The sequence below is a fragment of the Sinohyriopsis cumingii genome, chromosome 9 (assembly GCF_028554795.1).
Source record: "Sinohyriopsis cumingii isolate HCF-2022 chromosome 9, ASM2855479v2, whole genome shotgun sequence".
Taxonomy (NCBI): domain Eukaryota; kingdom Metazoa; phylum Mollusca; class Bivalvia; order Unionida; family Unionidae; genus Sinohyriopsis; species Sinohyriopsis cumingii.
Window position 1 is genome coordinate 4,927,502 of NC_142969.1, and position 144,179 is coordinate 5,071,680.

A 144,179-nucleotide genomic window follows, 5' to 3' on the forward strand; every position below is an offset into this window, starting at 1 on the left:
AAGCTAAGTTGTGGTCCCTCACTGTTGGACCCAATGACTATTGTTTCAAAACACCAATTCCCTTAATTATTCTTTGAAAATTTTATGTGCAGCTCCTTCTTGATACAACTTTAGCAGAGTTCCATTATCAGTTTTCTGTGACATTGTTTTGTGGAGATGTCAGCAGGGTTCCATTATCAGTTTTCCGTGTCATTGTTTTGTAGAGGTTTTGTCAGGAGAGTCTAATTATTAATTTACCGTGTCGTTGTTTTGTAGAGGTGTTGTCCGGAGAGTCTAATTATCAGTTTTCCGTGTCGTTGTTTTGTAGAGGTGTTGTCCGGAGAGTCTAATTATTAATTTACCGTGTCGTTGTTTTGTAGAGGTGTTGTCCGGAGAGTCTAATTATCAGTTTACCGTGTCGTTGTTTTGTAGAGGTGTTGTCCGGAGAGTCTAATTATTAATTTACCGTGTCGTTGTTTTGTAGAGGTGTTGTCCGGAGAGTCTAATTATCAGTTTTCCGTGTCGTTGTTTTGTAGAGGTGTTGTCCGGAGAGTCTAATTATCAGTTTACCGTGTCGTTGTTTTGTAGAGGTGTTGTCAGTAGAGTCTAATTATTAATTTACCGTGTCGTTGTTTTGTAGAGGTGTTGTCCGGAGAGTCTAATTATTAATTTACCGTGTCGTTGTTTTGTAGAGGTGTTGTCCGGAGAGTCTAATTATCAGTTTACCGTGTCGTTGTTTTGTAGAGGTGTTGTCAGTAGAGTCTAATTATCAGTTTTATGTGTCAACAGTAGACGAGCAAATTTGACAAAAGGCATAATTACGTAAGACTTTCCAAGCTTACACATACGGAGCCTATCTGTCATTATGGCTGCCATTATTAAAATTACAAAAACCTTTCATTGTCCGAACACATTATGTTAATACAGATTTCTTGGTAGATTACCTGGCATTGGGTTAGGTCAAGGGTGAGCAAACTACGGCCCGCCAAGGGCTTTCATGCGGCCCGCCAAGGGTTGTCATGCGGCTTAGGAACAAGTCATCATTCGCACTGACTCTGTTTGTTACTCTGTTTATCAAAAAAATGTGCTTCTTTCGAAGTTTAAGTTTAAGTTTTCAAATATTAACAACATATTAACAACTGAAAATTAATTAGATGTTATTTAGAAAAACCTTTTGTTTTTGCTATTTCAAATATTAATTATTTCACTTAATGAACTAAGCGGCCAGCGACAAGGTGTAAATTTGAGTATGCGGCACTTACACTGGAAAGTTTGCCCACCTCTGAACTTTAGGTTGATGACGATAAGGCGAGCCATCATGCAAATATATAGCACCAGGCATAGTACGTAAATGAAACATGGGGATGTTGGTGGTTTTTTATTTTGCATCATTCTTACCCATCACAAAGAACATTCATGCACCTCCCACTTTGGTTGTACTTTGTGTGCGTGCGTGCGTGTGTGTGTGTGTGATTGGATTTTTAAAGTAGCTTTAACAATTTTGCAGTCATATCGCTACGATGTCTACTGTATGACAGTTTATGGTGATGTCTAGCACTGGGGCATCGTGCGGCAGAAATGTAGCATGATGTCCCACCCAGTCACATTATCCTGACACCAGGCCGACCTATCCTAACACTAACCTCTTAATGCTGAGCGCCAAGCGAGGCAGCTGTTAGTACTACTTTTTTAAGTCTTTGGTATGACTCGGCCGGGGATCGAACCCACGACATCCCGCATCCGAGGCGGACACTCTGACCACTAGGCCACCGGAGCGGTTTGATTGTACTAATGAATGTTGTTTACAGTTTGAACCCAGCGGAAAAGTTTTGTCATACTGGCAATAGACTTCGGACAATCTTAAAAAGTGCATAAATTTTGGTGGTTACCTTGACAGTGCTTGCATTTAGTGTCGGTTCTGATAAGTACTGAAAAAGTATTTGAAAACGGCCAGCAGTCTTAGAAAAGTACTTGAATTTTGAAACGTGTTTTGCTGAGAAACTTGACTTTATTGACATTAACTTAATCAAGAAAGCGAGCGATTCGCTAAAAGGAGATAGAAACCGGACAATATCAAGCTTTCATTCAGATTTTGATCACATACGTTATTAAACTTCCGATTGGATCGATTGCATGTTCGTTAGTTCTCAGTCTCGTTTGGGATTGTGAACACCACATGATGTAACTGAAAGGATGCTGTGTTGACTCGGCCGTTAAAGTCGCCATAAACACTATATGCATTTTATATATAGGTAGGGCCAAGCGATAAAGTATTGTACGTGTTGTGTTTGTCAAAGGCCATAGATGAGCGAAAGCTGCGGTCGCTTATGTTATACTGTTGGTAGGGACATTGCTTTTGACTTACGTACCGGTCAAGGTAAATAAAAATCGAAGTCTCAGAATCGGACGGTTCTGACCTTGTTGCACCTAAAATCTCTGGAAATGGTAGCAAATTTTTTGTGGAACAGAAGAAAAATAGAAGTCGAATACTGTAGGAATTTTCTTGTAGAAAGCAGTAGAAAATTGCTTGTAGAATAAAGTAGTATTTTACTGAGTAAAAATCGACGAATAGATACCATAGTACTAACTCGGATCTTGTAACTTTAAAAGCATTTGAACCATCAGTGTAACGAGGGGCTTGTAGAACTACAGTATAGATAGGGACTTTAAAAGCTTTAGTGTAACTAGGGACTTGCAGAGCGGCAATATAACTTGGGACTCTTAGAGCTAGAGTATAACTACGGACTTGGAGGTATACAAAATAACTAGGGACTTTTAAAGCTACAGTATAACTCGGGACTTTTATAGCTAAAGTATAACTAAGGACTTGTAGATGAGATGACTGCCTAATGCACTAGGTACCCCTTGAGCTATAATGTTATTATCTGGGTCTTGTTTAGCAAATAATATTCCTCAGTTCTTGCTTAAGAATGAAATATTTGATTCTGATATTTTGCGGACTCAAACCATAATCAACATTCTTGCAAATTTTATACACGTTATTTGTAGTGTTTGAAATTAATATTTTGTCCTTGAAAAATCCTTGAAAAGAGCTTGAATTTCCTGATTAAATATCAGTATAAACTATGTAGTAAATAACTAGTTTGAAGTACTTTGTTTTCGCAGAAATAAGTCATGGTTTTTGCGTGCATCAAAGCAAGTAAATAAAAAATATCAGCATGAACAATGTAGCAAACCAACAGTTGAATGTACGTTGTGTTCACGGAATATGTCCTAGGGTTTCCTTGCATCAAAGCAAACAAAGTAAATTTCAGTATGAACCATGTAGCAAATCACCAGTTGTATATATGCTTTGTTCACGGTACATGGCCAAGGGTTTCCTTGCATCGAAACAAACAGATGAAAGCTGGTTACAGTAACGTTTCTTAGCGTGTCACTTGCATCGTTCTAAACCACTTAAGGGGGAAAGTATGTCAAAGTGACCTTATTTTTGCAACAGAGACCTTGCTATCAGAAAAAGTTGTTGTCTTCCTGGGAAATCTCCATCTGCTAACTTGGCATGTTCATGGGGCTAGACCAGTCTTCTTTGCATTGGACTAAACCACCCAAGGCTGTGTTGGTCACTGTGATCTGCTTGTCTTAAAACTAATGACCTGTTTACAGGTAACACAGTTTCGAAGCTTTGTCTTACTGGCAAATCTGCAATTTTATGTGTGCATTGTTTTTTGATCTTTTTAAAGGTGTTTCATGAATCATTCTAAACTACCCCCAGTTGAACATTTGTCACAATGCCGTGTTTTCCTTCCACTATTAACTGTCAATTAAATATCCCAGAGTAAACTTTTTCTTCTCATATCAAATATTTAGCTGTATGCATGGTAGATACATGAAGTGTTGTCATGGTTTTCTATCCATCATTACGCCCCTCCGCACTAGGAAAAATATGCCACAGTGAATATTTGTGCACTATTCATTTTCTTGTGTGCAGGTCATCGCCATTTCGCAAGGGTCGTCGATGCACCTCGTGATACATGGAATATTGATCATCCTCGCAATTGAAATATCAACCGGCTAACTCTTCCTCCTTGCCTACTATTGGTATTTCACTGTTTACATCCTGCAAAGTAACTATGGAAAGGATACATGCGTCACATCAATTTCAAGAACAACACAATCCGGAAATGCCTAATTCGCAGATATATCCATATATTCGATCATCAAACAATAATATCTGACGAAGTCACTTCTTAGCCTTAAGAAATTTTACGAGGACCAACTTATGAAACCTTCCCTTGCCACATGTAACAGTATCTGCAGCGGGGTGGGGTGGGGTGGGGGACTACATGAACCAACCAGGCTGCTTATGACATTTAACTTGGAATAAAGCTGAGAATAATTATTGCAGATGCTGGTACGTTTCTCCCATTTAAACCAATCTAACATTTCTTTCCAGCTGATGCATGCATATGTCGTGGAATTCATTATATGTCGTGGAATTCATTATACGTCGTGGAATTCATTATATGTCGTGGAATTCATTATACGTTGTAACTGGTCATGTAATATGTGAATATATCTCACTGGCTGAATGCAGCATGTTTTTTTTTTTTTTTTTTTTTTTTTTTTATCCGCAAGAGGACATTGTTTCTGCTAGCTAGCTAGGTCACATTTATTTTTCCTATGTAGTCACTATATTTTTTTGTCAGTACTGAGCTTTCCATTATGTCCAAATTCTAACACATATTATGTTAATCTAAAATATCGTCAACGTTGAAATCACTGCGAGGTTCTTGTTCCAGGTAACCTGGCGTCGTTTTGAGAAACTGGACTGTAAAGAAAACAACTTGCGGTGGCTCAAAAATTTCACTTACGGACTAGCAACAGTACCTTATAAATGTACACTGTCGTTAAACACACACAGACAGTCACACCATAATACTCATATAATAAAGAATAAACAATTTTCTTTTTAATCAATACAAAGAATTCCTAAATTTAGCTAGTGTATTATCACCAAGTTGAGAGACGAGGAACCGCTGTGAAACTAGATTGGGACTACTGTACATTCGTGGGTCCTGAACCGGAAGTAATAACTGTGACCTGAATCCACATAAGCCAAAGGTCCGGGCAATCAAAAAATTTAGGGTAACGAAGATGAATTATTCCTAACGTTATACCAACAACTGGCATACAGATGAGCTTGGTTGCGTTTCATACATCTCGTTTGTTGATATTGTCATTATAAAAAATACTCTCCCCCATTCCTTTTGTGTCGTTATGCTGTTATACTTGATGTCAAGAATTGCTTTGTGTTTGTTGCTTTACGGCACATCAACACTATAGGTTATTAAATTCAGAGGCAATTTGATTAAAATGCCTCGCCCAGTGACACACTATAGTTGTCGTCTTTACACACCCTTTCCGTACTGTTAACATCGCTGTCTCTATTAATTCTAGTTTGCAAATATCAGTATAATAACCATAATTGTTTACTTTCCTACCAATGTTACTTAACACTCTCTTTTTAAATATATTTATGCTTCTGCAATGTTCCTTGGCAACGTAACTATCTACCTACCTACCTACATACATACATACATACATACGTGGGTCGCTTTGATATTTTTCCATGGCGTATTATACAGTATAAATAATATTGACATGTGCCACATCACCTGGATATTTTATTTTTAAAAAATGCTGAGTAATAATTCACATTCTAAAATAAATCTCGTTTATAATGAAATTGCTATACTGTTATATAACAATGAATGTTGCAGAAAACCCTTTAAACAATTCAATATGCCAATTTTTAAAACAAAATTAACCAACCAGGAAACCACTCTGCTAGCCAACCTAGCGAACCTAGCGTGCTGTAGACAAATTAGTAAACACGGTATGACGTAGGTTGATTATAGTTTAAGATGACATTCAATATTTATTTCCAGTAGTAGCAATTATTCAAAATAAAGAGCTCTCAGATGGGGCCATGCTGTGTTATAATTGGGTTTTATCCGCATAACAACACATTATCCACAACACAGAATGTATTCCGCATAAAAACACATTATCCACAGCACTGGAGGTATTCAGCCTTTATGTGGTACATGATCGCTTAAATTGTACTTGAGAATTCAGCCCATACAAAAGAAGGATGGTAAATAAATCATAATAAAAACTGTTTAGACCAGGCCTATCGATCATTTATATTCCCCCATTTGAGTTCTTAAGAAAATTCCTAAATGCATTTACATTGCTCCCAGGCGACGTAAACAGTCCTCTCCATTTTCAATTAATATACCGTATACGTTTGAATAACTAACCATATTCTCTCTGTCTCTGACACACACACTTTCTCTCTCTCTCTCTCTCTCTCTCTCTCTCTCTCTCTCTGTCACACACATACACACACACACACACACACACACCATATCTGCTGATCTAAACGTCTCAATTTTGTTTCTATGTCCGTCACTTTTTAAAACGTCACCACAAATTTGGCAAAGGGCATCTACTGTTATCATTTGTTTGTCCGCCTGTCCTCCGATCAAGTATTGCATTAGGTCATTTTCCTGAAATATGTGTTTCTTGAGCACATTTAACAAAAATTTTCGCCGCCTTCTTCCCACCTCATTCATTTACGAAAGTCTCTGCCTCCATCCCACCTTTTCAGTTAGAAAAGTCGCTGCCTCCTTCCCACCTCTTCAATTACAGAAGTCACTTTCATATACACACATCTTTCAATCTCAGTTACAAATCCTATTTCTCTTTCCCACCTTTTTCAGATACAAAAGTGTCTTTCTCACACAAACATCTCATTACCACCTCTTTCTGTTACAAAAGTGTCTTTAATACACAAACATCCCATTACCACCTCTTTCTGTTACAAAAGTGTCTTTCATACACAAATATCCCATTACCACCTCTTTCTGTTACAAAAGTGTCTTTCATACACAAACATCCCATTACCACCTCTTTCTGTTACAAAAGTGTCTTTCATACACCGACACCCCATTACCACCTCGTTTTTACAAAATGTCTCTTTACCCATCTCATAGCTTTTTAAATTTTCTTAGTATTAGAAACAAAATTTCGTTTAAAGATTTTAAGTCCTAGAATTATTGACGATATCGTTAAATAAACTAATGTGTTTTAATTATTTTGCATATTTTTTTTTTAACCGCGTGTTGAGATAGTTTTATCTGTAGGAGAGAGATAAACAATGCATCGTGTGTGAATAAGGGAATCACTGACCCGACATGAATTATCATTGAGGGGGTAACTTATTTGGTTGCACACAGTACCAAGAAAAATACATGCATATACACATATGAAGACTCCAGGAGAACCTCGAATCTCTGTATAGATACATATATAGACAAGGATATGCAATCTTTAATGTAATAGTGGCTAGGCTTGGGATTGGACTTTACATATGAGGTAAGTATTTTATGGTTCTGTAAATCGTGCACCTGCGTGATAAAGTTGTTATTCTACAATACATGGTATACAATTACTTGACATTTATGTGTGAGTGCATGTGACATAAAAGTCCTGTATTAAATGTGCATTTTCTGGATATTAAATCTTAAAAGTTTGATTAAATTTATTGCGTGCAGGGTCCCTTTAGTTCCAAATCAACCTGTACAACATACTGACCGCTCCGGTGTCCTAATGGTTAGAGCGTCCGCCTCGGATGCGGGAGGTCGCGTATTCGAACCCGGCCGAGTCATACCAAAGACATATAAAACTGGTACCAGCAGCTGCATCGCTTGACGCTCAGCATTAAGAGGTCAATGTTAGGACTGGTCGGTCTGGTGTCAGAATAATGTGACTGGGTGGGACATTATGCTACATGTCTGCGGCATGATGCCACAGTACTAGACATCACTATAAACCGCCACACTGCAGACATCGTAGTGATATGACTGAAAAATTGTTAGTGCTGTTTTCCATTTCGTTTTCTTCACCATAGATTTTGTGGAACGTTCCACATTAATTAAATCACACAAAATATACTCTCCTGTTTAACAATCAAGAATACCGTATATACTCGCTTGGAAGTCGGGACCAACTGCAAACTGAAGAGGCACAGGTCTACAGATTTAGGTCTTTGCATTTTGTTAGGAGTAATGGGTAGAACAAACAACATATACCCATGTTGTTAACAGTTGGAATAAACATATACGTGAGCACAGATACACCATGAACAACCTCTTCTGTTTCCTCTCCACAACATCTAATGTATATTATATGAAGTACTTTACCGCTAGATCCATAGTTTCGCTATGGTCATCTGTAATCCATAGGAACGTGAACCAATAAAATAAATTAATAAATGTAGTTATCTATTTTGGAGTCTTAACTATTGTCCGAAGAACTGGATTAATTTTAATTTCACGGTGCTGTAAATTAAATTCCACAAACCTCACCATTTAATTTTGAAGATAGATATCTTTGCGTTTCTTGCGAGATTTCTAAACACACATACTTTATTGCCAATCAAATCTTTCATTTGCAAGTGTATGTAGAAAGAAATGGCATATTTGTCATTTTCTTACAAATGTGATTTGACAGAAAAACTAATTACAATGTCCTGACCTGTATGTATGTATGTATGTATGTATCTATGTCTGTCTGCCTGCCTGCCTGCCTGCCTGCCTACCTACCTACATACATACATACATATATACATATTGTTTTTTTTCTTTCTTGTTTAGTCCTAGGACAGAAAACAACAGAGTATACGTATCTTGCACTCTTTCCCTTGGGTTCTATTCAGAGAAATTTACAACCTGAAAGCAATTAAATCTTTATTTAACTCGGTTTAGACCTTTATTGGCTGAGAAAAGTCCAGGCTTGTATGTGGCAGATGAAAGTCCGTAATTTTAAAATATATACCACGGATTGTTCACCCGTGAAGTTTAAATTAACTACCGTATGAATGCATAACAACTGCCATATTTTCGATGTAGTGAACGTAATACTGATATTATGCCGTATGAACGCCATGCAAACGTTGTTGCTGTGGACCGTTCACTTACATTATGTAATATCATATGAACGCCATGCAAATGGTGATCACAGAGTCCGTTCACTTACATTATGTAATATCATATGAATGAACGCCATGCAAATGGTGATCACAGAGTCTGTTCACTTACATCATTAGATTGATTTGTATTTGCTACTATTGTAATTACGACGTTCGGTGTTCGAACCGATGTACCTACAATGGCACTGAACGTAACTCACCTGGTAACGATTTAGTCTGAATATTGATGTACCTACAATGGCACTCAACGTAGCTCATCTGGTAACGCTTTAGTCTGAATATTGATGTACCTACAATGGCACTGAACGTAACTCACCTGGTAACGATTTAGTCTGAATATTGATGTACCTACAATGGCACTGAACGTAACTCACCTGGTAACGATTTAGTCTGAATATTGATGTACCTACAATGGCACTGAACGTAACTCACCTGGTAACGATTTAGTCTGAATATTGATGTACCTACAATGGCACTGAACGTAACTCACCTGGTAACGATTTAGTCTGAATATTGATGTACCTACAATGGCACTGAACGTAACTCACCTGGTAACGATTTAGTCTGAATATTGATGTACCTACAATGGCACTGAACGTAACTCACCTGGTAACGATTTAGTCTGAATATTGATGTACCTACAATGACACTGAACGTAACTCACCTGGTAACGATTTAGTCTGAATATTGATGTACCTAGAATGGTACTGAACGGAGGCCACGCCCGATAATATTATGACTGAATTTTGATGTTTGTAGAATGGAACTGAAAGGGGCAAACCCAGTAACGTTTAGACCGAAGTTTGATGTATGTGGAACGGAACTGAACAGGGCAAACCCGGTATCGTTAAGACTGAATTTTGAATCTAGAATGGAACTGAACGTAGGACACACACGGTAATATCTAGACAGAATTTTGATGTATGTAGAATGACACTGAACGGGGCACACCCGGTATCGTTTAGATTGAATTTCACTATGTATATATGTATTGTCTTTAATTTACTGGTAGCTTAACATGGCTTCTCGTGAAATGTGATTGTAGAAATTATATTTTGCCTGGAATTACACGTTTTGGGAACATGGCGGAAGACAAAACAGCCAGATTCTATAAACTTTTGTATAGCTTAAGGAAACTAGTGGTGAGTCTAAACGTTACAGACAAATTACTCTCTCTCTGTCTCTGTCTGTCTGTCTCTGTCTGTCTGTCTTTCTGTCTGTCTCTCTCTCTCTCTCTCTCTCTCTCTCTCTCTCTCTCTCTCTTGAACTTGAAAGCGACGTAATACTGGCACAAATAATTATATCTAATATTTTTAGACCAAATAGTTATAAAAAAACCTCTGGACATTGTACCTTTTGCAGAACAAGTTTTGTTTGCACTATCATGATCTACTTAAAGTAACAGTTTTAGGGAGGGTTGGAGTTAGATGGGGATGGGTGGGAAAGGGGTTAGGAAGAACGGGGTGGGGAAGGGTTAGGATAGGGAGAGGGTGGGGTTTGATATGGAAGGGTCACAGATGCAACAACGCTGTCATTATTCTTTCTCTTTTCTTTTATTGTACAAAACATCTAAAGAATATCAATGTACAAAGATAACTAACATGACAAGTTTAGGGATAGGAAATGTATCATATATGCACAAATGTAGTAGATATACACAAAATGTAGCATATATACTCAACTGTAGCATATTATATTCAGAAAACTGTCGAATGTGGACAATTATATAATCCTGTACATACATCAATTATGACTTACTATGATTCATGACTTACATACTATGATTCATGACTTACATACTATGATTCATGAGAGATGCCACATTTGAATTTTATAATTGCAGTGTCATTATTATAAGGACAAACATATTGTCCTTAGAATGTGGACAATTGCAGTGTCGTTAGTGTAAAGAAATACATGTACTTATCTTTATTACTAGATGACGGGGAAGGGAAGAGAGAGAGAGAGAGAGAGAGAGAGAGAGAGAGAGAGAGAGAAAGAGAGAGAGAGAAAGAGAGAGCTTCCATTGATATTCTTTCGGGTAAAGTTTACTAATTAGCAATAGGTTTCAACAAGGTCACAATGCATTGCAAGACGTTATTTATCTTCAATAATAATTTACACTCAAAATTGACAGTACTATTGTTTTTACCGTTTACGGTTAATAAGCCAAAGACATTGCAGGTTTGCTAAAGGCTAATAGGGCAATAATATGTCGAAATCATTACCCGTACACTAAAGGATAATAGGGTAATAATAAGTTGAAGTCATTGCACGTACACTACAGGATAATACGGTAATAATAAGTCAAAGTCATTACACGTACACTAAAGGGTAATAGGGTAATAATAAGTCAGTCATTACACGTACACTAAAGGGTAATAGGGTAATAATACAAGTCATTACACATACACTAAAGCCTAATAGGGTAATAATAAGTCAAAGTCATCACACGTACACTAAAGGATGATAAGGTAATAATAAGTCAAAGTCATTACACGTACACTAAAGCCTAATAGGGTAATAATAAGTCAAAGTCATCACACGTACACTAAAGGGTAATAGGGTAATAATAAGTCGAAGTCATTATACGTACACTAAAGGGTAATAGGGTAATAATAAGTAAAAGTCATTACACGTACACTAAAGGGTAATAGGGTAATAATAAGTCAGTCATTACACGTACACTAAAGGGTAATAGGGTAATAATAAGTCAGTCATTACACGTACACTAAAGGGTAATAGGGTAATAATAAGTAAAAGTCATTACACGTACACTAAAGGGTAATAGGGTAATAATAAGTCGAAGTCATTATACGTACACTAAAGGGTAATAGGGTAATAATAAGTAAAAGTCATTATACGTACACTAAAGGGTAATAGGGTAATAATAAGTCAGTCATTACACGTACACTATAGGGTAATAGGGTAATAATAAGTCAGTCATTACACGTACACTAAAGGGTAATAGGGTAATAATAAGTAAAAGTCATTACACGTACACTAAGGGGTAATAGGATAATAATAAGTCGAAGTCATTACACGTACACTAAAGGGTAATAGGATAATAATAAGTCGAAGTCATTATACGTACACTAAAGGGTAATAGGGTAATAATAAGTCAGTCATTACACGTACACTATAGGGTAATAGGGTAATAATAAGTCAGTCATTACACGTACACTAAAGGGTAATAGGGTAATAATAAGTAAAAGTCATTACACGTACACTAAGGGGTAATAGGGTAATAATAAGTCAGTCATTACACGTACACTATAGGGTAATAGGGTAATAATAAGTCAGTCATTATACGTACACTAAAGGGTAATAGGGTAATAATAAGTAAAAGTCATTACACGTACACTAAGGGGTAATAGGATAATAATAAGTCGAAGTCATTACACGTACACTAAAGGGTAATAGGATAATAATAAGTCGAAGTCATTATACGTACACTAAAGGGTAATAGGGTAATAATAAGTAAAAGTCATCACACGTACACTAAAGGGTAATAGGGTAATAATACGTCAAACTCATCACACGTACACTAAAGGGTAATAGGATAATAATAAGTCGAAGTCATTATACGTACACTAAAGGGTAATAGGATAATAATAAGTCAGTCATTACACGTACACTAAAGGGTAATAGGGTAATAATAAGTCAAAGTCATTACACGTACACTAAAGGGTAATAGGATAATAATAAGTCGAAGTCATTATACGTACACTAAAGGGTAATAGGGTAATAATAAGTCAAAGTCATCACACGTACACTAAAGGATGATAAGGTAATAATAAGTCAGTCATTGCACGTACACTAAAGGGTAATAGGGTAATAATAAGTAAAAGTCATTACACGTACACTAAAGGGTAATAGGGTAATAATAAGTCAAAGTCATTACACGTACACTAAAGTCTAATAAGGTAATAATAAGTCAAAGTCATTACACGTACACTAAAGGGTAATAGGGTAATAATAAGTCGAAGTAATTATACGTACACTAAAGGGTAATAGGGTAATAATAAGTAAAAGTCATTACACGTACACTAAAGGGTAATAGGGTAATAATAAGTCGAAGTCATTATACGTACACCAAAGGGTAATAGGTTAATAATAAGTCAGTCATTACACGTACACTAAAGGGTAATAGGGTAATAATAAGTCAAAGTCATTACACGTACACTAAAGTCTAATAAGGTAATAATAAGTCAAAGTCATTACACGTACACTAAAGGGTAATAGGGTAATAATAAGTCAAAGTCATTACACGTACACTAAAGTCTAATAAGGTAATAATAAGTCAAAGTCATTACACGTACACTAAAGGGTAATAGGGTAATAATAAGTAAAAGTCATTACACGTACACTACAGGGTAATAGAGTAATAATAAGTAAAAGTCATTACACGTACACTAAAGGGTAATAGGGTAATAATAAGTCGAAGTCATTATACGTACACTAAAGGGTAATATGGTAATAATAAGTAAAAGTCATGACACGTACACTAAAGGGTAATAGGGTAATAATAAGTCAAAGTCATCACACGTACACTAAAGGGTAATAGGGTAATAATAAGTCGAAGTCATTATACGTACACTAAAGGGTAATAGAGTAATAATAAGTAAAAGTCATTACACGTACACTAAAGGGTAATAGAGTAATAATAAGTAAAAGTCATTACACGTACACTAAAGGGTAATAGGGTAATAATAAGTAAAAGTCATTACACGTACACTAAAGGGTAATAGGGTAATAATAAGTCAAAGTCATTACACGTACACTACAGGATAATACGGTAATAATAAGTCAGTCATTACACGTACTCTAAGGGGTAATAGGGTAATAATAAGTCAGTCATTACACGTACACTAAAGGGTAATAGGGTAATAATAAAAGTCATTACACGTACACTAAAGCCTAATAGGGTAATAATAAGTCAAAGTCATCACACGTACACTAAAGGATGATAAGGTAATAATAAGTCAAAGTCATTACACGTACACTAAAGCCTAATAGGGTAATAATAAATCGAAGTCATTATACGTACACTAAAGGGTAATAGGGTAATAATAAGTAAAAGTCATTACACGTACACTAAAGGGTAATAGGGTAATAATACAAGTCATTACACGTACACTAAAGGGTAATAGGGTAATAATAAGTCAGTCATTACACGTACACTAAAGGGTAATAGGGTAATAATAAGTAAAATTCATTACACGTACACTAAAGGGTAATAATAAAAGTCATTACCCGGACATTGAAGTCTAATAGGGTAATAATACGTTTTGTCATTACATGTACACTAAAGGGTAATAGGGTAATAATACGTCAAAGTCATTACACGTACACTAAAGGATGATAAGGTAATAATAAGTCGAAGTCATTATACGTACACTAAAGGGTAATAATGTAATAATAAGTCAGTCATTACACGTACACTAAAGGGTAATAGGGTAATAATAAAAGTCATTACACGTACACTAAAGAGTAATAGAGTAATAATAAGTCAAAGTCATTACACGTACACTAAAAGCTAATAGGATAATAATAAGTCGAAGTCATTGCACGTACACTAAAGGTTAATAGGGTAATAATAAAAGGCATTACACGTACATTGAAGTCTAATAGGGTAATAATATGTCAGAGTCATTACATGTACACTAAAGGGTAATAAGATAATAATACGCCAGAGTCATTCCACGTACACTAAAGTCTAATAAGGTAATAATAAGTCAAAGTCATCACACGTACAGTAACGGGTACAAATTAAGAAAGTGTAGAAGTTTACAAAATACGTTAAGACGCAATAAAAGATCCCAAAAGCAACATATCTGTGAAAACAGACATTTTCATCAGTGACCAATAACGCGGAAACAAATTCATGATAGTAGCTGACATTGATGCTCATTAGCGAGGTGTATCAGACAGGTAGGATGCAATGGTGAAACATGTTGCTCCAGAACTAATATATAATTGTACTTGTTCACCACCATACTCGAAATAGCTATAGAATCAAGAAATATTTTATCCTGGTCTTTTTCCTCCATCTCTTCCAAATGAACCGTTACACTACATTCCAAATGAACCGTTACACTACATTCTAGAGAACAGGATTATGAGGAGGTAACTACAATAAATTCTAAATATATAACAAAAGGATTTAAATCAGATTGTGGGCACAGAAAGGCGCATGCGTTATATATGTATACTCACGAAACATGTATTTATGACACCATGTGACCAGACATTTTATCTCATCTCCTTTGTGCTCTGGTGACATAGAAGCTTGTCTAATGAGTATAATAGTGTAAAAGTAGCTAGTCTAATGAGTACAAGATGACAAAGAAGCTAGTTTATTGAGTACAAGATAACAAAGAAGCTAGTCTATCGAGTACAATATGACAAAGAAGCTAATCTAATGAGTAAAATATAACAAAGAATCTAGTCTATCGAGTACAATATGACAAAGAAGCTAGTCTATCGAGTACAATATGACAAAGAAGCTAGTCTATCGAGTACAATATGACAAAGAAGCTAGTCTATCGAGTACAATATGACAAAGAAGCTAGTCTAATGAGTAAAATATAACAAAGAAGCTAGTCTAAGGAGTACAAGATAACAAAGAATCTAGTCTAAGGAGTACAAGATGACAAAGAAGCTAGTCTATCGAGTACAATATGACAAAGAAGCTAATCTAATGAGTAAAATATAACAAAGAATCTAGTCTAAGGAGTACAAGATAACAAAGAAGCTAGTCTATCGAGTACAAGATAACAAAGAAGCTAGTCTATCGAGTACAATATGACAAAGAAGCTAATCTAATGAGTAAAATATAACAAAGAATCTAGTCTAAGGAGTACAAGATAACAAAGAAGCTAGTCTAAGGAGAACAAGATAACAAAGAAGCTAGTCTATCGAGTACAGTATGACAAAGAAGCTAGTCTGATGAGTAAAATATAACAAAGAATCTGGTCTAAGGAGTACAAGATAACAAAGAATCTAGTCTAAGGAGTACAAGATGACAAAGAAGCTAGTCTATCGAGTACAATATGACAAAGAAGCTAGTCTAATGAGTAAAATATAACGAAGAATCTAGTCTAAGGAGTACAAGATAACAAAGAATCTGGTCTAAGGAGTACAAGATAACAAAGAATCTAGTCTAAGGAGTACAAGATAACAAAGAAGCTAATCTATCGAGTACAAGATAACAAAGAGGCTAGTCTATCGAGTACAATATGACAAAGAAGCTAATCTAATGAGTAAAATATAACAAAGAATCTCGCCTAAGGAGTACAAGATAACAAATAAGCTAGTCTAAGGAGTACAAGATAACAAAGAAGCTAGTCTATCGAGTACAGTATAACAAAGAAGCTAGTATAATGAGTACAATATGACAAAGAGGTTACTGTATCGAGTACAAGATGACAAAGAATCTAGTCTAAGGAGTACAAGATAACAAAGAAGCTAGTCTGTCGAGTACAAGATGACAAAGAAGCTAGTCTATCGAGTACAATATGACAAAGAAGCTAGTCTTTCGAGTACAAGATGACGAAGAAGCTAATCTAAGGAGTACAAGATGACTGAAAAATTGTTAAAGCTACGTAAAAAAACCCCTTCAAATTACACACATTAATATTTCAGTATTGTTGATTGATTGCATGTGTATGTATTATTTTTAACTTGTCTAAACGTCAGAGAGTTTAAGAGTGCATTTGTAGCTACTTAATTGTAGCTAGGTAATGGAAGGTTCACTATAGTCAGCTGTAGAATCGATAGTAGGTTACAGCTGAAATACAGATTCCAGCTGTAGAATCGATAGTAGGTTACAGCTGAAATACAGATTCCAGCTGTAGAATCGATAGTAGGTTACAGCTGAAATACAGATTCCAGCTGTAGAATCGATAGTAGGTTACAGCTGAAATACAGATTCAAGCTGTAAAATGTGTTCCACTTGAAATACGGAAAGAATGACATGCCAAACAATAATCCGTGTTATGCAAAATAAGTCATATCTTTTGATTTAAAATGTTTTCAATGCACTTTTATTAAAATGTGATGTTGAATGCCAAAGATACTGTCAATTTCTTCAGGTTTGGTTTTTTAAAATAAGAATGTAGGTCTAAGAAGATTAAGAACAGCATTCGAATTCTAAATTCCCCCAAATAACGTGAAGCGTAAAAAACTTTCTGTCAGTTTCTTGCAGAAAATGAAACTGACGAATTTAAAAAATTGTTGCACTTCGGTACTGGGTATCTTTTAAGCTGGCTTTCGTCTTTCTTTGATACAATTTAAAGAATGTGCCATTCATCTAATAATCTCGACTACCGTATATACTCGGCTGCAAGTCAAGTTCAACTGCAAACAACACATACCCTGATCAGGCTTCATGTTGTCAATTCTGCTGATTACTGTTAGACTCAGATGTGCGGCGCATTATGTGACAGTAGATCATAGATTTTGCCTTTTTCAGTTAGATTAGACTTACATGCAGGTATAGTCGATTTATACTTGCATGATTATTGCCACTGCTGTTGAAATAAAAATGATCTCACGGATAAGCTACATAATCATTGTATTTATCGAGACACCCAACATAATCATTGTATTTATCGAGACACCCAACATAATCATTGTATTTATCGAGACACCCAACATAATCATTGTATTTATCGAGACACCCACACATAATCATTGTATTTATCGAGACACCCAACATAATCATCGTATTTATCGAGACACCCAACATAATCATTGTATTTATCGAGACACCCAACATAATCATTGTATTTATCGAGACACCCAACATAATCATTGTATTTATCGAGACACCCAACATAATCATTGTATTTATCGAGACACCCAACATAATCATTGTATTTATCGAGACACCCAACATAATCATTGTATTTATCGAGACACCCAACATAATCATTGTATTTATCGAGACACCCACACATAAGACAAGCATATTTATAGAATTATTAATCAATAAAATCTTTTAACGGTTATTTAGGTTAAAAAGTACAACTTTGATATGATGAATATTTTTAAAATCACTCCGCATTTTACTGGAACTATTTGCTAGAGCTGTTTAGTGGAAAATTATATAATTGACCTGTTGTCTGATAAACAAAGCTTGGCATTTTCAATACTGTATTTAATGTATATAATTTGGACAAAGATTACACGTAAAACAACAATTGGATATGAAGAAGACAAAAATCGTAAAAGACAACACATCTTGTCATACGTTATGATTTTTCCCCACCCCCATTCTTGTTATAAAATGTTTTGACTTAGGTGCCTTTCATACATGGTTAGAGAAAGTTAGAGAGTTCACTCTCCTTTAAGAGGTATCACTCCTAACGGTGTAGATCTTGTCTACATCATTGGGGAAGGCGAAGAGAGGTCCGGAATCGATTGTAAGAAAGTGGAACCTCATGAGTCTGACGGAACAAACTTTATTGAAATCATTGATATAAGAAATTACATTCTAGGTATCGAAATACATCTACATTAATTTTACATTTTTGATGTAAGAAATACATATAAAATTACAATATTCCTTCAATTTTACAGTTTCATACAATTGTGGAGTTTCTGTCTTTCAGAATATAATGTAAATAGTTAAATATCGAATAAATTAACGATAGCCAAAATGCTCAAAAATTCCTTATTTCAGACAAATACAACAACCATTGTGTAGAAATGTATTTTACTGAATTTGACCTAAAATAACAAAATATTAAGTTTTTATTATCTTTAAGAATATTCTGTTTCTAAATTAATTATGACTGAGCATGAAACGAATATTAAAATAATACAAAAATGTACCAAACCCATCAATCTAAGATTGAATTGCTACCAAATCAGATCATCCTAACGGTTTATAACATTAAAATTCCTATAGTGCCACCCTAAAGAAAATTCTAAAAATAGAGATAGTTTGTTACCTGTAAGAAAGTTGAACCCTCATGAAGTCTGACGGATCGAACCAATTAGGCGGAACTTACATGCGTTTTTGAGAGCATCATCAACATAAAAAAGGACATCCTCTGTGATGCTTTGCTTATCTTATAATTGCTGACTGTGCACTTTTTCAATTTCCGTCTGACTTCAGAGTTCATAACCTTTGTCATAGATATGTTCTCTGGGTTTGCATACACTTTTGTGGGAAATTTTGCTGTAATAGCTCTTTTCCATGAAGCATATGTACTTTAACTGATGCCGTCAGCAGAAAGAAATTTTCTGATAAAGCAATCATTTTATAAATAATACTGAATCTAACGTTCTGGCTTACAATATAGGAAGAAATGTGTAACGCGATTATGCAATGTGAGGGATTTTACGATTCTCACACGAAAAGCACAATCTTTATTGAAATAATACGTATTTGCATTACAAGAATAAAAAATTGATTTTAATACAATTTGCTAAATAATTCAATCCTGACACGTATAATGGAAAGGTATTCCTTCTACCTAGGTCACTTTTTATTTGCTTATTCAGAACGATCGACATGACACGTTTCTTCAGTGCAAATAACAATGAATAACAATAAAAAATAACGCCACAGTCTTTACACAGTTAAAAAATGGTCTATAAAAGAAAACCTAAATAGGTATATTAAAGGATGACAAAGGAGTCTATATAGGTGTTTATGTACGGAACATTTTGCATTAATTATTTTAGCTGTAACATAACACTTTTACCATAAGCGGACACATACAAATTAAAACAGATTCAAAGGATGAGAAACAGACTATGATAGTTATTGTATGACGCTAGTCTCAAAATTTAAGATTGAAAACTAATTGTGATGAACCTTACTACTGCAACTACTATTTAAACAGTGGCCCGGGTTGTCTGAGCGGTCTAAAGCGCTCGCCTTTACCTATCACTAACATTTCATCTCCATCCTCGTGGTTTCTAACCTCGGGCTCGGTCAATGTGTGTAGGTGAGCAAGCTTTTTAGTAGCTTCCCGTGGGTCGTTGGTTCTTACCGGGGTTTTCCCGGGTTCTTCCTCCACCAGTGATATTAACTACCATGCATAGGTTATCTTGCGCTGAGAAATGGCATAAACCCCCAAAACAAGAATAATGACTATTTAAATAATTTATTTGGCTTCACGTTGTTATGTCGGTTAAAATGTAGTCAATAATGGTAGTCTCTCGAGTCGAGGAAGACAAGTTGTGCGATCTCATTCAACGGTGGACGCGCATGTTGCTCCTGAGTCCAAATTCCGATGCACACAGGCGGTTGCAGGTGGGGCATGGGAGCAGCAGGGAAGTTCTACAGACCAGACCGTTCCACCAAAAATAACCTTTCTACGCAAACTTTCTCCGTATAACCCTCAGATTGCAAAAATAAACCTTCCTACGAAAATTAATCAGCGAAAATTCGCCCCAGGATGCAATTTCAGACATAAAAAAAAAACAACAAAATTTGGGGGGGGGGTATGGTAAAATTTGTGTGTGATTGCAAATTCCGGCTGCAATTTTATGAGTAAATCTGATCAAGACCGACTCGATATCTACTACGAGGATCATGAAGATTAATCGTGACAAATCCGTGCGGCGTTGCCTGAGCGTGACTGAAGAAATTTTTGAATTTATTTATATCCATGTCGCCGTTACACCAAGTTTGATGGATATTCCTTAGCGTGTGAGTATCAACTCCATTAAATACCGATAAGATATTACAATTATCTCTAATCACCTTTGGAATTTGCGTATATCGCTGCGTCACGTAAATCACATCGGTGTTCTTATGTCGGCCACGCGAGAATATCCTGGCTGGGTTAGTTTGTTTATCCAGCATCACATCATCAAAAACGACAAGATTATTAGTATCGCCATTTAAACTTTCAACCGATGGGGCTTCATTGATATCCGTTATAAATTCTATCGTGCCATTCTCAGTATTATCACTAAATTCCTTTAGTACTTGATAACATCGCTGATCATCAACAGATGGCGCAACCAAATACAATTTGTCCCATTTCAACCATCGCATAATCAAATTTAGCAACAACTGTGTCTTTCCAGATCCTGACGGTCCAATGATTATCATTCTTATTGAATTTGGTAATGACGCGATATGTTTTATTTTCTCGCGTTTTTTCGTGGCTGAAAAATCAATTACATTCATATTATTAGAATAACATGGATTCATATTGTGTTAAGTGTCGCACTCGAACTGCTACGCTAAATCCAATCGAAGTTGTTACACGCAACAACAGGAATGCTATCAGAGGTGAATGCGCAGTTTGTGGAACAATCAAGTTTAGATTTGTTAAAAAAAAGATAGAAAAACCGGAGGAGATATTGCCGCCTCCATGAAAAATCTGCCAGGATTGCCCTGGGCGAAATATCCCGGAGAGAAGCATTTACCAGGATATAATTACTGCGGACCTGGCACAAGGCTAGATATAAGACTTAATGGTAATAATCAACCAAAACCTGGAGAAGAGCCAGTAAATGCCATCGATAACGCATGCTACTATCACGATCTTGCGTATCGTAGCGGAGATTTAGAACAAAGACATCTCGCTGATATTAAATTAATTCACGCAATAGATGCTATTCCTAATAAAAAATTCAAAGAAAAATTGGCAACTTGGTTAATAAAGGGAGCAATAAAAGGTAAATTAGTCCTAGGTGCTGGTTAATTTATAATGGAGCAAATATATTATTCTCCGCGAGGATTCTGGCGAGGAAAATCAGCAATAGCCAAACTTGCTAAGGCAGCAAAAGTAAAGCAATCCACCGCTGAATCGTGGCTATCGAGGCAAGCAGTTTGGCAAATTTATCTTCCTCCACCTAAAAAAATACCATATGCAAGTTTCTCCGTTAGTGTACCTAACGAAGTTCATCAGGCCGATTTAATGTTTCTTCCTCACGATACCGTTGATGGAGTCACATACAAATATGTGCTAACTGTTGTTGATATTGCTAGCAGATACAAGGAAGCAGAACCATTATCGAATAAAACAGCAACGGAAATTTCAAAGGCATTTGAGAAAATTTACTCTCGATCTCCACTAACATGGCCGAGTCTTCTCCAGATTGATCCAGGACGAGAATTTCTTGGCGCGGTTACTGCGTTAATGAAAAAGAATAATGTTAAAATCCGACGTGGTGTAGTTGGTGTTCATCGTAGTCAGGCCATCGTTGAAAGATTCAACAAAACACTAGCGGAAAGATTATTCGGATATCAGTACGCGAGAGAATTTATTCAGGATAAACGATCTCACGATTGGGTAACAAGATTGCCTCACGTGATTAATGCGCTAAATAATGAAGTAACACGAACAATAGCAATGAAACCCGCAATTGCAATTACAAAAACAAAAATACCACTAAAGCGAGATTCTACTATTCCGCCTGTGCTAGGTAGTGTTATTGTCAGGTATTTATATAAAGAAGGAGAAGCCGAGGGTGGCAGAAAAAGAGCAACCGATCCAACTTGGAGCGTTACTACACATAAAATATCGGCCGTAACAAGATCATCAGGAAGACCAGCAATTTATTTTCTAGATTCATTAGCTCCACAACGCGGATTTACCAAAGAAGAACTACAAATAATACCGAGGGATACTCAATTACCACCATCGTCACTTATGTGAAATTTAATTCTACCTAACTGAGATAATTTTCTTACTCGAGAAACTGCTAGATAAACTAAATTTGACCAGGAAATTCTATCATCGACAATCCAGACCTGGCAATCTACTGTTAATCCCTGTGATGAATGTATCGTTGCTGCGTATCCGAGTTTCCATGGTGATCTTTCTGCGTTTATTGCATCATTGACAAGATTAATATCAACGAAAATAATATCATTCAAAACCATTATTTTTTCTTCTCCGCATGGCAAAGTAACATTAATATTTTGTTTTCTAGTATCAGCGGGCCTGTAGCACAACGGCACCTGCAATGTTGGAAATTTCTCACAATGAAGTTTGAATAGCATTTCCTGAATAACATCGCGAATAATTTTCCTACTAGCCACAATCAAATGATCAGGACGCCACAAAGTTAGAAAATTATCCATCGAAGTCTCGTCAATTATTTTTCTCATCACATCACATTGAAACTTATTAGGTTGCAACCGAATCATTTTTTTAAACTCAGTCAGTAAATTATCATTGGATCTATAATCAGCGTCAATCTCTTCATAATAATCTACGAAGTTCCTAAGCCACTCATGAGGAGATTCACCATCAATAGGATCAGGTTGACCGTGATCTCCGCACATTATTACTGCGGTATTTTTTTCTTCTAGCCAACTTAGGAATGATTTTAATAAAACTAAATTTACTGTGCAAATTTCATCAAATATTATAATCTTGTTGATATATTTGTTTCCCATTCGAGCTGAATCCCACAATCCACCGCTGTACTTGAAATAACTATGATAAGTACAAGAATTAACGCCACGTTGTTTTATTTCTCTTGCTAATCTGTGAGTTGGAGTTAACACGATCATATCAGATTTCGCAAATAAGTTTATCGCTCGTGTTGTTTTACCACTACCACCAGGACCATTTAGGTAAACGAATTTATTTCGTGAAATCGGATCGAACGCGGATGCAGCTGTTGATATTTCATCGCATTTATCTTTATGAAATTTATCGCAATCTTCCACATCCGCGTCCTCGCAATAATCTAGAATATCCTCGTTTTTTATTCTCCAAGTTCCCCAAGCCCCATTGGTGATTAAATTTTCCAACCTACACTGATATTTCTTATTGATATAAAATGAATCCGTTGCAACTCTTACCGCGATATCAGAAAATTTATTTATCATCGACAGCAAATTGATACTCACATAAGCGAGCATTGATGACCGCAAATGTGTATATTGCGCTGACTCTCCATCGAGATAACTAATCACTGTACCTAATTTTGTTCCATCAATAATAATATTTTCTCTATTGCAAAATATTCCACGCGATACTGTATCAGCAATAATAAAATCCATCTCCGCATCATTGATGAATAACCTAGCGTGGCGATGTTTATGATCAACTGATCCTCCTTGAGTAAATTTACCAATAATTTTTCTTCCAATATCTTTCGCATTTTCACAATCCGTGGGTAACCACACCTCGGTCTGCTTTCTATACGATATAATCGCTTCACTTACCGTCAATGATATTAACATCGACGAATCCAACATAAATCTCAACAGCACTATAGGGACCCATTTGCGTTGAGATAAATGTCGACCAAACCAAATATAACAAATTTTATGCAAATTTTCAGCAAGTTCGAACGAAGTAATATGAGCGAATCCTGTCATGACAAAATCAGGTAATGGTCCGTTAATTGCAACTCTCGTCATCTCGTTGGTAGGATGGCCAAATTTAGCAAAGTAATTCGCACAATCACCATATCCGAGGAAACTTCCAGGATAGCATGCGCTCATATCAACGGAAATCATATCTTCGAAATAATACTTGGTATTCCACAATCCTCCATGGCCGTATTCGATACAGCTAAGTTGAATATCATTGAGAAACTCATTCCTTGTGGGTTTCCACGAGTTTCTTTCTCTGGCGGCGTGAGCAGTAACGGATGGAACAGTAAAACAATTTGTCAATAGCTGATCTGGATTTGTCGAATATTTCTCCGCGATATTTTTCATTGATTCGTGTAATATTTCATCTCGGTAAATATCTCCCCGTGGCAAAATAAATTGATCGTATTTTTCTTCGCTCGAAAATAACCAAACCGATATTGGATCGGACTTGGCTAATATTTTGATATATCTGAACATTGCATCGGAATTGTCTTTTGCGCCATCAACGGGATAAAATTTAACAACACGATCTCGCGGGAATATCATTACCGACTGACTCCACGCATGCGAATTATGATCAACAATTTCGATTGGCGTTCCTCGAGATTTATACGGTGATGAATATAATATTTCACCCGATAGTGTTTTTACCGTGATAGGAAATTTAAGTTTTTTACTTAACGCAGCAACATCATCGATTGATGCACCATCAACGACTGTCTTTGCCCATGAATTAATTTTATCCAATCTCAATTGGGTCAGACCAGATCCACGACGAGCATTTCTCATATGTTCGATAACTCGCTCGGCAACGCAATTTATCATCGGCGATTCCCTCATCGCAGGTAGATTTTTCACATCAGGATTATTATTCAGCCGATAAATTCCATAAACAACAGCACTAGATGGATACGCCCTAACATAATAAGGACCGTCTATACCCAGCAACAATCCTGGCTTCGAATTCTTATCAAGAACAACGTTTTTCTTACCGCCGCGTATTGGGTCTCGTTTATCGCGAATGATCCAAGTATCATCCGGCATTTGTGCAATAAATTTTATTCCGAAAATAAATCGCTCTTCCTTATGCGAATTTTTTATATGATCAATTATCTTCTTCGCTCGCTCCAAATTCATCGTAGCATCAACAAAATTAGTTTTCCATGTCGACCAGGTATGAATCGCTCCATCATCAAAGAATTCCTTCTTCGCACGATCTACTTCGGGAACAATAAATTCTGCCTCATCAAGATCAAATAAATCCATTATTATATTTTAGACAAATGTTTAAATTATAATGAAGCAATGTTCATGGATAATAGTTGGATCAACAAAATCATGCGATAAATCCTGCAGAGGTGAATATTGTGGCGCTCATATATACGAAATTCGACGAGGCAACAAAGGACCACAGCGATGTTTAGTTTGCCAAGTTGGTATTCGAGGAAAGACAAGATTATGTTTCTCCTGTGGAGGGAAAAAATATCGTGAGTTACGGAGATATTATGAAAAAAGATCTTCCTCGATAATAAAATGCGAAGAAGATTATATTAATCGTTTCAAAGCAAATTACGATTTAAACAAAGAGAATATCATATATGGAAATGAAATCAGCGATTCCCACAATGAAAATCACACGCGAGTATAAATCGCATCCCATCATCGAAGGTTACGAAGCATCTGAGGATGGTAATGTTAGAAACATCAAAACAAAGAAACGTGTTGGTAGTATTTGTAATTCGGGATATCTCAAATTTACAGTCCATAAAAGAAATGAAAGAACAGAATGTTATTCGAATCATAGATTTATATTCGAATGCTACAAAGGACCAATAGAGATCGGACTTGTTATCGACCACATTGACGGTAATAAACTTAACAATAAAATTTCCAATCTACGCGCGGTAACCCAGAGTGAAAATTCAAGATTTGGTAATAACCGTGGATTTCCTAATTATTCGAGGGCCGTCAAATCAGTAAATCAAAAAACCGGTGAGGAACTTGCGTTTACATCGATGTCCGCAGCTGCAAAACATTTCTTTATTGACTCGCATTCAGTAAAACGAGTGGCAGAAGGAAAATACAACGCTACATTTTCTTATGATGCTAATTCGTGGATTAAATTCTCCTATGTACAAATAATATTTGATTCGGAGAGTGACGAAGAATAATTGAATATCTCCGTAAAACAAAAAAAAAAGATTAATTTTGAAAATTTCCCTGGATTTTATTTATTTTTTTCGCCCATTTTTTCCTGGGAGATAGATTTGGAAAATCTCGCTCACGATTTCACCAAAAGATTGATACTTACAGTTTCTCCTCGTATATCAAGTAAATTTCCTTTCTGATCCGTTAGTTTGAAATTTATTCTTGTCAATAATCTATTATGACATCGCAGGTAAAACGGATTCATTGGTTCCTTGATTATCAAATAACCCGGGGATGCGCTAGGTGAAAATGAATACAATACAAATCCCTGATTCGCTTGATTCGACACTGACGCATCAACATTGTAACTACCCTCGACAACATCCGCGTGAAGATAAATCGCAATAACTTCCGTTATATTAACGATATTCGGCGAGATATGTCGCCCGAGTTTGGAAGGATCATTATTGTGTTTGAGAATTAATTCTGAATGTACTTTTTTGGTCCATGCGGCATGTAATTTCGGAAATAAATCATCAATGATATCAGTGACGGATTTTCTCATCGCATCAAAATCAGAATTAGGAAATTTAAATTTTGGTAGTGTTTCCTCGGTTAATTCAAATACTCTCATGAATTTTTGTTTCTCACCCGAGTTCCTGATCAACTCGAATTTGCTAACAGGAAGAACATAGTCGGCAACTGATATATCATCGACTATCGCCCGAATAAACATATCATGATAATATTCAATATCATTCACAAGTTGATTTAAAATTTTCACGTGCTTTATAATTTCGCTGCATGAACCAGATTTATTTAGGATGCATTCATGAAATGATCCTCGCAATAAATTTAATTGTAATTCGTGTTCCAGAATAAACTCGTCAAGGGTTCTTCTTACCAAGATACCGTCTATGGGGGATATTTTAATATTGGCAGCTTCGAAAATTTTTACATTGGGGGGGATTTTAGGGAGGGGCAACCATGAGAGAATTCTTTCGTTAATAAAAGTGAAAGCAAACATTACTAGGTTAAATTTGTGGTTATTCATGAGATTGATAGCGCTGTGGATTAGAGGTTTGTGCTTTGTATTTTCGTACCATCCTTCGTCGGTTGTAAAATCCGATTTCTTTGGTTCCGGTGTTTCTGGAATTGCCTCCTCATACCAACCTGGAATAATAACATCCGATTTCTTTGGTTCTGATAGAGGTGCGACCTCGGGCCAACCTAATACGGTTCTAATCGACGATTGGTAAATATCAACAATATACGGCGATTTTACTTCGATGATCGATGACAATGTTGGTTCGTGAGCTAATATTTTTATTCCTGGAGTAGCATCGCCGGTTATATTTGATATTCTAGTGGTAAACTCATTATTCAGCTGATCAATTTCATAACTGCCCGTTGGTATACCAACAACAATCCAATCCGGCGTTCCATCGGGTTTATTCTTATTTGCAAAAACAAGTGAATTATTTGACATCAGCTGGCCAAATGATTTTGATCTAACATTTGGCCAGCTGTTGTAGACACGCAACTGTGTTAATGCAATTTCGCTAACGTTAATTGGTGTTGAGAAATTAATACTAAATTCGGGTTTCGTTGAACTTAGCGATATTAACGTTGTTGTTGGCGGTGTTGTATTTGTCACGATCTGGGCTAGCTCGGACATTATTAATATTCATTTGTTCAATCTTCGAGTAAATACTGATCATTGCGGAGAATTCTAGATCGGATATAATACCATCGTTGAGACCTTCGGAAAGTAGCGATGATAACTTCGAGTATGCGTCGCTGACCTTAGTTAGTTTATTCTTGTATGAAGATAACTTCTCACTTGTGCACGAGGATATTTTTTTCGCGATGATATTTAGAACGCCCGCTATTGCTGTTGTTGACGAGATTATTATTGTTGCTACAATTGGCGCGATTGTTGTCACTACGGATAAAATTATTCCTGCACCAGCAACTACAGCTGATACTGCATACACGGCAACATCAATAATAACTAATCTACGCTGGTATTTCTTTATTTTTATCTGATAATCATCGAGAAGACTTTTTAGCGAATCCTGCCATGATCTCGCCTGATTGTAGCGATAACACTGGACAACAAATTTTTACAAAAGTCATGTTACTGAAATAAAATTAGTCAATTCTTATCAATTTTTATGTGCTGAACACGAATATGACAGTCAAATTGCAAAATTGGCTCTAGTTTTTTTGTAATCTGCAAGAAATTAATGTTTACATAACGAAATGCATTCCAATAGTAAAAGGTCAACTGTAATAGCCTACCTATAAAAAATCAAGTCATTGACTACATCTTAGATTTCTTCGCCTGTCTCTTGTACAGCTGTTCGGGAGCATCTCTGAGGAGTGTCCAGCAGTAGTCAGCCAGCATTGTAGTGGACCATTTTCCCTGGTATCTTTGTTCCATTGTTGCGATATCTTGATGAAAACGTTCGCCGTGTTCATCACTAACAATACCACAGTTGCTAGGAAAGAAATCCAAATGGGAATGAAGGAAGTGAATCTTTAGAGACATATTGCAGCCAAGTTTCTTATACTTCATCAACATGTCTTCTACTAGTTCCTTATAGTTTTCTGCCCTAACATTTCCGAGGAAGTTTGTAGAAACTAGGCGAAAAGCATTCCATGCTTGTTTCGCGTCACCTTCCAGCAAGTTGTTGAACCGGTCATCTTTGAAAAGCTCTCGAATCTGAGGACCCACAAAAACTCCCTCTTTAATCTTTGCTTCGCTGAGTCGAGGGAATTTTTCATGCAGGTATCGGAATGCTGGCAAAGTCCGGTCAATGGCTTTCACGAAGTTCTTCATCAAACCTAGTTTGATGTGAAGGGGTGGTAGCAAGATTTTCTGAGCCTCAACCAGAGCTGGGTGTTGGATATTCTTCTCTCCAATGGCTACATTCTGCCTATGAGTCCATTCCTTCCTCATGTAGTGCATTTCCCTTGCTCGGCTATCCCACTCGCATAAGAAACACATGTATTTTGTATATCCTTGCTGCAGTCCCATTAAAAGGGCAACTACCTTCAAATCACCACAGAGGTGCCAGCTGTACTTGTTATACTCAATGGAATTCAGTAGCTGCCTTAAGTTATCGTATGTCTCTTTCATGTGGACAGCATACGCTACTGGAATAGATGGAAGAATGTTTCCATTGTGCAAAAGCACAGCCTTGAGACTCAGTTTCGAAGAGTCCACAAATAGTCTCCATTCTTGTGGGTCATGAGTGATTTTTAAAGCATTCATGAGGCCCTCAATATCGGAACAGAATATCAGATTACTTTCCTTTCTGAAGAAAGGCTCCAATTGCTGGTGGCGCTTTCGATATGCAGTAATTGTGACATCTTCTTCTAGAAGATTCCATTGTTGGAGTCTTGATCCTAGCAATTCTGCCTTGTTCTTTGATAAGTCCAAATCACGAATCAGGTCATTTAGTTCTTCCTGTGTTATTCTGTGTGGGGTTGATGATGCACCACAGTGAAAATCTGGATCACTGCATGCTGATGGACCAGGAGAAGAACAGGTCGACTCACCTTTGTCTTCGTCAGATGAATCAAGAGAATATTCTGCTGGAGGTTCTGGAATAGGAAGTCCCTCACCATGTGGAACTGGTCTCAATGCAGACGGAATGTTTGGGTAGACTATTCTCGACTTCTTTCGCTTCGTTATTCCGCCGGAAAGAGGAGGAACCAAGCAGAAGTAACAGTCATTTAGGTGGTTGCTTGGCTCTCTCCACACCATTGGGACTGCAAACGGCATTGATGACCTTTTGCAATTCAACCACTGTGAAAGCTGTGTTGTACATGTAGCACAGCATATATGCGGAGCCCAAGGCTTGTCTTGGTCACCAACCTTGCATCCGAAGTAAAGATGATATGCCTTCTTCACTTGAGAATTGATACTTTTCTTCTGGTTGGCAAATGTCACTTCCCCACAAATATAGCAAAAATTGTCCGCGGTATTAACACACTTTCGAGGCATTACTGTTCTTTATTGTACGTAAATGGATAAAATAATAAGTTTTATGTAACAGTAGCTTGAACTGTCTCGCACAACGTCTAAAATATTTTAAATGCTGAACCTATCTGATTGGGCTTTATATAGTACACTGCTTACGTCAGCTTCAGCAGCCGCCTGGCATTAGTATAATAGGCCTACACATGTATAGTACACTGCTGACGTCAACTTACTTCAGCAGCCGCATGGCATTAGTATTGCATTGCATCAGAAAATGATGCAATCAACTGTGGATGATGTGAGCATGATGGTATTATGCAATGTTACATCATTATTCCGGATGTTGCTGCAGTCCTACTGGAGAAATTTACACAGTGAAACATAGAAAATGAGGTATATGAATATCTTCAAAACGAGAGCCAATACAAATTTTTCACGGTTATATTCGTGTTCGGCACACCAAAATACTACAGATTAGGGCCTTTTCAAGTCAGTAATGATTTCACTGTTGACCAGTGTAATCAGATGCGGTCATTTATAATAATTTATCATTCAAATCATGGAAAATACCGACTCCTCAAATTTCGGGGGGGTTTCGCATAAATATTCTAAAATTGCAAAAAAATGAATTGGTTTTGTTATAGTTCTATCTGGTGGTTCCAGATTGATGGTAATACTTTCTCCATTTCCTAAGGGTGTAATAATAAAACCGGGATAATATTCAGCTAAAAATCTATTATGGGTTTTTGCACTAAATTTTATCCTGGAGATAATATATATTCGATATATACCCCTCATTGGCGAGCCAAAGGAAAATGAGTCGGCCTCAGGTGTCCATATACCTTCATGTGTTTTTACCACAAGTGGCACACTACAGGTAATATTTTTCAATGCCACTTCCTTTCGTATTGAAATTCGCGATAATATTTCAGGTTTTATTGATGATAATTCTGTTCTGAGTGCGTCAATTTTTGATGCTAATTCTGTTTTGAGTGCGTCGATTCTTAATGCTACGGCAATAATATCCTGGTTGTGCTCTGATATACCAACTTTCTGACGTGCTACATTGATAAAATTATCGGTTTTTTCGTTGATGATAATCAAATTTTCATCGTACATTGATTTATCGACTTTTAGGTTAATTTTTGTCGAAAGATCATTAATCTCCGTTTCGATTTTTATAACAGCGGTTGAAAGATCTTGTTTATCGAGTTTTTCACTTATTGCGGTATTTATCTTAGTAATTTCCTCGTTGATGGATTTTATTTTTTCATTGATGTCATCGTTTAATACCTTACTCGCTGCGGTATTTGTCTTAGTTTTCTCATCAATTTTCTGATGCATAAATGTTCGAACTGAATTAATATCTTTGTTGATTTGCTCGATATCTTCATTGATTTTTGTTATTTTTTTATTGAGTTCGTCATGTGTTGTTGAGGAATCATCGATAACTTTTTTTTACATCCTCGTCAAGTTTTTTACTGATATTTTTTGATATATCATCTAGGTTTTTAAGATCGCCAACTAACTTACTAAATCTCTTAGTTACTCTACTCTGAAGTTCTTCGTGTGATATTTTATCAGCTTTTAGGAGTAATTTTGCTGATATATCTTTATCGGATTTCTCTATATCGGCGATATCAGCCTTCAGGAGTAACTTTGCTGATATATCTTTATCGGATTTCTCTACATCGGCGATATCAGCCTTTAGGAGTAATTTTGCTGATATATCTTTATCAGATTTCTCCACATCAGCGATATTAGCCTTCAGGAGATCTAATGCTGCTAACAGATCTTTATCGGATTTTTCTACATCAGCGATATTAGCTTTTAGGAGTAACTTTGCTGATAAATCTTTGTTCGATTTCTCCACATCAGCGATATTAGCTTTTAGGAGTAACTTTGCTGATAAATCTTTGTTCGATTTCTCCACATCGGCGATATTAGTCTTTAGGAGAGCTAATGCAGCTAACAGATCATTGTTCGATTTCTCAACATCGGCGATATTAGCCTTTAAGAGTAACTTTGCTGATAAATCTTTATCGGATTTTTCTACATCGGCGATATTAGCCTTTAGGAGAGTTAATGCCGCTAACAGATCTTTGTTGGATTTTCCTGCATCAGCGATATCAGTCTTCAGAAGTAAATTTGCTGATAAATCTTTGTTCGATTTCTCCACATCGGCGATATCAGCTTTTAGGAGAGCTAATACCGCTAACAGATCTTTATTCGATTTCTCCACATCGGCGATATTAGCTTTTAGGAGTAACTTTGCTGATAAATCTTTGTTCGATTTCTCCACATCGGCGATATTAGTCTTTAGGAGAGCTAATGCATCTAACAGATTATTGTTCGATTTCTCAACATCGGCGATATTAGCCCTCAGAAGTAACTTTGCTGATAAATCTTTGTTCGATCTCTCAACATCGGCGATATCAGCCTTTAGGAGATCTAATGCCGTTAACAGATCTTTATCGGATTTTTCTACATCGGCAATATTAGCCTTTAGGAGTAACTTTGCTGATAAATCTTTGTTCGATTTCTCTACATCGGCAATATCAGCCTTCAAAAGTAACTTTGCTGATAAATCTTTGTTCGATTTCTCTACATCGGCGATATCAGCCTTCAAAAGTAACTTTGCTGATAAATCTTTGTTCGATTTCTCTACATCGGCAATATTAGTCTTCAGGAGAGCTAATGCCGCTAGCAGATCCTTGTTCGATTTCTCTACATCTGCGATATTAACCTTTAGGAGTAACTTTGCTGATAAATCTTTATCGGATTTTTCTATATCGGCGATATTAGCCTTCAGGAGAGCTAATGCCGCTAACAGATCCTTGTTCGATTTCTCAACATCGGCGATATTAGCCTTCAGGAGTAACTTCGCAGATAAATCTTTGTTCACTTTCTCCATATCGGCGATATTAGCCTTCAGGAGTAACTTCGCAGATAAATCTTTATCGAAATTTTCTACATCGGCGATATCAGCTAACATATTTTTGTCGGATTTTTCTATATTGGCAATATTAGTCTTCAGGAGAGTTAATGCCGCTAACAGATCTTTGCTGGATTTTTCCACATCGGTGATATCAGCCTTCAGAAGTAACTTCGCTAACAGATCTTTGTTCGATTTCTCCACATCGGCGATATTAGCCTTCAGAAGTAACTTCGCTGATAAATCTTTATCGGATTTTTCTACATCGGCGATATTAGCCTTCAGGAGTAACTTCGCTGATAAATCTTTATCGAATTTTTCTATATCGGCGATATTAGTCTTCAGGAGATCTAATGCCGTTAACAGATCGTTAATATCAGTGATAGATTTTAATACCAACTCCGATTGGTGGGTAAATTGACTGATATGATTATTATGTTCTTCTCGCTGGATTATGTCAGTTATTTTGATATTGCTAGTTTGTAATCGCCCTTCGGTATTCTGAAAAACAGCAACTTCGCCAGGATCCACCTCTGATAGTGATAGAAGATTATTAATATCACTTTTGGTTGCAAAATTTGATGTATCAATGTCGACTACCTCCCTTTTTTCTTTCCTAAAGAGAGATCTACCGTAAATGTCAACCATGATATTTATCTAAGGTATATTCAAATAAAATTTTGCGATAAGGATTGGATGATTTTGAAATTGCATCAAGGACGTTAATTGTCTCTGGACCGCATATTGGTGGATCCGCTAATGTTTGTGTTGGAAGTGTTGAATACCAAACCGGAAGTTTTAGTTTTGACACGTATTTGATAAATTCGTTTGGTGGTGCTAATCCGTATGAGTCGAAGTAAATAACTTCACGAGGATTAATCGCGTAGGCAACCCAGTGAGTGCCAGGACCGGAATTTTTATCGAGATTTATTATTCCTGTCTCGGTAGAGTTCGGTTTGTCTGGTAGTTGATCTCGCATAAATACACCTCTGAAAAATTTTATTTTCTTTTTTTTTGCTTCATTTATTAAATCTAAATTTGAGGCTGGTAGGCTCGACTTGACCCGGATCCGTACGGGGGCCGTCTTAGGTAAAGGCCGGATCCTTGCTTTTGTATCCCTCTCTGTAATACCTTTCCTAACAATCCCATGGATAGGAGCGGAGGAAGAAACCCTCCCTTTTTTTTACGATATCTTCCTCCGACGATCTTTTTTCCTAATACAGTACCCATCCCACCAAGTGCACCTAATCCTACTGCCTTTGCAATCGCGGGGGCCGCTGCAGCTATCAATCCTGGAATAGCGGCGAATAAAGGAAAAATTCCACCTGTTTTGATCATATCTCTGATTGCGCCTATCGAGAGATTCAGGCGAATACCAGTATTTGCTGATCTGGCTCTGGTGAAATGTCCATGTTGATTTTTAGTTAACGATAGTTTGTTAGGTCCACCGTGAAGTTGATTACTTTTTAAGGTTAAACTTAAACCTCGTCGTGCTGTTGTTGCTGCATGAAGTTTTTTCACCTGACCGGGAGTCAGAGTTACGCTGACGTGATCGTATGGCATATTAATAATCACTTAATCTAAATTTAGAATTTATCACATGTTCTCTACGGGAGCGTCGATGACTCTCATTCTACCACTGATGCCTTCCAGGATCATTGTTCTATCACTGAGAATAACTGCAATTGCTCTTGCGTTTCCTCCTGTGTTAATTCTGGCTTTGAAATGAATATCGACAACCGACTGCTTTACTAAATCGAGATGTTCCAAAGAAAAATAATAGATGGGATAGAGTGTATTAAAATCCAATTGTGATATTTGCAATCCAGTATCAATATTTTGATCGCGTCCCATAAAACTTAGTAATCGATGATACGCGCGTGCAGTGGAATATTGGACAAAATCAATAGCTATTTCTTCGGTTGGCTCTTGTTGGCCATTTATTCTCAACGATACGTTTGTTGCCCCGAATTGATCAAATATCATGTGACTGTGAGTTTGATCGTATCTAGTTATACTTTGGAGAGCAACAAAGATATGTCTTGGTGCGGAAGAACCTTGTTGTGAAGCAATTCGCCAGGTAAAAATTCCGTTTATATTAACATCGAGGGAGTCGGTCATAGTTGTCAGCCAAGACATTATGGATTTTCCTCCTTGATTCATAAATGACAATAATTTTTCTTCTATGATCATCGATGGTGTTATTGCTGGCATCCACAAGGTAATTTTTTCAAGGACAACTTTTCCGGCATCTGTATTATTTTCTTGCCAAATAGCTCTATTATCATCGGCGTCTCGAACGAAAATTATCATATGCTTCGCTCCGTAAATAACTTTTCTAAAATGCCTGCAAAATCCAAAAATATGAGATAACGGAATCGCACAGGAAAATCTTCGATCAAGTCCAACTAACATTTTCTTTCGTATTGCAAATCCAAGGTTGTGATTTTCATTGATGCTAAGTGCTACAGGGACGACGGTGGCGGCGGCATTACCAGCGAGATTTTGTGGTACACCAAAAGTAATTGAAATATTATCAGGATGATTACTATTATCCTTGGCGAACATCATACTAGGGCCGGCCGACCTGGTAAAATCATCAGAGTATCTTGCTAGTCCTATGATCGTTGTTGCTATATCAACGTTATTCGTGATTGATTCAATCTCTTTTCCATCGATCATGTAAGTGGCGTTTTTGAATAATGCCATGATACCATTGTTAACAAATCCTATCTTATGACCCGCCGCAAAGTTGGAACCATCAGCATTTTTTACAATTCTTCCAACAAATTCGATATATGCCTCAGATGGAAGAAAATATCTTGTTGTATCGTGGACTTGTATTTCCTTTCGATTTCTTGAATCTGGCTCAACTACATCGTACGAGAAATACTGGAAATCTCGCACTGATGTATCCCTACCTACTGGTTCATCCATGTCAAATACTTCATTTGACACTTGTGAAAACATTTATTATTAATAATATCGTCTAAAACGAAGACCGCTGCCTGAAATGAAACTTGTGTTTCCAAGATTTGTATTAGCAACCTCATTTACAAGATTTGTCTTAGCAACTTCCTGTGCTAGATTTGTTATAGCAGCTTCCTGTGCCAGATCATTTATTTTTTTATTTGCCGCATCATTTATAACCTTACTAACTTCGGGTGGCATTTCTCTGGTGCTAGGTAATTTAACAGGTTGCTTTTTACGTACTAAACTTAATATTTTATTTTTGATAGCGCTGAAGCCTTTACTAGCCAAATTACTAATACCAGAAACAGCGGTTTCGCCGATCTTTCCCATTGCTTTTAATCCTAATTGTTTGATCACAGGACCAATTTTAGGTGCTACTCGCGTGACAAGACTTCCAATGATATCGCCGAATCCATTACCGTGAATATATTTGTATACTGGTAATCTAGAGTTTACTATGCGGACCTGATTAGGTCTGCGTTGATGTTTATGAACAATCATATTATTTCAATTGTGTTGATTTAATCGATGAGTTCATCGACAAACTCTTTATAAATGTGAGAATCAATGATACCACCACGGAATAATCGCTGACAAATATCTGATGCTTCGTTGACTATCTCACGAGAGTTATTTCCGGCTCGCTTTCCTCCGAATAATACTTCGAGGCGAGATACATCATTGACAACACTATCGGGACAAACTGAATATCCGTGTCCTGTTTTTTTTTCTGGATCCTCAAATACTTCTCCTGACGAACTAGACGACGACGTCGGTGGTGAATATATTTCTGGTGAAGGTGGGGGGGATCCCTTAAATATCCAACCCTCCGTGGGGTCAATTCCCCATCTTATTGGTTTTTCAGGAGGAGGGGGTCCCCTGTAGTTTGACGCTGTTGGTTCCGGAGGTGGGTCCATATACCAGGGGCGTTCTACGTGAGGATGCACCTTTTCACGTATTTCAGGAAATTCAATGGGGTGGCGAATATCAAGGGGGGATGATTCAGGACTATCACTTTTAGGCGATGAACCTTTATCTTTAGGTGACGAACTTTTACTTTTAGGCGATGAACCTTTATCTTTGGGTGACGAACTATCACTTTTAGGTGACGAACTTTTACTTTTAAGCGGTGAACCCTTATCTTTGGGTGACGAACTTTTACTTTTAGGTGGTGAACCTCTAGGTGGCGAATCCTCAAATTTGGGTAGCGAACCATCAAATTTGGGTGTTGAAATTTTTACATTTCCCCTTACTTGATAATTAACAATATCCGACAAAAATTTTGTAAAATCATCATCTTTGTATCTTATTGGTTTTCCTAAACTACCAAAATAAACTATCGCCTGCCAAACAATATCGCTGACTTTATCAGCATTAATATCTTTTTTCAAATAAAGTTTTTTAATATTCGAATCAGTTTTTGAAGCAATTATAACTCTCGAAACCTCATTTTCACGAATTTCATGTATTTTATCTTCATCCAAATAATTATCAGCAGGTAAACTAGGATCAGCAATAAACGAACCATATTCATCGTATATGTATTTAGGTACAATTATCGGTTCATCACTCTGATCTTTTTTCTTTTTCGATTTTCTCTCTTTTTTCTGAGGTGGAATATATTCCTTTGGTCTAGCTCCTAATTCCTCTGGTTGAAATATTGGCTCCTGTGGTTGAATATCTTCCTGTGGTGTTTCTTTTCTCCCTCGTTTTTTAGTTTTTTCCTTCTTCTCCTGTTGTTTTCTTTCCTTCTCCTGTTGTTTTCTTTCGTCCGCCATTTGCTTATTAAATCTTTGTGTATCTCTTGCCGCTTCTAAAAATCTTCTGTAACGCGGATCCGTTACTGCACTCACATGTGTTTTTCCCGTATAAACTTTATATACCATGCTGTACCAATTATCACGAGTCCCATATCTTTTTTTTCCTATTGGAGTCAAATATTCATTTCGATCACTAAAATAATTTTCCGCAAAATCACCAATTTGTTCTATAGTATACAATGCCGAGAGAGGTCGCGATATCATCTCCCATCCCTCCTCGATAAAATTTTCTCTTAAATTCTCAATATTAAACTTTCCTTTTATCGTTAAAGGTTTTCCTCCTCCAGGTTTTTTTTCTCCAGGTTTTCCTCCATCAGCAATTGCAAGTTGTTGCGCCGCTGCTGCTATTGCTAATCGCTCGGGTAATGTTCGTGATTGCTCCTCAATACCTTTCAACATAGGAAAAATTCCGCGTTTCCTGGTATCTGGATCTTTTTCGTCGCCATATACAACCTGCTCAATTGTTCCAGTCACTGGCTTCAACCATTTTGCCGAAGTTTCGGAAATTCCATGTTGCATATCTTCGTAACCACGAACATTTCTCTTAAATAATCGTTTTGTCGGAATGAACTTCTTTAATGCCGCTAGTTGTTCTCGCGCTAATCTAGCAGATTGAGGCTCTCCAACTATGCTAGTTTTTCGACTCATCTTATTTTCAATGATATTGTTTTATTGTGAAGTAAAATTAGTATCCGCAGCCAGAATTTGCAATCACAAACAAACTTTACTACCCCCCCCCCCCAAATTTTGTTGTTTTTTTTTATGTCTGAAAATGCATCCCGGGGCGAATTTTCGCTGATTAATTTTCGTAGGAAGGTTTATTTTTGCAATCTGAGGGTTATACGGAGAAAGTTTGCGTAGAAAGGTTATTTTTGGTGGAACGGTCTGGTCTGTAGAACTTCCCTGCTGCTGCATGGGACACCGGTGGTTGGTGGTATTTGTGATGCAGTTCTGTGACGTCTCTCCCGAGTTTCAGCAAGACGCTGGCGGCGGTCATCCTCAAATGTGGAACAGGCTTTTCTGGTCAGCGCTCTCCAATGGCTTCTGTCTAAAGCAGCGAGCTCGAGCTGGCGGGGTTGGAGGTCTGTCCATTTGATGTTCATCTTGAGGTTGTCTTTGTACCTCTTATGAGGGCGGCCTTGGTTTCGGTTTCCCTGGGCTAGCTCGCCATAGAACAACTGCTTTGGGATTCTGCTTTGATCCATGCGGATGACATGGCCAGTCCAACGAAGCTGGGCCTGGATTAATTTGGCTTCGTTGCTTGTTGTGTTGGCTCTGTCAAGGACTTCCTGGTTGGTGATTCGGTCCTGCCACTTGATCCGCATAATGGATCTCAGGGAGCGCTGGTGGAATTGTTCCAACTGACTGATATGTCTTCGGTAGAGTGTCCACGTTTCACAGCCATACAAGAGAGACGTGAGGACAACTGCATTGTACACTTTCATCTTTGTTGACAGGCGTATGTCCTTGTGCTGCAAAACCTTGGTTCGAAGTCGTCCGAGTGCTTGACTGGCTTTTTGGATCCTCGCAGTGATTTCTTTGTCCAGGGAGCCGTCACTAGATATTGTGCTGCCAAGGTATTTGAAACTGTCCACATTCTTCAGCTGCGTGTCGCCAATGGTGATACAGGGTTGTGAGGGGACAGTGTTTGGGGCGGGCTGGAAGAGGACTTCTGTCTTTCCTAGGCTGATTGTGAGTCCAAATAAGTTGGAGGCTTCAGAGAATTTGTCTATGATTGCCTGTAGGCGAGTCTCTTCATGGGCCATGAGGGCACATACATCTGCAAAGAGTGCTTCAATGATGAGTCTTTCTAGCGTCTTTGCTTTTGCAGTTAGGCGACGGAGATCAAACACTGATCCATCCAGGCGATACCTAATGTAGATGCCAATTTCAAGGTCACGGATGGCATGGAACAGTACCTGTGCAAGAAGAGGTTGAAGAGTATCGGAGCAAATACACAGCCCTGTTTGACACCATTAGATATTGGGAATTTCTCATAGGGTTCACCGACTGAGAGAATCTCTCCAGTCATGTCAACGTGGAGGAGCCGAATGAGGTTGGTAAACGTCTGAGGACAACCAAGTTTCTTGAGTACTACCCACAGTGCGTCTCTGTTGACTGTATCAAAAGCCTTTGTCAGGTCCACGAAGACAGCATACAGATTCATGTTCTGCTCAAGGCACTTCTCTTGGACTTGTCTCACTGCGAAGATCATGTCAATGGTGCTGAGGTCTCGGCGAAAACCACACTGAGACTCGGGGAGGTTATCTTCTGACACTGCCGCAATAAGCCTGTTGAGGATGATGCGAGCAAGTATTTTACCAGCTATGGACAGCAGGGAGATGCCTCTGTAGTTACTGAAGTCCACACGTTTGCCTTTATTTTTATCAACGGTCGTGACTGATGTGTCCCTGAGGTCGTTTGGCATCTCTTCTTACGTCCAGATGCTGATTAGCACATCGTGGAATGCCTCCAGAGTCTGTTCACTGAGAGCCTTGTACACCTCCGCTGGGATACCATCCTTTCCAGGTGCCCTGCCACAGTTAATTTGTTTAATGGCCCTCCTCAACTCCTCCATCGTTGATGGAATATCCAGTTGGTCGTGCGTTGGCTGCGGGGGTATTTGGTCAAGAACAGATTGGCTGACCGATGAGGGCATGTTTAGGATCAGACTAAAATGTTCTTTCCATCTTTCCTTAATGCCATTCTTGTCCTTTATTAGTGTAATGCCATCTGCAGCGAGCAAGGGCGCAGAGCTGGACTTTGCATGGCTGAAGATTGACCTGATTCCTTTATAGAACTCTTTGGAGTTGTTAGTGTCAGCATAGCTTTGCACTTCATCAGCTTTCTTTTCCCACCAAGGGTCATGGATCTTGCGGATTTCCCTCTGAGGCTCAGCTTGATAGAATTTGAAGCGGTCTGTTTTGTTGAGTTTGTGTCATTCTGCCAGTCCATGAATGATTTGTTCTTTCTGGCAAGCAGATCTTCAATGGCATCGTTGTTCTCGTCGAACCAGTCTTGATGGATTCGCTTCTTTGGGCCCAGGGTCGCCATAGCTGTTTATCTTATCGTGTCCCTGAGCTTGTTCCATTTTTCGGAGGCATTTCCACATATCGGTCCGTTTGTTGACAGCTTGTCATCCAGTCTCTTCTGGAAATTGAGCTTGGTGGAAGGCTGCTGGAGTTTGACAATGTTGAAGGCTGTGCGCACAAGTTTAGGACGTCTTAGGTGATGAGGGGCAATGTGCAGCTGTAGGGTAGTTCGGACAAGTCTGTAGTCTGTCCAGCATTCTGCTCCTCGCATGGCCTTGGTGATGAGGACATCCTTGGCATCACGCTGGCGGACTATTACATAGTCGATTAAGTGCCATTGGCGAGATCTGGGGTGCATCCAGGTGTTCTTGTGTTTGTTCGCCATTCTGAACATTGAGTTTGTGATTAGGAGGTTAAATTCTGCGCATTTGCTGAGTAGGAGCAGGCCGTTGTTGTTCATTCTGCCGACACCGTGTTTGCCAAGCACACCTTTCCATCGACTATAATCATAGCCAACACGGGCGCTGAAGTCCCCCAGTAGTATGATCTTGTCGTCAGCTGAAACTGAGCTAAGTACAGAGCTGAGGTCGGTATAGAACTGCTCGATGGCTTCTGCTAGACTCGATAGGGTAGGGGCGTAGGCACTGATGATTGTTGCATGGCGTTTGTGGCTGATAGGTATTCGCAATTTCATAAGCCTCTCATTGATACCAACAGGCATTTCCGGAAGCTGCTTCAGAAGACATGATTTGATAGCCAGGCCGACTCCATGGATCCTGTCCTCATTTTGGGCTTTTCCTTTCCAGAAGAATGTGTAGCCGTTTGCTAGCTCAGTAAGAGAACCCTCCTCTGCGAACCTGGTTTCACTCAAGGCTGCAATGTCAATATTGTAGCGTGAAAGCTCCTTAGCAACTAGAGCTGTTCTCCTGTGTGGTCTTGCTACGTTCTCTTTGTCCGTGAGAGTACGGATGTTCCATGCTCCAATAATAAGTTTTTTTCTTTGATTATTTCGACCTCGGATATGGATGATCTTGCCAGCCGCGGCATGCTGGCCAGATATTTTAGGGCAAGCTTTTTTTAGGCCACCTTTTCTAGGCATCTCCCTATTCAGGGTGAGCAGCGCCGTCCTGAAAAGGTCTGCTTAGTCGTCCCTGGATGTTGCCGAACTGTTCTGCTGCTCTGGGTGCAGAGCAAAACGACCATTTGTCCAAGGGCCGCCTACGTGCAGGTCTCTGACTACAACTCCCAGTGGTCATCTCCACCTGTTGCGACGCCAGTCGCCCATCGCCGTCGGACTTTGGTAGGTGCAGGTAAGGAACAATGAGTGTTATGATGATGATGAATGATAGGTGCACAACATAACCTGTGCGTGAAGGAGATTAAAGTGAAACAGCCTTTGCACAGAGATAGCCTCACTCTCTCGGCCTTGGTAGTTAGAACTCAGTGGTACGAAGATTCGTCACGGCTGGGGACTACTTCGGCTGCATTGGATGGCTATGACGTCTTCCGTGCCATGTCATACCCTGCGCTCTCCACAAAAAGTTTGCAGATTCGCCTTCGTGGCCGTTGGATCACTCAGTTGATCTCTTCCGCCCAGTCTGCCGAAACTGGCTTTGCATGCAAGGATAGGCAAGCTCCTAAGTCACCGAGGGTTTTTTGAGGCCCGTCGGCTACCCTCTACCTGGTTTAGCCGGCCAGTCGAAGCCGTTGCCCGTGGTGTGGCCGCTGCGCATGCTACAGCTACTTGGAGCCACAGGTGAGGGCTGAGCGCCTGGTGAGGACCAAAGATGGACAAGCTACTCGCGAAGGAGCACGACGTGCCCATCCACCAGAGATACTACCCCTCCCAGATCACCCCGAACACCACAGTCAATACTATCTGTGTAATGGCAACCTTACAGAGTTTGCATGATACTCTTAGAAGGTTGACTTTAAATAAAGAAATGCAATTGCCACGAAGTTTTCTCGTCGTTTTTTGTTTCTTACTATTGTCCATTGTCGCTTGTTAAAAAACATACGCTGTATATTTTCACTTATAGGACGAGTCTGCTAACTGCAAATAACATAGTTCCTGTTCTGCCGTCGCATGATGTACCGTTAGATCAGGATCTGTTTTGTTTGCTTTACTTCTAAAAGTTGAGATACAGTATCTGAGGAACTGGTAAGAATCATTACATATGCTTATTATCTGTTCATGCAGGATATGTTTCATGAGTAGATCTCAAGAATTTAAACTGAAACGAGGTAACGGCTCCTTTGAGTAGATCTCAAGAATTTAAACTGAAACGAGGTAACTGCTCCTTTGAGAAGATCTCAAGAATTTAAACTGAAACGAGGTAACTGCTCCTTTGAGTAGATCTCAAGAATTTAAACTGAAACGAGGTAACTGCTCCTTTGAGTAGATCTCAAGAATTTAAACTGAAATGAGGTAACTGCTCCTTTGAGTAGCGATAAGAAACAGACTGAACTTTACTATAATAACTCAAAGTACAAAGAAATCGAGTACAGATATAAAAATAATTCTTCTAAATGGTTGGGACAGCTGAAGCTTGATTTTTATTGGTTGAAGAGTTATGACGAAACGATTAACTTTAAAGTAACCAAACCGATTTTGTTAACATCCTTTCTTGCATGTTTTCTTGGCTGATACTGGCAAACAATGCAGTGGCTGGTTTAATGCAAACTAACACTTTCGTAAGTTTCTACAAAGATTTCAACAGGTTGTATCTCTTTGTTCTTTATATCCGATTCTTTGGGTACAACATTATGTTACAAAATTAAAATACGCTTCTCAGAGTACCGAATTATGTCACAAAATTAGAATGCGCTTCTCAGGGTACAAAATTTTGCTACACAATTAGAAAACGCTTCTCAGGGTACAAAGTTATATTACAAAATTAAAATATGATTCTCAGGTTAAAAAAGTAAGTTACAAAATTAAAATGCTCTTCTCGGGGTACAAAAATATGTTAACAAAGTAAAACAAGCGGATATTTTTTATTTTCTAACTTAAAGGAAACCGGAGAAATGACAGACGAAAAGGTTGACGATCTACCGGAACTGACGTGGAAGGACGGAGAGAAGAATGGAGTTCCAGATCATCCTCCTATTATTAGATTACCGATGTGCCCGATTCGTAAGTTCTAACTTAAACCAATCCCATTATTCGATTACCGATGTACCCGATTCGTAAGTTCTAATTTAAATTTTCACCCAAAAGTACACTTTCTTAGTGAAACTCATTTATTTAAATAGTTGCAAATATTATTTATAGATTCGGTACCATCCCAAAATGATACCCTCACATAATCACTGGTAAAAACAAGTTTTGAATTTTTTTAAAGCAAAATAGCGAAGTCAACACGAATTGCAAACATATATGTTGTGATTAGAATATTCTACGGCATGTTCACGCTATATAAAGTGATAGCTCTCTGGGTTCAAATGAACGAATGAGCGTTCCCCCAGCGCTAGAAAAGTTATATCTTCCTATGTACAACATGCATGTATAAGCATTATTCCAGCATTATAAAAAATGATTACACGCTGGGTACAAATGGATGTATGGGCATTCTCCCAGGACTAAAATAAGAAATTTTATTTTCGTAGCTATCACGATCGTGTATTTATTGTCCGAAAATTCGGCCAACAAGTTTAAGACTTTAAGATTGCAGAACTCCGAATGCAAACGAATGTTTCTAAGTAGACCGCCTTCATTCTTCATCAAAACTATATTATAATAATATCATGCATTTTTGAAAAATGGAACACACGTATAAATCTCTTACTTTTTAAAATTTAGCAAAAAAGGTCATAGAGTACCCTCCGTCACCTCCATCAGACGTCGAAGTAATCACCACCACAGAGCGGTGTCTGCAAGTGGTTGCTAGGCTAGAGCGCGAGGCCCTGGTAGCGGTTGCCACGGAAGGAATTAATGTCGGACGGGAGGGGCCACTAACTCTCGTACAGATAGCGACATGTGGGGGGACAGTGTACATATTCGATGTCCTCGTCAACAGAGACTTGGTTGAGAAGGGAAGAATAAAAGCGATTCTTGAAAACGAAAAGATACTAAAGGCAAGTGTAGAATTCAGTTATTAATTCTAAGGATGTCAAAATCGTACCGAATCTATATTTTTTGGATCGTTTGGTTCAAAACAAGTTTGATAAGAGGTTTTCGGGTAGTGGAGTTTGAAACATTCGCAATTTGATATCAGTACTGTCGATACTTGGAGAGTGTCATGAAGCAAGCATGTTTAGTTATACCAAACACTTAAAAGTGCAAGTGTAAAATCTGTTTGTCCCTTGAATGACTAAACAATTCAATGTAGTACTATTGAATACACGCATAGCCTTGGTAACTACTGTCATTTACAGGTTGCATTTTATCGTAACCAGCAACTCGTATGGTGGTGCAACTTAAGTAATAGAAAGGAGACACACTACATGTCTCAGCTAAATAGCGGTAAAGATGGAAAACATCAATATATATATGTGTGTGTGTGTGTGTGTGTGCAAAGGCAGAACAGAATTGTCTTTGAAACGTGCGTACGATATAGAAAATTTTGTGGGTGATTCTTTGTTTGATTAATATTTGCATTGCTATTTTTGTTGACTTAAGTTCGCGAAGAAAGGCCTAGACTGAATTGTTACTTATTCCTACAGGAGTTTTAAAAGAAATATATTCATTTGAGGTCAACTTTAGACAGTCTGAGGAATAAAGAAACATTTACGCGTATCCGATTTGCAGCGAAATGTGTTCAGATTTATTAAATTTGTTGAGGATTGTTAATATAGGGCAGACAACTGCCTATCTTTATTGTTTATTGAGGATCAATTAATATATACGCAACACAGAGATTACTTAGTGACAGTACATTAATTAAATATACGTAACATAGAGATTACTAAGTGTCAGGACATAAATTAAGTATATGTAACACAGAGATTACTTAGTGTCAGTACAAAAAATTAAATATACGTAACATAGATATTACATAGTGACAGTACATGAATTAAATACACGTAGCATAGAGATTACTAAGTGTCAGGACATGAATTAAATATACGTAACATAGAGATTACTAAGTGTCAGGACATAAATTAAGTATATGCAACACAGAGATTACTTAGTGTCAGAACAAAAAATTAAATATACGTAACATAGATATTACATAGTGACAGTACATGAATTAAATATACGTAACATGGAGATTAAGAAGTGTCAGGACATAACATAAATTAAGTATATATAACATAGATTTTACATATTGTCAGGACATGAATTAAATATATGTAACACAGAGATTACTTAGTGTCAGTACATAACTTAAATATACGTGACATGGAGACTACTTATTGTCAGGACATAAATTAAATATATGTAACACATAGATTACTTAATGCCAGGACATGAAATAAATATACGTAACAGAGAGATTTCTTATTGCCAGGACATGAAATAAATATACTCAACATGGAGATTACCTTTTGTCAGGACATTCAATAAATATATGTAACATGGAGATTACTTATTGTCAGGACATGATTTAAAAATATACTTATGAATATTGTTCTACAAAAACAGGTAATGAATGAATGTTCATCGTCAAGTGCTGCTCTTAACTACCAGTTTGCTGTGACGTTGCAAAACGTGTTCGATACCCAGGTACGTGTGTCATAGATTTAATGAAAATATTACCTCATAAGTTGCATTCGTAATTATGTTGTCACTCATTGTTAGTCTTGTAAATCAGCTCCCAAACCTGTATTGGTATATTTTATGTGGTTTGAAGTCTCTTTTTTTTTTGTTTTTACATAAAGTTCAACAGTTATTGCCAACACACTTGTCCTCAACACATGCACATACATATAGTTGTTGCTAGACATCTGTTTGTATTTCTCGCGCTTTTGAGTTACGCTTTGTTGTGGGGGGGGGGGTCTGTCGGCAATTTGTAAATCATAGTTCCATATAAAAATCCAAAGTTTGAGAACCTTGTAAATCCACATGGTATCACAAGCATATCTGGTATCGCTGTTTCGAATTACTGGACTACATCGGCCGCTGCTTAACCGATTCATCACTATAGAAGAACCAATCGGATGTGACTTCATTCATTCGAAATGTTTTTATTTGTACTTGAACCGAACGTTTATTAATTAATCATGCAACTGCCAAATTTCAAATATCTCGTGACTTGACTAATTGTCACGGTTCAACAACGCATTATATTACAAAATGGATGGAATACTTTACATTGTAACGCAGATTGTCCTGTACACTTAAACAATCCGTCAATTTTTAATTTGACGCACACACCAATACCTGTGTTGATACTGAAGGACAATTTGAAAATCTGATGTCATCTATTCATAAAATAGAGGCTGTGTTGCAGACAGATCTGTCAGCAATACATCGATATACATTTTCGACACTTAGCATATTTCTTGCGTCGCTTGAGGCACCTTTCGTTATAGAGCCCCTTTGGCGATGTATGCAGAATATTTCCGGGTAGAATTTCATTTTGCACGACTTGTAAATCCACATGGAATAAAACAACCGTTCTTCCTGTAGCCACTTTGAATTTCGTGGCTACATACAACTCTTACCAAATCCTGGCAAGTGTCTAAATTATATTCTGGTTCGTTCTGGACAGGTTTGTATGCAGCGAAATTGCAGAATTTAATGAACAGATGATATCAGATCCTCAAATCGTCCATCAGTATCAACAACGGTGTTGGGGTGGAGGTTCGGGATGATTTTCGGACTTGCAGAGGGTGCAAGGTGGGCTGGGAATTAATTAATCGGACTAAATCAAAACATGTCTGAAGATGACCTAGTTATTCATGTACGAATAAGACATCACATTTCAATAAGAGACCAAAGTGGTCCTCAGATCACTTATCGAGATTAGATCAGTCTGGACAACTGCCGACGATGGGAGGAATAGGACACAGTGTGTATGGGAGTCTTTGTACAGATTATATACTCACATGACCACTAGACAGATGAAAACCTTCTATCCGTTAGACAAAGGAACATTTTAGAGGCAGACGATGGGTGCACGAAAATGGTTTAAGATGTTTATGAAATTTGTAGATGATCTGTCTGTCTGTATGTATGTCTGTCTATCTATCTATCTATCTATCTATCTATCCATCCATCCATCCATCCATCCATCCATCCATCTCTATCTATCTATCGCCAGTTTCAGACATATGTGCACCATCTTCAGGAGTCATAAAATTGCATTTATCGCTGAATGAATCGCACTGCTGATATTACAATATCAAATGTTCTATCCTTTTTCTTCTTACGATTCTCGAGTTGGACTTTGTTTAAAATGTATTCTGTAGGCAAGGCCTGAGTACTGTAAACATTTTCGTTCTCAACTGCCGGGGTGCTAGAGAAGGGTACTTGTCAAGGTTTTGAAAATCGGAGTTTTGCAGAAAAATAGTACCGTTTTCGACCAATTTCAATTTACATGAATTCTTTTTATAGGAAAGGTAGGGCACTTACCCCACATCACGTTGTGCTTTTTTTAAAAGGATGAACCTTTACATACATACATACATACATACATACATACATACATACATACATACCTACCTATAAACATACGTACATACGTACGTACATACATAAATACATACATACATACATACATACATACATACATACATACATACATACATACATATTCATCTATATTTCCTCATTACTGTTTGCAGATAGCGCATCTAGTGATAGAGGAGCACAAGGGGCGCCTGTTGCCTACCCGGATGAAGCTGTCAGAAATATGTCTGCATTATTGCGAGGACCCGTCAAAATACTACACCTACGACTGGCGGGCAGACACTAAAGTAACTATTTTTTCTCTATCGAATTCCGCGACACTATGCAATCATATTGGTTGAAAGTCTCGGACTCGGCCAATGTGGCTATGCGAGAAAGCTTGCCAATAGCTTCCGTTGGGTCGTTGGTTCTTCCCGGGTTCTTACTCAATCAAATATACTGGCCTCCATGTATATAGTCTGTCATATGCTGAAAATGGCATTAAATCCACAAAACCACAACCACATAAATCATATTCTTGGTGGCGATAATATTTAGTCTACATTGAAATTACATAAAAATTAAGATCGTATGATGGCAGACAAAGTCCGAATGCAACGAAATTAGTTCTTGGTCTATGCATTTGACTGTCTAACAGGATGATGCCGTCAATCATTATTCATAAAATGTCCAGCCATGAAAAGGCGAAAATATTGTACATAAAATTTATAATTAGAACATTTTTTGGAAGGTTTAAATATTATATATGGATAAGAAATAAATTGCTTTGACATCTTAGGAAATACGAAGCCACTTTCAAGAAAATCACGGTTAATAAAGAATATCAGTGTGATAGAAGATTGCTTTTTGACTGAAGAGAAAACTGTCGGAAGCTTTTGGTCCTTTTTGTCGGACAGAAGAAAACAAAGCTGTGGTGCATACATTATTTTCTTGCAATTATAGGAAATGTGGAGCAAGTTTCTAGGTAACTTCTGGGGCCGACGTCCCATGACTTCAGAAATGGTAGAGTTTGCATCCGGGGACGTCCTGGTGCTTATTCCAGATGTATACAGGAACCAAGCTGAGTAAGTTCCTCAAATAGTCTTGCTCATATACACGGTACGTTACAACTAAGATGAACTGTATAAAGGCCTTGAAGTGGAATATTTTTGTGGGTGAAAACGGAGAAAGAAATGCAAGGAAACAAACAATCGAATATAAAAGTCATACCTAAATTTGGGCTAATAATCAGTTCGTGTGTGGCTACATATTTTCTTACATTTATTGGATATATTATGTAATACTTATATATAGCTAAATATGTAATACTTATATATAGCTAAATATGTAATACTTATATATAGCTAAATATGTAATACTTATATATAGCTAAATATGTAATACTTATATATAGATAAATATGTAATACTTATATATAGCTAAATATGTAATACTTATATATAGATAAATATGTAATACTTATATATAGATAAATATGTAATACTTATATATAGCTAAATATGTAATACTTATATATAGCTAAATATGTAATACTTATATATAGCTAAATATGTAATACTTATATATAGCTAAATATGTAATACTTATATATAGATAAATATGTAATACTTATATATAGCTAAATATGTAATACTTATATATAGATAAATATGTAATACTTATATATAGCTAAATATGTAATACTTATATATAGCTAAATATGTAATACTTATATATAGCTAAATATGTAATACTTATATATAGCTAAATATGTAATACTTATATATAGCTAAATATGTAATACTTATATATAGCTAAATATGTAATACTTATTAAAAGCTATATTATGTTTAATACAGTTATTCATATAATTCATAGACTGCCCCCATATTCTTAAAGATATGCCTACACGTTTTTAGTTTTTGTGACCGGCTGAATTGTTTCAGCCCCCACCCCCTAGACTTAAATCATTTCATGTCATTCTTGAAATATCTTATTTATCATGTTTCATATATGAATTACTCTGAGTTTTATGACATGTTTCAGAGAACAATTCATATAAATTCTTCTTTTTTGCTTAGAGCAAAACAAAATCATATAACATTCTTGACCAGACGAAAATACATTCATGCAACATTGATTTGACGAAAATAAAGTCATGCAATATTGTTCTGACGAAAATACGTTTATGTAACATTGACTAGAGGAAAAAACACATGTAACATTTTTGGCTGCATTACCATGCAACATTAGTAAAGGTTAAGTGAATAAATTGTAAATATTAACTGCATGTTAGTTTAAATTTTAAGGTAGCACACGTTCTTTGATTGAATAATACGTCAGTTATTGTTAATATATCGTAACAAGTCAGGGATCTAAAATCGGCTGGTTCATAAATTTGTCAAGACTGTTTATACGATGTTGTCTCCCCTAGCTGACTCGTTCAGATCGGAAATCTTGTAAATAGTATCCACCAATCAAAACGTTTAACGTAATAATCAATCAAAAATGTGTGTAATATGTGTGCTATTAGAGGAAATTTTGAAACCTACTATTGTCTGTTGATATTGAAAGTGCCTTTCTTGCTTCGTAGTATATTTCCATTCATACGTGTGATTTTATCTGTAGGAGTAAAGAAAGTACTTAAGAGTACAACGTCTCCCTTTCAGATATCTCGAGGCAAACGGTCTTAAGCGCAAGTATGTTAAACTAGTGTTTGAAGAAATACTGTTGGAACTTGATGATGTTGTTAAAGAGGAGCGTGGTGAAAGGATCGCCGGTGTAGTGGAAGCCATATTGCGCCGTGCAGACGAAAAGTATGGAAATAACACAAGACTTTTCGGGATTTTCGATCCTGACGAAATTAACGCTTTGGAGTTAGTAACGGTCGACGACGCTAAGAAAATATCTCACAATATTCTGAGACTAAAATATGAACATATTTTACAGGAATTGGCGGATATGGAAAGCAATCTACGATTAGGGGTGGAAAGTTGGCACTTCAGGAACCATATTAACTCCTATTTGCAATACCTTCAGCAAAACACGAACGAAGAAATCAGAAGCAAATCTACTGCATTGTTTGCAGAAATGAAAGAGGCATTTTTGACGAATATTGAGAGTAAGCACAGCAGTGAAAGCACGACACATATGCTCTCTGTTAATGAGAAGGAATTTTTGCAATCTTTGGAGTACACGTCAATGCAAGGAGATGAGCACGGTCCTGTTGTCAAGTCTCTATACTGGAAATTGGTTCAGGAGGAGATTCATCAGTACATCAACCTGCTTAGGTTGTATCCCCGCGAATTTTCCATGCCCAAAGATGAGTTAGAAAGGCTTAAGCACTTCAGTTCGGCTAGGAGCTTGGTATTTGTGCCAGAGGGCGTGGCAAGTCTAGCAGCCGCTCTTCTAGACGCTTTACACGTGTCCACCTCATTCTCAGGGCGGAAACCATACTCTAATATTTTGTAGTTACGGGTACTAACTTATTGGTTGGCATAGGCAAACTCAGAACCGCAACAAATTTCAATTTGTAGTAATTATACTTGACAAGTATAAAGATTTTACACGAAATCCGAAGAAATGAGGTAGGATCATATGATACTCCGAAATAACGGATATATTACATCATTCTTCTGATGCCAAATGCAGTTAACAATGTATGTTTCCTGCTGCACCTTATTGAATATAAAATGTACGTGTTTTGCTTTGATCTCTAATAGCTATGCCAGTTAGGTTAGCAACTGACGTCATAATTTCACTTTGAAAGAGAACACTCATTACACACGTCATGTTATTTACAAAATGTTTGAAGGCAATTGAGTTAAATATTCCAGTTTAATAACGGACTCATCGAACTTGTTAAAAAAATAACCATTTAGTAAATACGCACGTTATGTGTATGTCTAGGGAATGTTCCCTCTACGAAGACATGTTAGAGTGGCTCTTTCTGTGTTTGGAGACGTGCGAATTTGGATCAAAGAATACGAAAACACAGGCGGAAGTCCTGCTGCATGCTCTCCAGGCGTCAAACTCCGGTGTAACAGGATCATGTATCGTAAGATTCTGTAAACTGTGAGGCAGAACGTGCCAGACTTTTTGACAAAGCAAAATCACCTAAATTATATTATTACATCCTAAACAAGATTCTACTAATATGATTGATTAACTATCAAATTATAAAATCCAGTAAAGTTTAGTTTGGCGGTTTGTATGAACCCTAACAAAGTCATAAATAGATCATTTGTCTTAAAAGCAGGGTGCAGGTCATGCGATAACTGGCAATTCACAATTGGGTAAAGGAAATTCAACCGCCCCTTCAAAATTTGAAAAGAAAATATCTAAGCTATCCACATATATGGATTAAGTTTATTCTATGTAGAAATTAGTTTGTTTTGGGTTTTGGGGGAGGGGGTACATCTATTGATGGAAATTATCCGCAAATTGACATTAGGCAAAATGGTTTGACGATCTAGGGGAGGTAACTAATTAAATGTTTTGTTTGTGTTCTCGATTTTTATTTCATCAAAGAAGTATTAATTGGTTTGCCGTATTCTTGGAAGAAATTCTTGAATAAGAAGAACTCTGTCATTAGGCTAGTTTTTAATTTTAACTATTGGCAATATTTTTTGAGCTGCAATATTTGTGTCAAAAGGAAAGGATGAATTTGGTTAAAAAAAAGAATTAGGTAATTATGTTGTCTTTTCCAAAGTCCAAATGTAGCAATATTTGGATGTAATCTGGAGTTTTCCATTCATTGTATATTAAAGCTTTTTTCATGATAATTGTTCGAAATCCTTCCTCTGTTTTTTTTTTGAATGCAGTGTGTTCATTTAGGACAGCTATACATTTGACTTTGAACGCCGTTGTGAAAAAGTAGAAAAAAATAATGATTAAGAAAGAGATGATGCATGCCTGCTAAAATAGCGCCTGCAAACTGTCATAGATTAAAAGGTTCGTTAAAAGAAAACATGTCTTGAATTTATTCAAGGTAACATATATTGTTTGCTTAGAAGAAACAGCTAAGGGAGATAACTACTGAGACACATTGGAGCTGTTCATGTAGTTTTAACTCACATGGGCCAGTTCAAGACTGGTAAGCATTACATTTTATGACAATTGTGAATATGAATTACAAAGAGAAAGAAAATATATGTAGTTTAATTTACTGAGAATAGACACGAATAGATATGAATGTATATAAAAAAATTCAATGCTCTTATCAACTTGTATGTGTATGAACCCAGATGATCCTACATTTTTGTTGACAAAGTGGAAGAAACAATTGAAAAATTTAACAGTCCAATTAGTATATTATTTGGTGGTTTCAATTTATTACTGAATTTTAATTTGGATTTGAAGGGTATATACTTATTAATAACCTATAAACAACAGAATGATTACACTGACGCATTGATGATTATAACGTCGCCCTACTATCGAGTTCTTAATCTTTTCTTATGTTCTTAAGAAAACACATTTGGTGCGGGAAACATCCTATGAAAAACTATATTAGATATTTTTCCATATTTCTTAATGTATAGCAAGCTTAGTAAATTCTATAAAAATTACAGTAGGTTACATGTCAGATCATTTGATAATTAATTTTGAATTAAAACTTAATAACATTACACACAAAAGAAGTTTCAGGATATGGAACAAAAATCCCCATAAAACAGCAGCAGCAGCAGCAACAACAACAACAACAACCCACAAAAACACACACAATCCCCCAAAACCAACAAAACACAACGACAACAACAACAACAACAACAACAACATACATCGAATTTATGTTACAAAAGTGAAAGATATAATTATATGCGTATCCCCCTCCCCCCATAACAATATGATATACCTTTTCATAATCTTGATGAATATATTTTTAAATGTAGCAGTTATTCAGTTCTATTTCTAGGAGCTGTATTAATGGAAATTAGGGGCACACTTATGCCATTTTTTTTTCAAAGTTAAGAATAAAAATAGAGGGAAAACGGGGAAAAAGAGTTTCCGATAAATGGTACAGAAGATGGAGAAAGAATAAATGAGCTTAATATTTCTGGAAAGTATAAGGACATGAAATTAAAAATGACTTGAAGAGGGCGAGAAAAGTTTCATGCCTAGTAAATAAAACGATCAGTAGAATCAAACCTTTGAAGAAAATACCTGACCAAATATAAATTCCTAATGAAATTAGTGTCTTATACAGTAACCTATATTCACAGTCAAGAGACATTGTACATGTAGACTTGGATCTATTATTAGTATAGACATTGTACATGTAGACTTTGACTAATTATTAGTAGAGATATTGTACATGTAGACTTTGACCAATTATTAGTAGAGACATTGTACATGTACACTTGGATCTATTATTAGTATAGACATTGTACATGTAGACTTGGATCTATTATTAGTATAGACATTGTACATGTAGACTTTGATCTATTATTAGTATAGACATTGTACATGTAGACTTGGATCTATTATTAGTATAGACATTATACATGTAGACTTGGATCTATTATTAGTATAGACATTATACATGTAGACTTTGACAATTATTAGTATAGACATTGTACATGTAGACTTGGATCTATTATTAGTATAGACATTGTACATGTAGACTTGGATTTATTATTAGTATAGACATTGTACATGTAGACTTTGACCAATTATTAGTAAAGACATTGTACATGTACACTTGGATCTATTATTCGTAGACACATTGTACATGTAGACTTGGACCAGTTATTAGCAGAGACATTGTACACGTCGTCTTGGACCAGTTATTATTAGAGACATTGTACATGTAGACTTGGACCACTTATTAGTATATACATTGTACATGTAAACGTGGACCAATTATTAGTATAGACATTGTACGTGTCGACTTGGACCAGTTATTAGTATAGACATTGTACATGTAGACTTGGAAAAATTATTAGTAGAGACATTGTACATGTAGACTTGGAAAAATTATTAGTAGAGACATTGTACATGTAGGCATGGACCAATTATTAGTAGAGACATTGTACATGTAGACTTGGAAAAATTATTAGTAGAGACATTGTACATGTAGGCATGGACCAATTATTAGTAGAGACATTGTACATGTAGACTTGGAAAAATTATTAGTAGAGACATTGTACATGTAGGCATGGACCAATTATTAGTAGAATATAATGTATCAATATTAACCAAACGCAGTCTGATTCTTTGGATAGATAAATACAGATAGATAAACTACTTAATGTATTCTAAAAGATGAAAACTTACAAATCTGAGAGATTTACTGTTGAATTAATTTGGTTTTGCTTCTTAGAATGACATATAATATTATCTTGAGACAAATTAAGGAAACGTAAGATACACAACGACTTTAGATCAGTTATTATTTTAAGCTGACCGAAAGAATATAACGAAGAGAGTTGTTGGAAAACAAAATGGACATACTATCAACCAAATATTAACGCTTTTAAATGTAGCCTTCACATTACTATGAAATGGTACAAAAGTGAAGCTTGGAATAATGTTTAAGAAAGAAAAAGAAAGAGTTATTTTGGAAGACTGGTTAAATCTATTTATTTGGTAAAATTAAACTATTAAGGTCGGAGGTAAAACTGTGCAATACAAATATTGGTATAACAAAGAATGAAGTTTGTAAACAATAGTTTTGATGGAGTTAAGTTTAGTACATTTGAAAACTTAAGGACGAAATTTAACATCAAAAATGGAAATCATTTACTTTTTGGTTTTTGTAATAGTATTAACAAATTTATCACATTCAGAGAAAACCAGTTCCTCGCTAATTACTACAATATTAGACCCGTCCACATGATATTATTAAAAAGCCTAATGAGTATTGTAATTCATAATAAAAAAGAAAATCTGTAACCCAGAGATATAAAAACTAATTTACAAAGATACATTCTAAAGCAGCAGAGACTCCAAAATAGAATAGTTCCAGTATAGAATATATCACATAATATTATCAGAAGAACAAGAGTAAGAAAGCATTCAACATTAGTTTTGTGAATTTATTCATAATAATAAAATTTGGTCTCACCTTTCTGAATACGTAATTACCAATTAAGTTTTACCTCAGTAAGTTATTCATGGTGACACTTAAAACAAACTGTTCCAGTAAACAACCAGCACATATGACCTGATAGTAAAACAAACAATACTTAGAATTTAGAATGTTTGGTTCAAACATTTACGATTTATTTTCACTCAGAATCCTTTATGTAGAAAAGACAACAACTAATAAACAGAACAAAAACAAAGAAAAGAACTTAGTCTTAAAATTCTATAAGAAATACTGAGTTATCTTTCCCTTCAATACAATTCGTCTTATGTAATGGAACCCATCAAGGATTAAATCAATATAAATTAGTAGAAAGGCCGCTCTCCCTGTAAATCTTAACCATATATACAGATGCATCTTTTTTCCTGGCTTACTACCTTCATATAGTTCATTTTTTTATATTTAAAATTACATATTCTCTGGTTGAAGTAAATTTGATGAATTAGAATTGATTTAAAAAAAATATATAATCTTTAACATAAAATGATGAAATGATTCTGATTATTACTGATTCCAAAACTTCCCATTCTTGGCACCATTACCACCATTACTAAAAAAACAGAACAAACCAAACAGCTCCAAGACAATAATTATAAAAAAACCTCAAAAATATTTAAGAAAATGGCAACACTAGCGACAGAAAAGCAAATTCTGCAGCAACTACGACAGTAAACTACTTCTAATACTAAAAATAACTACTATAATAGTAAAAACAACTATAATAACAACAACAATAACAATTATAACAACAACAATAACAACAATAACAATAACAACAACAATAACAACAACTATAATAACAATAATAATAACAACAACAATAATAATAATAACAATAACAATACTATCAATAACAATAACAACAATAATAATAACAACAATAGAATCAATAATAGCAACAAGAATAATAACAAAAATACTACTAATACAATCATTCAACTTAGACCTACTGCAAAAGCAGCACTATTTCGGAACTGCAAGAATATTGCAGAAGGTCGTGATATCGAAGGTCATAATATGTGTCCCGTTCTCAAGTAAACAGACCACACACACACACACACACACACACACACACAAAATGAATAATAATAATAATAATACTATAACAAGTTCAACAGCAGAAGTTCATTATATCTAAGTTCATAATATGTGTCCCGTTCTCAAGTAAACAGACCATACATACACACACACACAATGAATAATAATAATAATAATAATAATAATAAGAACACGTTCAACAGCAGAAGGTCGTGATATCCAAGGTCATAATATGTGTCCCGTTCTCAAGTAAACACACACACACACACACACACACACACACACACACTGAATACTACTACTACTACAAATAACAAGTTCAACAACGTTTGATGACTTCTTGCCAAATGACGAATATTTTTAAACCTTAAATACTGAATTAACTATGTATAGAATTTATGCACGTAAACATACGGTAGCCTATCGAAAGCTATTTGTATGAACAATAACAGGCACGCATCATTAAAATGGAAAACGGAAATCCCCCCTATTTTCCTAGTTCCAAATTTGAACTGAGGCTCACTATGGTAAATCAATTAAATTTTATTTTTGTTTTGAGCGAGGTTTTGTAAAAAAAGAGATAGCATTCCATATCTGACGATTTATTGTTTGTGGAAGATAAACAAAAACAAATAAAGAATATGATAATAAATTACGAATATAAATTGAAATATCGTCATCTTTTATTTTTATTTTTCATAAATGGATCGTATGGAGCACCGCTCACTTTTGGCGGTTAAAAGTGGGATAATACTACGCACCGTTTTTCAGCATAGGACATACTCCGCTGTATTGGGTAGAATGCCTAGGTAATGACGTAACGCGCCATACATACCACAGAGCCAATATTTGCAAATGTTCAGTTACATACAACATAATCAATGCATGAAGCGTACCTGTCTACATGTAACTGACTAGTAAGTATGCAAAAGTTGAAATATTTTCAAGATGATAAGAAGTTATATATTACAGTGGCAGGGCCAGAACTATATTTTAGGGGGCGTAAACACGTGGAACGGTGCCCCCACCCCCATCTACAAACCCCGGGCCAGGGGTGTGGGTGGGGTGGCGAGGGGAGGTGCCTATAGCTAGTTCTCGGTCATCTTGTTGACCACTAGGATACGTATTGCACCGTGGTATCTGAATTTAAAGTGTTATAGCAAAACAGATGCTCTCTTACTTTTCTTAAGAATATAAATATATAAAGGGGGTGGGGGCTCTCTTTGCTTATGTTAGTTTGCTGTTTTCTTGAAAGTTCTGCCTTCTTAAATATTTCTGCTGTCATGAACTCATCGGAATTTCAAGGATAATCAAAAATAATCCAAAGAATAGTGTAGTTTTCACGATGCTTAATAATGTATATGTTTTAAGCAGACGCTGAAAGTCAGTCTTTGGACGTAATTCAGGAATACCTAACACACACTGTTCGGCAGACATATTGCAGACATTTTATTGGCTTCTTGTCTAGCCTCAGTATTATTTATAGAGCCAAAACCATATTTGTTTATTTATTTACCAAACATGTTAATGTTAAATACTGTGTGTACGTCCTTGAATATGGCCTTAGCAATTGCGTTTGTTATTATTTCTTTTCATATTTTTAACTGGAATTCTTATTATGTGATATTTATCAAGCGACTGATGCAATGTCACGTGTGTCTGATGACACAGCATATTTGTGGTTAAGATTCTAGATACATGTAACGTGTATTGTTATCGTCTAAGGCCACAACCAGTACTATGGAATGAACGAAATTTGCTAAAAATAACTCCAATGCAATATGTACATTGTAGGTAACATGTCAATTAGATTAAAAATGCACAACTATTTTTCTGTTGGTATATTTAGAGATATGGAATCTCGTGTTGATTTTTCTGCTGGATGGCATTTGTAGGACAGTTCTACACGAAGGTAAGACAATTTTACGTAAATACGTACCATTGACACAAGGACTTATTGACATAATTACAATTGTCTTAACGCTCCGGTGGCCTAGTTCTTAAAGCGTTCGCCTCGGATACGGGAGGTCGTGGGTTCGGTTCCCGGCCGAGTCATACCAAAGATTTACAACAATGGTACTAACAGCTGCCTCAGCATTAAGAGGTTAGTGTTAGGATTAATCGGCCTGGTGTCAGAGTACTGTGACAGGGTGGGACATCATGCTACATGTCTGCGGCAAGATGCTTCAGTGCTAGACATCAATATAAACTGCTATACTGCAGACATCATAGTGATCTGACTGAAAAATTGTTAACGTTACGTTAAAAATCAAAATCACACACACACACACACACACACACACACACACACACACGTCTAAGTTTTGTACAAGTTATTTAATTGGTGTTTTAGTGGCATCAACTGAAAGATATTTGCGAATTGAGCTGATGCGTATCAGCTTAAGATATGCAGTCTTGCATATGATCGTGACATGTTGGTGCAATCTGAGAGTACTGTCCAGAGTAACACCTATGTTTCGTACTGATTGTGTGAATTTAATGATGGTGTTGCTGATATTTATTGTTTGAGGTAAAGGATGTGAATGATATATATATATATATATATATATATATATATATATATATATATATATATATATATAGTGCAAAACTAGTATCTAACTAGCCTAAGCGCTTTCGTCTCTTAATGAGTCTTTTTAAAGGCAAATACAAAACATAGACAAGACAAACAAATAAAACCGGCAAACCGTTGTCTTTGTAAAACTTTACATGACTAAGACTTGTTGCGGATGCTGATTTTTTAAATTGACCTAGAAATCGATTGGCCATAGTGTCATTTTTTATAGTCTAGTCTTCTTGGTTTAAACCGCTTGGTTTCAATGTTTTAAGGCGGCGTATCCGTTGAGTCGAAAGCACTTAGGCTAGCTAGATACTAGTTTTGCAGTGTTCGTAGTCAGTTTATTACATTTATCTTAATCAATCCCTGACAAACATGATCCCTTGCTGGATCCAGTGCACTTGTATCATGTGCTGAAAAATGGCGTGAAAACACAAGTCAGAATTAACAAATTAACATTGTCGTACTTGACACATTTGACACGTGGCGACATGCCAAGGGAGATAACGTTTCACGTTATACTTTAGCATTTGCAAAGAAACGCATTGCAAGCATACCAATCCTAATTTTATTTGTTGTTGAGTTTAGTACAAACATGAATGAAGCAACGTATTCTTAACATATTTTGATCCTAACCTACTGGACTTGAAGACGTACTGGTCATCTATAAAATTAACTGGTCATAACATGAGTTATTTTATCACGTGGTCTTAGTTCAACTTAAGGTCCTTCTCTTGTTACATTTGTGGCCCCCTTTCATTTTCGTGTCTAAAAAAACGGAAGAAAACGACAGTATTATTTCAGTAATAGATTGGCTCAGTTATATCATAATCCAGGTATAGCGAAACCGTTACATTGACTAGAAATGAATAATATCCCATTCATATAGGTACTTACAATAAAAACAGTAACATATCATGACAAAATATGATATAAACATTGACATTTTTTTTAATGCTATCAGCTCTTAAGTTTATTGCATCAAAATAAAAAAGAAGCAAACACAACAAAAATTACAAAGTATGGTTTCAACAATGTTCTTAGGTCAAAAAGGGTTAAGGTTTGAAAGATTTTGTTAACTTATTGAACTGATATTGATCAAAGGGTGGAGCTGAAAGAAAATATATAATGGACCTGATGAAGCATACACGTAATTGTCAATAATTTGTATGGATTACATTTAGAGCTATAGAAAGATCAATCAGTAAAGTGTATCAATATACACGACAAAAACGGCGCCTTATGTCATAGACACGACTTGCCTGAATGTTTTATGTGAACATCGGTTGCAAAAACGAGACAAGTGTACATATAGTAAACAAAATTACGTAGAAGTTTTATTGAAATTTTAGTTTTATAACAAACGTTTAGTTTGAAAGAAGTTCACCCACAGTTTGGTCCTGTGGATAACGATTAACTGTTTGTAATCTTTTCAGTGAAGAGTAAGTAAGGAGTATATCGGAATAATGACGATATCAAGATAAATAGGAACAGGAATCAGTCTACGATACAAAATGGAATCTTCTATTAGAGAATGGAAAAGGTCTGTATACCAGTGCGTTGGACCAGGGGATCGCGTAATACCAAATGAAGAATCCGAGAGTAAAGAACTGGACAAAAGAAACGCTGATTGCTTCGTGACACAAGAGGAATTAAAAGTGACAAGAAGGTCTATTCCCGATTTCCTTACACGAAATGAGGACGAGCGTGTACGACATATTCAGAATAAAGACAGGCAAAAGTTGAGACCTAAATCTGGTATCATTATCAACCAAGAACTATACCCATTTTATGAAAGAGAGTGCACAAGACCCAATCATAAATCTTATCAGTCAGTTGGAAGCAAAGATACTGCAGATGTTCCCATTCGAGAAGGGTATAACAACTCAGAAGATACATCATTTGAAAATCATGAGGGAAATAGAATGGAAATTCATTGCGGAAAACCGATGGATTCGGCAGTGATATCCGTTTCTTCTTCAGGTTTTAATGACGATGGCACTGAAACATCGCATGTGTCCAGTACTAATTACCAAATTTTGGAAGAAACTCCGCAGACACGTCCATTTCATGAACTTATTCAGCACACACCTCCAATGTCACTTTCTGAATCAGATCTGTATGTCACGAAGACTCTTACTAATTCTGACAACATTCTAGTAACTACTACTGCTCACAAAGATGAAGATATGGTCTCAAGAAATTTACATAAATCACTATCCTTTAATGAAAGACCACGAAACTCAGCTTATGGAAAGTTTGATTCCAAAAAGCCAATGCAAGTACAAAAGACAATACCTAGTGAAGAGGAGAGTTGTAGAAGAACACAGCGTACGCATCAGCACCAACAGCAACACCAACTATTGCAATCTAAGTCCGGAGGTTGTGTTACTCAAGAATTTCGATTAGTACAAGAGATAGGAGAATCTGATAAATTAAATGAACGATGCACACGAGACGACACAATTGCTGTCAAAGAATTGAAAATAACCTCCGAGATGTCTGCATATTCATCGCAGCGTTCCAGAGAAGACGAAATTGTAAAATTGAATTACCCACCTTATGATGTAGGTGATAGCTTTAACGCAGTCCATGGAACAAACGGAGAAGAAAACACTCTCCAAAAGCAACTGAAAAGGTTAAGTTCTGATAACTCTTTTGCAAGCTCCGCATTACTCAACCCTTCCAAGATCTTCACGAATCCATCGAAGGAAACTTATAGAAAACGTCCATTGCATGACATTAGGAAGCATGTACATCAAGGGTCATCTTCCGAATCAAATCTCTCTTTGCTGGTGAACCATACAGAGTGTAAAGACATTCCATCAGACATCACATCACATGGACAGAAGGAGAGGAAACCTGGCAACAAAATCCGCAAAATAGTATCGTTCAATGATGCATCAAGAAGACCCAGTTGCAATGCAGGTACTTTGGACTACCAGAAGTCGATGAAAATTGTTCAGGCTCTCACGACTGGAGAGGGGACTGCTGGCAGCAATTACAGTAAAGGATCGGCGGTCAGAGAGATTCATAGCACCCGACCCAATTCCACGAGAATTTCTTCATTGTCTTCGGTCACAGAGAATAGAGGGGAAGTAGGGTCTGAGGGAGGTCTGGAGGAGGAAAGAAATGGAGAAAGATTACTAGCACAAAGAACGACTGGTGGAACAGTCATACAAGCAGGTGGGTTTCCTTTAGTTGATCCCTATATTAGAACGAAAGTATTAATAATTATTGTAAGGGAAGTTCATGATAGTTGAAAGTTCTCAGCGGGCAACGTTAAAGAGCCAAAATTGTTCGTGACTTTAGCATATTAAATTCGGTGTCTTATCAGAAAGTCGAAATGATACAGACGGGTTTACTTAGGACCTCTCTTGGATTCCCTGGTAGCGTGAGTCAGTTTAATACATGACGTTTATAGTGTACGTTTAGCCTCGTTTGCACGAGTAATGAATTATCCGCCGGTATGTGATACCATTGAACACATACTGCGTTGTCCAACAATGAGGCAAAACATGTACTGTGCCATTTCAAGTATTATTCGTAATAATTTTGGTTAGACAGGAAAATCAAAGTAAAAAAAGCACATGTGAGAAATGATTTCTTTTGATAAGAAAGTTAAAGAAACAGTTTAGAAATGAGTAAAAAGCAAACAAGAAGAAACAACACCATTATTATTTATAATAATAATAATAATAATAATAATAATAATAATAATAATAATAATTATCATTATTATTATTATTAGTAGTAGTAGTAGAAGTAGTCTTGCTGTTTTATTCTTGTTGTTTTTGTTACTGCTGATTATGGTAATCAAAGGGGTAAAAACATTTCTATGTTTCTATTTTGCAGAAAATTACGAGTGTGGCCAGATTATACCGGGTGGTACTTATGTCAAGAATTATAATCACCATGAAATAGAAACCGTCAACAACATTAAAATTGGTAAGGATCAATTGTTGTGTCTAATAAGAGTTAAATAATTTGATCTTAAAAACATGTTATTTGACGAAACATAATGCTACAATATTCCCAACAAAAATAGGATAAAAAAAAGTCCACAAAAAGCAAGAAGTAGTGGAATTGTTTTGTAAGTTTATATAGTAATAAAGGCAGAAAAGGGGTGGGATGATAATAATTCGTACAGTTGATGAATGTTGAATGTTTTTCAGAAAAGTATTCTTATCTTATTAATAGTCATGAATTACTTCCCTTAGTGGTTTTGATCACGTTGCATCTCAATTACTTCCCTTAGTGGTTTTGATCACGTTGCATCTGAATTACTTCCCTTAGTGGTTTTGATCACGTTGCATCTCAATTATTTTTCTTAAGTTAAATCATTTTCATTAATACATATTATTGAGCATTTCTTTTCACCGTGCTAGTACATAACTTTTAAAATAATATTTGTGATTTGTGTATAACCTGTTCATACAAAGAATTTGAAAGAAAAGAAATAAGAAAGCACCAGGTTTTCAGCCAGTGAGATGATGTTAATGTTTTCAACCAATGAGATGATGTTAATGTTTTCAACCAATGAGATGATGTTAATGTTTTCAACCAATGAGATGATGTTAATGTTTACAGCCAATGAGATGATGTTAATGTTTACTTGGGAAGTTACAAAGTTTTTATTAATTGTTTTCAAATTTTTCTTTCACTCATTGCAACTTCCACGTGAAATTGAAAATGTACTATATTTCATGAATTGGCGCGAATATGGGACATTTATTTCATTTCAGCAAAGGGACGCATATGGTATTGTTTATACTGAAATATAGTTTTGTTTGCATTACAGTATGGTGTTGTTTGTACTGAAATATAGTTTTGTTTGTATTAAAATATGGTATTGTTTATACTGAAATATAGTTTTGTTTGCATTAAAATAATGTGTTGTTTATACTGAAATATGGTTAAGTATTGTTTCGACATTTTATCACAAGAATATTGCGGTGTAACCACGTGACCAAATGGAAGATGACGAATATATTTTCCTTTGCTTGCGCATGTTCTTCATAGTTATTGTACAAACTGTGTATTGTCAAATAAGTTCGAATGGCCGCTGAAGTTGTTTGAATAACGAATTTCTATCTCGTTGTGCAAATATGATAATGCAAACTACAAGTTTTGCATCAAAACGTATTATTTTCTAACGCCAGTTTATTGTCGATGTGTTTTGAGAACTAGCAGCAATGTTTGGTGTGCTTTTTCATTGGTTGGCATCTCCATACGTCGTTCATTGTATTGATAGGGCTTTATTAACTTTGCAAATTACATTTTTACAGCGCTGCTAAAAAGGCCATAATCTGCATAAAGTACACTTGTGTTAAAACTTGTAGATATAGAACGTAGATTATCAAAGAATTCAAAGCAATATTACATACAGGGTGAAAGGACTGGTTATAAAAATTTCAAAAGAATATTAAGCACAATACAAATTGAATGGCCATCCATTTTGCAAATCAGTTTTATTAGCATCACTTTTTCTCTTTTCTAGTTAAAAAGACTCGAAAGAAGTCAAGGACTTTAACAAACATTATCGGTAGGTACATTCTGTCTTTGGTAGCAACAAGTCAGTATGTTTATATCTCTTAGCCTTTGAAATCGACGTCCATATTATTCTGTGTCTTTTAATAGTGTGTATGCCAGTCATATTTTGCTTGAAGTAGAATTTGTTTAGATAAAAGTTGTAAATGTTTAATTACTTGTAGACGTGTGTTTGATTTTTATTCTGGTCACGTGTTATGTAGAGAGTTTTATTTTGGCTACACGTAAAGGACCGAAGCAAGCAAATGAATCGTTGTAAATTTTTCAACTTCTCCTTTTTCATAAATCAGCCTCAAATGAGACGGATTTCACTAATTCAGGAAGAGTAAATTCAATGCAATTTAGCGTAATTCAGTTTAGTTCAGTGTAAATTCAGTGTATTTTGCAAGGCATTAGTATTAGTAGATTTCATGCCTGCTTCCAACCAAAATTTCAGATCCACCGAAATTATATCCTTCTTTGGAAACAAAAGGAACCCTTCCCCAGTCTAAGAAGTAAAGCAAAGATGAATTTTTTTTATTCCACGAAAGAAAACGAATCTACAAAAGCGGATATTCAATACTCAGTGTCTTGTTTTTATTTACTTAACTTCACTTCATCAGTTAGGAAGTGAATCTCCTTGGACGAGAAGATAATAATAGACAAACCATTGTTCTAAAAGTATTAATTGAAAATAATGTAGCAGATTTCGGCAAGCAGTCATGATGGACACATCCTTGGAAGGCAGACAAAGAAGTGGAGTCATGATGAGAGACAATAGCTTGTTTTGTCGCACTGAACATAATTGCACTAGTACTTTAATTAACTAATACACTCGTAAAAATTAATAATTGGAGCCATGTTTTATAAAGGAACAAACGTCTTTTTGGAGGTTTCTGACCTTAAAATTGTTGATGCTCCACTGAAATAAGATTGTTTGAAATTAAACATCCTGACCTAGTCTCTTTAATATCGTTTTTAATGTTGAGGAACAAGGTTGTTCCATTTGTTTGTCTTACAAATTGATAATTTCTTCTGTTCATCGATTGTAGATAGAACTGCAATCAAGCTTGCAGAACACAAACAACAACATCTTTATCAGACGAAGCTAATCCGAGAGGAGACCTCAAGGATGAGAAACGAATCTAATCCGGCCCTGGTAATTCTGCATGGAGATGGAAGTACAACGGCTGGCATGGCTATCCTTGATATACTTGCCAGTGACTGCAGAGCAATTCCACTAATACTCCAGGAGCCATCCCAGTGGGCAAAAGTTGAAATGGATAAAGGTTATGCCATTCTTATCAAGTACGAGAAGCAATGGGATCTATTTTTAGATACCATAGTTGCGTGCACAAAAGCAAGAAAGGTCTACGCTATTCTGTTGCTGCCATCCAAGGAAGTCTTAGAAAATATGGTTGATACTAATATAAAGACAATGGATAGTGTCAAACACACGGTGGTTAGTTATACAGAAAAGTACGAATGCACGGTTGATGAAAGAGTGAATATTTTGAGAAGTAAAAAAGAATTTGTTGGCCTAACATACGAAGATTTCAAAACGATAGCCATGACAACACCAGCATCCGAGTTTTTTGAATATTTGAAGGCGTATGCAAGGTCTCCAAAAGCAATCGAAAGCACAGTCGAGTTCTTCCGAAATCCTATACCTTGTCTGGTAGACAAAATTGACTCACTTGCCAGATCCACTGCAGCGCCTATGTACAGAGAACTTTACTATGTTCTTTCTGCTGTCGCTCTGTCGGGTGGAGTACTTACCTTTAATGAGAATTTCAAATGTACCCCTCCCTCCAAACGTTCAAGAGTGGCCTCTGTGTTTCAGAAAGCAATTTTATGTTCTAGTACAATGTTTGAGCCTGGATTTATTGAAGCGAAATTTTCAGAAACGATGAAAAAGATACAGTCGTCACTCGATTTAGTCAATACCCCTTCTTCAAGCAAAATGTTAAATATTGCAAGACTGTGGGGGAAGGAATATTGTAATGTGGACGATAGTTGCCGATGTACATTTATAGGGCAATCAGTATATCTTTCAGTATGCTTAACACTTATGTACAGAATACCAACAGAGTTTCTACAAATTGTTGACATCTCCTTCATCAAAAGATTTGTTCGTGATGAAATGTACCAGCCTAAACATTTCGAAACAGTGTTCAAGCTTCGTTCGGAACAGTACAGTGTAATCAGTAAGAGATTTCTAAAGGAAATGCTAGCTGGGAACGTTAGAGACGTCATAGACCATCCCCTCTTTGACAACCAAGAGTTCGTAGACAGCTTCTTTGTTGAAATGGACAGGATGGGAAGGCGACACATGCAAGTTTTGACTTCAAGAGAGGTGAGTGAGGGAAACACGGTGATATTTTATGGAGCAGACAAAGACTTTACTGATATCGTTTCGAGGATCTGCAGCAAGAAAGGATGGAAATATAGCAGTTCTAACTCCACTATTCTCCGTGCTTTTAGAGGCTGGTCCGGAATGCATTCGCTCGTACAAGAACAGAATTACAAAACTCTTCTAAAAGTTTCTTTACACGGAAACGAGGAAGCATTTAGGTCTTTGACAGATCTTGGAACGCCAATTACGAAACATTGTTTGTTGAATGCAGTCTCGTCTGGAAACGTTCATCTTGTGAAAAATGCCATTAACCAAAATCATTGGGACTTATCAGTCTTGTCGACTATATTGTTACATGCTTGTAAAACTTGTGTGGAAGCGATAGTTCAGGGCAGCTGTTACTTTGATCAAGACAACGAACTCCCGGATCTTGTGAAATGCCTCATTGAACGTGGATGTGATCCGAATGAAATTTCGGATGACAACTTGTTCCCGGTTGAAACTGCGGTGAAGGATAACAACGTACTCTTACTAAAACTATTGATAAAAGCAGGAGCCAAAGTGAATGCGGTTGATAACAAAAGACGCGAGAGATATATTCTGCATGATGCGATAGAAGCAGGTAACGAGGAGATTGTGGCTGTTCTTCTGGCACAAGGAGTAGATCCCAATACAGTTGATTCACTGTCTCGTACGCCAATCCTTCATGCGGTCGACCTCCAGAATGCGGAAATAGTCAAAACTCTGCTGCAGTGGAAGGCAGACCCAAATATGGTAGACAGATACAAACGATATCCTCTACATATTGCCTGCCAAAATACAGACGAAGAAGTTGTAAATGCTCTCGTGCAAGGAGGAGCGGATGTCCAGGCCAGGGATGGACAAATGTGCACGCCAATGTATATTGCCTCAACACACGTACATCTTGGCATAGTCAAGTGTCTGCAGGACCATGGAGCTAGAGACAAAAACTGCGCATTTTTTGCAGTAGAACAAAAAATGAAGAATTTGTTAGAAATTCTTATCTTAGATTTCACAGAGGTCAATGTTTCTGGAAAAACAATGCTTGAAGTTTCAATTGAAAATAAATTTCATGAAATAACAGAGCATTTGATCAAAAGAGGAGGTGATACCAGTATTAAAACTTCCAAAGGGTACAGTTTACTTGTGTTTGCAATCATGCAAAATGATTTGAACTTGTTTAAAACACTGGTAGCTCATGGTGCTAATGTAGAATCTGTCGACGACGAGGACAATACTGCCTTACATATTGCCTGTACTGTTGGCAATCTTTACATGGCAGAGAAGATCCTCTACATCTACCCCGATCTCCTTCAGGGTACAACAAAGAAAGGGTGGACACCATTGCATGTCAGTGCATATTTTGGCAATGATCAAATAGTGAAACTGCTTCTTGATAGGGGTGCCGATGGAAAATCAAGGACAAGATTCGGAGAGACACCATTATATTTGATCAGAAGAAGAAGACTGAATTATGAAGAAAGGGGACGACTATACAAAAAGTATCAGATTCAATTGGGCTCAAATGAAAGCTTCGAACGTTCTGAAAGATTGCTGTCACACCAATTCCCACACATGTAGAAAAAGATTCACAATTGGATAGAAAGGCTTGGTCGGACTCAGTAAAGAAAATTATATGCAATAGTACTTTGGCTGAAATCTAAACTGTTATTTCTTTTTCTTGAATGGAGCGGTAGGTCAAGCTTCTTCCACAGAGGCATGACTGTGGTAATTTCTGCAGGCTTCAGAACTCTATATCACGGAAAATAGCCAAACGTTTTAACACATTTAAATAGTATTCATCGTCTCCTTCCAGTGAATTACATATGTAATAGAGCTGGGAACCACGAAAACTTTTGTACCGTGTATTCATGAACGTACCGCGATAAATAGCACGGTATACCGTATTTATATTACGGACAGGCAATTCATTGTCCTGGGACAGGGGGCTGGCACGTTTCTGTTCAATTTCCTTTTAGCAATAGCTGGAAAATATTTTACCCTGATCTATTGCCAAAGAATATCATAACATATCCATGATATTAATTGTAAAAAGCATTAATTATCTTGAGATATATGAAATGAAATACAAAAGAAGAGCTCAGAAGAAAATCACAGACTCCACGCCTCGCAAATTAAATGGACAGTACCTTATTGTCGTTGAATTTGCTGTATGTATGCTAATTTGTCAGTAAGTTGTAATCTAAGCGGTGTAACTAACGGTAGATATTTAAACTTGCGCTATAAATGTTTAAACTTACACTGTAGATGTTTAAACGTACGCTATATATGTTTCAACTTACACTATATATATTTAAACGTACGCTATAGATGGTTAAACGTACGCTATAGATGTTTAAACGTACGCTATTTATGTTTAAACTTACACCATATATATTTAAACGTACGCTATAGATGTTTAAACCTACACTATAGATATTTAAACGTACGCTGTATATGTTTAAACGTACGCTATATATGTTTAAACGTACGCTATAGATGTTTACACTTACACTATAAATGTTTAAACTTTCACTATAGATGTTTAAACTTATTCTATAAATGTTTAAACTTACACTATAGATGTTTAAACTTACACTATAGATGTTTAAACGTACGTTATAGATGTTTAAACGTACGCTATATATGTTTAAACTTACACCATATATATTTAAACGTACGCTATAGATGTTTAAACCTACACTATAGATATTTAAACGTACGCTATATATGTTTAAACGTACGCTATATATGCTTAAACGTACACTATAGATGTTTACATTTACACTATAAATGTTTAAACTTACACTATAGATGTTTAAACTTACTCTATAAATGTTTAAACTTACACTATAGATGTTTAAACGTACGCTATAGATGTTTAAACTTACATTATAGCTGTTTAAACGTACGCTATAGATGTTTAAACTTACGCTATAGATGTTTAAACTTACACTATAGCTGTTTAAACGTACGCTATAGATGTTTAAACTTACACTATAGATGTTTAAACGTACGCTATAGATGTTTAAACTTACACTATAGATGTTTAAATGTACGCTATAGATGTTTAAACGTACGCTATAATGTTTAAACTAACACTATAGCTGTTTAAACGTACACTATAGATGTTTAAACTTACACTATAGATGTTTAAACGTACGCTATAGATGTTTAAACTTACACTATAGATGTTTAAATGTACGCTATAGATGTTTAAACGTACGCTATAATGTTTAAACTAACACTATAGCTGTTTAAACGTACGCTATAGATGTTTAAACTTACACTATAGCTGTTTAAACGTACGCTATAGATGTTTAAACTTACACTATAGCTGTTTAAACGTACGCTATAGATGTTTAAACGTACGCTATAGATGTTTAAACGTACGCTATAGATCTTTAAACTTACACTATAGCTGTTTAAACGTACGCTATATATGTTTAAACTTACACTGTAAAATAAATTATGCTGACATTAGAGAGCATGCTGAGCAAACCTGTAATTGCTGATACTGAAGCCTACAATTGCAACTGGATATAGTGGGCAGGGAAACTCTGAGGGGGATGACAACACCGGGGAAATATATTTATCAGAGAGAGAGAGAGAGAGAGAGAGAGAGAGAGATAAAACAATAGAGAGAATATTAAGTGGATTTGAGAAATTAAGTTCGGAGAGAAAAGAAGCACCCTCCTGAAAATCGTAAGATGACTGGCAGTGTTATCAAGGCTTAAAACATTCATATATGCTATTAAATAACTGAAACATGTCATGTGGTTTTTTAATTGTTTTTTAAGTTATATATGGATTTGCTTTTCTGAGGTAAATAATTAATTCTGAAGTGAAATATTACAAGGAAACTTCAGATTTTGTACTCTTATGCCGTATAAGTAGATGTGTTGACTGTCGTGGGTCATTAGGTTAGCAGCTCCAGCATGCTTGGTTGTGTAGATATTATGAAATCGGGTTATGATACCTTCGAATTGATGGAAATGTTCTGGATTGCCACACACGCCTCTTGTCAAAAATCGTTTGATTGATTGTCAAAAACATGTACCATAGACAACCAAACTGAATCTGCGAACGGTTTTATTGGTCCGTGTCTGTCTATCATAGCAGAATATATTAATGTGCTTTTGGTCACCTACAATGTGAATATTGCAAAGGTCAATATTCTCTCTCTTTCTTAAATAAACTTGGTTCTCCATACGTATAACACAAATAAATAAACTTGGTTCTCCATACGTATAACATAAATAAATAAACTTGGTTCTCAGTAAGGATATAATAAATAAATCAATATAGTTCTTTATACGGATAACACGCATTTACTCTTATCACCCCATGTTTTGTTCTTCATATATGAAGCACAAAAATCAGAAGTTTGCACACAACTTAAGCTCTTTGATATAAAAATGCAATCCAAGTGTGAGGGCTCATTATAGGTGCATTGTCAATCTTCTGAGTTTCGTTTCAGTGTGGATCTCACTACGATTCCTTCAGATTCGTAAAAGCATGTTCATAAATTCTGTCACCCCTTTAGATTCATACAGGCATATTATAAACCCTGTCATACCTTTAGATTCATACAGGCATGTTATAAACCCTGTCATCCCTTTAGATTCATACAGGCATGTTATAAACCCTGTCATCCCTTTAGATTCATACAAGCATGTTATAAACCCTGTCATCCCTTTAGATTCATACAAGCATGTTATAAAACCTGTCAACCCTTTAGATTCATACAGGCATGTTAATTAACCGTGTCATCCCTTTAGTTTCATAAAAGCATGTTAATGAACCCTGTCATCCCTTTAGATTCATACAAGCATGCTAATGAACCGTGTCATCCCTTTCGATTTATAAAAGCATGTTAATGAACCCTGTCATCCCTTTAGATTCATACAGGCATGTTAATGAACCCTATCATCCCTTTAGGTTCATACAACCATGCTAATGAACCGTGTCATCCCTTTCGATTTATAAAAGCATGTTAATGAACCCTTCATCCCTTTAGATTCATACAGGCATGTTAATGAACCCTATCATCCCTTTAGATTCATACAATCATGTTAATGAACCGTGTCATCCCTTTAGGTTCATACTGGCATGCTATAAACCCTGTCATCCCTTTAGATTCATAGAAGCATGTTATAAACCCTGTCAACCCTTTAGACTCATACAAGCATGTTAATGAACCGTGTCATCCCTTTAGATTCATACAAGAATGTTAATGAACCGTGTCATCCTTTTAGATTCATACAGGCATGTTAACGATCCCTGTCATCCCTTTCGATTCATAAAAGCATGTTAATGAACCCTGTCATCCCTTTTGATTCATGCAAGCATGCTAATGAACCTTGTCATCCCTTTCGATTCAAACAAGCATGTTAATGAACCGTGTCATCCCTTTAGATTCATACAAGCATGCTAATGAACCGTGTCATCCCTTTCGATTCATAAAAGCATGTTAATGAACCGTGTCATCCCTTTAGATTCATACAAGCATGTTAATGAACCCCGTCATCCCTTTAGATTCATACAAGCATGCTAATGAACCCTGTCATCCCTTTAGATTCATACAAGCATGCTAATGAACCGTGTCATCCCTTTCGATTCATAAAAGCATGTTAATGAACCGTGTCATCCCTTTAGATTCATACAAGCATGTTAATGAACCATGCCATCCTTTTAGATTCATACAATCATGTTAATGAACCGTGTCATCCCTTTAGAGTCATACAAGCATGTTAACGATCCCTTTCATCCCTTTAGATTCATAAAAGCATGTTAATGAACCATGCCATCGCTTCAGATTCATACAAGATGTTTGTTTTTTTTAGAAATGGAGCATACCATATAAATGTTCCAGGTTTGGTGGGTTAACGACATACATGCCATGTTATATACAATTTATCATAAATCATTATTACTGAATAGATCTGCTACAACTGAAGTATATATATCTTAGTAAAATTTGTAAATTTTAATTGTGATAATATGCAATGAATGTGTTGCCGCTACATAACATTTCCAGAATTTATTTATTTACTTGTTTATTTATTTGATACCAAACTACGCACGGTAACTTTATTTCTCAGGTGCGGCAGTAATTGTTCCTCTATTAAGTTTCGTACTTTGCAATTTGAATTTTTAAAGAAAAACAAATATCCCTGGTTGTTCGCATTGTTTATCGCTGTTATTTAAAAAGAACCTTTCGTATTTTAGCTATTTTTAAAAGACCCAAAAGAAACAAAAAGCTTCCAAAACAAAACCACAAAAGGAAACATTTCCCCCAACCCTTCCCCCCACACCAGCACACACACACACACACACACAACTTTACATTACCGTCATGATAGTTGGGGTGTTATAGTATACATCATGGCCGTACTATCGATGTGCTTGTCTCAAAAAGGCTGCAAGCTCCGCTTGGTTACTTTCATTTCCTTGGATGCGAGGTGTCGCGGGTTCGAATCCTGGTCAAGTCATACCAAAGATTTATAAAAATGGTACTAGCAGCTCGCATGGCGCTCATCATTAAAAGGCTAGTGTTAGAACTGGTCATGGTGTCAGGATAATGTGACTGGGTGGGACATGACGATACATGTCAGCGGCATGATGCCCCAGTACTAGACATCACAGTAAACTGCCACAGCGATATGACTGAAAAACTGTTCAAAATCCAAGTCTCTCTCTCTCTCTCTCTATCTCTCTCTCTCTCTCTCTCACACACACACACATACACACACACTTGTAAAACATACAAAACGGGGACATATGACTTTTACCATCAAAACGGGGACATTTTTATTTCAACAAATTATGAGCGGTCAAGTTCTATTTTAATATGCATTTGATACGTACATGTCATTTCTAATTGATTTGTGGTTGATTTCCAAGAAACACTGCATGAGAATCTTTACCATCAGAACCGGGACACACACATATACACAATGTTCGAAATTATACAATCAAATAGGGGACATTCAATAAGTATGTGTTTTGATTCTAAATAGAAATAAATTCAATCTAAATACTGTAGTCATCTTACTTCATGCACATAGTTCCCATCCATATTAACACACTAAATTAAAATCGTCATGTTGAATTCTTATTTAATGTTTATTTTATATATAAGCAAAAATGTACGTACAGGAGTTTGAAGAAGTTGAACTGTCAGAATTGTGTAAATACATAGAATGCGTCCCTTTTTCTAAAATGAAATAAAGATCTGCATGCCAATCTTCAGTTAAAATAATTTTATTGGCAAGACTACGGTTTAAATTTAAAATGTCCCACAAAATAACACATTTTTAACTTTGGTGTACAAAAAGTTGCTATTTTAATTCAATCCCCTTCATTAATAAGCTAATGCTTGATAATATCTCTTCGATATGAAACACACCAAAAATGTATTTTGTATGATGGTATGGTTTAGTTTTAGTGATCTCAGGTCAGAGCCGCATAAGTGTTCCTGGAGACAAATAGTCCCTATTAAAATCTATTTGTGTGGATTGACTGTGTGACTCCATGTGCAGTATTCAGGAGATATTTGTTCCGACTGCATCTCTGTCCAAAATACAAATTCTAATTGTACATGCCAAGGTTATGAGGTCTCTCCCACGGACAGAGGCGTAGCTGGGGGGGGGGGGGGGGGCAGGGGGGTACATATGTCCCCGGGCGCCAAGGTACAGGGGCGCCAAAATGAGGCTTACAACGTTACATTATAATAAGTAAACAAGGGTAATATTCAAAAATGTGATTAAACGGGGAGGGGGCTGGGGCGCCAATTTTATAGTTCGTCCCCGGGCGCAAAATATCATAGCTATGTCTCTGTCCACGGACGCGGGAATAACTAATAAATCTGTCTTCATTCCTATAACGACTGAGAAAATTTAAACTGTACATCCTTTGGTCTGAAAAATAAAGGTTTGCAACTTAGCAGTATCAATGTAAAACACATCTTACCAAATATCGATGAACTAAGACTAACGATACAAAATGAACCCAACCTTGCAGTAATTGGACTATGCGAAACGTTTCTAGATTGTAATGTACCTGACAGAGCTATCTCTATTAGCAACTTTTCTTTGGAAAGACGAGATCAACCACAATGCATAGGAGGAGGGATAGTCATGTATGTTTCAAAATAGCATACAAGGGAAGAACATATTTTGAAAATTCTACTATAGAATCAATATGGATCGAGTTAAGTTTCCTCCGTAGTAAATCACTCTATATCTGCTCAGCATACCGACCCCCAAACTCCCTCTCCTCATGGACTGACCAATTTGAACACGAGTTAGAGGCTGCTTTATCTTGCAACAATGAAGTAATTATCATGGGAGACTTTAATATTGACCTCATCTCTGATACTAACACTAAATGGCTACATATGATACAACTGCACGACCTTACACAGGTAATATATGCTCCAACAAGAGTAACAACCTGTACTTCTACTCTGATCGACCACATCTATACTACCCATCCAACCAGTCTCTACGAGATAAACGTACGATGTTTCCCTATTAGTGATCACTATCCTATATGTGCAACTCGTAAGCAACAGAGCGCAAAGAAAAACAACTTACACTCCTACATGCAATACACATGTTTCAAAAACTTTTCTGAAAATGAACTATCACAAAACATTAACACAATTTATTTCCCTAACATAGACCCAGATTATGACTTGTCTAACTGGAATCACTGTTTTCTTACTATCCTAAATAAACAAGCCACCATACGCATCAAGAGAATTAAACGATCAAAACAACCAGAATGGTATACTAATGAAATCGCAGAGGTACAACGCAAACGAAACTACTACCATAAACATAAAGACTTTACAAACTATCGTTTATGGCGAAACAAAGTCAAATCAATCATTGTGAAACACAAACGCTCCTTTTTCAAAGAAGCCATCACATCAAACTCCGATAACAGATCCATCTGGAATCATTTACGAAATCTAACTTCAACGAAACCTGCGCCTCTAGCTCCATGTGAAATTATAGTTGATGGCACTAAATATACTGATGAGTTCGATATTGCAAACCAGCTAAACCATTTTTCTTTTACTAATATCTCCCAAACGCCTGACAGGTCTAAGAATACAGAGCTTAATTTAGACAAACTTACTAAATTCGTTAATGAAAGGGTACCCGATCATGTTAGTTTCAACATTCCCTTAATAACAATAAATGACACTTTTGATATTATAAATAAACTTGACACAAACAAATCAGCCGGTCTAGATGGAATTCACCCCAAAACTCTGAAAATGTCGGCTTTATGAATCTCAGAATCGTTGAAAGAAATAATTAACTGTAGTATCACTTCCAGTAAATTCCCAGAGTCATTGAAGTTAGCAAAAGTATTCGCAATTTATAAGAGAAATGAAAAGAATAACCCATCCATCTATCGACCCATATCTGTTCTCTCCGTACTTTCAAAAATTATGGAAAAACATGTCAGCAAACATATTTTCAAATATCTTGACAAGTACCAACTCCTCCATAGATCACAATCAGGTTTTCGAAAGAATCATTCATGTCAGACTGCAATGACAAAACTTATAGACCAATGGCTACTAGCAGTAGAATCAGGTGAACTTACTGTTGCAATCTTCATTGATTTTAAAAAAGCATTCGATTTGGTTGACCATTCGGTGCTCATTAAAAACTTTCAGCCTACAAGTTTTCTCCAAACTCAGTTGCCTGGTTCACGTCGTATCTCACAGATACCAGGTTGTTTGCACGGGTAAACATATATCCGAACCAAGTCATATCTTAAGTGGTGTTCCTCAAGGATCTATATTAGGGCCTCTTCTTTTTTTACTATTTATCAATGACTTAGCATTGTATCCAGCGCACGCTAACACAGATCTTTTGGCTGACGATTCGACATTGCATTTATCTGATAAATCTCTAAACTCCGTTAAAAATAAACTTCAAATCGACCTCAACAATATATCAGTTTGGTGTCATCAAAACAAAATGCATATTAACATCTCTAAAACGAAATGTATGACAATTGGAACAAGGCAGCGTCTATCTACTAACATGGATTTACTTCTAACACAAAATGGCTTAGACGTATCTATTGTCAAAAATCAGAAACTTCTTGGTATCTAGATTGATCAACACCTCAGCTGGAATGCGCATATCGATCACTTATGTGCAATGGTAGTCAAAAGAATAACTCTTATTAAAATTGCTTTCGAAATTTCTACCAAAACAATCACTTGAAATTTATTTTTCGGGTTATATACTACCACTGATATATTACGGCTGTACCATATGGGGAAACACATCAAATTATAATCTGTCCAGAATTGATAGACTCCAGAAAAGGGCAGCCCGAATAATACTGAAACTTCCTGTTATGACTCCCTCAAATGTTTTGTTTTCACGTCTGAAATGGCTACCTATACAAAAACGTATTCTTTATTTTAAAGGAATCATGACATACAAGTCTTTAAACGGTCTTTCTCCAGATTATATCTCTAACATAATTGAACTAAGATCATCGAATACTGAGCGTAATCTCCGATCGACGACTAACAACGATCTCCAGATTCCGTGGTCGAAAACCAGTCATTACAAAAGCTCATTTACTGTATCAGCACATACCGTATGGAATTCTTTACCAATGAAGATACGTAATTCAATTTCCCTTGCTTCTTTCAAAATATCATTAAAGAAATTCCTTCTAGACCAGCTGGAATGACATATTAAAAGCTCTGAATAGAAAACTTTAAAATCATATCTATAATTGATATATATTTATATGTTTCCCAGTATAGTCACACATAGTCATTCATGTCAAATATGTACGAATGAGTGTGCGACGATACATGGTTATGTGCATGGTCTTCTATTTTTTTTTTTATTACAAAAACTGAGGACCACATGGCAGATGGGTCAGCCATGACCAAATGTGTTATCCTCGTTAAAGATAGTTTGTTATTATTATTATTATTATGATAGAGACTGGTAAACTGTACAAGTGAATGATCGAGAAGGGACTGTCCAGTTATCTGGAGACGCTTTTTATTCTTATGATGGTAAATATGGTGTAGCGTTACAGTTAAATGAGGCTTAAAATTAACATGATTTGACTGACTTAAGATAGCGTAGGAAAAATAGCTCCTGGTATTTGGTGTTTGAGTTGTGATTTATATTTTATGGTAGCTAAGTACCGGCGATACATTACGGAAATGTAATAAGGAAAAACAATGCAGTTATGAGGTAGGCAGGCAGTTGTGAAGTTGTGATGTAAATGTGAAGTTGTGATATTGGTGGTCATGCAGTAATTAGAGGAAAATTATTATAGTTTGTTTCATTCGTTCACTAAAGAGACCTCTTGCATGTAACAATATTAATGTTCTGCCTTTCGCTTAGTGAAGTCAGTTGTGAATTTAATATTGCGAAATAGGGTAAAACAAGGGACTTACGGCCAGAAAGAAATGAAGCTAGCAAGAAGGAACAAAGATAGACAGAAGTAACGAAGCAGAGAGAGAGAGAGAGAGAGAGAGAGAGAGAGAGAGAGAGAATATAAAAAGTATTGACTAAACAAGGAAAGAATGAGAAATATTTGATAATTTACCTCTGAGTAAATTTTCTTTATCTGATTGTTTTGTTTCACATTATGTATACCTCAGCCAGCATGCAACTTTATGCTACATCGAGAAACACTAATTATGACTCTAAAAGCTTATATTTTCAGCGTCGTCACTGGTGCCATGTACAAGCATATTGCTCTCTGTGTTAAAATAGAAAATATATCATATATATGTGTCTATGTTTACATAAATGATTTAAATCATGTTAGATCTTCTTGATGCCATTTTCGGTCAGTGATTTGGAAGCAAAGTGCGCAAGCCGACAGCACAACCGTGTGAATTTTTACCGCGTAAACGGGGACGCAGTTTTCTGTCCGATACACACTATGTTTTGAGTCGAGCGGGACGTGTGTATTGTTGTGTATAGAATGATGTGAAAAAATACCAACAAAACGAAGACATGCTCAGATCCGCTTATTTTAAGGTCTGTATCATTAAATTTTGGCAGTCCATTTAAGCCGGCATTACAAAACGGGGACGTCGATGTGTGTTCCCGGTCTGTTGGAGTAAATTCAGACTGATTTCCCCGTTTCGTGCCTTTTATACACACACACACACACACACACACACTTCTTGGACGTACGAGATAAAATGGAACATAAAAGAAATAACAATAAAATAAAACCATAGTTGATAACGTTTTTCATATTCTATAATTTATTCATGCAGGTTCAGACGTCAGCATTGTTTGATCTGCCCAAATGTACTTTTCCTAGTTTAATAACTGGGCTAATCAGTGTACTTTGGACTATTTCAAGTTCATTTTTTGCAGCACTTGGAATAGTCTGGTTTCCTGACTGCTCTCCACTCCTTTGTTAAGGCAGGTCAATCGATTAGAAACCGATAAAGGATATTGACTAAATGAAGCGTAGATCATTCTGTCTGCTTGAAACAGAAAGAAAAGAATTTTGATTCACTGTATTAGACCAAGAAGGTATTATCGGCCTTTCATTGTGCATTTTTCTGATGTCACTGGTGGCGGAAATGATGCCCAAAACAATCTAGAAAGAGTATGTAAAATGACATTATTGTTATACCATACAGTTGTATTTGTTTTCGCGTCCTTTCCTAGTACTAAAGTCAAGCAGGCCATGTAGGCTATTTTTAATACCGACTTTTCAGTAATGGGCGTAATTTTGTTTATAGAAATTTGATTACACTTACCTTTAAATGGCGATTATTCACTTTATTTCTATTCTCAATCCGTGTTCCTTCGAAGGTCATTATATACACGCCCCAAGAAATACAACATCAATACGTGGAATATTTGGACGAGGTCACCCACTCGGTATGATTCGGTACAAACTGGATAGAATGTTGCACGCTGTGAAGTAGCAATGTTGACATAATTTATTACTATCTCGTTGCTAGTTATGATTAGATCCGTCGTCCTATTTTCTTAACCCAGTTTATGACCATACCGCCATATCGATCAACAATTTTCACCTTGATAGTTTTTGGGTGACATTTCAGGTGCAGAACATTCAGGGTTGAATAGACTTTGGCCAAGCTGTATCGATATTACATTTTAACAACAATTTATTTAAGATGAGTAAATGCACTTGCAAGACTGAATTGATATACACTATATTAGTACCCTACCTCGTGGGATGGTTACTAAATTATTCCTATATGTATCAATGGATCATTTTCAGCATATCTGCAGAAAGGTCTAGCTATTGCATACATATCCTTATACAAATCAAGTAGTCTTCTTACTTAATAACTATTTCCGAACTTCACTGTAGAAATGCAAGTAAAATAGCGCCATATTCAACATGCAGAATTTTATGTTGGATCATCCACCGTATTCATTTAATAATTACTCGGTTTTTAGTCTCATTTTTCGGTGTGCCATATGAGGATACTGCATCCGCCTTTGGAAACAAAAATATCTAGCATATTGACTAAGGTATCATAGAAAATCCAAGTATGGTATAACACAACTTATATGGAAAGCGAAAGAGAATCTCATGTGATCTTTCTTAGCGGGCAAGTTATTGTTATTGTAAACATACCTGTATATTTTATCTTAAATAGGCTTAATAATATTATTAAAAGCCAAATGTCCTGAAAAACATAACTCTGCTTAGTAGATATTCACTTATGTCATCTTTTGCTCTTTGACAATAGGTTTGTTTGCGCCATTGCAAGTCATAGATTCACTTCATTGGATGAGTGGGATTTTGCATTCGATCTGCTGCAGTTGCACCGCTACACGACGGGGGGCGTTCGTCTATTTAATTGCAGGGGTACACATTGCATACATTATACGCTGCTCTATTTGATTGGTAATTTGGTTAGGTAGATAATAGTAACATACACTTCCATTTGTTTTCCGGGGAACATCTATTTTATTGTCAAGGTTATATTGTTATATTATTGACATTAATTGTATTCCCAATGTAATTAGTGTTATGTATCTTTAATTTGCATTGTGTTTGTTGGTTTTCTCCATATCTATCTATCTATCTATCTATCTATCTATCTATCTATCTATATATATATATATATATATATATATATATATATATATATATATATATATATATATATATATATATATATATATATATATATATATATATATATATTGTAATTAAACTTAGTCTAAATTAAAGTTAACGGTCTACCTGAATAGTGACGTTTATTTTGTAATCAACGTAATATACAGATATGAATATTTTTCATAATTATTGAGTTTTTCCAGTTTTGTTGACCTGCTATAGGACAATGTCCAGATTCAACTAGTTCATGAGACTGGATAGAAAAAATCACTGAAACGATGGTTGTCTGGCATTGAGTAAACTGATACTTGTAAAGATTCAACTAGTTCACGAAAAATCACTGAAACGAAGGTTGTCTGGCATTGAGTAAACTGATACTTGACGAAGCTGGGGGAATAGATACTTTATCTAACGATATCTTTATATCTACGGGCAACATAGCTGCATTAATTTTAACAATACTATTAAAAAACTAGTCGATGTTGGATATTATCCTGAATATCGGTCAACGGGTATCATTACACAAATTGTGATGAAGGGGCGGGGGGGGGGGTACAAGTGAACCCTCCAATGCAGTTTACTACCCGAGTTAAGAAAATTGTTTACATAGATTGTAAATGATAGTATAAATAAATGGGTGGACGAAAACAAATTGCTGGGCAAAGAGCAAGTGGTTGGGATGGGGTGCTCCCAATATTTTACTTAAACTATTATAGAAGTCCCACCGAGGCTCTATTTTGTTGGAAGTTAAATTTAGTGAAAGATAGATGTAAAGCACCGAGCCCCCAGTCAGCAATGCCGACGGTTAGATGGTTAAATATGCAAAAAGGTTGAAATTCAGTGAAAAACAATTTAACAACAATTCAATAATCAAATGACTCAAATTTCCAATTACACTCCTTCCGCTCGACCCTTTAATAAGCCTATTGAATCACTTGATTAGCAGTGTGAGATTGATTTCCACCTCTCCTTGTATTTCTACTAATCGTTTGTATCCGTACTCTCTCTTATTTCCCCCAACTCCTTCTCCTCTTCCACCCCGACCATTCTCCAAATTCCTTCTCTTCCTCCTCCTCCTCCTCGACTTTCTCTAGACTCCTTCTCCTCCTCCACTTTCTTCCCTACGACTACACTCCTGTCGACTTCGATTGTCTCGGCTACAGTCTCAGTTCCGTCTCCAACTATTGAAGACTTGTGGCCCAATGGAACCGGAAGTTCTTTGTCCCCTAAAAAGCTTCCTGTGAAAACACAAGGACGCTACACTTTTTCCCCTAGCTCTCTCATCTCACACTACACACAGCCTATCATCATATAACGGCTATTAAATTTCTTCGGTCACGCATTCGTTCACATCGAGATACCCATATGGTCTTGTTGTGTAAAACAAACGTCATAATACAGTACGGTATCAATTACTTCTTATACATACATCAATGCATTCCGTCACACCATTATATGTTCCTAATCCCGTTGTACTAAACAATATCACAATAACCAGACGCATTCATTTACCTTACAACTCATACAAAGTATGTTAATATTCAAATATCCATGCTCTGATATATGCATACGTCCATAGTAACTATCTTACATACATCAACCATGTTTCCAAATTCACAATTCAAGTATGGGTACATTCTAACATAACGCATTAATAAATGCACTGGTTTACTACGAAGTAACCTAACAGCGAACTAAAAAATTAATTCTGACCACAAGCTAACAATCCACATATTTCCGCCTCGCATCAAATAATTTTCTACGTAAGGCTTAAACCCATTTCGCAAATACGTATATAACTGAAACACTACAAAGGTAATTCTACATACCAAACTATCCTAGTAATTAAGTATACATGCTGCAAATAATTACAATTATGATGCCGTAATATTCTGCAAAAATCAAGCAAATAACTTACTGACCTTTTCGAAGCTTGGTCTTTCCGTAGAAGCTACCTCTAAGTTCTGCCGCCAGATTACGAGTGGCTTTTTTTTTCTCTCAGAGTAAACCCTATTGATCTGCAATCCTTTCAGGCGGATACTGAATTAATCTTACGAGTTAGGAAGGTATTATTTGGTTCTTAATTGTAATCACGTCGTCTATCTAATTTGCTTGATTGGATATCGCTGTGGAGCGATCCAATCAAACTTAGCGGACAATGTCCCTCTCGTTGTGTGTCAACGTGGGGACGGATAAGAACATGCCCGTTTGCCCCGTGGACTTCATTTTGATCCTTGAACTAACCTTTAATATATAGGCGTGATAACGGCAAGCCCTTGTTAAGTGATGCGACCGGTCGCCTTCGCCAATGTAAGTTTCCGGTCTTTGGCCGCAGTAATATTCCCCCGACAGGTAGATCATAACTTATACATGACTTTATAGCTGGGGCTTTGCAAGCATGACAGTGTTTAAATGACCTACGCCAAGGTTGCGTTTTATTGCCTTTACTCTTTTATTAAGTCTCTGAAACCCTCTTTATCTGAAGGAAAATGGGGAGTGTTGATAGAAACATCAGAACTATTTGAACCGTTGTATGCAGACGTTTTTAATTGTCTTTGCTGACACTGCCCACCAGTTGCAAAATATGCTCAATAGGCTGCATATATGTTACCTAAAGGGGAAATTAAAAAGTTAATGAAAAAAATCCAGAAAAGACAAAAGTGATTGTATTTCGCAAAGGTGTTTATTTCAGAAGTTACAAAGGTGGTACCATGACAATGCAGGAGTAAAGATTGAATTATCTTATACTTATTTAGGATGCATATTTTCGTAAATAAAACCTGGTATATGTGTGCCAGAAAACTTCATCCATGAAGCCCGTGCATACATTGCAGCAACAATTTGGCAAATTACCCGTAAATGGCATGCTTCGTCTATTTGACTCGAAGATAGCTCCTATCCTTAACTATGGGGCTGACGTTTGGGGGTTTTACGATGCGAATTATATTGAAAAAATTCATTTGTCATTTTGTAAATTATTCTTGGTACATCTAAGTCTACTCCAAATGCATTCTTCTATAATGAATCAGGAAGAATTAGTGTATAGAGTACAATATATAAACGTATTTTGAAATATTGGCTGAAAATCCTAAATATGCCAGAAGACAGATATCCTGCAAAATGCTACAATTTACAGTTAAGATGGGATGGGGGAAATGTGATTGCTGGGATAACAGTGCTAAAAAGCTTCTAGTTGCATTTGGATTTGGCATATTTTGGTGTACTTAGGGAGTAAATTAGGAAAGCAGTTTTTGAGATTGTTCAATCAGAAATGTGAGGATATTTTAAAGCATAAGCTGCAGAATGAAATGAAGTTAATGGAAAGAGAACGTTTCTATAGGTCATTTGAAGTAGCTTTCACTTGTTAAAGATTATATGATTGTTTGGAGATAACAATCCATGAACAGTTATCGAAATTTCTTCAGTATGAGGAAAACGTAGATACTATTTTCATTTTCGCAGACGTTTCAAGATATACAATCCATGTACAGTAGGCCGGATACTCTCAATAATGTTTGGAGAACACGTGAGAATGGTGCAAAAAGAAGAGATACAATCCATGTACAGTAGGCCCGATACTCTCAATAATGTATTGTGAACTTGCGAGAATGGTGCAAATAGAAGAGATACAATCCATGTACAGTAGGCCCGATACTCTCAATAATGTATTGCGAACTTGTGAGAATGGTGCAAAAAGAAGAGATACAATCCATGTACAGTAGGCCCGATACTCTCAATAATGTATAGAGAACTTGTGAGAATGGTGCAAATAGAAGAGATACAATCCAAAACACAAACTTCAAGTGTTTCTTTTGTATGGAAAGATAATACTTTGAAAAAGCTTGTGCAGTTACCAGAGCTATGGCAAAGAAAGCGCTTCAGAATGATGTTGATGAGGAATGTATTCCTTTAGCTGACACATGGATTGGTCAGACTTTTGATGAGGTCACTTTCACTCCTTGTTTGGATCAATCAAAACGCATTGATCACAGTGATCCTCCTTTAACTATTCATTTTCGTTATTCTGATCAGAGTGACAAACGAAAATCACTTGTCGTCGAACAGGAAAAAGATCATGATATCTCCTGTTTGTTTGAAAGGGCCATTAGTGATACCGAAGCCTTTGAAGTTCCTGTCTGTTATTTCATTAAAAATGGAATTCTTATGAGAAAATGGAGACCTCCCGAGGTACCTGCTGGTGAAGAGTGGTCGGTGAACTATCAAATTGTAGTTTGAAAATCAGGCAAGTTCACGTTCTAATGTTACCAGAAGTATTATGTTAGTACACTCTTTACATCAATAATTTCCTCACTTCGAGAAAACTGCTGAAACTTGAAATGATCAAGAAAGCATTGGAAGTTGTTATAAAAATTTTGTTCTTATTGGTAAAGCTAGTAAAGTCTACACTTTAAAGTCGGCACAACAAAATGCTGATAATGATGTGGTTAAGGAAGGGATATTAAACTGGTACCTGATGCATCTCAAGGAAGGGTTAGGAATTGTAGAAAAGAAACTGGACAAACCAATGTCAAATGTTCAGTGGAGATATAACAACTAATTGATAGTTGGTGCTCATCAAAAGGTTGATAAAGATTATGATAACCTCAGACAGCTCAGAATTACAAGAATTGTATCGACAATGATGGCAATATTTATCTTGGTGTGGAAACTAGAAAGTGCTGCTCGTACAGTTGAAGAGTATTCAATGAGCCACAAAGTTTCATTTCTCTTCCTCTCAACAGCATTTTGACTAAGACTCATCAAATATGAACTGGAGATTCTCAGTCTTGCCATTCAATGATCATTAAGGAGTAAATACGACTTATAACCAATTTCTGAATCATTTTATTGGCTGAAAATTAAACATGATATTTGTAAATACGGTAGATCTGGTCATATTTGTCAAATGGTAGGAAACCCAAATCAGAAGATGCCTCAGTCTCATGTCCAACCTGTTGATACATTTGATGAACTGTTTAGCAGAATAATGGAAATCTGTGTCAGGCAAGCAATACGTGTAGACAATAATGTGTGCGTCCACAAGATTTGAAGAGACAATTCCGTTGAGAAATAAAAAATGTAAAAAATTAGTAAAAAACTTTCATAATGAATGTATTTTCTTGTCCAAAATCTGCTCTGTCTGATCAAAGGTCAACCCATTTGTCTGGAATTTTACAAAATGTTACTCACGAATTATGCATCAAACAGTTCATGTTTTATGCTTGTTTCCTGTTGGGGAATCAGTTTAAGAATCATTGAGATTTAGTCCGTGTTAACTGGCGTTTGAACTTATTGTCCAAGGACCATTAAAGTTATTAAAAGAGAAACTTCTTTCAAAATGAAGATTCGAACATTAATCTATTTAAGAATGTCTCTGATCTCTTTGCCTCTGTGTGTATATATATATATATATATATATATATATATATATATATATATATATATATATATATATATATATATATATATATATATATATGTGTGTGTGTGTGTGTGTGTGTGTGTGTTTTAAAAGAGTAGTTTGGTAGAGACAGCTCAGTTAATTAGTCAATCAATTTAATTGTACCTGTCCTATTCAGCGAGGAATGTAGTGTACTTAAAATGTGTGCAAATGTTTGCTGTCATGTTTACAGAAGCTTGTTTGTCCCATGTGTCAATGGCCAAACAGATTGCCAATGTGTCACTGTCCCAGCCTGGGCAGGGTTGATAATACTAATTTTTTTGAAATAACACAGTGAGTCCTAAACTTGAAAAGGACTTGGAAGGTACTGTAGTAGCTGTAGACCCTTGATTTGACTCAATAACATTTATATGTACAAATTAAAGTGAGGACAACTCTTGCTGATTTTGTTGTAAGGTGAATTTAGCCATTCATTGATTGTTATTCCTCTACTATCACACTGATTTACTTGTCACATGATAAAGTGAGGTGCATTTTGTAATCAAAGCAAAAGTCACTTACACGATTTTGTTGTTGTCGTTATTTTTGATTTGATACCATTTGTCAAAGGAAAAAAGCCACGCATATCGACCAATGTAATTGGCGGATGAAGAATCCAGGAAATTCCAGTGCATGGGAAGCTACTGACAGCTTTCTGACATTCCCCACAGTGGCCAAGCCAGAGAATCGAACCTATGCAGACAGAGGCGACATAGCAGTGATTGGTAAAGACTAGTGCTTTAGACCATTCAGCCACTCTGGGCCCCTATAAGCTTTGTGCATATCAATGAAAGAAATGTTGCATGAATGTTTTTGAAGTCGTAGTAATGCTTGATTAAGATTATCTTTTGCACAGGAACATGAATAAATATTCATAATTTTGGAATATTGTGTTTTGACAATAGTTAGAAATATCAGAATAATTAAATTACTATTCTTTGACATTTGGGTCACCTAGCAACAACTCAAGCATCAAAGGGTTCTGGAAGTTACCCATAATGTCTATGACACCCATTATGCCCATAGAGTGGTACTATAATGTCTATGACACCCATTATGCCCATGGAGTGGTACCATAATGTCTATGACACCCATAATGCCCATGGAGTGGTACCATAATGTCTATGACACCCATAATGCCCATAGAGTGGTACCATAATGTCTATGACACCCATAATGCCCATAGAGTGGTACCATAATGTCTATGACACCCATACCGCCCATAGACTGGTACCATAATGTTAGTAATGTGCTAGAACCAGGAAGTTTGTAAAGGCCTAATTACATTATATTTCCCATGATTTGAACAAAGGGTCATTCAACAACTAGGAATGGGCTTATAATTTATCAAAGTTATCTTGGGTAAATACAGTTTTTGCAAGTGAGGGATTGACTTATCATTGGGTTAATACAGTTTTACAAGTGAGGTCTGGACTTGTGAAATGAAAAGTATGAAATACAGTTTTGCAAGGGGTGGGAGATGGGCTTTTCATTATTGGGTAATTATAATCAACTGTATGTCTAATGTACAGTATATTCTTGTATAATTCCTTGTACATGTTCCCTGTTTCGAATTTATTCTTGTATACAATCCCGTTTTCCAGTTTATTCTTGTATACATGTCTTTTTTCTTATGTATTATTATATACATTCCCTCTTTCTTGTGTATTCTTGTATTCATGACCTGTATCCCTATGTATTTTTGTATATGCTTGCTGTTTCCTGTTTCCAGTGCATCCTTGTATATATTTCCGATTTCCTATGTATTTTTTATATACATTCCGTGTTCCAGTGTATTCTTGTATATAAATTCCTTATATATTACATGATCCTGTGTATCTTTGTATAAATTCATTGTATATGTTACCTGTTCCAGTGTATTCTTGTATACACTCCGTGTATATATTCCTCGTTTCAGTATTTTCTTGCATATACTCCTTGTGTATATTCCTTGTTTCAGTGTATTCTTGTATACATCCTTGTATATATTCATTGTTTCAGAGAAATTCTAGTATACATTCCCTGTTTCCAGTGCATTCTTGTATAATTTCCCAATTCCAGTGCATTCGTTTGTACGTGTCCTGTAACCGTGTTTTCTTTTATACCGTCCCATTTCCAGTGCATTCGTGTATACATTCCCTGTTCCAGTGCATTCGTGTATACATTCCCTGTTTCCAGTGTATTCGTGTATACATACCCTGTTCCAGTGAATTTTTGTGTACATTCCATGTACCAGTGCATTAATGTATACATTCCTTGTAGATATTCCCCGTTTCCAGTGTATTCCTGTATGCTTTCCATGTTTCCAGTGCATTATTGTGTACATTTCCTGTTCCAGTTTATTCTTGTATACATTCACTGTTCCAGCGCATTATTGTATACATTTGTCATATTCATTCCCTGTTTTCAGTGTATTCTTGTATAAATCCCTTATATACATTCCTTGTTTACAGCGTATTTTTGTATACCTTCCATGTTTCCAGTGCATTCCTGTATATCGTCCCTGTTTTCATTTGAAAATTTGACATACTATGATAATATTTATGAAAATGGAATGTCATCTGAAAAGTAATGAACGGTGAATAATATAATAGAAATGGGAAGACTATAGTTATAGTTTATTAGATTTGTACAAGGTGTATCATGCTTCCACATATACAAAATAATACATTTAATTTCTTTGCAATTCAGATGAAGTTGATTGAAATATAATCTTCACTACATCAACCTTAGGGGCCATAGGTGACTAAGTTGGAAATATAATCATCACTACATCAGCCTTAGGGGCCATAGGTGACTAAGTTGGAAATATAATCATCACTACATCAGCCTTAGGGACCATGTGTGACTAAGTTGGAAATATAATCTTCACTACATCAGCCTTAGGGGCCATAGGTGACTAAGTTGGAAATATAATCTTCACTACATCAGCCTTAGGGGCCATGGGTGACTAAGTTGTCTAAGGTGCTTCCATTTACATATCACAGACATCTCACCTCTCACCTGCGTTTGAGTTTCGGGTTCAACCATTATGAGATACATAAAAGCTTGCGTGTAGCTTTCCGTGGGTCAGTGTCTCTTCTTGGGGTTCCCGGGTTCTTCCTCCTCCACATAAACTGGTTGGCATGTATAGCTCATCATGTCTTGAGAAAAGACTATAAACCCATGATAACAACAACACCAGCCTTACATGGAGACTATAAACCCATGATAACAACAACACCAGCCTTACATGGAGACAATAAACCCATGATAACAACAACACCAGCCTTACATGGAGTGTATAAAAACCCATGATAACAACAACACCAGCCTTACATGGAGTGTATAAAAACCCATGATAACAACAACACCAGCCTTACATGGAGTGTATAAAAACCCATGATAACAACAACACCAGCCTTACATGGAGACTATAAACCCATGATAACAACAACACCAGCCTTACATGGAGTGTATATAAACCCATGATAACAACAACACCAGCCTTACATGGAGACAATAAACCCATGATAACAACAACACCAGCCTTACATGGAGACTATAAACCCATGATAACAACAACACCAGCCTTACATGGAGACAATAAACCCATGATAACAACAACACCAGCCTTACATGGAGTGTATATAAAACCATGATAACAACAACACCAGCCTTACATGGAGACTATAAACCCATGATAACAACAACACCAGCCTTACATGGAGTGTATATAAAACCATGATAACAACAACACCAGCCTTACATGAAGACTATAAACCCATGATAGCAACAACACCAGCCTTACATGGAGACTATAAACCCATGATAACAACAACACCAGCCTTACATGGAGACAATAAACCCATGATAACAACAACACCAGCCTTACATGGAGTGTATATAAAATCATGATAACAACAACACCAGCCTTACATGGAGACTATAAACCCATGATAACAACAACACCAGCCTTACATGGAGTGTATATAAAATCATGATAACAACAACAGCAGCCTTACATGGAGTGTATATAAAACCATGATAACAACAACACCAGCCTTACATGGAGACTATAAACCCATGATAACAACAACACCAGCCTTACATGGAGTGTATATAAAATCATGATAACAACAACACCAGCCTTACATGGAGTGTATATAAAACCATGATAACAACAACAACAGCCTTACATGGAGACTATAAACCCATGATAACAACAACACCAGCCTTACATGGAGTGTATATAAAGTTAAAACGGTTCATAATGGTACAGTTTCAACTATTCTAAACATACTACATGATACAGATGGTAACTGTAGCATTTTATGAATGTTGATGTCATGCAAATGAATACTGTATGACAGATTTTGTGGACATAACAATCCATGTATAATTAGTACACCTTTCACTTCTTTAACATCTTGGGAGCAAGGGTAAAGTTAAAAAATATTTTCCTTTCAACTGTTGCCTGGAGGATAAAGAACTTGAGAAAATGACAAGGCACTAACTTTCCTACTCAATCATATCTGTAGAAATGACAAGGTACTAACTTTCCTACTCAATCATATCTGTAGAAATGACAAGGTACTAACTTTCCTACTCAATCATATCTGTAGAAATGACAAGGTACTAACTTTCCATCTCTATCATATCTGTAGAAATGACAAGGTACTAACTTTCCATCTCTATCATATCTGTAGAAATGACAAGGTACTAACTTTCCATCTCTATCATATCTGTAGAAATGACAAGGCACTAACTTTCCTACTCAATCATATCTGTAGAAATGACAAGGTACTAACTTTCCATCTCTATCATATCTGTAGAAATGACAAGGTACTAACTTTCCATCTCTATCATATCTGTAGCAAAAGTCTAATGTATTGAATACACAGTACTGTGGCATTTTTCCAAACTTTTAAAAGACAGAATTTCTACAACAAAATAAAGCTAGCATGAACAATGTCTGCCTCTTATGAAGTAGATTATCCTACAAGATGAAATATAATGGAAGGAATATAAGAGAGACGAACGAGATAAGGATACAACAAATTAAACTCAAGTATCCTCAGATAGTTTCCATAATATTTTACTGTGTGGGCAGAAGGACACATACTAAATTAAATACAAAACATTTCAGATCATACCCCATTTTCTATAGTCCTGATGTAGATGGCAGTTGTTCCTGTCGAGTCTGTTGTGTGTGTGTGTGTGTGTGTGTGTGTGTGTAGGACCTTGGTTGATACAATATAACATGATTCTGTTCTGTAGAAGTCGCTAACTGAACATCATGTGGATTGGTAATGGCAAGGTATTGAAGCTGATTTACAATTAGAATTCATTTAATTTAAAGTTCCATTCATTCTTGTGATGATAACTACAAAAGTATGTCACATGAAGACTATTATGCCCTCTTGTCATTATTTATTTCTCCCAGAGCCCATGTTCTTCAAAACATGGACCTCAAGCATGACGTAACCCATGCCAAGTCCTGTCATGAATGAATGCTGTAAGTAGTCACAACCTTTCTTGTAGCTGATGTCATGTCACAGCAAGCATCCTGTAACATACTGTACCTCTATACTATACCCCCAACCCTGTGGCAAGAAAGTAGTACTACCAATATTAGTTTTGGTATTTATCAACACACAATGCTCAGGTAATGGACATATTATGGGCTAGATTTTGAATCTACAGTTATTACGCATCATTATGTTATATGGGCAATGACATTTTATGCTGATGGTTTCTTTTCCAGGTTGATGAGTTGAGACTGGCACAGGAATTTCCGGAAGACTTTTAACTATTTGAAGGTATTATGCATTTGGCGATCACAATTCAATATTTTGAAATAGAATGCACTCCCCATCAGTTACCTACATAAAATGGTATATTCCAAATACACCTGAATATCATACAAGTCTTGGAATGTTATATCCAAAATTGGACGCATAATCTGTAACTAGTCAAATAGTGATATATACCACTCGATAAAATATCCGTACAATTTATATCTTAAAAATTCACATTAGATTTAAATAAAATAAATTAAATATAAAATGAACTACTTTAACTCAGTCTGGCATGTGCTATCATATTGCCATTGCTGCACATGCATTGTAGTTATGTCAGTAATTTCGAAACATTTTTTATATACTCTCATTCACACCCAACCTCACCACTCAGCCACTGACCAATCAGTACTTCCCTTACTCTTAACTATTTAACAAAAGTTTGATTTTGCTATTGCAATCACCAAGTATTTGTCACACAATTTTCATGCTTTATTAATATGTCTAATATATTACAGTGTCCAGAATATTACAGTATCCAGTATATTACAGTGTCCAGCATATTACAGTGCACTTAAGAAAAACAAGTACTATTTAAAGCATGTTAAAATAACCTTTTCTTCTCAGAATTGCAACAGGGTTCTAAAGGTGTTGTATTTATACCAAAATATTTGATTCTGGATGAATTTAAGAAGGCTTTGAAAAGAAGACACCGCAGTTTGGGTGAAAAAGAGGAGGGAAGATCAATTAGTCTAGGAAAGTAGAATTCGAAAAGAATACTTTTGATAAACTTTATTCGAAGCACATATACATAACAAATCAGAAAAATTTGTATTATACGGATATGATTTTACAAATCAAACATATGTCGTACGTTTTTATGTTACAGTTCTGCATTACATACAAAATACCGTGCCTCAGCATGGCACAAAGCGAAGCCCCAAGGAGGTTTTCTGAACAGCTGTGTCGAGTCCTGAAGATGGATGGTGTAAGCCAGAGTAGACTTAAAACACTACGCTCATGGATTTACATCAATGAAATAATCCTTAAACATCTTCACAGTCAGAGAATTTTATTCTCAGGAAGCGCATTTGAAGGATCTGAGACTGAAGGGAGTGACGTAGATCAAATGTGGATAATGCCTGGTATTACGGCAGTCAAGGGACAAAAGGAAACTGACGTGCACTCAGGGTACGTTTTTCTTCTGGAAACAGCAGACGTAAGGCCGGGATACACAAAACTTGTTCTAATAAAAAAAGATCATGCAAATGATGTTCCAGAGGAAATGAAAGAAGGGACCCGCCAAGCTGTAGAAGAATCGTTACTAAAATTAGAAAATTCTGAGATGTATTTGTCTAGCGAGAAATATACCGATTTTCATCTCCGTATAATGAAGGACACAGACAAGTTTTCTTCATTGGGGACGACAAAACCATCTTTTTATGGTCACGGCCCATGTACCACAACCTCATACAGTAAAACAACATCGTTGGGAATTTGTGCCACAGAGTCTGATATAGCTCTTGGAATAGAATGTATCAACTGGCCTTTGGAAGCGGAGGAATGGTTGGAGAGAAAACGAAACAAAAGCTGGCCAGGTGATAAAATGATTGAAGCCATCCGAATGATGCCATGTTACATACTGCCCGTCGGGGACCCAAAATCAAAGACACAACACCTTGAGTGGCGGTTTGCATTTGTACCTGCGGAGAGAGAACTTGTATGGAGTTTTAATGATTGCCAAATTCAATGCTACAGCATCTTGAAATTTGTGAAAAGGAAATATCTTAATGACATTGTTTCAGACGAGTTGAGTTCCTTCTGTCTGAAGACGATTGTTTTCTGGATTTCTGAGGAAGAGGGCTTGGAGATTTGGACGCCACCGAATCTAGTAGAATGCATACGTCGATGCTTGATACGGTTGCAAGAAAGTATTGAATCTACATTCCTCCCACATTATTTTCTCAGAAGTAGAAACTTACTGTTTGCTAAACTTGAGGATGAGGAGGTCAAGAAAATCACAATGCGCAAAATATGTGAGATTATAGAGAGTATAATTCCGTTCATTTTAGAATGTGATTCGTATAGAAACAGCTCAATGGAGAACTATTTTCGATTATGGCCTCTTTGTGGCAAGGACCTGTGCGCGTTTTTGGACACCAACGAGAAGTTGGTACCCGATGAACCAATTTTCTTCACCGAAATAGAACATGTTCAAAAGCTTACTAGGTGCAACGATGCAAACTTGTCAGTTGTTCATGTACCGACTTCGTTCCAAGCCTTAATAGACACAGTGGAAGCTATTGACAAGCTTCCTTCAGATATTGACAGGCATCTTATCGAATCCACGAAAAGTTTTCTCGGAATAAGAGCAGGCATGACTCTACTTGCTGAGGTCTTCATTTCACCTTATGAGTCCATGAAAGCAGAGCTGAGTTCGAGCATTAGTGCTTGTTTTGAGGATGGAATTAACATGGATGGACTGTGTGGACGTCTATACATGTCTACGTTCTATTTAATTTCTGGTTCAACAGAAAAAGCTGAAGCAATTTTGAGAGAAATTGTGTCGGGAAATAGGGTTGTATTCTATGGTGGACAGTGCGGTAAAGCATCACATATTTCAACGATGAGAGGCAATCAAGTGGAATTGATTGACAATAATTTTAAGATAACCATCTCAACTATTTCTTTTGACATGGTCTTCACGTCTACCGACGTCTTGTGTGTACCACACGGTCTTCAGTATGAATGCGCCTTGCTCGGCAACAACATGAACTGGAACTTTTGTTTGATACATCCAGTGGTGTACGCCCAATACTTACACTTTGAAATAGCACACGCTTCCAAAAATCCCACAGAATGTGAAGAAGCACTCAGATATTTAAGTGATGCCGTTAAGAACGTGGAAGGATCTTTTGAAGAGCACAGAGCTCTGAATCTACTAGGATTGTGTTACTCAAAATCGGGTAGAATGAGACACGCGATTGAATGCTTTGTCCATTCTTTGGGAAAGACACCAACTGCTGGAAATGCAGCCTGCTACCATTTGTGTGTTATTGTGTATCGCTTGCTTGACGAAAGTGGAACGATCTAAGTGTTATGTGTTAAGGATATGATTATTGCATAATTATTGAATTCAACGTCCTTATGATGATATAGCAAACCAGGATGTTCAGGGTTCAGGAAAGATTATCAAAGTTCTTGTCATTTTATTCCAATACGACTATTTCCAGAAAATGTAGCATAACGGATGGTAATATGTTTAATATGCTGTATCTAACAGTCTTGGTGTCTAAGTAATAGTCTTGGTGTCTAAGTAACAGTCTTGATGTTTGAGAAACAGTCTTGGTGTCTAAGCAACAGTCTTGGTGTTTAAGTAACAGTGGTGTTTAAGTAACAGTCTTGATGTCTAAGTAACAGTCTTGATGCTTGAGAAACAGTCTTGGTGTCTAAGCACCAGTCTTGGTGTTTAAGTAACAGTCTTGGTGTTTAAGTAACAGTCTTGGTGTCCAAGTAAGAGTCTTGATGTTTGAGAAACAGTCTTGGTGCGTCTGAACGTATAACTAATTCACTGCATTTCATTAAAATTGTAGAAAAAGAAGGAACGGCATAATGACAGTAATTAGTATAGTGATGACTTTAGAAATTATAGATTGTTGTGTTATAGTCATATGAATTATAGGTTGTTTGTATCATTATCGTAGAAATTATGAGTTGTTTGTATTATTACCATGGTAATTATGGGTGGTATGCATTATTGTCACAGAAATTATAGGCCGTTTATATTTCGTTCACAGCAATTATCGGTTTTATTAATGCCGAAGCAATTAAAGTTTGTTTGAATTTTTGCCATTTCTGTTAAGGCTTGTTAGACGTTAGCTTAGTTGTGTTGAAAACGTAACAGTGGCGAAAACAGCTAGTGTATCATACATTTATTTTACTTGTTTCACCTGAATCCACTACTTAAATAGCAGCAATATTACTCTCAGTAGAAAGTTAGGAATCATGTTTCCTTGAGAGACCCCATGGAACTGGTAGCAGTGTATAATAGTTAAATACATCAGATAATGATACTACGTATGAGATGACCCATCAGCCCAGATGTTAACACAATATTAATGTTACTTAACTACTTAATCGCCATTAAGAACTCCTGCAATGGTTTTGACTGAATGTTTCAAATTTAATTGAGCTCTGCAAAGAGAATTGATACGTGTAGGCATAAAACCCTCTGAGAAAATGAGACAGCTCCGTTGTCATAGATATCCGTGATGTTTAGACAGATGTCATTCAAATTAGTGACTGACCATTTCATTCATGGGATGGTTGGGAGGGCTTGTGATTTTCTTTGGAAACAGGATATTAAGTTTTCTTAAACATCTAGACTATTATTTGAACTAATGTAATGGATGTAATTCTTTCTTTCTAAAATTCAGAGCAAAAAGTTTATTTAAGATATTTTAAGCTATTTGAGAGTTGGGTTGTATTTGAAAAAAGCAATCTAGGCCTTCTCCTTGAAAAATGCAATCTAGGCCTTCTCCTTGAAAAAAGCAATCTATGCCTTCTCCTTGAAAAAAGCAATCTAAGCCTTCTCCTTGATAAAAGCAATCTAAGCCTTCTCCTTGATAAAAGCAATCTAGGCCTTCCCCATCCCCTGACCGGAAATTAAAAGGTCAGTTCCTTAGAGCGCATTCATATTGCATATAGCGAAGCTTATATTATTTGAACTTGGTGATTCAAGTCATACTGTGGAAAGGAGACCATTATAAGGGTTAGAATCAAGATGATCACTAAGAGAAGAAAATATTCACGTCTGAGATTTCATTAGAGTCACATACAACATTTGTGACATTCTCTCTCCAGTATTAAATATAAGTGAATCAGTATCTTGGAGTAGAATAGAAGTAATTATTTATGATATACATGTATGGGAAATAATTATTTATGAATACCTGTATGGGAATCTGTATGAGGTAATTATATATGACATACCTGTATGGGAATCTGTATGTATACTCTATTATGTTGACCCATTGCTTTGGAAGCAACTCAAAAATGGTAAGCCCAGATTTACAGGGACAGGACTTGGAGGATTATTGAGAAACAAAGAATCTAGGAACATAATACTTTACACGCGACATGTACCAGAAGTACAATATTCTGTAACTTGAATAAAAAACTACAGTAAGTGTCACGAAATTGTGTAGTAGGTATATCAATATGTATATGTTGTCAAAATTGTACTCTGGTTTCGTTGCCGCGTACAGCGTCACCCGAGGGTGGTACATTTTTTCGGCTCTAGTTATTTCGAAATTCTGAGCGAAACTCGGACCCCTGCACGTGCAAATTGCCGGCAGTTGGAAACCTAAGTACCTAGCAGCGTATATCTGTCACAGCTAGTGTACATATAGAGCAAATTCTCTATAACCAAATCACATTACGCCAAGTCTTGTCAGGAAGCTTACCCCTTTACGGAAGCATATCTCCAGCTGTAGAGCTGCATTATACCTGCCTTATACATGCCGCCATGCCTTATGCCGTGCCTTATAATGGTTGGATGTGAAGTCACAGAACTCTTTGTGGTTTCGTGTGACGTATACGCTGTGTTATGGTGACGTTGGATTGGGACAGTGTACTGGTTTTCTCGGTGCGAGGGACCAGGGCTTCGCGACCATCGGGTCTGTGATGTGAAGATTCTCGAGGGATCCTTCAACAGACTAAGAGGAGCAGACCGTTCGCGGGTGCTTCTCTGGCCATAGACTATAGAGCGCGTGGAACCGGAACATCTTGGACATCAAATGGGCGCCACAATGGTTATAGTGTTCCATGTTATTTCCACAATTACATTTCATAATTTCATTCATTCCTATTGTTATATCGTTATGTGAACGATCGATAGGTTCATAATATCATTCATTCCTATTGCTATATCGTTATGTGAACGATCGATAGGTTCATAATTACACGTATTTCAATATCGGTTTGCGATCAGTAAGTTTGTAATTTACACTGCTTTTCAATATCGTATTATGAACGATACATTCAAATTTACATTCTTTTCAAAATCGTTATTTAAACGATACATTCATAATTACATTCTTTTCTAAATCGTTATTTGAACGATACATTCAAGACTCTTTATATTGTGGTGTAGGTCACTTTTATTTTGTTGATCGGTGATAGGAATTCACGTTTGTTTTAAATTCCATTTGTTAAATTCGTGTTTTGAGTTTTGAGTTTTTTTTCTCGCTGAGTTAATTGTTGATAGTTCCATGTTAGGAACTTTATAATTTTCCTTATCTTTTTGTTTTTAATGGTGTCAGATTTGTTAATATTTAAATTGCGTTTATAAATAAACATCTTGTAAACGCAGTTGCTTTTGGTGTCTTCCCTAATCCAGTCCCAACCCGGCTTCATCCTGTGACAATAAGATATCATTGATCATACTAACGGTTAGCGTTTGTACTAAACTTTGATGGGCGAAGTACGAAACATAATGATGGAAATATCCTTGTGAAATTATAAATAAATAACAGAAACCTTGTAGAAAGCGACAAGAAAAATTTCGTGAACTATTGTAAAGTAATCATTAATACAAATCCATCTCTCTCTCTCTCTCTCTCTCTCTCTCTCTCTCTCTCTATATATATATATATATATATAATTAATTATATGCAATAAGCTGAGAACGAACAGTGCTAAGCTAGTATTTAACTATCCTATGCGCTTTTGACTCTTTAACGAGTCTTTTTCAAAGGCAAATACAAAACCTAGACAAGACAGACAAACAAATAAAACAGAAAAAACGGTTATGTTTGTGAAACTTTACATGGATGTTTCTACAGGAATTAAACCTTTTAACTTTATTATGTTCCAACAACTAGTTTATTTCAGCTTGTTGCTGATACTGTAAAATATTTGTATTGAACTAGAAATTGATGATCCCTATCGACATCTGTTATTTTATGCAAATTTATGTAAGCGGAAATTATATCCCGGATATTTCATTGTTCTTAAGCAAATTTAGAGAATTATTTTAAAGAAAATGTGTCGGTTGCAAAAGATAATTTTATTTGTGCACGTTTTTTTTTTTTTTTTAAGTCTTCTAGGTTTAAACAGCTTGGTTTCAATGTTCTATGGCGGCGTATCTAGTGAGATTCCTTTTATTTCCTGGTTTGGGAACTCCAGCTGGGGTTGTGAGCAAATGCAATAAGCGTTATATCACTGAAAGTGTGGCCAGGGGAGGAGAAGTGTTCTGCGACCGAGCTTCTTTGTCATCCAATCAGATCTATGAAGGCTGATCCTTTTGTGTATCTTTTCAGTTTCTCAGACATACTGAAGGCTACAGATATTACACGTGATAAGATAAATTACATTCTCTGTTTTGCACGTTTTGTTTGGACCATGTATGTTTAGTTTTTCTCTAGTCACTGTGCTAGAAAATGTCCTGGTCTCTATCATACGTTGACAGGTTTTGCACCTTATCACCACAGGGGCCAGATTAACTAGGGTGGTCTTGATTCGTGATTGGCGCTAGATTCGCACTGACTAGGATGTCCTTGAGATTGTTTGGTCTCCGGTAGGCTACTACAGGTTTGTTAGGGAAGATTAACTTTAGTGTGTCTGACGATTCCACGATGGGCCAGTGTTTCCCGATGATTTTACCTACTTTGGGGTGTCTGGATGGTAGGTCAGGATAAACTGTATCCTATCAACCTTTTCCTTCTTTCCATATTTTAGTAGGTCATCGCGGTTTGTTTGTTTAGCCCTTTGGGTTGCCTCCGTAATCAGGTCTTTGTCGTAGCCTCGGTAAATTAAATGTTTAGATAGCTCTTTAGACATTTTAAGGAATGTTTCATCGTCGGAACAAATTCTGCATATCCTCAGTGTCTGGCTATATGGAATGTTCCTAATTCAGTGTTTTGGATGACAGCTGCTTGGGAGGAGATACTGGTGTTTGTCGGTTTGGTTTGAGTAGATGTCTGTATGGACTTTATTTTCTACCGGTCTGGTTGTTGTGTCCAGGAAGACGTGGTTTGAGTTGAAGACTTTTGCCGTGAATTTTTTTTGAGGATGGAAGTCGTTTGTTTTTGATATGAAATCATCCAGACTTTTTCTTCCGTGTTCCCACTTTATTTCTATATCATCGATAAAGCGTATCCACTGGTATGGTGTAAGTTCATCAGATGCTAAAAGCTGACCCTCCAGTTTTCCCATAAAAATATTAGCATACAAGGTGGCCATTTTTTTTGTACCCATTGCGGGTCCATTAATTTGGAGGTAGCTCTCATCGTTAAATTCCAAAGTTACTGAGTTTTAGGACAAGCTCCATTAGTTGAACGAGACAGTGTGTGGGTGTATTGCCTATAGTTCTAGTTTTCCAAGCTTCTCTAAATGCCTGTTTCCCTTCGGTGTGTGGTATGTTAGTATACAAAGATGTGACGTCAAAGGAAACAAGCAATGTATCTGGCAGTAATGGTTCGCTTGCCTTGCTTTTTATGAGGTAATTTGTCGTGTCCTGAAGATATGATGGTAATTTGTGGACATGTGGTCTCATGAAATGATCCAAATATTCTGATATCCTTTTTGTTGGATGCCCGTTACCGGAGATTATAGGTCTGCCTGGGTTTCCTTGTTTGTGGATTTCAGGTAGAAGATACAATCTACCTGCCCTTGAGTTTTATGGGCTTAAGTAGGTTCTCGTCTGCTTTTCAATATGTCCGATTTGGTAAGTTTCGTCAATAATATTAGTGATGGTTTTTGCATAGTCCAGTGTTGGATCATGGTCTTGTTTTTGGTAGAACCAACCTCTACTTGGTTCACTGATGTAGTCTTCCCTATTCATAACGACCACAGCAGAACCCTTATCTTCAGGCTTAATTATGATGCCGTTCTGCTTTTCAGTGAGCATAGGGCATCTGTTTCTTCTTTTGTCAAATTAGAGTATCTGTTAGTGTGATTGATGTGTTTGGAAGTGTCGTTTTCAGCTGAGTTGTTAATGGCTTCTAGATTTCGAATTTAACTTTTTGGTGGGGTAAATTTACTTTTCTTTCTGAATATGGGATGGTCGCAGCTTATATTTCCTTTGATTTACTTATTGGCTGCAAGGCACAATGGGCCTTTAGTCTTAATCGACGGCTAAACTCTTTGATGTCCTTTTAATGCTTATCTCCGTCATATGTCTTTGGACGTAAGTTCTAACTCTGAGATATTGACCACTGAGTTAGTTACAGCTGAATTAGTTTTGCTATAGAGTGCTTGCCATTCTTCCTTTTATGGCGATTTCTTTCCTCTTACGTTCGTTTTTAGAAGAAATTTCGTCAACTGAAGTTTCTTCACAACAGTGATTTGGTTGTAGATCATGACTTCTAAGTTTTCTTTCTCTGACTTTGCATAGTTTGGCAGAGAGTCGTTTTTTATCCTTATTTAATTTAGAGTCAAACGTTTGTAATTGTTACTCTGTGGAAACTGAATTCAGCTGCTGTTTTGATGCTTCGATGGTTGCTGATTTGACGAGATATTGATGATTTATGTTTTCCCGTAGTAGGGCTGAGACAGAGAGAGAGAGAGAGAGAGAGAGAGAGAGAGAGAGAGAGAGAGAGAGAGAATTGTCAATATACACCAGACAGAACGGAATGTGATATCCCTTTATTGCTATAGAAGAATGCTTGGTTATAGTAGGCATAATTAATATTTTTATACAAATAATACTATCATACAAGTTAGATATTTTTTAAGTCGTACTCTACGGAGATTCGAATCCAGGTCTGCTTGTAAACGGTACTCATCGCCTTGCCTGCATACACGAGCCCATATTCCCTCACGACTAACCACACATGAACAATAAATGATGTTACTCAGTCGGTGTTACATGCTCTCGTATGTAGCAGACACATTCGCATGACGACCTTGTAATTAATTCTCATGTATCTACAGTCATTCCAGTACGAATAAAAAATTATATATACCTGCCCAGATACCTGTAAACTTGTCTATTGCATCAGTAATGTAACACTCAGTCAAAACTTGGGATATCGGATCAATCTGTCCATCATCATTGTGGCTCTCTTAAATGTATCACAGTTCTTCTGATATCTGGCTATTTCGAAGATGGTGAGAATGTGATAAAATTGTGCACAATAACATATGCCGGAAACTAAAAAAATGAAAAGTGAGCATAACTACAGTTGGACACAAAACGTGACTATGAAGAGGGTCGTGTAGAAGAATTCCAGTTATACTTATCAAAAATAACATTGTTATTATTCCATAGTTATTAAACCCTATACGCTATCTGCCATTCCTTTTGATCCTATTACTATTTTAACCGATGACAGTCAATCCTATTATAACTTAATACACTGTAGAGAAGGTAGTGTTATTTTTGGATTTAACACTGCTTCCAAGGATAATTATGGATGTTTGAATGAAGACACTGCAATTTTCAAATAGATTTGTAAATTAAGATTTAAAATTTAAAGATGTCTTTCTTTGATGGCAGAATTTAATTTTTTTCGTCTTTACCATAAACTAAACTTGTTTTCATTTAATAGAGTACACAGTCGACTTGATGTAGAATCTTGTAAGTTCCAAACCTTTTCAATTGAAGCAAGTATTAAAAATGAACTTTATCAAATAAGCAAATACGTAAACTTACCGTCAAGCAGAAAAAATAACTTTTCATGTTTTAATAAATAGTGGAAAGTGTTGCCGAGTTTACAATCGCCGATGCTAAAGATCCTATTGGATGACAAGTCAATATTACATTCATTGATAAAACGTATATAACTTAGTAACCATTTCATCATAAAGATGGTATGCAACAGAGATCATGTCATTTAGCAACATATGTCAGGACAATTTCATCATTGTTTATATTTAAACAAAAACATCCGGTACTACAAGTTCCCTTTCGATTTCTATGTCCATGCTCAAGAAGTATATTGCCTGGTAATCTGCATTTTAACTTGATAATATTCAAGATTTATGTATATTTAATTTATTTTGTGCTTGACTTTTGTCCATGGTTGAGGATACCTGACGTTTATCAGCTTGTTTACTGATATTTAAGTTCAATGACAGGGCTTCCTTGCAAAAACGTAGATATTATGAAAATGAACTTCTGACATACATCCTGGTGATTCTATTCAGTCTTAAAATTTTGTATAAGGTTTTGATGAACAAAGTTATACATTCCTGATTTACGTTCATTCACTTGAATTATATAACGTTGTATTCAGATATATTTTTAAAGTATTTATGTATTTAAGAATTATTCATTGGATTTTCGAAGTGTTCATTTATCTTTTTGTACAAAACCACGACTTTGGAACTATTGTAAATTCATTCAAAGACGTTCTGAATTATACCACTGTGATACATCAAGAAGTTTGGCATATCAGAATGTTTTCAATAATATTTGAACAAAAGCACAATCAATCTGTGACTTCACTCAGATAATTCTGTACTTCTGGATTTGTGATATGTGTGTGTGTGTGGTTTGGATTTTTAACGTAGCTTTAACAATTTTTCAGTCATATCGCTTCGACGTTTTCAGTGTGAAAGTTTATAATGATGTCTTGTACTGGGGCATCATGCAGCAGACATGTAGCATGATGTCCCATCCAGTCACATTATCCCGACAGCAGACCGACCAGTCCTAACACTAACCTCGTAATGCTGAGCGCCACGTTATTTAGCTATAATTTTACATCCACAAAATAAAATCATTCAGTCATTTAGCTATACTTTTACATCCACAAAATAAAATCATTCAGTTATTTAACTATAATTTTACATCCACAAAGTAGTTTACCGTCGAGGTATGCACTTATATAATTCCCTTATATTACAAATTGAGCAACAATGTTCCAAATATATCAATAAAAGTATTAAAATCCATATTGCCAGTGTATAGAGACGTGTATTAAAGTCCTTATTGTTAATAAGTTGAGACATATTAAAATCCCAATAGGCAATGTACAGAGACATGTTTTAAAATCCTTATTGTCAGTGTACAGAGACATGCATTAAAATCGTTATTGTCAATGTATATAGACGTGCATTAAATCCTTATTGTCAGTGTATAGAGACATGTATTTAAATCCCTATAGACAATGCACAGAGACATGTATTCAAATCCCTGTTGTCAATTTAAAGAGAGGTGTATTAAAACCCATATTGTCAGTGTATAGAGACATGCATTAAAATCAATATTTTCAATGTATATAGACATGTATTAAAATCCCTATTGTCAGTGTATAGAGACACGCATTAAAATCCTTATTGTCTGTATACAGAGACGTGCATTAAAATTCCTATTGTCAGTGTATAGAGACATGCATTAGAACCCCTATTGTGAGTGTATAGAGACATGTATTAAAATCTCTATAGACAATGTATAACGATATGTTTTAATATCCTTATTGCCAGTGTATAGAGACATGTACAAAATCACTATAGACAATGTATAGAGACATGTATGAAATCCCTTTTGTCAATGTATAAAGACATGTACTACAATCCTTATAGACAATGTACAGAGACATGCATTAACATCCCTTTTGTACGTGTATAGAGACATGTCTTAAAATCGCTATAGACAATGTATAGAGACATGTCTTAAAATCCCTATAGACAATGTACAGAGACATGTATTAAAATCCCTATCGTCAATGCATAGAGACATGTATTAAAATCCCTCATTGTCAATGTATGGAGACATGTATTAAAATGCCTGTTGACAATGTATAAAGACAAGTCTTTTAGCAAATATGACGCATTTTTATTTACACTTTGTACGAATTCATTTTAAAAACTATACTTTAAAGATATAAATTAGTAGCGGAAACAAAATGTAAATCAAAGTATGATTTACATTTGGCAAACATAATTGCCTAAAATTGGAGGATTTAAAAGCAGAAGAACGTCAGATTTTATTGAAGACATGTACTTCTTGTTATTTCCATTTCAATTCAATAATTATAAGCAAAACTATAATTTACTTAAAAATGCAACACCTGATCAAATCAAATCAACTGCAGAAATATTAGCCTTTCATTGTGAGAATGAACTCAGATTTAAAAAGAGTATAGGCTAAATATTAAATATTAAATTATCTATAAAATAAATGTACTAGTGAAAAGAAATTTTTCAAAATTTAGATTTTATAAATAGAATATTTAACCAATGTGTAAAAAGACATGATTTTAATTACAATAACGAGTTATGATCATTGGAAGGCAATATATTATTTCCAAAATAAGAATATTTTATTTAAAGAAGTCAATTTTCTTTTGAAAATTAGTAAATGAACCTTTAATTCGATAGATGTAGGTGCCCCGGACAACATAGATTAGACTATGGTTCAGAAAAAATTGCTCCCAAAATCCTTGCGATTATTACATTTGTAAGGCAAGCTATATATTACAATGAAACCAAGATGCGAAATTATATCCAAAGGCAAAATAATGGAAGACGGCGCGTTAACAGATTTAAGTAAGTATGATGTTTTAGTACAAAGAGAGACCCTTATGAATCTTTGAATTTCACGAAAAGCCTGTACGTTTGGTAGGACACTGCTAATATGTTACGGTCTGTTTGGTAGGACACAACCTATATATTAACTTTAAGAGAAATACCATCAAATCATAAAAGTGGATTTGGTTCAGGGTCACAAAAATGGAATTTTTTTTAAAGCATTGGTTTAATTTATGTTGCAAATGAAGGGAAATAACTCGTCAATATCTGTTATTTAGATCAAAACAAAGGAAACTAAATATATTTCCAAACAAAATGAAAAATGTAAGATTAATGACATTAATATAATTTAAAAATAAAAAAAAATTGATAGAAAAATGTACACCTCAGAATATTACTAAAGATAAAGTTTGTTGATACAAAAAATGGAAAATAAACATATTGTTCATGAAAAATGTATTTTTAAGTGAACAAATTGAGAAAAAAATATGTTTTGCCCAAAAGTGCATTATCAAACTAAAAAGTAAAAAAAAAATATGAAGATTCTTTAATGAGGGAAGTGTGTTTTTTAACAATCTTAAAGAAAATAATTTTAGAACAAAATCTTATTGTTGTTATGTATTGCGTTTAACACCATTTATCAGCTCAGATTTGGCTATACCTGACAGCCGGTAAAGTTGGTGGAGGAAGAACCTAGGAAAACCCCGGTAAGAACCACCAACCCACGCAAAGCATCTTGCAGCTTTATCACATGCCCATAATGACTGGGACTGAGACTCGAACGCCCTAGACAACTCAACCACCCGGGGCCCCGAAGTTGTAAATTTAACACTGCACAATTCGAAATAGTTAGATCTTTTTGAATTTTACTAAACGATAAAATCTGAAATATTATGAAACTTTGCGTTTAATAAATAAATCCGAGACTATCATAAGTTTTGATTATAATCAATCAGTAAGTCCGAGTATTCGGAAAAATTATTGTCTTCACGATAACATCAAAAGTATTCCGATTTTTTTCTTCTTCTGTTTTACTTCGAAACAAAATCTGAAGCGTTCCGAAACCTTTTTGACGATAAGGTCCGAATATGTCGACAATTTGTATCATACTTAACGAAGGGAAGAGCGGAACCGAACATGTCGACAATTTGTATCATACTTAACGAAAGGAAGAGGAAGAGCGGAAACGAATATGTCGACAATTTGTATGATACTTAACGAAGGAAAGAGCGGAACCTAATATGTCGACAATTTGTATCATACTTAACGAAGGGAAGAGCGGAACCAAATATGTCGACAATTTGTATGATACTTAACGAAGGGAAGAGCGGAACCGAATATGTCGACAATTTGTATCATACTTAACGAAGGGAAGAGCGGAACCGAATATGTCGACAATTTGTATCATACTTAACGAAGGGAAGAGCGGAACCAAATATGTCGACAATTTGTATCATACTTAAGGAAAGGAAGAGCGGAAGGAAGTAGGGAGGTAGCTAAGGAGGAGAAGAGGGGACATTTAGTGCTTTTTATAGTCATTGTTATTTTTCCAATGAAAATTCGTTTCCCTCCCTAAGAATCCAACTTGGACGCAAACAAAATGTATGTACATTTCGCATATTTCTTACGCACTTATGGTTTGACGGCCATTATCTTTAATGTTTTATGACTTCTTTGATTGGCTGCCATCTTGGATTGTTTGGATTTATGAGTTTTGTTTTAATTAGGGACGTTATGTCCTTATGAGAGAGCGACAGTTGTAAGGTGAAGTTGTTTGCACTTGCAAGATGCACAGTGGAGATAATGTTGGCATACTGCTATGCACAATGGAGATAATGTTGGCATACCGCTATGCACAATGGAGATAATGTTGGCATACCGCTATGTTACTTTCATTTACTCTGGCTTTAAATTACTTTAAATATTTTACTTGTGGAAGTTGAACATGATCTAAGACATAGGTAACCAAAATAACTGCTCCCATTTACACAAAATATCAGACTGAATTAGCCTAAATTACATCTTCTTTCTTATGTATTAAAATAGTGAAAACAAAACATGCCAGAGTAGGCAATACCAGCTTCTGAAATCGTATTCAGTGAATTGCAAAAATATAGTGTCGGCTCGTATTTTTTTACAATTTGCATTTTGATGTCCGGGAAGTAAAAATGACCAGCTGAGCTAGCAATATTTTTATAGATTCACATTTGTTTAATTTTTTATATTTTTTTGGGGGGTGGGGGTGGGGGGAAGATGCACATCTGAAGTCATGCCATTCTGTATACTCTAAAATCCAAAATACAGCCATAAGCCAAACTAAAGAGAATTAAAAGTTCTTTTAAAATACCGAAGATATACAACGTACTTATAAAAAAAAGCCAGGATAACAAGTGAGGAAAACCTGAGAAAAAAATGCAAAATCCAAAATTGTAGTGTGGCACTCTACAGATGGGTTTCCCCGCCATATTGTATTTTTTAAAGACATCTGAGATGGGGGATTTAAGTTACTCATTGCTCTTAAGGAACGTGCATATAGATCATAAATATGTACGACCGACGAACCGAGAGTGAGCAAAACAACCTGGCAGAAAATATATATATATATTATGTTGCTGCCCATGGTACTTTATTTCATGACATTCGGTACCGGAGACCAAAACATGTACATCAGGCAAGAGACTAATACACATACAGGAACTAACATGTATATCAGGCAAGAGACTAATACACATACAGGAACTAACATGTATATCAGGCAAGAGACTAATACACATACAGGAACTAACATGTACATCAGGCAAGAGACTAGTACACATACAGGAACTAACATGTATATCAGGCAAGAGACTAATACACATACAGGAACTAACATGTATATCAGGCAAGAGACTAGTACACATACAGGAACTAACATGTACATCAGGCAAGAGACTAGTACACATACAGGAACTAACATGTATATCAGGCAAGAGACTAATACACATACAGGAACTAACATGTACATCAGGCAAGAGACTAATACACATACAAGAACTAACATGTACATCAGGCAAGAGACTAATACACATACAGGAACTAACATGTACATCAGGCAAGAGACTAATACACATACAGGAACTAACATGTATATCAGGCAAGAGACTAATACACATACAGGAACTAACATGTACATCAGGCAAGAGACTAATACACATACAGGAACTAACATGTATATCAGGCAAGAGACTAATACACATACAGGAACTAACATGTATATCAGGCAAGAGACTAATACACATACAGGAACTAACATGTATATCAGGCAAGAGACTAATACACATACAGGAACTAACATGTTAATTTACTTCTTCTTGGATACAACTGATATTTGTTACTAATTTCGTAATGTATATCTCTCAGTGTGCTTCGTCAGTGTTGTACATAATATTTACTGTATTATGTGATTGAGAAAGTAAGTCTGCTTGATAATAAAGTGTTTATGTGAGCTATTCCATTCTAAGGTGCGCTTTGCTTACTCAAGCGAGAAACTTACATTCATAGTGCTTGAATAAGCTACAGTTTCTACCTGGATATCACCGCCATGTTGTCACGTAACAAGCTATGCAGTATGGGTTTGTTTTGTCATGAAAAGGAATAACAACCGTTTTCAAAACAATTGTAATATAATTATATAGAACTTAAAGACGGATTCATATGGGATATTAAAGAAAGAAGGGATCACATGAGTGATGTGTCATATGCATTAACGTCGGTGCTAGCATTGGCAGACCTTTGCCATCGTCACGAACAAACGAAATGAGAGACTTACGCTAGTTTAGCTTTAACACGCATTGTCAAGATGGTTTAATAAGACATCGAAAATGTGTGACAGCACTTACACGGCAACACAACAATAACGAATGATATTAGGCGCCTTTATTTTCTACATGCAAATGAGCACGTCACAAAAGATGACCCTCACGACTATTTATTTGGAATTATGCCATCTGGGACCTTATTGATTTTGGAATCACGCCATTTGGTTTACGTCTGGGTTCACCGAAGTTTAGATAATGTCGTATAAATCCAGTTACACTTCAAGAGTTCCTGCTGATATTTCGGACAATCTTGGACATTCTTGAAAAGTAAGTATTAAATTCATATTCTGACTTCTGGTTACCGTCAATTAGGTGTATGGAAATAAATAATGCAGTAAAATCGTAACGTAGATGACAAGCTATACGAGGTAAGTTTTAGTTATGTCTTACGTTTATACGTAGAGGGCAACTACACTGCAGGTATCTCCATTTTGTGCAAATGACTCAATACTTAGTGAAGATAAGACTTGATACATTAAGTTCAGGAACGTTGTGCAAAGTTGTCATCCACCTATTATCACACACACCATCCGCGCCAATCCAAAGACCCACTAATTCCCTCCAGTGATTTATCTATCGTACAAAAAAAGCAATTTATATCTTTGCATTCTCCAAATATTTCTTACCGAATTTCATGTTCATATAATGTTTACAGTACATTACATATTATTCTGGTAAGTAATGTATTTCAATGGCATTTTAGTATGTTTGAGATAATTTGTTATTACAACAAAATGTTTTAAATCGAATGTAAATATCACGAAAGATATGATTATGAAAGAAGTTAATAGAACTTGGTAAAACGACATGATTTCAATGAAGAAAAAAACAACAACAGAAAAATGATTTAAGTTTAATTAGAGATAAAGCTTTAGAAACTTAATCATAATCATCTCTGTCTGCACACACACACACACACACACACACACACACACACCCGATCATGAGGTATGTATATGTTGATATGAACCTTGAAGTCAAACTTATGTTGCACATACAAGAAGAATACATTTTTTGTTTATGTTACAGTTCTACAGTTCACCTAGAATACAGTGCCTGAATATGACGGAGGGTGCTGCTCAAAGGAGGTTTTCTGAACAGCTGTGTCGAGTCTTGAAGATGGATGGTGTAAGCCAGAGTAGACTTAAAACCCTACGCTCATGGACTTACATCATGGAAGTAATCTACACACATCTTCACAGTAAGAGAATGTTACACTCTGGAAGCGCATTTGAAGGTTCAGAAACTGTGGGGAGCGACGTAGATTACATGCGTATAGACCCTGATATTACAGCTGTCAACAGGCTGAAGGAAGCTGATATGCAATCAGGGTACACCTTTCTTCTGGAAACAGGAGACGTACGGCCGGGATACACAAAACTTGTTCTAATGAATAAAGAACATGCAAAAGTTGGTCCAAATGGAACTGATCTGGTGACTCGTAAAATTGTCGAAGAATATTTCTTTCAGGCAGAAAACACAGAATGGTATATTTCTAGTGAGAAGTATATGGATTTCCATCTCCGTCTGATGAAGAATACGGACAAGTTCTCTTCATTGGGGATGACAAAACCATCTTTTTATGTTCACGGCCCATGCACAACAACTTTATACAATAATAAGTCATCATTGGCGTTTCTCATCGCCGGTGAGTGTGATTCAGCTTTCGGTGTAGAATGTGTTAATTGGCCATTGGAAGCGGAGGAATGGTTGGAGAGAAAGCGAGATAAAAGCTGGCCAAGTGCTAAAATGATTGAAGCCATCCGAATGATGCCATGTTACATACTGCCTGTCGGGGACCCAAAATCAAAGACACAACACCTTGAATGGCGGTTTGCATTTGTACCTGCGGAGAGAGAACTTGTATGGAGTTTTAATGATTGTCAGATTCAGTGCTACAACATCTTGAAATGTCTGAAAACAGAATATCTTAATGCCATAGTTCAAGACGAACTGAGTTCCTACTGTCTAAAGACAATAGTTTTCTGGATTTCTGAAGAGCAGGGCTTGGAGATGTGGACACCACCGGAACTACTATATAGCATACGTCGATGCTTGATACGGTTGCGCGAAAGCATTGACTCTACGTTCCTGTCTCATTATTTTCTTAGAAAAAGAAACTTGTTGTTTGGAAAATTTGAGGACGAGGAGCTCAAACAAAATACAATGAGCAAAATATCTGAGATTAATGAAAATCTAATATCATTCATTCTGGAATGTGACGCTGTTCGAAATAGCACAAGGGATAAATATGTTAGATTATGGCCTCTTTGTCACAAAGACTTGATCGCCTTTATGAATGCAAACCAGAATCTGGTGGCAGATGTTCCCGGTTTGCTCCATGAGTTAGAACAGATACCAAAACTCACGAAAACGTCGGAACTAAATGCGACAATTGCGTGTTTTCCGACGTCCTTCCAAGCCTTAGAGAACACGGCGAAAGTTGTCATGAAACTTCCTCCAGATATCGATAGACACCTTATGGAATCCACGAGATGTTTCCTTGGAGTAAGAATAGGGATGACTCTCCTTGATGAGTTTTGCATTTCAACCAATGAATCCAGGAAGGCGGAACTAACGTATGCCGCCAATACCTGTTTTTATCATGCAGCTAACATGGACGGATTGTGTGGACGTCTATACATGTCCACATTCTATTTCATTTCCGGTTCTACTGAAAAAGCTGAAACAATTTTGAGAGACATTTTCTCGACAAATAGGGTTTTATTCTACGGTGGACTATGCCGAAAAGCATCAAGTACATCACTATTTTCAACGGCAAGAGGCAATCAAACGGAATTGATAGACAATAACTTTAAAATTACCAGATCAACGTTTTCTGGTGACATGGTTTTTACATCAACCGACGTTTTCTGTGTACCGCAAGGGCTTCAGTATGAATGTACGTTGCTGGGCAAATATATGAACTGGAACTTTTGCCTGATACATCCTGTAGTGTACGCCCGATATTTGCACTTTGAAGTATCGCATGCTTCAAGGACGCCGATGGAGCTTGAAGAATCACTCACACATTTAATTGATGCCGTTAAGAACATGGAAGGATCTTTTGAAGAACACAGAGCTCTGAATCTACTAGGATTGTGTTACTCAAAATCGGGTAGAATGAGACACGCGATCGAATGCTTTGTCCGTTCTTTGTTAATAACACCAACTGTTGGAAATGCAGCCTGCTACCATTTGTGTGTTACTGCGTATCGCTTGCTTGACGAAAGTGGAAAGGTCTGACTATTCCTTAGGATCCTTAATGTGCCAGGCACATAATTTGTTTTGGGCACACACAAAAGGAGAAGGATATCTTTTTAGGTGTATTATTTATTCCAGTCTGCTGTTATTGCTTTCATTTTTTAGTCCCTAAGAATTCCTTCTAATATTTTCCTGGTATATTTCTAGTAGATTTGCTATCCATTGAAGAATATTACATCTACTGTGTTACCAGAAATCAACAACAGAAAATACAATTTTCTTTATAAACTATGGCACAACAAACATATATGATTTGTCAGTGTTTCGGACAGTCACTTGCACTTAAAATTCCATCGTTGTCATTCACATACGACTATATCCATACAATAGGGTATCCAATTAGTCGAGATGTTTATATACTGTCTATATTAATGCCTATTTTATTACGTCATTGGGGGCTTAAACTACATAACTATAATCTAAAATTAAATTGATTTCGTTATGGTATGAATTCCTAGAATTTCCTAAATATGCTATCAATTTCTTAGTAATCCGAAAAGATCTAATGTGTTTATTTGCTAGCACCACAGGCGAAACACTGTTTTAATATGCACACGCTTTTACTTCAAGGTAAATCCAGTGCATGTTGAATGCCAGAAATGCCCTTGAATGTTTCACGGTAATTCAGGGAAACTAATATATGCCTAAGTCATTGAATGTTTGACGGCAATCCAGTAAGGTACTGTCTGTTGAGAAAAAAAAAAAATGATTTCAGCTCTGACTTTCAACGAATAAGAAATCAATAAATCTAGATTCCTATCATGACTCTTACTAGACTGGTACAGCAGACATCAAAAACGCGGTTTTTTAATTCTTCTTATGACTCTTACTAGACTGGTACAGCAGACATCAATAACACGGTGTTTTAATTCCTCTTATGACTCCTACTAGACTGGTACAGCAGACATCAATAACGCGGTGTTTTAATTCCTATTATGACTCTTACTAGACTGGTACAGCAGACATCAATAACGCGGTGTTTTAATTCCTCTTATGACTCTTACTAGACTGGTACAGCAGACATCAATAACACGGTGCTTTAAATCCTTTATATAAGCAACTAATTAACATCACATAAACAAATCTGAATCTCAAGAAAAGATTCCCAAACATTTAAATTGTTTTATTTTTCGAATTACCTTAATTTATCCAATCACCAGCAAGGGCGATCATGACATATTTACAGCACAAATGTATTCCCTAGATCACGTGATGTTTACGTGACCTGCCTACAACTTTCATGACGTATTTAGACTGAAAATAGGATGTTTACGTGAACCTGGCAATTCGGCCTTGATTTAAGAATGAAAATAGTACGATGTATTGTTACTCAAAGATGCTAAGTATAACATTATATATATATATATATATATATATATATATATATATATATATGAATTTGATAAATAAATACACAGTTTGGAAATAGCTTTGCTAAAGAGTTATTTTTTGTTTGTTAGGCTGCTAGGTTTAAATTGTAGTTGTTCATAAAAAATATGTTGAAATGAATGCGTTTTATAACTTCGAAAATAAACGTTGTTTACATCAAATTTACAGTAGTACTAATAATAACCTTTTCCTATAAAGTATTCCAACTGGAGAAGTCTCCATAAAGACACACGAAAACGAATCCTCGAATGATGGTTACTTCTATTCAAGGTTTGAAAGAAGAGAAAATGTAGTACCAGACGAGCAAATGGATCGTACTAATATGCAGTCCTTTAAATCGATACATGTTTTTTTTATTGTTACTGTGTTATTCAATTAATGTATTGAAACATGTCAGTCAGTCATCTTGTACATCTGGTAGTGTATGCCATAATATAGTGTCGTGTGATTATAAAAAAGTCTTTCATAAACTATCTTTATTTGATTCCAATCCCTCATACTATAGTGTCGTGTGATTATAAAAAGCCTTTCATAAACTATCTTTATTTGATTCCAATCCGTCATACTATAGTGTCGTGTGATTATAAAAAGCCTTTCATAAACTATCTTTATTTGATTCCAATCCCTTCTTATGATCTAAGATGCCAGGATTGTTTCCCTTAGCAATTTACTTGCATTCTGCACAACGACCTTATTGGCCATATCCAGAACGTTTATATGCATTAAATAAATAAATAAATAAATAAATAAATAAATAAATAAATAAATGCATACATAAATGACCTTATGCTTTACCAAAAGTTTATATCCCTACTTATACCAAACAAAAATGTTCTATCTATTTGTATTAATATAGCATGCTTAAGTAAGTTAAAAAGACAACTTTTTTTTACTGTACATAAAATAAATAAATGAAAATGGCTTGCAGTTGTGAACAATATAGTGAAAAATACCACATATATACAGCCTCTTACATTGATGTACGCGACCAAAGTCTTGCAAGTTAAAATTCCACGCTGTAATAAATGTAAAAAGAAGCTACGCATTCCAAATGTCTCTTATAATGGAGTAAAATTAATTTATCAAAACGATATTGGAAAGCGTATTGCGCAGCCTTATCTTGAGAGTCAATTATGCAATTATTTCCCTATGTATTACTTATAAGTAAATTTTTTTACAAAAAGCCCTATCTACCTACCAATGAATATACAAAAAAATTCCATCCATCCATCCGTTAGTCCAATCGTCCAACTGTCCGTCCATCCATTCATCCAGTATAATTATTGAATGTATTTAAGGATGGGTTGCTGTAGTATAGCTTGAAATACATCGAGAAAACTCAGCAGGTCCCAAGTTGAAAATGTGGTGTGTAATAGTAGCAGGTCCTAATCTGTAAATGTGGTGTGTAATAGTAGCAGGTCCCAAGCTGTAAATGTGGTGTGTAATAGTAGCAGGTCCCAAGTTGAAAATGTGGTGTGTAATAGTAGCAGGTCCCAAGCTGTAAATGTGGTGTGTAATAGTAGCAGGTCCCAAGTTGAAAATGTGGTGTGTAATAGTAGCAGGTCCTAAGTTGTAAATGTGGTGTATAATAGTAGCAGGTCCCAAGTTGAACATGTGGTGTGTAATAGTAGTAGGTCCTAATCTGTAAATGTGGTGTGTAATAGTAGCAGGTCCCAAGTTGAAAATGTGGTGTGTAATAGTAGCAGGTCCCAAGCTGCAAATGTGCTGTAGTAGTAGCAGGTCCTAAGCTGTAAATATGGTGTGTAATAGTAGCAGGTCCCAAGTTGAAAATGTGGTGTTTAATAGTAGCAGGTCCTAAGTTGTAAATGTGGTGTGTAATAGTAGCAGGTCCCAAGCTGTAAATCTGGTGTGTAATAGTAGCAGGTCCCAAGCTGTAAATGTGGTGTGTGATAGTAGCAGGTCCTAAGCTGTAAATGTGGTGTGTAATAGTAGCAGGTCCCAAGCTGTAAATGTGGTGTGTAATAGTAGCAGGTCCTAAGCTGTAAATGTGATGTGTAATAGTAGTAGGTCCTAAGCTGTAAATGTGGTGTGTAATAGTAGCAGGTCCTAAGCTGTAAATGTGGTGTGTAATAGTAGCAGGTCCTAAGCTGTAAATGTGGTGTGTAATAGTAGCAGGTCAAGATCTCCATCGAGATGCCCAGTTTGTTTTCTTTATAACGTAAGCAAGAAGATGGATGTTGATTACCATCCACTTTCTTCAACTACTTTATAAATTTATAATGAGGGAGGTGCCCTCGATAAGTGTTCAAATATGGAGATGGGAAGAAAATGTCTGGTAATCATCGTCCTTCTTATCACTTTTTTAACCGTTATCTCTTTCAGTTATTGTGAATTTAGTATGGTAAATAAATGGAGACTATAAAATACAACCGTTGAAGAAAGAAAATGGAAGAAATGGAAAATCGTGCGACGAGGAATCAGAGATGTCAGAAGTGCGCAAACAATTATAACGTTGAGTGCAAATGTTCGATTGCTTATTATTAGATGATGAAAAAGCTTTTAAGCATAAGTGTAGTTGAACGATGAAGTAAATATAATCTGAAGAACATTGCGAAACAAAAGTAAATCAGAACAATGTTGAAGCAAATTTCGAAAAAAGTCGAAATGAAAATTCAGTGTCACAGGAAGAGATATATAAAAATGAGAAATAAAGAAGATAACGAGAAATTACTTAAACGATTAAAAGAGGGAAGAAAAAACAGCAAGGGAGTAAAGTGTTATAGTTTATGATTTTGTTGAAGTATGAAAATCGGGAATATATTGGACACAAGCATTTCCATATATAAAATACCGGAGACAAAAGCCCGTTTATCAGACACGGAATAAATATACGGAGACAAGTACCAGTCATTTTATTAATTTACTTCTTTTTCTGATTTGTACACGACGAAGTCGTATTTAAAAACAAAATTTTTGTGGAAAGTATTGTTTATTAATCGATATAATTTTCTATAGAATGGTTACGTTATTGTGGGATGGAATATGAAATTCTCCTTTATATAGGGACATATATGTGAGCAATTAAATTCATAGGCAAGTTGTGTTTATTCAAGTGTTGCATTTTCACTTAGCATGCACGAAGAAGGTATCGAATACTTACAGGAAATTAAACTCTCGTGTCACATATTGGAAATTAAAATCTCGTGTCACATTCTGGAAATTAAACTCTCGTGTAACATACTGGAAATCAAACTCTCGTGTCACATACTGGAAATGAAACTCTCGTGTCACATACTGGAAATTTTGACATTCTGCACCTATCATGAAAGGTTTTAAAAACCAATCGTATATAAGCTGATGTCATTTTATTATCGATTGTAGCTAAGGAACTACTTATCGTATCGTATTTTCTGTTCGAATTGTACGAGCTATGTTCTGGGGACGATATATGTATATAATTCGCTGTGATTATGGACTTTTTTTTAAGAAAACATGAAATTAACAAAGACAGCATGGGAATGAGATGAAGGTCATGACAGACGTCTTTATAAAACAATAACCTAGAGGTCACTCGGTATTTTTTCTTTATTTTACGAACATTGAAAATGCTCTAAATGAATAGGTAATAGGTTATGCAAAAAGGTGTCACCAACGTAACGTTTGGAATGTAATTTGGATACACTGTTCTCTGATTAGCAGCATAAACGGAATTAATACATGAAGAACTAATTAACATTTTGATACATCGGTCAGCGGTGGTAACTACTGACCAGTAGGATGATATTAAAAGCCTTCACATTTAGCTATTGATTCAATTGATGATTATATTTTTTAAGATTCAATGTATTGAAGTAATCCGCCAAAAGCTTTTTCAAGACCCTTTCAAATCCCAATTTGTCTTCGGTGAATTCAGTTTCTGCTTTTGTCAATCCATTGCAGAGAGATTTCGAAAAAAAATATAATGTTATAAAGAAGCAGTATACAGAGTGCTCGCAAAATAACATTGAAAATAAAAAGTGTCAAAATTTGAAATTAATACATTTTTATATTTAGATGAATTCTTTGTTGCAAGAATAAGTGGAAGGAACAAATGAACTTCAATGACATGTTTTTCGATGTTAGAGATATGTAGTGCAATGTCCTTTCTTGTTAAAAAACAAAATTATTCGACAATACAAAATTTGTCCATCCAAATTCGAAAATAGCATACGTTATTTTCGAACATCAATATTGTTTGCTTCCTACAAAAATTAGAAATATAAACATATTTCACTTCTTAAAAATGAGCACAAGAAGATACAGTTTGTTGAGGGAAAAGCAAGCTTAATTAAGAAAGGAAATACATATTACTATTTTATCTGTAATCTATATCTGTTTCACAGAACAATGAAAACTTGATCTTGTATATATTTTACATATTTTACACAAAAACAAGACGAGACAGTTATAACTATTTGTTGGTTAATTGAAAACTAATACCGAGGGAACTCTGATACATTATATAGATTAGATGGTTAGAGGGTTAAATTGATTTTAGCAAACGGATCTCGGCCAAATTTTGCAGCGGGATCTTTAAAAACGAGAGAAGTGATACTAGGTGTCCCAATCACGTGTCAGATTTGTAGCCTTAAAATGAGAGAGGTGATAATAGGTGTCGCTGTCACGTGTCAGATTTGTAGCCTTAAAATGAGAGAGGTGATAATAGGTGTCCCTGTCGCGTGTAAATTTGTAACCTTAAAATGAGAGAGGTGGTAATAGGTGTCCCTGTCGCGTGTAAATTTGTAGCCTTAAAATGAGAGAGGTGATAATAGGTCTCCCTGTCGCGTGTAAATTTGTAGCCTTAAAATGAGAGAGGTGATAATAGGTGTCCCTGTCGCGTTTAAATTTGTAGCCTTAAAATGAGATAACAGCGAGGAGATATTTTATGTTTTATGAATAATAATTATGAATGAATATGACGTATCCTAGGTTGAAAAGAGTTTGAAGACCTCCAAAAATGTACGTTAAAAACGAGTACTTGTGAAATAGAAAGGATATGATCAATATGTAACTGGCTGTAATCCACCTAAACATAAATAGACGGTCTAAAACTGGTCACTACAAAATTTAAAGAGCCACTTAAAAATAATCAAGAAAAATTCTGTAAAACTGAAAAAATATGAACTTATGTTTTTATAGAATCGAATCCAAAAATAATACAAGAATACAATTTTAGTAGTCCTAATAACAAAATGTTCTACTTATTTCAAGTTCGAATCCCGACGATGAATCCAACATTGAAGACGATGACGTATGCTGTAACCTGTAGTTTTGAAGTCTATGGCTCCTTGTAGAAACAAGAATTATCACTCCGGTTTCTGATAGCTGAATGATTTTTTAAAAAAAACTCAATTTTCAACAATTTTACATGAGCACACGTATTTTCATGGAAAAAATAATTAACTTTTTTGAATCCATGTAATTTGAAATAACTCCAAACAGCACAACATACAACTTCCAGTGTAACAGCCCAGTTTCTACTGAGAATAATTCTCCAAAACAGAGGTTATATGGTCTTCTAAAGCGTAAAGAAGGGGTCACGTGATCATGTTCTGGAAGCTCATATAAATTAAGTACTTGTTAAAGTTCACGTACACCCAGTGTGGCCCTGACGAAAACCAATCATTTTATTCTAAGAAATAAAATAAAAATTATTGACATCTTAAACTCGTAGTCCCATCACGACATCGACAACAACCAATCATTTTAAAATAAAAATAGAATTTGTTTACGTGGTTGCTACAAATTTTGAAACGAGGTCACGATTTAGATCAACACCTGGTGTTTATAAAACGAACAGTCAACGTCACATTATTTTCTGAACAAGTATCATCTCTAGTGAATAAACTTACATTACAATAACATGTATGGAAAAATAACAAAAAATAAAACTGACAAACAATTAAATTGAAATAAATGTATATTAAATCAAATATAATTAAATCAAATATACATAAAACAGCATACTTTTGAATGACAATATAATTTCCAGTATCGGATACTTATATTGAGACATTTGCAAGTGGAAAATTATAAGTTTTGGGAAAAATTATAACAGATAACAAGAAAACAGAACAAAACTAAACAAAGAATAAAGATGAAAGAACCCCAACCTGACTACTTAAAAACAAAAAGAAGCACATATAGGATTAGGAATGTAATATTTAGAAATAGTGATCTTTCTCCGTCGTTTTCGTGTAGAAGATGCAGTATTCTAAACACACCGGAACGTAAACACGGTGTTATAATGTTATGTCCTATATCGAGCTCCATACTTAGTCCAATAATTGCCATTTGATAAAACATCTCGTGATCAACAATTTGGCGGTCGAATAATGCCATTTGCCAATCAATTAAAACAGCTCGTGTGACGTACAATTTATTGATTTACATGGATTATAAATATGTCCATAATCTTGAAATATCTCTATAGCAGCAACGTATAAAACGTTTAAATGTGGAATAAACGTAAATAAAATAATCATTGAATACATATATTGCTTGTTTTACAGGCTCAGACAACATCTGTACATGTTACAGAACGAAACGTGTATTCCCATTGTACATATGCCATTGTATTGTATTGTACTCTAACCTCTTCCATGATTCAACAGTAGTACCTGAAAAGTAATTTTAGACACCTATATCAGTTTACAGCCAAAGATACGTGTTATAAAGGAGGCGTCAGTGGAACAGAGCTCAACGTGTCGCGATATACAGGTGTGTCTCTGGAGAGGCTGTGCTGGAGCACCGAAGTCGCTGGAAGAGGACGTTGCTAAGTACGGTAAAGACGTTAGAGTAAGGGTTTATTACAATAACTCCTCACTGATATGATTCAAAAGGTTACGTTTTAAAGATACCAAAACTGTCTGGGGTAAAGATATAGGAGGAAAAGACTTAGTACCCATGCGTTCAGTTTCTCTGTCTCTCTCCAGAAAATAAAGTAATGTGATCCGCTCTAAATGTGAACATAAACCTATTGTATATGAACTACGTTAAAAAAATGATTATGGCATAACGTACGGTGAAAGTCAACAGGTAATGTATTGCAATAAGGCATGTTAAGTTACAAACTGATACGCTACTAAACTAATGTTCGCTGAAGTTCATATTTAAGCTCAAGAACAAATGTAATTTTTAGTGATCAGAAAAAAATATTTGTAAAAGTTATTTTGAAGGAATACAACATATTCAATAGACAATTGTATGGGTTTGGCGCCTCAAGTACACATGGGATAATCAAACAAGTAACTCGCAAAGATCAGACGTGTTAAAACAAAGATTACAACACATTAGTATATAATGTGTCGACATGAAACTTGTAGGGATTGGGGATTATATAGAAGATAAGAACTGGTACTTATCAGCTGTGATAGAGAAAGAAACGACAACAAGGGGTGATGTGATATATCTTACGCCTTGACTTGCCAGGTAAATATTCTACGACACGTCGGTGCCAACATAAACACATGTTTGTCATTGTAAGGAACACGTAAAATTAGAGATTTATACTTGTGTGGCATTTAAATTAATCGACGAGACGACTAAATAGGATATCTAAAATATGTGACTACTTTAACTGCAATAGAGTTATGTGTACGTTAGGAGTGGTTGTCTGATCATGTAAGTAAAAGCTTTTACCAGGAACTCGCCTACGATTCTATTACTTCGAATCACGTTATCTGGCCTATGCACATGTTAACAGAAGTTGAGATAATGGCTACTCCAAAATAGATGAACAGGTTTCTACCAATATTATGGATGATCTAGGACACTCTCCAAAAGCCAGGATCTATTACATTAAAAGTTCGGTCCCAGGTCCCTAGCAGTTAAATCCTGCAAGTCTTGATCCAAATACATTGTATGCGTTAAATATGTGTACATAAATCATAATGGAGACGACATGCTGTACAAGGCAATTTAGAAACGTTTTCCATCGATCAAATCACAGATATAGTACAGATATTTCATGTTTATGCACATGACTCAATATTGAGTGAGAAGAAGATATATTGGCATTATTAGACATACTTGCAACGTCCACCCACCCACCACCTCAACCATACTTCTCTATCTATATTTATTAGTCTTTCTTTCAAACAAATGTACGACCTACCTATTGCATTCTCTAAGAAACTCAGGCTGAAATAACGTGTATAGAATATTACATATATTCCAAACGATCATATATTTTAAAGATATTTCTGTTACGTTTAAAGTAAATTGTCATCCCTGAATTACAAGACATCCCTGAATTACAAGACATCCCTGAATTACAAGACAATGATCGAAAAGCATGTTGTTTATCACAAAGATAGGAAAAAGTAGGAACCTTAAAAAGCTTTGAAAAGGAGACATCATACTGTCAATGAAAATCAATAGCAGAGAAAATGAATTAGTCTTGGTAAGTTGAATCCGGAAAGAAAAAGACTTGATAACCTTTTATTCAAAGGACATATAAGCAAAGGATAAAAATCATTTGTGTATTGTGATATAATTCTTGGAAATAATATTATGTTGCACACTCAAGAAGGAAATGTTCTTATGTTACAGTTCTTCATTGCATCTAGAATACATTGTCTCAGTATGGCAGACAGTGAAGCCCAAATGAGGTTTTCTGAACAGCTGTGTCGAGTCCTGAAGATGGATGGTGTAAGCCAGAGTAGACTTAAAACACTACGCTCATGGACTTACATCATGGAAGTAATCCATAAACATCTTCATAGTCAGAGAATTTTATTCACAGGAAGCGCATTTGAGGGATCTCAGACTGAAGGTAGCGACGTAGATCAGATGTGGATAATGCCTGGTATTACGGCAGTCAAGGGACAAAAGGAAACTGACGTGCACTCAGGGTATGTTTTTCTTCTGGAAACAGCAGACGTAAGGCCGGGGTACACAAAGCTTGTTCTAATGAAAAAAGATCATGCAAATGATGTTCCAGAGGAAATGAAAGAGGGGACCCGCCAAGCCGTGGAAGAATCTTTACTAAAATCAGAAAATTCTGAGATGTATTTGTCTAGCGAGAAATATACGGACTTTCATCTCCGTATGATGAAGGACACAGACAAGTTTTCTTCATTGGGGACGACAAAACCATCTTTTTATAGCCACGGCCCATGTACCACAACATCATACAGTAATACAGCATCGTTGGGAATTCACGCAACAGAGTCTGATATAGCTCTGGGTATACAGTGTGTCAACTGGCCTTTGGAAGCAGAGGAATGGTTGGAGAGAAAACGCGAAAAAAGTTGGCCAAGTGCTAAAATGATTGAAGCCATCCGAATAATGCCATGCTATATACTGCCTGTCGGGGACCCAAAATCAAAGACACGATACCTTGAGTGGCGGTTTGCATTTGTACCTGCGGAGAGAGAACTTGTATGGAGTTTTAATGATTGTCAGATTCAATGCCACAGCATCTTGAAATTTTTGAAAAGGAAATACCTTAATGCCATAGCTTCAGACGAGTTGAGTTCTTTCTGTCTGAAGACGATAGTCTTCTGGATTTCTGAAGAGGAGGGCTTGGATATGTGGACGCCATCAAACTTATTAGAATGCATACGTCGATGCTTGATACGGTTGCAAAAAAGCATTGACTCTATGTTCCTGCCGCATTACTTTCTCAGGAAAAGAAACCTACTCTTTGCAAAACTCGAGGATCAGGAGGTGAAGCAAAACATAATGGGCAAAATATCTGAGATTATAGAAAGACTGATTCCATTCATCTTGGAATGTGATGCCGATAGCAACAGCTCAATGAACAATTTTTCTCGACTATGGTCTCTTTGTCACAAAGACCTACTCACAGTTTTGGATACAAACGAGAAGCTGGTACCAGATGATCCAATCTTCTTTTCTGAAATAGATCAGATTCAAATTCTCACGAAGTGCACCGACGCAAATCTGTCAGTTGTTCATTTACCGACATCGTTCCAGACATTATTGGACACTGTGGAAGCTATCGACAAGCTTCCTTCAGACATCGACAGACATCTTCTAGAATCCACGAGATGTTTTCTTGGAGTAAGAGTAGGAATGACTTTGCTTGCTGAGATTGGCCTCTCAACTAATGAGTCCATGAAACCCGAAATGATTTCAAGCGCCATTGTTTGCTTCCAAGATGTCATTAATATGGACGGAATGTGTGGACGTCTGTACATGTCTACGTTCCATTTCATTTTAGGTTCAAAAGAAAAAGCAGAAATAATTTTGAGAGAAATTGTCTCAAGAAACATGGTGCTGTTCTACTGTGGGAAATGCGGAAAAGCGTCACATATTGCAACGGCGAGAGGCAACCAGGCGGAAGTCATCGGCAATTATAGTAAGATTACCACATCAACTATTTCTTTTGACATAGTCTTCACGTCTACCGACGTCTCGTGTGTACCATACGGTCTTCAGTATGAATGTGCATTGCTCGGCAACAACATGAACTGGAACTTTTGTTTGATACATCCAGTGGTGTACGCCCAATACTTACACTTTGAAATAGCACACTCTTCCAAAAATCCTACAGATTGTGAAGAAGCACTCGGATATTTAAGTGATGCCGTTAAGAACGTGGAAGGATATTTAGAAGAACACAGAGCTCTGAATCTACTAGGATTGTGTTACTCAAAATCGGGTAGAATGAGACACGCGATCGAATGCTTTGTCCGTTCTTTATTAATAACACCAACTGTTGGAAATGCAGCCTGCTACCATTTGTGTGTTATTGTGTATCGCTTGCTTGACGAAAGTGGAAAGATATGAATTATCTGCAGAATCATGTTTATGTTAAGAATATACTTGTTTCATCAAGTCTGAGTTTGAGAGACACAATGCTAATCTATGCTATTAAATGTAAACAGATAGTGGCTTACAAGTAACTCGTCGAACAGCATATAATTAACTTGTCAAAAGGAGTACAATTAGGTATTGTAATAATGCTCTATGTCACTCGATGTAAACAGTTGGTGGAGTACAATTAACGTGTCCAGGAGAGTTCAATTAACTATTCTAATAATGTTCCATGCCACGTGACTTATGGTGCGTAAAATTGACTTGAGTAATGTACAATTGACTATTCTAAACTTGCTCCATGCTACTTGATGTATGGTGTGTAAAATTAACATGTTGAATAGTGTACAATTAACTATTATACTAATGCTCCATGCTACTTGATGGAAGCAACTGTTGTGTTCAGTTGACTTGTTGAATAGCGTACAATTAACTATTATACTAATGCTCCATGCTACTTGATGGAAGCAACTGTTGTGTTCAATTGACTTGTTGAATAGCGTACAATTAACTATTATACTAATGCTCCATGCTACTTGATGGAAGCAACTGTTGTGTACAATTGACTTGCTGAATAGTGTACAATTAACTATCATACTAATGCTCCATGCTACTTGATGGAAGCAACTGTTGTGTACAATTGACTTGTTGAATAGTGTACAATTAACTATTATACTAATGCTCCATGCTACTTGATGGAAGCAATTGCTGTGTACAATTGACTTGTTGAATAGTGTACAAGTAACTATTCTAATAATGCTACTTGATGGAAGCAACTGTTGTGTACAATTGACTTGCTGAATAGTGTACAAGTAACTATTCTAATAACGCTCCATGTTACGTGATGTAAACAACTGGTGCAAAGAATTGTCAAATAGCGTACAGTTAACAATTCTAATAATGCTCTATGCTACTTGATGTATGGTGCATATAATTTACTTGTTGAATAGTGTATATTTAGCTATTCTAATAACGTTCCATGCTACTGGATGGAAGCAGCTGGATCGTAATATTAACTTATTGAATAGTGTACAATTAACTATACTAACGATGGTCCATATCAAGCGATGTAAGCAAATGGTGGCGAAATATTGTCAAATAGCGTACTGTAAACAATTCTAATAATGCTCTAAACCACTCTATGAAAAGGCTACAATTAATTAATTCGTTTCCGTTGTAATTTTTCAGTAATATCGCTACGATGTCTGCAATGTGGCAGTTTAAAGTGATGTCTAGCACTGGGGCATCACGACGCAGACATGTAGCATGATGTCCCACCCATTCACATTATCCTGACACCGGGCCGACCAGTCCTAACACTAACCTCTTAATGCTGAGCGCCAAGCGAGGCAGCTGTTAGTACCATTTTTGTGCGTCTTTGGTATGACTCGGCCGGGGATCAAACCCACGACCTCCCGCATCCGAGGCGGACGCTCTAACCACTAGGCCTCTGAGGCGGACGCTCTAACCACTAGGCCACCAGAGCGGTATATATATATATATATATATATATATATATATATATATATATATATATATATATATATATATATATATATATATATATACACTCAGACTCACGCTATCGTTATAGAAGCAGCATGGAAAAAAATGCTTAAATCAGAATGAACCTGGCAAAGGTAATGATGCATTGCATATACCGTTATGGTGTATATACATATTAGGTCCCTTAGTACAGGGACGCTAGATATTGTCCAAAAATCAATATTCCTTGGGTATTAAAGTCGTAACTATTGCACTCTAACCGCTTGAATGATCAGTAATTGTACCTGAAGTATAATTAGGACACCTAGATCAGTATACAGTCAGAGAGGTGTGGTGTAAATGACACATTAGTGGAGCCTTGGATACAGGTACAACATTCAATGGAACTAGCGGAGCACCAAATTCATTGAATGTGCTTTGTTAAACAAGGTAAATAATTCATGTATAAAATAGACATATTTCGTTTCTAAACTCTTCGTATACTTTCACGCAAGCTTGGATATATCGGAAGATAGAATATAGCAAAAATTGAATCGTTGCTTGTGCTTTCTTTCTACACCATCTCTCTCTCTCTATCTCTTCGGATAGAAGGTAGTGTGACCTGCAGTAAATATCAGATTAAAATTGATGCAACATTCTAAATATGTTTGGCACATTGCTAGCGTGGAACAATAAGGTGCATTAAAAAAATGTTGTTCTGTTTAACTTAATTTCTGTTTTGTTTTGTTTTTCGATGCCCTAGTAATACACGGAAATTTATTTAGTGTCGAGGGAACTGGAACAATGTGTCATGTATTAAGACAGAAAACAATAGCCGATCCGGCTGACAATGTGATGGGACTTGACATCAGGCTCATTTGGTTATGAAACAGGCACGCTAACCAGAGTGACTCCTACATGCAGCTGATGCATACACTTGATAATATTATGTAAAAATTATTTAGGTAATTAAACATGATATGATAGGTTATTTTGTCCGGGTTATTGGATATATATAGTTATTTGCTTATGAATTATATGTTTCTTGGTCTTTAAATAAATAACAGAAACGAAGCAAAACTAATAATTTAAGTTCAATTCAGTTACATAGTTGGAATTCAAAGCATAATGCGTAAAGTCATGTGAACTAAGTTCCATATAATTCTAAGTACTGTGAACTAAGTTCCATATCATTCTAAGTACTGTGAACTAAGTTACATATCATTCTAAATGTCCTATCACAAGTCCAAAAATACAGAATGTTCTGACTAAATGTCAATGTTTGGAATGTCCTGAAATGTCAATAGACTTGAATGTCCGGAAATGCAAGTAGTCTTGAATGTCCTGACATGCCAATAGTCTTGAATGTCCTGAAATATCAATATTCTTAAATGTCCTGAAATGTCAATAGTCTCGAATGTCCTGAAATGTCAATAGTCTTGAATGTCCTAAAATGCCAATAGTCTTGAATGTCCTGAACTACCAATAGTCTTGAATGTCCTGAAATACCAATAGTCTTAAATGTCCTCAAATGTCAATAGTCTTGAATGTCCTGAAATACCAATAGTCTTGGATGTCCTGAAATGCCAATAGTCTTGAATGTCCTGATATGTCAATAGTCTTGAATGTCCTGAAATACCAATAGTCTTAAATGTCCTGAAATGTCAATAGTCTTGAATGTCCTGAAATACCAATAGTCTTGAATGTCCTGAAATACCAATAGTCTTGAATGTCCTGATATGTCAATAGTCTTGAATGTCCTGAAATACCAATAGTCTTAAATGTCCTGAAATGCCAATAGTCTTGAATGTCCTGATATGTCAATAGTCTTGAATGTCCTGATATGTCAATAGTCTTGAATGTCCTGATATGTCAATAGTCTTGAATGTCCTGATATGTCAACGGTGGCGTCCAGCATATCTTTGAATGATTTCACAAAAAATTAAGTCATATATTAATCCAAAATGACCATGAGCAATTTAGTAATTCCAATGAAAATTTAAATAATTAATTCCTTTCGAAGGTTTTCTGATTCCAGTATAATAGCTGTAAACTCGTTAGATTCCCAGATACTGATCAAAAACAGGAATGGATTATTTGTCTAGCAAGTCACCATTTATAAACATTTTCGCTTGACCCACGACGCAAAATAATGTGCCATATTCGTATGGAAAACCAAAGAGTAATTAGACTGGCCCTAGGATGTTCAAAAACAACCGATTAGTTTTGTCTTGCAAGTCAGAGACAGTATAGTCACGTACGATTAGTACTGTCTTGCAAGTCAGAGACAGTATAGTCATATCCGATTAGTACTGTCTTGCAAGTCATTGACAGTATAAACACGCCGATGTCATCGTCATAAACAATGAGAGACGTAAACGGTTTTGGTATTTCTATTTGTTGTCGAGATAGTTAAATAAGATACATAAAACGAAGGAGAAAGAAATTGACAGAGAAGGACATAGGTGCGGTAGTTGCTTACATATAAGCAAATTTGTTACCAGGAAGAGCCAATAGGCGTTGTTGCTTCAAATCACGCTACCTGGCGTTAACTCGGGTTAACTAAAGGGCAGATAACGGTCTTCAGTACCGAATGCACCAGAAATAGATGAAACATTGGTGAACCAATTGCAAGCAATGATGGAAATTTCTGAATTTGAACTATCTAACCAATTACAATTTCTCCTCGTGGCTACCGTCAGTTAAATGTTAAAAGGTTTCATCATAATAGATTAATGAAAATATATTTAAACCGTAATATAGACGACAGGATTTATAAGGTCATTGTTAGTATAGACGACATGTTGTATACGGTCCTTGTTAGTATAGACGATAGGTTGTATAAGGTCATTGTTAGTATAGACGACAGGTTGTATAAGACCATTGTTAATATAGATGACAGGTTGTATAATGTCATTGTTAATACAGACAGCATGTTGTATAAAGTCAATTTTAATATAGACGAGAGCTTGTATAAAGTCATTGTTAATATAGACGACAGGTTATATAAAGTCATTTTTAATATAGACGACTGATTGTATAAGGTCATTGTCAGTATAGACGACAGATTGTATAAGGTCATTGTCAGTATAGACGACAGATTGTATAAGGTCATTGTTAGTATAGACGACAGGTTATATAAAGTCATTTTTAATATAGACGACTGATTGTATAAGGTCATTGTCAGTATAGACGACAGATTGTATAAGGTCATTGTTAGTATAGACGACAGATTGTATAAGGTCATTGTTAGTATAGACGACAGGGTGTATAAGACCATTGTTAATATAGATGACAGGTTGTATAATGTCATTGTTAATACAGACAACATGTTGTATAAAGTCAATTTTAATATAGACGAGAGCTTGTATAAAGTCATTGTTAATACAGACGACAGATTGTATAAGGTCGTTGTCAGTATAGACGACAGGATGTATAAGGTCATTGTCAGTATAGACGACAGGTTGTATAAGGTCATTGTTAATATAGACGACAGGTTGTATAAGGTCATTGTTAATATAGACGACAGGTTGTATAAGGTCATTGTCAGTATAGACGACAGGTTGTATAAGGTCATTGTTAATATAGACGACAGGTTGTATAAGGTCATTGTTAATATAGACGACAGGTTGTATAAGGTCATTGTTAGTATAGACGACAGATTGTATAAGGTCATTGTTAGTATAGACGACAGGGTGTATAAGACCATTGTTAATATAGATGACAGGTTGTATAATGTCATTGTTAATACAGACAACATGTTGTATAAAGTCATTTTTAATATAGACGATAGATTGTATAAAGTCATTGTTAATATAGACGACAGGTTATATAAAGTCATTTTTAATATAGACGACAGATTGTATAAGGTCATTGTCAGTATAGACGACAGGGTGTATAAGGTCATTGCTAGTATAGACGACAGGTTATATAAGGTCATTGTTAGTAATGGGTTCCGTTTCTCCAATGGCAAAAAAAGTGCATGTATCTTGTAGTTGTGTACATGCCACAAAACGTGGTGACAATTCAAATTTAAATTTATGGTATTACCTCCAAGTTTATAAAATAGTCATCCACCAACCTCCAACCCACCTATCCATCCTTCCTTCCTTCCATTCGCATATCTATCTATCTCTCTATCTATTGGTCTGTTTGTCTGTCCATCAGTCAGTCCGTCCGTCCATCAGTCCATCCATCCATCCATCCATCTTTCGAGTTACTAGCTTGCAATATATAATCTATTTAGCCAGTCTTAAGTATTGTTTCCAAATTTTTCATGTTCAAGTATGGTGTCCATTATAGTATAGCGTATTCCAAAAGATGGCATGCTTAAAGTAATTTATCGCTTAATAACAACACAATGTTTTCAAGCCTTGATTGTATCACAAATATATGATTATGGGTCATTTTAATAGCTTTTGATGAAAGCCACCAGAATTTCCGTGAAAGGACAATTAAGCACATACATGAATTACTCTAAACTTTTTCCATCCCAATACCTTTATTCTAAGTCCATCTATGTAACGTGTCATAAGATTGATGTATTTCATAGTTCAGAAATAAAATATAATCCTTTTTAAACAAAATTGCACTTAAAAGGAAATGAAAATTTTTTATGTTACAGTTCAGCATTGCATCTAGAATACATTGCCTCGGTATGGCAGAGAGTGATCCGTTAAAGAGGTTTTCTGAGCAGCTGAGTCGAGTCCTGCGGTTAGACAGTGTAAGCCAGAGTGGTCTTAAAACCCTTCGATCATGGAGTTACATCTTGGAAGTAATCCTCCAATATCTTCACAGTCAGGCCATTTTATGCACTGGAAGCTTATTTGAAGGATCAGAGATTAAAGGGAGTGACGTAGATCATATGAGGATAATGCCTGGTATTACAGCTGCCAAAGGGCAAAAAGAACTTGACGTCCATTCAGGATACGTTTTTCTTCTGGAAACAACAGACGTAAGGCCTGGATTCACAAAACTTGTTCTGATGAAGAAAGATCAGGTAACAGATGTCCCAGAGGAAATGAAAGAGACGATTAGGAAATCTGTTGAAGAATCTTTGTTCCAGGCAGAAAACAATGAATGGTATTTTTCTAGCGAGAAGTATCGGTGCTTTTATCTCAGTTTAATGAAGGTTACGGATAAGTATTCTTCCTTGGGGACGACAAGACCGTATATTTATGGTCACGGCCCATGTGCAACAACTTTATACAATAATGAAATAGAGTCCGATATAGCTTTCGCTGTAAAGTGCGTCAACTGGCCGTTAGAAGCGGAGGAATGGATCGAGAGAAAGAGAGAGAAAAGCTGGCCCAGTGAAGAAATGATTGAAGCCATCCGAACGATGCCATGTTATATACTGCCTGTCGGGGACCCAGAATCAACGACACAGAACCTTGAGTGGCGGTTTGCATTTGTACCCGCAGAGAGAGAACTTGTATGGAGTTTTAATGATTCCCAGATTCAATGCTACATCATCTTGAAATGCTTGAAGAAGAAGTATCTAAATCACATTGCTCCAGATGAATTAAGTTCCTTCTGTCTGAAAACGACCGTTTTTTGGATTTCTGAAGAGGAGGGTTTGAAGATATGGACGCCACCGAATTTATTAGAATGCGTACGTCGATGCTTGATACGGTTACAAGAGAGTATTAGCTCAAGGTTCCTCCCACATTATTTTCTCAGGAAAAGAAACTTACTTTTTGACAAGTTCGAGGATGAAGAGGCCAAGCAAAGCACAATGTGCAAAATTTCTGAGATTATAGAAAGTTTAATACCGTTCATCTTAGAATGCAATGTAGAAAGATTTTGCTCAGTAGAGAAATATTTTCGAGTATGGCCTCTTTGTGGCAAAGACCTGCTGTCCTTTTTGGATACAAACCATAAACTGGTACCAGAAGACCCAATTTTCTTCTCTGAAATAGATATGATTCAAAAGCTCTTTTGCAGCACAGACACAAAAATGCCAGTTGTTCATTTACCTACGTCACTCCAAACCTTACTGGACACGATAAAAGCTCTCGACAAACTTCCTACAGATATCGACAGACATCTAATCGAATCCACAAAAAGTTTTCTTGGTGTAAGAGTAGGAATGACTATACTTGCTGAGATTTGCCTTTCCACTAATGAATCAATGAAAGCAGAACTGATTTCATACGCCAATATTTTTTTTAAAGATGGCGTTATCATGGACGAACTGTGTGGACGTCTGTATATAGCCACTTTCTATTTTATGTGCGGTGATATAGCACAAGCTGAAAAAAGTTTGATAGAAACTTTCTCTATAAAGAGGTTTGTATTCTACGGAGCAAACATCGGAAAAGCATCATCTATTTCAACCACGACAGGGAATGAAACGGAAGCGATAGACAATTTTCAGATTGCCAAATCAACCTTTTCTTCTGATATGATCTTCACGTCCACCGACGTTTCTTGTGCGCTACCAGGACTTCAGTATGAATGTGCATTGCTGGGCAATAATATGAACTGGAACTTTTGTCTGATACATCCAGTGGTGTACGCTCAGTATCTTCATTTTGAAATAGCACACGCTTTAAAGAAAAATACTGAGCTTGAAGAAGCACTCACACAGCTAAGCAATGCCGTTAAGAATGTGGAAGGATATTTTGAGGAACAAAGAGCTCTGAATCTACTAGGATTATGTTACTCAAGATCGGGTAGAATGAAACAAGCGATTGAATGTTTTGTTCGTTCTCTGAAAAAGACGCCAACTGTTGGGAACGCAGCCTGCTACCATTTGTGTGTTGTTATTTATAGTTTGCTTGATGATAATTGAGCTATTCCTCTTTAGTTCCGTTAGCTGTGCGTCCGAAAGCATTCTAAGATTTAGCACTGATATTCCTGGAGTTTTGCTTGCAAATTAAGACTGTCACTTGCTTTCCATAGCGAGAGACTAGCCTTAAGGCCAAAGCAGAATATACAATATTTGGTTTTGAATAGGATATCCCAGCAAAGAGACAGTATTAGGAAAGGTTACTTGCACTTAAATTCCAGTCGACATAACTATATCGGGGAAAATATAACATCATCAATAATGTTATTTTAAACGCCGTCAATTTTAGCAAGATGGTCTTCGTTCATCGGTTCTTATAACTCATGCACTGGATTCCAAGAAAATGTAGACAAACGAAGGAGCAACATAAAGAGGTTATATTACTTCATTTATTAATGCATCATTGTCGTTTCTTTAAGCCCTTTCCAATGCAACATAGGTAAAGCAAATAACAGATTCTTCCGCAGCAGTTTCGTCTAAACAAACTTTCAATGAAAATATACTTACTACCGTTAGTGTTCCTTGACACAAATAAGTCAAGGAATTGACTTTCCTTTAGTGACGACATTTAGATGGAAGCAGTGTATTGTATGTAAATGCATTGATCCTTTTTGCTTCATCAAATAATTGTACTGTCTACAAGGTGTTCCACCAACCCAAGTTATTTTGGAGTCTAAGCGTAAACGGATTTGCAAGTTACACTGTACAATTATCTGACAATAAGAATTTGTATTTACGTCACATGTGTTTATGATTTTAGTGATTAGATGTTTGAGCATGGGAAGTCGGTATTGGGGATATGGTGGAGTGATGCAGGTGAGATCAGGTTTATAATCGTGATTTGACTGACCCAGGGATAGAGTAGGAAAATAGATCCCTGTATTTGGTGTTTGAGTGGTGATTTGTATTCTATGGTATTTAAGTACTGGCGCTACATTACGGAAATCTAACAAGGAGAAACCATACAGTTGTGAGGTTGGCATGAAGTTTTGATGCAAAGGTGAAGTTGTGATACTTGTGGTCATTCAGTGATTACAGAAAATTATTATTGTCTTGGCGCTTGGGATATGAACAGACTTATAAAAAATCCACCTCTCTAGAAATTTCATTAAAGGTTACTTTGAAAAGATGACAATGGCAGCCTTACCAGAAACGAAAACAAAGCATGTCGAGATAGAGATGGATATACATGATATATTCATCAGTATCACAGACTGATGAAAATCATTGTTTTTGGAATCTGTCAAGCGACTCTACATTGATGGATAGAAAAAGGGACAAAAATTGACAATACTCTTGCTTTAATGAGTAGGGATTTAATTCAGAGTACAAGTAAGTAACTATGGCATATGTTATTTGATCTTTTCAATAAAAAATTTACTTACCTAAGATCATACAAAATACATTTGTTGTATTCAGCTTTATTCTACAACTGATATTTACTCCTTTATTATGAAGAATATTTTCCTTTCTTACGAGTTTATGCTTTTATCTAAGGAAAAGGAAAGAGTGAAAGACAAGATTATTATAATTTAACAAATATATTTATTTCCATAGAAACCAATGTGAAAATGAAAAAACAGCTTATGGCATTGCGAAATAAGTCCCAAAGTGTTCCACAAATTACAGACAAAAGTGCTAGTAATTTAAAGTTATGAATAAAGTTCAGTAAAAGTCCAGGAAAAATCCCCCAAAATGAATTCAATGACGTGTCTGTGGTAGCTATTAAAGTGTTGATCTATCAACAGTCTTTTGGTGAATAACAGAAATATAATTCCAGGTTGGAATATACTATAAATTCCAGTGAATGTCTCTATCAAAGAATTTTATCGGAGCACTTTTGTATTTTCAGAGAAAATAATCATTTTAAATCAATAATTTGAAGAAAATAAAATTTAACGCAACTGGTCAACATAATACAACTAAAAGTGCAAAATGTTAAGGCACGAATGACCAATTCCTCACACGTACAAGATTATATAGTTGCCTACATAACCTCAGGTCACAATTAGCAGTTTCTATAAAAAAACTATTACATAATGGAAAATAACCTTCAAGAATGATCCTGATGTTTACAAAATCAAAACCACAACCTGTAAAATTCAGTGAGGAAAGTCCGAAACCCTGACTCAAATAAACATCTTCTATTAATTAAGATCCTGATATTAAGTCCATATGCACAGAGAATAATTTAGCTATGTATTAGTTGTTTACAAGGAATAAAATTAAAAATGGCAGTCAGGTGAAGCAGAAATGAGCTAAAGTTTGGACATGGTCAATGTTACATTACAATAGCATGTAATGGAAAAAAACCTAGTAATTAATACATATAAATATACATAACACTATATCAATTATTGGTTTTTGTTATCTTAGGTTGTGGAAAGTAGACATTTGAAATAAACCAGTTTGTGTTTGAAAATATACAATCTTTTTGACCTTGTACAATTTCTGTTAGTGACATTTTTAATTGCAAGGTTAATATTGTGTTCTCAAAATTAACATGTTCCAGTTTATTTTAAAAACCAATTACCTCTTTTTAGGCATTATGGGATTGAGAACTACAATCCAGATTTGCTTAGCTCCGAAACTGACGAGCTTTAAAACGTGCAAAACTACGTGCCTTCTAAAATGAATATTTGACAATGGAGGTGCTCCAATAAACATCGTCAATTTTGCACGTTGCAAAAGCACAAACACACTTTTGTTTTGAAAGAATTGGACTTAGTTTTAAAATTACTTCCAAGAGATGTATTAGATTGACTTTAGTAAGTCATGAAAATTAACATAATATTGGGGTCACGTGTTTGGAACTAATCTGCCGCTCTTAAATTATAGACTTGACCTAAGAGTTGATCGACGTAGGTATAATATCCCAAAACTGGATAGCAGAAACTCTTATTTAGCGACTACGGCGCAGAGTGGTTGTGCCTTAATTTTAGCACACTCGCGTGACCTTGACAAGCTCGAGTCCTATTTTTCTAGATATGAAATGTACTGAAAAAATATCTGAAGTATCATCCATAAAATGAATGAACTGCAAATGAGAACAACTATCAGTCGTATAATTTCTCCTGGAGATAATAGTCGACATTTTCATTTTTGTTGACACAAACATAATTTCTTAGACTATTCATCAGAGACGTCGGGGGTCGCAAAGGGGTTTAATGTGATACAGCCGCCAATGTAAAGGACGAGCAGGTGGAGAGGGAAAGAAAGGGGTCTCAAAGGGGCTTAATGTGATACAGCCGCCAATGTAAAGGACGAGGAGGTGGAGAGGGAAAGAAAGGGGTCTCAAAGGGGTTTAATGTGATACAGACTGTAACAAAGAAAAGCATTCTAATTATTTGTGATTTGTACAAAATAAATAAATACTAATGAAAATAATGCCATAAGTAGAAAGTAACATAGACTCGACCGTTTTAATTGCCAACTTTATTCTTCTGTCTTTTGGAAACGTATTGTTTTGGTGCACATTACTTATGACGGTCACATTTTACGGTGGGATAATTTTATTAATATACTGTCGTCACGTAAAGAACGTGACAAAATATGGTATGAAACATTCTAAATACAAACTGTATTGGAACAACATGGGTATCGATAATGGGTATCGATTATGGGTACCGATTACATTGGAAATTGTAACATATATTTATACACCTTTAAAATAATCGTCAAATCGTGTTACAGGTAAGAGATATAACTTACACATGTGGAGTAGACAGATCGCAGAAACGAGGCAAGTGCGCATTTAATCAGTTTCAAAATGTGCGAAGGTTATGATTGTGACTGACGGTCATGAACAGAAAAAAAGTTTATATTGTGAATTATACAATTATTTACTCTGATATCTATTAGTTGTTAATATTTCCTTAATTATACTTGGCATATTCATGGTGTACATTAGTGAGGTGTTGATATGACCATGATGAGTAGGAATGTGCACCGATCAATAATGCAGACCGTAACTTCCAATATTCTTCAATGTTGTATTCGGAATCGAATCTGACTTTTCTGATGATCTCTACTACAGAGTGTAAATACATCCAGTCAAGCAATGCAAAAGGTAAGGAAAAAGTATTCACCGTTTTTTGTAAAACAGTATCATTTAGTAATTGATCAAGAAGACTACAACATACGGCGGGACCTTTGGACCACCAAATGCCGATGACTCCAAGCGACGCTAGATTATGAACATAAATGGCAGCAAATCTCGTTTGTAATGGAAACGAACTCAAACATCATGAACAACTCAAGAGAGAGAGAGAGAGAGAGAGAGAGAGAGAGAGAGAGAGAGAGAGAGAGAGAGAGAAAGATTATTACATGCCGAGGCAATTGGAGTAATGTCCCTTTCTCCAAGACGCTATGCAGTGACAGATCTGGCTATTGCAATGCTAGGATGTGAATCCAAACCTCTTACACAAGATTAATGAATACCGATGACTATATTATAGGATACCGATGACTATATTTTAGGATACCGATGACTATATTATAGGATACCGATGACTATATTATGGGATACCGATGACTATATTATAGGATACCGATGACTATATTATAGGATACCGATGACTATGTTATAGGATACCTCTGAGTGGGCTGAGGTACACATTTAGTGACTAATAAAAGAGGTTGCACATTCGAGAGCTATAGTTCTTTAGTTATAGAAACAAGTGCACGAGTTTCAATAGTAAAACCTGAAACATACATGCACAAAATAAACAATGACCTCACATAAAACGACTACTTTAAAACTTGAAAAAATATGACACATTGAAAAGCATAAAGATATTGAAAATGTGAAGTTTACAACGCTTGCACAGCGATATGCTATAAATATAGGAGCGTTTGTTTCTACAGTTAACGTCTTCATTATCAGAAGGATAATAGCTACTGTGATGCTCCGAATTATGCAAACTGTCCCAGTTATATGATCACTCAAGCACAGATGATTGCGTATAGAACGCACTACACCAGAAAATAAATAAATAAATACACAAATAAATAAATAAATAAATAAATAAATAAATAAATAATAACACTTTCTGTCGATATTTCTGACAGTCATTGAAATTTTTGAAAAGTTTATATTCAGCAAATTAAAATAATTTCAACCTCTGATAACTGTTAGTTTAATGTTGGAAATTGTGACTATATTACAGGACATGCACATGGAAGCAAGTGTGTATTTCAATCTCAATGTATACACTGTACTTCAATCCTATAAGATAATGTTTATGAACATATTATGTTTATCCAGTGGTCACATTGCTGCAGGTACCACGTGGTAGTGTACAAATTACTTCAGGTATCACGTGGTTGTGTACGCATTAATGCAGGTATCACTTGGTTGTGTACACATTACTGCAGGTATCACGTGGTTGTGTACACATTACTGCAGGTATCACGTGGTTGTGTACACATTAATGCAGGTATCACTTGGTTGTGTACACATTACTGCAGGTATCACTTGGTTGTGTACACATTACTGCAGGTATCACGTGGTTGTATGCACATTACTGCAGGTATCACTTGGTTGTGTACACATTACTTAGGGAAAATAAGACTTTAGATATTTAGGTATTACCAGCCAAGTGTGAAAAACTGTCATCCATTCATTCACCCACTCATCCACCCACCAATCGGTCTTTCTATCTAACTATATTCAATGGAAGCGCATTTGAAGGATCATGTATTAATGTACAGGCAACATTTTGAGCTACACCAATGCTGAATTCTATGATACATTGTTGAACGTGTTTTCCCATCTCTTAGTAGGCAAATAGCGATAGCTGTCAAGCACAAGTGAAATATAAAAAATAAAATCTTTTTGGCAAAAGAAAATATGAAATCGACAAATCTTTATTTAAGTCTACAATCCCTGTTATTTACTCACTCTAGCGCAACTGCTGGATAAGAAACATTCCTTTCGCTTACAATACATTTTTTAACGGACCGTCACCTTACTACTGAAAAACACTAAACTATTGAATCATTTGTAGTATCTTAAAAAGGAGATGATAAATGCTACAATTGTGGTACTTTAAAATCAACAGTCCACATGGAACGTAGAAATACTGGATTCCGTTGATTCATAGACGGACAATGATTAAACAGATATGTGCATATGTAGCAAGAATACAAACTACATAAAAAACATTTTTCAGTAGCATTCTCAAAAGGAAGTACATATACATTTTGAACGACACACGAATTATACTTCCAAAAAGGACATAAATAATTATAAAAAAAATTAAAAATATAATATCCTGTTATCAACTAACCAAAGCAAAAGATGGGGTGTACTAAGCTGAAATGATTTACTTAAGCGAATACTCATATGCTATTATCATCCAAATGAAACGTTAGTACTGAAATAAATGTTACGTTTGGTTTACGGTAAAACAGCAACACTTAAGGTTAAGGGAGATAAATCTTGCAGTGTTGGTTATGCTTTTAATGCTTGTAAAATTCCCACGTCAGTAATAATTTCATAATAGGTTTTTGCTTTTCATAGGAAAGAAATAAGAAAAGCCTATGTATGTATGTATGTATGCATGTTTGTACGTACGTACGTATGCATGTTCATTTTTTTTTTATCACGGTAACAAGAATAGGAGCTCATCTAAATTATCAAGCTAGTTAATTGTTTTAAGTTCGTCAGTGTATTGGGTGGCTTAGTCCTGAACCCATGGTAATAGAAATCAGAAGCAAGATCCCTTTTTATTCATTCACCTTCGGGGTCCTAGCACCTTCTTTAAAAAACAACAGCTGTCCCCAGGATTCAATATACTAGGGAGCTCGGGTGGGCTTCTGCGAACTTTTTTTTTTCTGTTACTTTTAAGCTGTATGAAAGAATGCATTATAATTAATTAATTATAATTAATTAAATAGATTCAATAAACTGTAGTAAATTATAAAATCAAAATTAGGTAGATATAATAAACTTTTGTCAAATATGCATTGATATTTAGTTTGGTAAAGAAATCAATGATGAAGATCTATATCCATAATCAATCTATTTAAAAGCAACGTATACAACTATTAAGTTGAGAAATACGAAATCAAACTGAAAACAGACTCGTCATTATAACGATATTAGAGATTTTTTCTGGAGAAACGTAAATGAATACGTGTGGTAACAATCAAAACATCTTGGGACCGAACACTACTTGAAAAGAGTCATCATTCCCCCCAAAATCTTAAAGACTTAACAACCAGGCTTACGACATGATTCACAAAGCTAAATACACGGAATTTTACCAGACAAGAAAATATGAACACAGTGAACATGGGTGAAATGGATGATGTAATGGAAGGTTTGTTGGACATTTGATATGGAAAATTTGCACAGAAAACATGTTGAGAATGCGATGGATCTATGAGAGGATTGACTTTTTAGTATTGCGCGTAGATAGATATCAATCTTTTGGAGTAAGTTCATACATTAAGTTTGCTGAAATGTGTGAAAATTAAAAGAATTTAAGCAAAGTAAAAAATGTAATGATTGAAGTTCCAATTACGCTAATGAGTCATACTGAATACTCCTTCACACAGAGGTCAACATTGTACTGCTTCCCACAGAGGGCAACATTATACTGTTTAGCTGGGTATAGTCATTGGTTCATTACACGCTCTGAAAAATCGAGATACTATCACGACTTAAGCTCTAGTATGATAGGTCAGCAAATACACTAGATTAGTGCTGTCCAACCTTTTTGACACCATGGGTCACTGAAAAATGATTTTCTTGAAGCCGAGGGCCGCAGCAGAAAACTGAAAAAGCAACGACTATATAGTTGCTCGAGCTCTGGCGGACCATTTAAAATCAGCCTGCTAGCCGTGGGTTGGACAGCACTGCACTAGATCATATCGAGTGTTTGAATTGAAGGAATTGTTCATAAATGGATTCTTCTTGATGAAATGGAAATATATGACTAGTTCCATGTTTTTTTTTCTGAGCTCTTCTCATACTCATTTGCATAGACAAATGTTTAATATATGCACAAAATTGCCTACATTTCAGATAAATCCTGTCGAAGATTTGTATTGTCAAAAGCAAAGTTACTCAACATAGTGGAGAATACTTTGCGGCAGAGTGTAATATTTCCGCTATTCAAAGTCACGTACAATCAATCAAGCCAATTGTATGGGTAGTGTTTAGTAAGGTTGAATAAAATGGTAAAACTATTAATTAACAAACACACTTTCATTACACAAATTTCTTCTTCTTGTGGAACTATGTAGATATAAGAATGCAGAGCCACGTTCGTGATAAGTATTTGCAAGTAGTCTATGTAGATATAAGAATGCAGAGCCACGTCCGTGATAAGTATTTGCAAGTAGTCTTGTTACGTTATACACATGTTATACACACGTTATGCACATGTTATATACATTAGTTTACCGAATTATCTTTTGATTTAGTAGAAAATATTTCTTAATTATTTTCTCAGTTTCAACGTTCCGTCAATCCATACTATTTTCTTACACATTTCACCACGAACTTCTATTGGAAAGTATTGCAAAAGATACTAATTACTCTATCAAACAGATAAAGCTCGCATCCCATACATGATGACGACATTTTTTGAAGTTACGTCGTTCTTCCAATTCCTATGTAAAATTATAATATCTAATAGCATTTTCTAATGAAAATTCTCTTTTCTGTTATCACCATAGATAAAAAGATAACTTATGCGAGGGTTGTAGCTGAACAGATTGTAGATAGAAGAAGACTAATTCAAAAATAGTCAGGAGGGGAGGTGACTTAGTTGGGGCGAAGTGGAGGGAGGATTAAATCAATAAATTTCAATATGATTGTGTATTTGATGTTTGTAATGATTTGGTTTTGAACAAAAGGTATATTTATTGTGTAGATAACATCGCATACCTGCGTGCAAAGGATGCTTCGTGTTACTATATATGTAATTTAAGTGCGAGGTCGTTCAGTTGGTCAAAAGAAAAGTTAATAACTTGCTACCTGTTACAAGTTTAAATGCAATATCAGATTAGTTCAGGTAATAAATATTACTGCTTTTATCTTTATTGCATGGTAAACTACTTTATCTATCTAGCAACCTCTTTGTGATTTCTTTCATTTTGAACGTTCTTTATTAAACATTTTAATGTATCTATCATTTCGCGTCACAGTGTATATCAGAATAACTACTGCGTCTATCATTATGTTGGAGACCTATAATCACTGCTAGAGGTATTATGAATTATTTATGTTTATCAAAGAATGAAGGTGCCTAGTAAAATAAGAGCCTTGAATATGCAGATGATTGTGTGATTACGGTCAAACAGGCACAAAATTAATATTCTAGGCCAAGACCAATACATTATTTTCTTAGTTGGAATAAACATGCAACGTTGAGCATAAT

General features: G+C 36.0%; 6 protein-coding genes across 9 annotated transcripts; all 6 read left to right on the top strand.

Moving 5' to 3' along the window:
• The first annotated feature begins 7,247 nt into the window (after positions 1-7,247).
• Positions 7,248-53,983, top strand: LOC149791203 (uncharacterized). 3 transcript variants are annotated; one of them, XM_089969665.1, is made up of 7 exons: positions 7,248-7,380; positions 44,223-44,343; positions 45,010-45,284; positions 46,795-46,875; positions 48,939-49,070; positions 49,726-49,847; positions 51,432-53,983. In XM_089969665.1, exons 2-7 carry the CDS (start codon positions 44,235-44,237, stop codon positions 52,231-52,233), a joined length of 1,521 nt encoding a protein of 506 aa, XP_089825791.1. In that variant the 5' UTR covers positions 7,248-7,380; positions 44,223-44,234; the 3' UTR covers positions 52,234-53,983. The 3 variants fall into 3 exon arrangements, with proteins under 3 accessions (XP_089825791.1, XP_089825792.1, XP_089825790.1); XM_089969666.1 differs by lacking the exon at positions 7,248-7,380 and adding an exon at positions 9,759-9,892; XM_089969664.1 differs by lacking the exon at positions 7,248-7,380 and adding an exon at positions 10,037-10,137.
• Positions 53,984-58,002: 4,019 nt separating this feature from the next.
• Positions 58,003-72,145, top strand: LOC149791204 (uncharacterized). 2 transcript variants are annotated; one of them, XM_089969667.1, is made up of 5 exons: positions 58,003-58,806; positions 61,904-63,653; positions 64,323-64,415; positions 65,968-66,012; positions 67,049-72,145. In XM_089969667.1, exons 2-5 carry the CDS (start codon positions 61,982-61,984, stop codon positions 69,952-69,954), a joined length of 4,716 nt encoding a protein of 1,571 aa, XP_089825793.1. In that variant the 5' UTR covers positions 58,003-58,806; positions 61,904-61,981; the 3' UTR covers positions 69,955-72,145. The 2 variants fall into 2 exon arrangements, with proteins under 2 accessions (XP_089825793.1, XP_089825794.1); XM_089969668.1 differs by lacking the exon at positions 58,003-58,806 and adding an exon at positions 59,038-59,801.
• Positions 72,146-80,816: 8,671 nt separating this feature from the next.
• LOC149791205 (uncharacterized) lies at positions 80,817-97,587 on the top strand. Its single transcript, XM_089969672.1, has 3 exons — positions 80,817-81,018; positions 93,702-93,756; positions 94,625-97,587. Exon 3 carries the CDS (start codon positions 94,658-94,660, stop codon positions 96,827-96,829), a length of 2,172 nt encoding a protein of 723 aa, XP_089825798.1. The 5' UTR covers positions 80,817-81,018; positions 93,702-93,756; positions 94,625-94,657; the 3' UTR covers positions 96,830-97,587.
• A 13,190-nt stretch (positions 97,588-110,777) lies between these two features.
• Positions 110,778-116,194, top strand: LOC149791206 (uncharacterized). The gene is made up of 2 exons (XM_089969670.1): positions 110,778-111,338; positions 112,101-116,194. The coding sequence occupies exon 2, from the start codon at positions 112,134-112,136 to the stop codon at positions 114,315-114,317; it is 2,184 nt and encodes a 727-aa protein (XP_089825796.1). The 5' UTR covers positions 110,778-111,338; positions 112,101-112,133; the 3' UTR covers positions 114,318-116,194.
• A 6,219-nt stretch (positions 116,195-122,413) lies between these two features.
• LOC149791207 (uncharacterized) lies at positions 122,414-128,725 on the top strand. The gene is made up of 2 exons (XM_089969671.1): positions 122,414-122,522; positions 124,278-128,725. The coding sequence occupies exon 2, from the start codon at positions 124,311-124,313 to the stop codon at positions 126,480-126,482; it is 2,172 nt and encodes a 723-aa protein (XP_089825797.1). The 5' UTR covers positions 122,414-122,522; positions 124,278-124,310; the 3' UTR covers positions 126,483-128,725.
• Positions 122,414-136,225, top strand: LOC149791208 (uncharacterized). Its single transcript, XM_089969673.1, has 2 exons — positions 122,414-122,508; positions 132,619-136,225. Exon 2 carries the CDS (start codon positions 132,652-132,654, stop codon positions 134,788-134,790), a length of 2,139 nt encoding a protein of 712 aa, XP_089825799.1. The 5' UTR covers positions 122,414-122,508; positions 132,619-132,651; the 3' UTR covers positions 134,791-136,225.
• The last annotated feature ends 7,954 nt before the right edge of the window (positions 136,226-144,179 follow it).

Coding starts and splice junctions, on each gene's coding strand:
- LOC149791203 (XM_089969664.1), top strand. CDS start 10,078: ATGGCGGAAGACAAAACAGCCAGATTCTATAAACTTTTGTATAGCTTA. Junction 44,344..45,009: donor ATTACCGATGTGCCCGATTC/GTAAGTTCTAAC, acceptor TTTAAAATTTAG/CAAAAAAGGTCATAGAGTAC. Junction 45,285..46,794: donor AAAACGAAAAGATACTAAAG/GCAAGTGTAGAA, acceptor CTACAAAAACAG/GTAATGAATGAATGTTCATC.
- LOC149791204 (XM_089969667.1), top strand. CDS start 61,982: ATGGAATCTTCTATTAGAGAATGGAAAAGGTCTGTATACCAGTGCGTT. Junction 63,654..64,322: donor TGGAACAGTCATACAAGCAG/GTGGGTTTCCTT, acceptor TCTATTTTGCAG/AAAATTACGAGTGTGGCCAG. Junction 66,013..67,048: donor GACTTTAACAAACATTATCG/GTAGGTACATTC, acceptor CATCGATTGTAG/ATAGAACTGCAATCAAGCTT.
- LOC149791205 (XM_089969672.1), top strand. CDS start 94,658: ATGGCACAAAGCGAAGCCCCAAGGAGGTTTTCTGAACAGCTGTGTCGA.
- LOC149791206 (XM_089969670.1), top strand. CDS start 112,134: ATGACGGAGGGTGCTGCTCAAAGGAGGTTTTCTGAACAGCTGTGTCGA.
- LOC149791207 (XM_089969671.1), top strand. CDS start 124,311: ATGGCAGACAGTGAAGCCCAAATGAGGTTTTCTGAACAGCTGTGTCGA.
- LOC149791208 (XM_089969673.1), top strand. CDS start 132,652: ATGGCAGAGAGTGATCCGTTAAAGAGGTTTTCTGAGCAGCTGAGTCGA.